This window comes from Centrocercus urophasianus, unplaced genomic scaffold (genome assembly GCF_019232065.1).
Source record: "Centrocercus urophasianus isolate 14NV4802_14NV808 unplaced genomic scaffold, USGS_Curo_1.0 seq_17, whole genome shotgun sequence".
Lineage (NCBI taxonomy): Eukaryota > Metazoa > Chordata > Aves > Galliformes > Phasianidae > Centrocercus > Centrocercus urophasianus.
The window spans coordinates 13,107,094-13,236,169 of NW_024884722.1; the positions used below are offsets into that span (position 1 = coordinate 13,107,094).

Genomic DNA, 129,076 nt, shown 5'->3' on the forward strand with positions numbered 1-129,076 from the left:
CCCTGCTGTGCCCTCCTCCTCTAGGGAGAACGTCTGTTTTCTCCCCGTTTGCCATTTCTCTGCCTCTAATTGAGCTGTCAATGGGCAGAGATTACAGAGAATCTGTTAGCGCTCCTCTCTGATGTCTGCCTGCGCTGTGCTCGCGGCGCCCGCTCTGCAGCTGCAAATTCTGCAAGAGCAGCACTGCCACGTACCCGGGCAGGGCGGGCTGCCAGCCCCACGACCAGCCCCAGCCAGTACCCCCGTGTCTTTCCCATGGGGCGCAGTCCCCCATCACCCCCGTGCCTTCCACGCCGCAGCACCCCCGGGCAGCCACTTCCCAGCCACCCCCACAGCCGCCCCCGATCAGACCGGCTCCCCCCGGGCTCGGTGCAGGCAGCAGCGGGCGCCCATCCCCGGGGCCGGGAGGCTGCGCACACGTTGCGGCCGGGCCCGCCTCCGCCTCCGCCGCGCGGCTCAGCAGCACCGCGGACAGCGCCGGTGCCGCCCGCTCGGTTCTGCCCGGCTCGGTTCGGCTCGGCCCGGCCCCGCCGCCGGCTCCGGTTGCCCCTCGCGGCCCGACCCAGCGCAGCACGGCCCGGCCCGGGGCGCACGGAGCGCCATGGCCACGGAGGTGGGTGCGCGGGTGCCCGGGGCTGTGCGGGGTGGGGCTGGAGCCTTGCGGGTTCCACACTCACAGAAGGGCCCTTCTGCATTCAAGGTGCCGGCGGTGGGGCTGGAGGGGCGTGGGGTTGGGGTTGGGGTGGGGCGTCCTTGATGGAGAGGTCCATGTGGGGCTGCAGTATGAGGGGTCTGACTCCCTCCCTTTGTCCCCTCCATCCTCCTCTCCATCCCAGCTCTGTTCCAACACCTGGAAGCTGGAGTGGGTCCTGGCGCCTTGTAGGGTGCCAGGGTTATGCCATCCCAGCCCTTCTAGCTGCACAGCTGCTGCGGCCCTACAGAAGCAGTCCCTTGTTCCCCTCCTCCTGACAGCATCCTGCTGAGGACTGAGGACCATCCCTGTGCCACCATTAGGCCTCGTCCCACCGTGGACACGAGGCCATGCCGGGGTCTGTGGGAATGACACCCACAGTGGGATGCATGGCGACCTTCCCACCCCACCCTCAGGCTGTATCCCCCCAGCTCACCCCACTGCAATCCCCCAGGTACACAGCCTGCAGGAGCTGCGGCGCAGCGCATCACTGGCCACCAAGGTCTTTGTGCAGCGGGACTACAGCGATGGGACCACGTGCCAGTTCCAGACTAAGTTCCCCCCAGAGCTGGAGAGCCGGGTAGGATGCCTGGCAGCGTGCGTGGGGGTGCCCTATATTCAGAGTCCTGTGGGGTTTGTCTAAACAAAAGGGAGAGGGTATGGGGGGCTGTGTGGCCCTGAGCCAGCTCTGGATTGCTGCCCTGGGCAGAGTATGTATCATCTCTCCTGGAGACTGGGGGATCTGATGGAGGCACAGAGCTCTTGGTGTAGATGGGCAATGGGCAGGGAGCAGCTGAGAAGGAAGGAGAGGATTAGGTGGTCCCCAGGGCATCCCAGGGATGGGGATAGCTGCTGGCCAAGCATCTCTTCATGGCAGCTTCTGCCCCAGATTGAGCGTCAGCTATTTGAAGAGACCGTGAAAACTCTCAATGGGTTCTATGCTGAAGCGGAGAAGATTGGGGGCAGCTCATACCTGGAGGGGTGCCTGGCCTGTGCCACTGCCTACTTCATCTTCCTCTGCATGGAGACACACTACGAGAAGGTGCTGATGCCCTGGGGAGGGCAAAGGAAGTGGGAGGGTTGGGGGGGGGGGGGGAACCAGGGCCGGAGGGTGCTCAGTGCCCCCCTTGCACTCACAGGTCCTGAAGAAGATCTCCAAGTATATCCAGGAGCAGAATGAGAAGGTCTACGCACCACGGGGGCTGCTGCTCACTGACCCCCTGGAGCGTGGCATGAGAGTTGTATCCTCTGGGGTAAGGGGGGATGAGTGTGAGGGGTGGGGGGACACCGGCAGCGAGGCTATGGCTGATGCATCCCACGGCTGCTCCTTAGCAGTGCTCAGATCGAGATCTCCATCTACGAGGACCGGTGCAGCAGTGGCAGCTCCAGCAGTGGCAGCTCCAGCAGCAGCAGCAGTGGTGGGGGGGGGGCGGTGACTGGCAGGGGGAGGTCCCTGCAGGGACGCGTACTGCCGGGACAGCCGCCTCTCTGAGATCCGCAGGCTGCACTACCAGAGCACCCGCTTCTGAGACCAGAGTGGGTGGGAGGGGGCATGGGGGCCAGGTGTCCTCTGTGCCATGTGCCCCCTGCGGTGGCTCTGCCCCTGCCCAGACCCACTGCAGGCAGGGGCCACTGCTGGGGTGTCCCAGGTGCTTCCCACAGAATCAAACCAGTGCCAAAGGGCTCCCGCAGCCTCCCATCACCTCCAGTGAAAGAGCTCGCCCTGCAGTGCTCCAGCAGAGCTGAAGCCAGGGGGACATGGCCTCGTGCCCCTGTGTTGCTTCATCTGCATGATGGTGCTGTGCGTTCACCCTGTGTGCTGCCCCAAAGGTTCTGGCTGCATCCTGCTCCCTGCCATCCCCAGCCAGCTCCCTGTGCCAGGGCAGGGGGCACAAATCCTTCTGCCCACACATCCCGCATGCATCCTCACCCTCCCTGCAGCATACAGTACCCCTGTGGTGCTGGGGGCCTGCAGGGGGTGTGTCTCCTGCTTGCATCCTGCCCATCACCCCAAAGGTGCCAGCCCATTGCTGCCCTGATGCAGCACCCCTGGCTGCAGCACCCACACTTGCAACCTGTGGTGGGGGACCCCCGAGGGGGAAAGAGACAAGAGGTGGGTCCCTGTAACATCCAGTACCTGGGAGGGAGCTCCAGGGCCATAGAGGGAGGAGGACCCGTCTCCACAGGAGGGTGGTGAGGCTCTGGTGCACCCTGTGGGGTACCCTGCATGGAAACTGATGGAGACCTTCAATAAACCTCATGCTTCGGCCCTGCTAGCTACCCTGCCTCCTCTTGCATCGGGGCTACATTGGGGCTGGGCACCCCAATGGTGCCATAGGACTGGCCCCATATGGAGATTGGGCGTGGGGCAAGAAGTGGGAGGCATCGTGCTGTACACGCCCTGTGGGACATGCAGAGAAAGCAGGACAGGGATTGGTTTACTCACATGGCACGGCTGGCACAGGGGCTGTACCTGGGGGGCCTGGCGCCCGGGGGGGGGGGGAGAAATCTAGGGCAAAATAGTGGCTCCCACCCTGCTGGAAGCCTGAGCTCAGCCCAGCCGGCAAATAGACAGTGTATAGTTTATTGGGAGGGTTCTCCAGGAGATGGGCTGGAAGACTGAGCAGGGTCCAACTCCAAACAGCAGGGTCAAGAAGTTAAAAAACAAACTGAGGGGACTTTCCCCTGCTGGGCTGGGGGGAGCCTCCTCTGCTGGGGTTGCCTCCCCCCGAGCAGAGGGGACTTGAAAAGCACACGTGGCTCAGGCCAAACCAGCAGGCACATGGCACGGGATCGAGGCGACAGAGCCAGCGATGCGGGGGGAGTGCTGGGGCTTCAGTCCTGGGCTGCAGTGTGGGGACGGTGCTGCGGTCCCTTGCCCATCCAGGGCAGTTCCACATGGGGAGAGAGAAAAAGAGACAGACAGAGGCTGGCTGCTCCTTCGCCAAGGCTGCTCGGGTGTTACAGGCAGGGTTAAAGTGCATAGAGGCAAAGGCAGAGTCCGAAGCCCAGAGAGAGGAGAATGCGTTGGGGGGCCCAGGGCCAGCTCCCGGTGGAGGGGTATCCCCCAAAAAAGGCCACCTGAGCTGCACGGAGAATGAGAAAAGGAGCAGGAAAGAAAGAGAGTTGGGTGATCAGCAGCAAGTGGGTGGCATGGGACCAGCAGACACGGAGGCACGTAGCTGTGGGGCTGGGGCATAGGCAACCACTGGAGGGTGCAGGGGTGGCTGTGCCTGGGTGGGTACGTCACCATCCCAAGGTGCTGCTCCAGTGTATCACCACCATCACTCACCCACACATGCTGTGCCATCCTCATTGGGCTCGAAGCCACGAGCGCAGCGCTTGTTGCTGCGGCAGCGGTACCCGCCATAGGTGTTGATGCAGATGGGTTTCTCCCGGGGGCAGACAAAGGGGAACTCAGCACACTCGTTGGTGTCTGTGGACAGAGGGGATAGGGGGTGATGTGGCCAGGCTGGGAACTGCCAGTGGTGTGCCCTGGCTCCCACTGTGCGTAAGCGTGGATGTGGCCATTCGCAAGCGGTGCGCTGCCACAGCTGAACACTACCATGTCCCCATTTCTGCTGCATCACTTGTATCAGCCATGCACCCCCTGCCCCCTCAGAGCCCATGCTCCCAGAGCACATGCCCAACAGCCATACTCTGGGTTTCAGCCATGCCTGTGTCTGCACTCACCTACGCAGCGTCCGTTCTCGTGCTGGGAGAATCCCTGCCCGCACTGCGTTTGGGGAGAAGCAGACACTGGGATGGGGCAGCCCCAAGGCAGCAGAGCTCAGCCCCGCATTCCTGTCCCTTAATCACTCCCCGTGGGTCCTCACCTCCAGCAGGGTGGGCATCGGTGGTTTCTCTGTGTCTCGTGGATAGGGGACCTCCAGGACAGAGTTGGTCTCACTGCTGGCCACCGCTCGCACCAGGACACGGCCGTCGGGCCACGTCACCTCCAGGCTGCTGGCTTCGTCACGTCCTGTGGGCAGGCAGCCTGTCACTGGGTGCAGGGGGGGGCTGGCAGCATCTTGCCCTCACCCCGGGCCTCACCCAGTCCAAAGTGTGCCACGGGCTCCATTTCACACAGGTACCCTGAGCCGCCATCGATGATGCGCAGGTGGGCACCGCTGCGTCGTGTGAACAGCACCACCTTGGCTCCTCGTGCAAAGGCCCCAAAGCGGGTGCGTGGCACAACCCGCAGCCAGTTGTTGCCAGCACCCTGCAGCAGAGGGGAGGAAGGCTGAGCTGGGGGGACACAGGGATGGAGACATCTAGAGGAGCCCTTTTGCTCACCTGGGTGCTCTTGAAGATGGAGAGTGGCTGTGCCATGGACTCGCCGTGGGATAGGATCAGATCCAGCATCCCATCGCCATCAAAGTCTGTCACCGCACCCCCTGTGCACAGAGCAACAGGTCATGGGTTTGGCTCTCATGGTGATGGAAGCACTCTGGCGGTGCTGTGTCACCCCCAGCCCTGCAGCACCCACCAGTGCCCCGTCCCTCGGGCTCCAGCGCATCCCCCGGGTTCAGCTCTTCTACAATGGGGTCTGAGTGCTCCCTGCGGATGAGCCTGTTGAGCACAGGCAGGGTGTTAGTGCCAGCCCTTGTGTCCCCATGACACCCAGCAGCTCTCCACCTTGGAGCAGCCTGGCAGAGAGATGACACCCAGAGAGTACAGGGCCGTGTGGGGTGCCTGGTGACTGGACATGCACATCTCATCCCTGCTTCATGGAGAAATGATAGAGATATCACAAGGGCATGGAGAGCAGCAGTGCCATCTCCAAACGCTGCTGCAACCCCTGGGGGCTCCCAGCTCCTCCCAAACTACCGCCTTCCACCTGCCTGCTGTGCCAACATGGCAAGGGGGTGCCGCAGAGCAGTGGTGAGGAATTGATCCCCACAATTAGCTGCAGCAGGGAACAAGCTTCCACACAGCTGTGATCAGCAGCATGGGGACCCCAGGGGCTGCTGCAGGCACAGCCGCAGGGCTGGTAATGACATAGGGAAGGGCTCAGGCATGGCTCCTTGATGAGCAGAGTCGGAGCTCTGGCCCCGCACGTGGCACCAACGGAGAAGAGGACGGTGAGGGCTGCTTGGCTCCCGCTGTGGGGCATGGCCCCCCAGCCCTACCGGAACAGGCGATTAGCGGAGGAGCCGCGGTAGGCAATGTTGTTGAAGAAGACCTCCAGCTCCTGATCATTGTCAAAGTCAGCAGCGATGACAGTGCGGACAGGGGATGGCATGGAGAACTTGGGAGTGGCAATGTCCTGCGTGAGAAATGGGTATGGGATGGTGATGTGAGGACACTGCTCCTCAGTTTCCATCCCCACTGGCAACCGGAGCTCAAAACCAAACTGGGACTCAGCACCAAAGCTGGTGGTTGGGGATGTTCCAGCCCCAGCCCTCACCCGAAATTTGATGCGCCCAGGGGCCCCTGCCTGGAGGTAGAGGCGGTGCGGCCCATTCCAGTTGCCATAGACAATGTCCACACGGCCATCACGGTTGAAGTCAGCCAGTGCCACACCACGTCCATGCTGGTAGGGGTCATCCAGCCCTGCAAGCAACAAGGGGACAGGGAGACCGGACACTCGATCGTGAGACAACTCCCCAGGACACGTCCTGGAACATGGCCCCTGGTCTCCATATGGGCCTCCCCATGTTGCATCTTTGCATCTCTGCTGCCCCTCTTGTGGTCGATGGGGCCCGTCAATCCCCACAGTCCCCCAGCACTGTGCTCAGCTCATTTGGTGTCATCTCCCCCTGCCCTCTACTCACCTACCACAGCTGCCACGTCCTGGTATGTCCCATCCCCACGGTTGTGGAACAGGAAGTTGGGGCTGTTCTCATTCCCACAGAAGATGTCAGAAGCACTGTCACTCAGGATGGGGCCTACAGCCACACCACGGCCCCCTGGGGACAGCAGCCAGTGGTAAGGTTGTCCCCTGCTTTGGGGGCTGCATGTCCCTGTATCTGTTCCAGTGTTCCCAAGACCCCCTCCTCTCCCTCCCTCCTCCTTCACTCCCTCTCATCAAGAGCTAATTGAGGCTGGCAGCCGCTTGTGTCACATCCAACCTAATCACTGCCATCGCCATGGTGACAACACTCCTAATTAGCAAGAATTTACCGCCACAGAGACGGGGCACGCGGCAGTCCCCCATGGTGGCTGGCATGCACCCTGCATCCCCAGGACCTAAGGACGCTGCCAGGGAACCAGCAGGTGACAGCGGGGTCCTTCTGGGTGGGTGCCACGCGCAGTGGGGTGGCCACTAGGTGGGGCAGTCAGGCAGGCAATGTGTGGCACATGTGGTGTGGGTCATGGCACAGGTCGCTGGTGCTCACGTCCTCTCCATACCTGTGTACTTGCTGACACCAGCCTGGGCGGCCACGTCCACCAGCACCACGATGCCACGGGCAGGGTCACTAGCAGCCACGTCCATCTCCAGCAGCGCATGTGGGCCCACTTTGCCACTGGCGTAGTTGGCGATGTAGATAGAGTACCTGCCCGACCCCTGCGGCCGGCAGCACCGCCTCAGCTCCCTGTCCCTCCACCTCAGCCCGTGGGGTTGGGTTTGGCCTCCATCCTCCCTGCTGTTGAGTTCCCTAACGCCCATAGTCAAGAGCACCCTGCACTGGGGATGGTTGTGCTTTCCCACTGGGATGTGCCCCATCACCTCCACCGTCTCCAAGCTCAGTCCTGGTGTTCAGCTCATGCCACACTCCCTGCTGTGACAGGTGCCCCCCCGTCCCCACCGCCCCCCTTGTCCCGTGCAGCAGCTGGGTCCTGATTTAGCGATAATCATTGGGAAACAAACTGCTGGGGGAGGAGGAAGAAGAAAGAGCAGGTGACAGGGACATAAATCACCTCGACAGGCGCGTTTATCAGCCAGCGGCAACCGTGTGGACGGATGCCCGGAGCCCTGATGGCCGGGGGGGCTGCGAGCCCTGACAGCCACCAAGCGGCTGCTGGGGGCACCCCCATCCCCAGTGGAGTGGGACGGGGCCTGGGTGAGGGGCTGCCCCACACTCTGCCTGCTCACCGTGCGGTCCACACAGGCGACAGAGCGCCCTGCGAAGCGGCTGGCCACGTCGCGGTTCACTTCGTCGCTCAGCAGGTCCTCCCAGCGCCCGTTGCGGAGTTTGAAGAGCTTATCCGTGTAGGTGGCCATGCCTACGGGATGTGATCAGGGGCTGCTGCAAACATCCTCCCCCTGAGCTTGCCCCAATGGGACATGACCCTTGCACTGTCCCTGTCCCCCCAGCTGTTGCCACCGGCAGAGTTCCCATAACCCGTAAGTGCCACTGGGAGACACATGGAAGAATCAACTCATTAAGTTAAAATGCGTCCCAATGGGGCACAGCCAGTGGAGGCAAAAATCAATGCAGTGCCAGGCACGGGCGGTGAGCCATGGTGCTGTGACAGTGCCAGTGGCATTGCCTGATTTAGGGATGGGCACGCAGACAGCCACTGCCAGTCCTGGTAACTGGAGAATGAAAACACATCCGCAGCAGTGGGACTGGGCAGAGCTGGGATGGAGCAGGGACACAGGGAGCTTTGGGGATCACTCGGGGCACAGGTGTCACCTCCCCAGGGCTGGCATGCCCAGGAGATGCGACAGCATCAGTAAGGCAGGATGAGACTCTGGCTTGGTGCAGAGGCACAGTTCTGCCACCATCACAGGGGTCAGCAAGTGGGGGTACACTCACATCCTGGTGGCATGGCAGTCCCAATGGTGATGGGACACTGCCATCCCCTCAGGGTGCCTTGGGGAGGGTGGCTGGTAGTGCTGACTCAGCATCAGGCTGGGCTCAGCGTCCCGCCCGCGCTGCCATCAATCAATGGAGCCACTCAACTGGGAAATTAACTCCAGCCCGCACACATCCCTCACGCGCCGAAGGTCATGGGCAGCTGTGCCGGCCCCCCCCCCCCTCTCCCAGTGCCTGGAGCTCACCAGAGAAGGCATTGTTGGTGTTGAGGAAGTAGATTTCCTCACGGCCATCCCCGTCGATGTCACACGCTGTCACACCGATAGCATTGCCTGGCCGGTCCCGCAGCGCATAGTAAGGGGAGCTGTACTCATCCTCTGCCACGTTGACCAGCCGGCCCCGTGCCTTGTCATACTTGAGCACCAGGTTGGGGCCATTGTATCTGTAGGCATGAACAGATGGATCCTGGAGTTGGGAATGGCATGACAGCCCCCGCCCCATTCCCTCGTGCAGCTGGCCATGCACTGTGCCAAGCAGGATCTGGGCACCAGCAGCTTGAGGGGCACAGCAGAGACATGCATGGTGTGTGGTGGCTAAGGATCTTCTGCCTCCCTCTTCCAGCTGTGGGGCTGGCTGCCATGGGGAGGGCTCAGCCTGGTGTCACACGTCACACGACCTGGGCGCCGTGGGTAGTCTCAGGGTAGGATGGGGCAGGTTCCCTTCTTGCAGCCTTTTCCCAGGGCAGGGAAGGCAGCATGCAAGGAAAATCTGCTCAGCACACTGTGCCCCACAGGCTCCCCGCCTGTTCCTGCCCCACGCACCGTAAACAAGTTACACAACGGGCAATGTGCTGCTTACAAAACCATCCCGGCTGCTTGGCTCAGCCCTGCTGAGCGTAGTGACCTGGGCCTTGCTGGGTATCCCTGGCTGCCCAGGCTTGCTGTACTGTTCGGCAGACACCCCATGTCCGTGCCCCATACGTCAAGCACAGTGCCAGTCCATGCTGGGCTCACAGGGTGAAATACTCCCTTCCAGGTGAGGACACATGTACAAGCCTCCCTCCTGGATGAGCATGCTATGCCACTGTCTCACAGCCATGCCAGGAGCCTGTGCCACTGTCTCCACTATCCCCAGCCAGGGCAGGACCTGCCAGCAGCAGCTGCTCTGTGTCCAGCCCTGCTCGGGTGCTGGGACAGCACAGCACACGGCTCCTGCATCACTGGCTCCTGCCAGCCCTTCCAAGCCATCACACCCATACAGGGCTATAAAAAACCTCCAGCCAATTAAATGAATCTCCGGAGAGCACTGAGTCCTGTCAGCGGAGCCGAGCTGGCTCGGGCTTGAGCTGCCTCTGTACTGAGGGGTGGGACCCAGCAGTTGGGCAGCTGCCATCATCCCACAGCAAGGGGACCCGACCCCGGAGCAGTGTCCCCATGCAGATGGCATGCTGGCAGTGCCACCGCACACCTCCTCCTAGATGGAGGGATAGGAATATTAGTGATGTGCCCCAGCAGAGCAGTGAGACCAACTGCCTGCAGCTGGGCGTTCAGCTGGGCACCACGTGTGCTTTTTGGAGAAAACAGTGAGTTTGGAAAGGCTGCCAGCCGTGGGACACATGGCTGCAAGGAGCTCCTGGCACTGCAGGGCCACCATGTCTTACTGCCTCCAAGACTGTCCCTACTCACCCAGCCACCACGATCTCAAAGCTGCCATCAGCATCCAGGTCAGTGACAGCCACGCCGTAGTTGAGCTGTGTGGGGTTGCTGTCGTAGTCAGGCGGGAGCAGTTGGTGGGTGACGGCGGTGAACATGGGCTCACTGCGCTGGGAGCCCTCACTGAGCCAGGCCAGGGACAGCAGGCACAGCGCCAGCATCCTAGGCACCTGAGACAGACCTGCAGCCACTCAGCTCTGCTGGTTGCACCACCAAGATCCCATTCCACGGAGCCCGAGCATCATCCCTGTACGAGTTATTCTTCCTCCACCACTCACCATCCACCCCACTCAGTAATGCACAACCCTTCAATTCTCCAGCCCTGAGACCTCAGGCATTTCTGTGCGGCTCCAACATGCCTTAGTTTCCCCATCCTGCCATCACTGTTTCTCTTGGGGACTGTGGGGGGGGTTGTCTGCACAGGGCTGCAGCTATGGAAAGGTGACAGGAGACTGGGAGGAGAGGCTCAATTAACCTGGACTGCGGAGGACTGTGGCTGCCAGCTCTGCTGGCAAGGCTGCGGAGCTTTGGAGCTGGCTCTGACCCGGCTTTAGACTGGGTGACAAGTGAGGTGGCACTCAGGACTGCTGCACTCACTGTGGGCTGGGCAGTCCCCTCCAGAAGAGAAAAGTCCAGCTGCATGGCACCAGCTGTGTCCATCAAGTCCAGCAAGGGGCACTACACCGTGTGGCCATGACAGAGCTGTTCCAAATTCTTTAGGAGCATTCCCCAAAAGACAAGCAGTGGGGGAAGGTGACCAGTCTCACTGTCAGCCTGTCCTCATGCCATTGGCCCTGTGTGGCCAGCTTGGAGAGGGGAAGATGCCCTATTCTTGGACCTTGGTAGATTGTCACCACCAGCCTGCTGCTGCCTCCCGGGGAAGGGAAAAGGCTCCAAGGATCTTACCCCAAGGTTTATCTGGGAAGCGTGGGGACAAGGCACAGAGCATCTGCCCATTCATAGGGACATGAGCATAGGGTTGTCCTCTGATTTCCCAACCTTCATCTCTGTCCCCAGCCAGCACGGTGCAGCATTCCCTTGCCTGGTGCCCCTCCAGGGAACTGTCCCCATGCCATCAATGGGGCTCTGTATCCCCTCCAGCTCCCGTTCCCTGCAGCTTGGCCCACTCCCCAGGCACACCCCCACTCCATCCAGCTGCAGCCGGAATCCCTCCAAGCTGGAGGAAGCTTTTCCAGGAGGAAACAATGTTCCTGATTGGAAACAAAAGGCTCTTCCCCACGGATCCGGTTCTGGGTGCCATGGTGGGGGCTGCCCGGCCCAGAGCCAGGCTGTTTTGGGAAAAGGGAGGGAGGCCCAGGCTCAGTGTACTGAATGCAAGAGGCCCTGTGGCTTCCAGCACAGCACACAGATGTTTGAGGCAACAGGGTCCTGCTTGTATGCCAATGGCAGAGCTCAGCTCTCTCCTGTCCCAGCTCATGTCTTGGCATCCAGTGGCAAGGTCACTGCAGGTGCTGCAGTTACACTGGGACTCCTGCTCAGCATGGCTAAACCTGGTGGCATGGAGCTGAAGTGGTCAGAAGGGACAGAGGGAAGATGGGAGCAAGTCAGGGGTGCCATGGGTGCCCACACAGGGCACAACTGGGTAGCGCAGGAATGTAGTGCTGGCCCAACAGCTGCTCCCTGGCACTGCCATCCCCATGCAAGGCTGCTGCCAAAAGTAGCCTGAGGGTAGAACGGGATGGGGTGAGGGCAACGCCTGGGTGCACAAACCTAGGAAGGTCACACCCTACAGACCTGTTAGAGCAGGCAGGGAGATGCTGCCCCAGGGCTCCTCACGTACATGGCTGTGGTCCCCAGCACACATCACGGGGACGTGGGAGTTGGCCACTTGCATGGCCGCCCCATCCCCGTGACATCGCTGCCGCCATGCTGCGTGTCCCCAGTGTCATGCGTCACCACTGCGGCAACATCCCATCCCGGGCCACATCCCATCCCGGGCCAGCACTGCCACAGCATCGTGTGACATTGCGCAGGAGCCCCACCACACCCCAAAGCCACCTCACAGCAGTGACAGCACGGTAACATCACAGCACCGCATGACATCATGCTGCATGTGTCCCAGTGACACCATATCCCCCTTCCCATCATTCCCAGGCCACCACAGCCAAACCTGCCAGGGTAGAGGACAGGTGAGAGGCATCCTGCACTCAGTCTCCTCTGTCCCAGAGGGGCTGTGGTATCCCAGGGATGCCAGAGCCCCAAGCAGCTCTGATTCTGCAGTGCCTGTGCTCTGGCCGAAGCCACAAGCCCTGGTCTCACTGCTGTGGCCTCAGCGCCGTGCACCTCACACCCCTCACACAGGACCTGGTCCCTGTGTGCATGCTGCCATGGATGCTCCCAAAGGACTTCACGCCTGTAGTTCCCAAGCAGAGATGGTCCCTGTTCTCTCCCATGCTCAGCACCGGACCCAGCACGCTGGGGCTCAGCCAGCAGCAGCTCATGCAGTATGGAGACAAGCAGTCACCTTATCTCGCAGCTCAGCCCGAAGGGACATCGGGTCCTTGGGGGGGCTCAGCCGTGGCACCGCGCAGCCAGCCCCTTCCTGCACAGGTGGAGGGGCAGAGGGACCCCTCCAGCCCCACAGTGACCAAGTAGGGACATTCCCAAAGAGAAGAGCTGCCCTTTCCCTCCCGTTGCCCATCACCACCCCAGCGTCCCCGCGGGTGCTCCCCTACTGCCAGCCCCCACCCTAAAACCCCAGGCAGCACCCCTACCCCCCCATCCCATCCCCAACTCCGCCGCCCCCTCCCCTCTCCACTTCCCAACTTCCCGCACCCACCCCCGACTCCCCGGCAAAGTTGGCGGCGGGGCGGAGGCGCGGGGCCCCCTCCCTACTCACGGGCGCGGGGGGCTGCCCGGTGCCCCCGCGGCGGCGGTGGCGGGGGGGAGCGCATCCCGCAGCGCCCGCCTCGCCGCCCGCCTCCCGGTTCCGCGCCGCCCGACTCCCGACGACTCCGACCGCCCGTGCGGGCTTTATGTAGCGCTGGGCGGCCGCGGCAGCGCCAATGAGAGGGGCGAGGGGTGCCGCTGCCAATGGAGAGCGGGGAGGTGGGGCTGTGCGGAGCTGATTTACTGCCCGAAATTGCAGTGGAAGCACGGCCGGGCAGCGCCGGGTGATACGGAGCCAAAATATGATGGGGGGACCCGCTGAGGCATGTGGCAGGAGAGTGGCTCGTAACCTTCACGGGGCGGTGGGTCGCTCTGTCCCATCGTGTCCCGCACCGTCCCTCACTGTCAGGCCGCCCCCAAAAGCTTTGGGACCATGGGGTCCCAGCAATGCTACCCGGGAGCTGGGCGATGGGGATCAAAATCCTGGCTGCAGCCCTGCAGTCACTCAGAGGCACTTTCCCCCTCGCTGTTTCCTCTCCCTCCCCCCAGTGATTTCCACCCAGAGCACAGAAGGATTTGCTCCCCACTGACTGCAAAGATGCACAGAGCTGCCCCATCCCAACTGCTTTGCCCAATAGAGCAATGTAACTGTGGGTATGGAGAGACGTCAGCCCCCAAAGCTGTGCCCAAGGGCTCAGCATCGTCCCCATGCCATCCCCAGCATGACCCTAGGTGCAGGGCACCTGCTTCACTGTTGGGGACCTGGGGACTGGTTGCACAAGGCACTGCCATTCCAAAACCTTGCAGCTATTGGATGCTGAGCTTGGCTTGCACGCAGCCTGCCTTCCTTCCCATAGTATCTGCTGCAGGGCTGGACACAGAGCTCCCCGTGAGGCCGTGGTGGCACAGGGACGGTGCTGGCAGGGCACAGTTAGGTCATCTCAGCAGAACACATTTACAGGAACCCAGCATGGAGCCTGGGGCTGCAACCACCTCGTTGCACCGGGCTGCAGCAGGAGCCCGCGCCGTGATGGGCTGTGCTGAGTGGCTGATCTCCTGCCCTGCTGAAACCTTTATTTCTCATTCGAACGTGTCTGGCTTCAGCTCCTGCCTGTTTCTAGCAGTTCTCCTCTCCCTGCTGGATTGGAGAGCTCTCAGCCCCAGTGATTGTTTCCCACAGTGCTGCTGCCACGTGACCATCAAGTACCCCTGTACACTCCATTTCCGATGACCCCTTTTGCAGTGCGGCTGATCACTGGGCACAGAATCTGCTATGGGCTCCTGCTCCCCATGTTGGGCTGGTGATGCCCGGTCCCACAGGTGCTGGGAGTGAAGGGGGGACAAGGCAGCATCCAGGCTCTTCTGGGAGCTGCGGAGGGTGAGCACGGCCCTGTTGGGGTATGAACGTGGAGATGACGGAGGTGCATGGAGACTGGCTGTGCGTTGCACGGCCCTGCGCTGGGGACCGATGGTGGCGGCGACGGGGACAATGGACAGGAAATTAGAGCGAGGCGGCAGTGAGACATGCTGCTGGGGGAAGGGAGTCGGAGGGCTGCAGGCAGCGCGGACATGCAGTCTGAGCGCTGCACCAGTGCCTACATCTCCAGGGCAGCGCTGTCCCAGCTTTGCACGGGGTGATTGCCTCCTGGAATCCCCTGCAGCCAGCAGCCCCGGCACCCTGCATCCCTCTGCCTGACGGCTCACAATCATCCGGATGGGAACGAGCCCAGGAGCAGCTGGATCAGGGAAACCCAGCATGTGCCTTCCAGCACATCGCAGCTGCTGCTGCACAGACTGGGTGCAGGTGACAGAGCAGTGCTGACTCCCAGCACTGTCCTCTGAGACGCTTTACAGGCGCTGTCGATGTTCTTTCTGGAGCACCACGAAGGCTGAGACACCTGCACACAGCCCAGTAGGTGCACAATGGGTGCACAGCACACACATGCTGCAAACGCACATCCACATGCATACATGAAGTACAGCCTGCGTGCAGCATCACTGTCTGCACACCCTGCATACACACACACACAGACACACACCATATGTGAGCACCCAGCACGCTGCCCAAACATTCATGCAGCCTGTGCACACCCACTTATGCTCACACACAGCCTGCACGTTGCACGCTCAGGCATGCGTGCAGTGTGCATGCATATACCATGCATAGTGCTCTGCATACTGCTCCTCTCTGCAGTCACCTGCTCTGCCTGGTCGCAGCCAGCATGGCCTGGGAAGCAGCTGGGCAATACACCTTACTCCTTTTTGACACTAGAAGAGGGCACACGATGTGTGGGACATGTTGGCCACAAAGCTGACCCTGGCCCCTGTCACCGTTTCCTTCTCTGGAGGGGCTGTGCTGGGACCTCCTTGCTCCGAGGGTCTAATTTCCACCCTAAATGTATTCATGGTTAATTTATCCCCAGTCATTCCTGTGCTAATGTTGTCTTTTAGCTGAAATAGCTCTTCTCCTCCCTGGCGTTTACCCTGCAGATGTATTTATAGTGAGCGCTCCGTTCCCTTGCAGCCTGTGCTGCGCTGCGCTGAGCTGCCGCCATCCTACTGGGTCCCCTGGGCTCTGCGTATCTTGAGCCACCTCTGCTCCTGTCACCAGCATGACCAAATCCTGGGGACCTCAGAAGGTCCATGGGTGAGTGCTGAAGAAATCCCTTCTTCCTGCCGCCAGCCTGGTAGACCCAGTGGTGTTAGCAAAGAGGCCAGGTCAATCTGAAGGTGCATTGTACACTATTTTCCAGTCCATCTTGTCATAGGATCACTGCGTGCCCATGGCAGCAGCAGGGCAGGAAGGAAGCACCCAGCACCTGACCCCGGGCTCTGTACAGCCCAGTCCCTATATGGCCCCAAGCTGCTACTGTCACCATGCACAGTGCCCCCAGGTCCCTGCTTGGACTCTTCCTGTCGCCGGGACATCATTAGAAATGTTAATTATTAATTATCACTAAAAGCCCTTTTTGCTGCATTGCTGTTCTCTGCTGATCTCTCTGCCCCGTGCTGCCTGTAACCGGATCCACCCGCTGTTGTCTCCTGCCTCATGGTGCCCATCCCTGCTGTCCATCATTACCTGTGGGGCAGAGCAGTGACAGCAGAAAGCCCCGTTCCGTGCGAGACACTGCCCTATGGGTGAGCTGGGCTTTTCTCTCCTTGGGATCTCCTGTAGGATCAGAATCCCCATGGGCAAGATGTAGGATCACGCTGTGTCATGTCCCTCTGAACCTGCTGGGTGCTGTGATAGAGCCAGAGCACATCAGCTCCTCTTGGTCAGGCAGTGGGGCTCCCCGGAGAGGGACACAGGAATCCCCCAGGATATCTCTCTCCGTATCCCAAAGGATCCCTGAAGTCAGGCTGCCCAGGAAGTGAGCTCCCCAAATCCGGGGGCTGTCACCCCCTGCCCCACACTGTTGCATGGCCTGCAGCATCAGGCATGGTCCTGCTGCACATGCTGGAAAGCAAGACAGCATGGAGAGGGAGACAGCAGCAATTGCTCAGGGAGATGCTTGGGGGCAGGCTCCCAGGGGAGAGCGGGGAGGAGCACCCAGGCTATATTGATTCCTGCAGCACAGTGCTGCTTTTACTGCCTGCTTATATCCCGTGTGCAGGAGAACAGAGGCAGCAGGAGAATCCTGCTGCCCACAGCCAGCTCCGCTCCCAGGGGCACTGCTGGGCCCCATCATCTCCCTGCCCACAGCCGCCAGCAGCACCGGCGCCTGCCTGCACCGCGGGCTGCTTCCTCACATTATACAGCACTGTCACGAGCTGCTGAGTCCCCAGGTGTTTGGTGCAGCAGCACAAAGCAAATCCAACCTACCCCAACCCTGAGCTCTCCGCGGTGCCCTCCCCATGGCTGAGCTGCCAGGCTGGGCATGGGAAATGCTGGGTGTGATGTCCTCCTCACCCTGTGTCCTCAGGGCAACTCCTAGGGCTTTTCTCCAGCAAAGCCCTCTGCAAAAGCTTACTCTGCAGAGAGAAAGCAGAGACGTGCTCATAGGGGCTGGGATCCCCAGTAACACAAAGGGGGTCACAGGGTGCACTGCTGGATCTCAGAGCATTGTAGGGTGTTTGGCTCCAGTGAGAGAAAGTGCAGAGCCCCATGCTGCCTCTCCTGCCCAGGGCTCGGCCCGGCCAGAGCTGGACACACAGCTCGCCTCTGATCAGAGCCAGACCTGGAGCCGCCAGCCACTCTTTTTTCTCTGCACTGCTTCTTTCAGCCCGTGGCTCCCTGCGTCCCCCGCTGACGCAGCTGCAGATGGAGAGACAAGGAGAAGCAGGCAGCATCCCGGCCTGCTGTGCCATCCCCAGGGAGGTGCAGGCACAGCAGCTTTGAATCGACGCTCTCTGGAAACAAGAGCAGCCCTGCTATCAGCACAGAACATGTGCTGGGCAGGGGAGCTGAGGATGCCCAGTGTGAGGTGGGGTTCTGTGACCACAGTGCAGCTCCCACCAGTGCTCTCTGTACCTACAAATTTCGCAGAAGCCCTGAGGCCACGATAACCCAGGAAGAGGAGGCCAAGGCTCTTCTGGGACAGCTGGGCTCAAGCCTTTGAGCAGCCCCCATTGCTCTTATCCTTCTCCTTTCCTGGGAGCATGTTGGTGGTGCAGGGGGTCACTGTCCCTGCACGTGGCACTCGAGAGAGGACACCACAGTGTCCCTTGCAGGAAACACAGACTCAGCTGCCAGAAGGAGAGGTGTAAGAATGTCTCCAGTGGGGGAAATAAGGGGTTCTTCCTGCAGCCCACACCTCCCAGTACTCAGACTGCACTCCTGCTGCCATGGAAACTGCCTGTGGAGCATCATCCTACTGCAATAGCTGGGGTAATAGAGCCACTGCTGTCCCCAAACTCCCCTGGGCTGCAGACATGGGCACATGGGCTGGCAGGATGTTGGAGGCTAGGTGTTCCCTCCAGCTCCCAGCCCTGCTGCTAATTTGCCATGGGAAACCATGGGCATAGAGCCCAGCTGAGCATCCCTGAAGAGCCCTGCAATCCCAGACCCCAAAGTCAACAGTGGCAGTGAGCCCCATGCAGGGAGATGGGCCCCTGTGAGGTTTTGGGGTTTGGCATAGTGTCCAGGACTGGATACTGTGATGTATGGGGACACCCCAGGGTGAGGTGGTGATGGAGAGGCTGGGGAAGTGCTGGCAGGGGGTACCCGGTGCCATTCCCAGACAAACACAGCTCCCACGCGGCCAGGGGCTCCGCACTGCTCGGCCTCCCACAAACATAAATCATTTTCTAATTTATAACATGAATAATTGATTTTGCCTCCGTAGCTGGCGATAAATCTCCTGTGCGCACATGCATAAGAAAATAATAATAATGAAAGCGATCAGGATCTGCTGCCATCGATTACACGCAGGAGAAGCCATGCTCCCCTCTGGGGCACAGTGGGGCTGAGGCTGCACCTTGGAGGGTGCTGGGTAGCTCCACATAGAGAGAGCCATCCTTGTCCTGTATGGGGCCACGCTGATGGTAGGGCAGAACCTATACATCCGTGCCATGCCCCGCAGGACTGTGGCAATGGAGTACAGCCACTTTTCCTGGGCTCCAGTCCAAATAAAAGGGAATCAAAGGAAGAACGCATCATAACTTGGGTCCACATCCCAGCACAGCAGAACCAGGGTTTGGTGCTGGCACACACAGTAGGCAGCCTGGAATGCCCGTGTCCCCTGGGCCGTGTCTATCGCTCCTTGTTGTGTCTGTGGAGGAACTCGTCTCTCCCGCAGGTCCCAGCTCGGGAGTGCTCAGCAACAGCAGCGCTTCATTAGGAGCCAGAAGACGTGCGGGTCTCAGGTGTGCTCCCCTCCGCCCGCGCTGCTGATGAGCGCGTGCAAGCACCGGGGCCACGTTCATTATCGGCTCGCGCAGGCAGCCAGCTCCTCGCCAAACCCCAGGAAGGATGCGGAGCGAAGCTGCCCAGCACAGACACCTTCCCCCGTCCGTTTGTCTGGGCATCGAGCGCGCTGACCACCCCGCAGCCCTCTGTCTGCAGGATGTGGCCCAGGGGGTGACGGAGCCTCGGCGATCCCCCAGCGTCGAGCAGCCTGCAGCGCCGCTCCCGCTTTGTACGTGACATTAAGATGTAATGGGAAATCAATGGCAGCCTCTGCGGGGTCAGCGCTGCAGGAAGCGGGAGCCCTGCGCCCATCATCCCCGCTGGCTCCTGGGCACGGTGCCTTTGTCACCACGCTTCTGACACGGTTCTGGCACAGCGTCCCCAGCACGTGGGCTTTCTCCACTCCGCGGACGCGCAGGAGCCCAGCGCGGGTGACGGCACACGCGGCGGTGCCGCGCCGGAGATGAGGGCTGCTCTGCTCACCCCGCCGCAGCCGCCGCCGCCGCCTTCCCCGCGCCCACGGCTGCCTCCCGCCAGCAGCCCCTACCCCCTCCAGCCCCGACGGCCGCTCGGGGCGCGGGGCGGCGCCGCGGCCGCGTTGCGGGGCGGTGCGGTGCCGCCGCACTACAGGTCCCGGCGCTCCCCGCGGCGGGACGGGGCGGGCTCGGCGCGGCGGAAGCGGCGGCGGCAGCGCGGAGCGGCGGGGGACCCCGCGCCGTGACCGGTAACGCCCCTCCCGCGACCCCCGCACGTCGCCCCGACCCCGGCAGGCGGGACGGAGCCGGGGTGCGGGAACCGGGGGGGACGGCGGTGCTTCGCTGAGCGGCCGGGAAGGGGCAGAGCGGCCCGAGCTGTGCGCCCTGCCCCGCCCCCGCTGTGCCATGTTCCCCGCCTGGGGTACGGCGCCGGGTACCGCGCGCTGCGCGGCTCCGCACCTCCATTTCCCCACTTGTCGTCCCGGCTTCCCCCAGCCACATTCGCTCCTTTTTCCCAGGCTGCTTCTCACCGCGTTCCCTGCCCGTGTTTCTCGGATCCTTTGAGTGATTTCCCTGCTCGGCTCGCTATCGTCCGCAAATTTAATTACGATTCACCGCTCCAATGAAAGTTTGCGAGCTGCTGTAAAAAGATACCCCGATGTTCGCGTAAATTGTATCTTGCCCGCCTTATCCTAAAGCTCTGCCCGGTAATTCTGCTGAAATAACCCTGCTGGAAATCCCACGTCCCCCTTCACCCACTGTTTGGGCACCGGGCACTGAAGCAGCCTCAGGGTGCTCGACTGCAGCATTCTTATTCCTTTCTGCCCAGAAATCGGTGTCCGCTGCTCTGCTTCTGCTCCGACCCAGCACCACGAGCTGGGGTCAGCAGTGTGCCCAGGTGTCTGCTCTGTGCCAGGGCTGTTTTTGCTTCCCTGCAGCTGTTTCGGTGAGGCCTCTGCCTCCTTTGCATTTTTCTGGTTAAAAACAGTAATGTTGCCCTTCATTTTTGTTCCGTCATTAATTTTCTCTCCCTCCCTATTTATTAATAGCCCTCTTCCCTTTTGTGCTGAACCTGCCCTGCTGTATTTGTGAAGCCCTTTGCATTCCCCTCCGCCTGTAGCTCCATTTGCTGCCGTGCCATCCCTTTTCTCCCTGCAGCTGTCGAGGGACACTATCGCCCCATAAATCACCTCCTGTCTGCGGTGCTCCAGGTATCTCCTTGGAGCATCAGAAGCGCGAGGCGCGATTGAAATCTCCCTTTTCTCTGCATGTCTGCCTGCACACCGATGTCACTGCTCAACTGTCCCCACGCGTGCTGTCCCCACTATTGAGCGTGTTGCTCCCCAGAGCAGAGCAGGGAGGTGCTGTGGGGACAGCTGCCCGCCGTCCCCTCTCCGGATGTCAGCACCGTGCAGCAGCATCCTAATCGGGGCTGTTTAGAATCTCCTCGTGGCTGCGTTTATTAGGGTAGCAGTATTTTTTTTTTCACCCAGCCTGCAGCAGACTATAAAGAGTGACATTGCTGATGCGTGGTCCCTTATGGGCGATCCCACTCCGCAGTGGCCAAGGTGTTGCCGTCCCCTGCTTGCAGTCAGGGCTGTAGGGTTACGTGCTCTATTGATGGCAGGATGGATTGAGTGGAATTAGAAACCTCGAAGGCTAAAAATACAGCGCCCTGCCAGGAAATGAGGCAGCCTGCTGGGAGGGCGCTGGGTGGCACTTCAACTTTTCCAGGAACTGGCACACTGCGCTGTGCTGCGTGCTTGCACTGAGACCTCACAGCCTAGTGCCAGAGCCATGCTGTGGGGTGAGCTCTCAAGGTCTGGGAGCAGCAGGGATGCCCTGCCCTTTGCAGGGTGAGTGAGACCCACAGCCTGCATGCTGTGCCCAGGGAAGAAGCTGTGTGCTGGCACGGCTACACATGCAGAGGGTGCTCCCAGCACCGTCTGGCTGATGCAGCACCATCTGCTTTGGAGGGTGAGGCAAGGTGAATGGCAAACTTTCGAGGAGCCCATAAATCCCGTGTGCCTTGGAGGTGACTCGAGATGCGCACAGAGCATCTCAGCTGGCGGCATCCCAGCACTGGAGATCCCCAGTCTTGTGGAGGAGCTCCGTGACCCCTTGGTGACAGGCTGCACTCTGATACCTCCATCCATCTGTCTGTCCGGGTGAGGTGGGTTGCACGGGCAGTCCCAGATCGGTGGGTCCAGCTCAGCGTCGGGCACTGCAGCCCACGAGGCTCCGCTGCTTGTCCCCAAGGCTGGGCTCGGTGTGGTTGGCAGGGAGGGGATTGCAGCCTAATGTACCGGAGGTGCCGCGGAAATGAGAGCCTTGGATGAATTCCTGGCCCTATTGATCCGCCGGCAGTTTATGCATCCTGACATTCATAATCTCAGTAGGCTCTGATGTTCCAGATTAATGGGCCCAGGGGCCGTCCATCCGTCACTTCACATTAATTACTGAAGAGGTGTTTTTCCAGTGATTTACCTGACAGCGGCCCGTGATGAATACCCCTAAACAGAGTGGGCAGTGATTAATCACGGGGCCCCGGCCCGGCCCCACTCTGCCTTCCCCTCAGCCACAGCACAGACCCCCACACCATCCGTCTCCATAAACGCTGCTTGATGCATATTTATAGGGGCGCAGGGCCTGGCAGGCAGCGGCGTGCCTGGTTGTGCCAAAGATGATGAAAAATAAATCTCCACTGGGACGGGGCAGCCTGGCACAGCCGCAGCCCTTTGCCAGGACATCCCGATGCGCATCACACTGGCACCATTGCGGTTTGGGCACAGTGGTGGTGACACTTCTCTCCTTTGCAGGCGGTGGTGGCACAATGGAGGCAGAGGGCAGCCGGGCGCGCCGCAGGAAGCCCGACATGGCCCTCTATGTGCCCAAAGCACGGCGGGAGAGAGCGGCACAAGCGGCAGCCGCCAGCCACCGGGAGCCTGAGAAGCTGCACCTGGCACAAGACATCCCCAGGGGTGGCTCTGAGGGGCAGAGGCGAAGCCCTGGAACCAGGACACACGTGGGCAAAGAGGCTGGCAGGGAGAGCAAGGCCAGGGCCAAGGAGCCACGGGCAGCCTCTGCTGGGGACAGACAGGCAGTGGGAGTATCGCCCGATGTGCAGGAGCCAAGCGTGGAGCCAGCTGCTGCGCAGCCCTCAGGCAAAGAATCCTGGGATGCAGGGCCTGGGGAGCGCAGCCATGGGTTGAGGACGGTGCCGGACACTCTGGGCGCCCATCCTGCATCTGTCCCTGAGCATGGTGGAGATCCTGATGATGTAATGGCAGCTGAGCAGAGCGTGGTGCATCGGACAGAGCTGGGCAATGTGACGGAGCTCCTGGGTCACAGCTCTCTGGGTGCATCTATGGAGTGCTTGAGATGCACAGAACAGGGTGCCTTGCAGCAGGCAGGAGGGGGAAATGTGGGCAGCGTACCCAGGCTCAGCTGGGAGAGTGTGAAAAGCCATGAGGAGAAGAGGGAGTGTGATGAATCTGTCCTTGCAGGGCAGGGTGAGGGCTGGGACATGGACAGCACATCCCAGCTCCTGCCAGAGCATGAGGAGCAGCTGCCGCCCAGCAAGGAGCAGGCCAGTTCTGGTGCTGGACACGATGGAGGGGAGAGTGTTCTTGCGCCCCATAGGAGCAATGATTTGGGAACTGGTGATGAGATGAGCTGTGCTGAGGGGACAGAAAGTGGCCCCGGGGAAGGGGATCCCCTGGACAGACCCCTGGCCCTGAAACCCGTTGAGCTGCTGTGCCACGGCATGGAGCAGCTCTCGTCTGGATCCTGGGCTGAGGAACCAACACAAGCAGATGAGGACAAAGGCTGGCAGCAACAGCACCAGGAGGAGGAGGAGGAGGGTGAGGAGGGATGTCCCCATGGCAGCTCCCTAAAGCCAAATCAGCCTGGTGCTGGGACCCCGAGCAGCCCAGGCGGCGCAGAGAGCTGGGATGCGCTGTTCAATGATGATGGGGATTGCCTGGACCCACACCTGCTGGAGGAGGTACGTGTGTGGGGATGCTCTGTCCTTGGGGTGTGTCCTGCTGGGATGTTAGGGATGGAGTGTGTGGGGTGTAGCTGTCCCCATGACCAGTGGGATAAGCCCCACGGTGCATAGCCCATGCGTGAGCCATCACCTCCAGTTGTGCATGGTGTGAGCAGTGCCATGAGGGTGCTTCTGGGCCCCGCTTGGTGCCAGCAAGGCTGGGGGAGTTCTTCCCCTTACCAGTATGTAAAGTGCAATCAGTAGAACATGCTCAAGAGCCATAAACTGCAACAGCACCCTCGTGAAAGCAGGGCCAGTAATAAAGAAACGGGCCGAGACGGATGGGCTCCCATTGAAATAGCAACGTGAAGTTTCCTGAAAACTACAGCTTCTTAATCAGCTGTGGCTCATTACCATCCCCTCCTGTAGGCGTGGGGTTGGATTTACTACAATGAGCAGCACAGCGCTGGGAGCCGTGCCGCTTCCCCACTGCTCGCGAGGAAAGTGTATCTTTTTGCAGCCAGGCTGGAAATCCATTATTGCATTTTAAATCAGTGGCATAAAAACGAGTAATTTTTGGAGCGACATTAATGTAGCTGGAGTAACAAACAGCACTAATATTGTCAAAAACGGACGTCCAGCGTTGACACAGTGCGGGGTGTGAAGTGGCAGATGGTGCCTGGTGATAGCGTATGGGAGGATTTGGGGTTTCAGTGCCCCTCTTGAGTTCATCCCATGTCTTCTGAGCTGCTTGGGGCTGCGCACGCTGCCTTGGTGATCCTCTGTTCCTGCCAGCCGTGTGGCCGAGAGGTGTTGCAGGTAATTTGTTCAGTGGGGAGCTCTGGAGCTCCCTTGTTGGATGCCCCGTTCAGGTGCTCAAAAAAAGGTTGGGTTTCCAGGGAGCTTCCCCAGATAGGTGAATAAGGACCTGAAAAGGGGATTTCTCAATGGGAAGTGGCCATTTTCACCCTTCCACCCCTGTTCCTGGTGGCTTCCCCACGCCTTTGTGCTGCTGGGAGGCAGACGCGTCCGCCGGGGAGATGAAGCTGTTGTTAATTAACAAAAAGGACAAGGAAATTAGTAGTGTTCTTTGTCATAACCGAATCCTTATGCGCTGCGGAGAGCTGGCAGAGAGCAAGATTTATGACGTTCTGCAAGGAGAAGAGATTTCTGATAGCAGACGGCTCTTTAATCTAGCAAGAAAAAGCATCCCCAGATCCACTGGCTGCAAGCTGAAGCCAGACGGATTCAGACTGGAAATCAGTGGAGGGTAATTAACCACGGGAATGATTTCCTTGCAGCCATGGTGGGTGTTGCTTGCGAGGGACGGCACTGCCATCGGTCCTCACACTGGTGGTGGTGATGCATGTGCCCCAATCCTCGCCACACTCAGTGATTTGTGAAGGTCATGGGCTCCACTCACCAGTCCCATGCCCCCTGGGGCATTGCACAGGCTCCATCCTGCTTGGGGTTTTGCGGGGTGCCGGACCCCAGTGAGTGTGTGCAGCTGCCTGGAGTGGGAAATGATCCCGAGTGGTGCTGGGCTGCCCCGCCAGCTCTGTAACTCAGCTGTCCCCTCTGTCCTCACCTGCCCATGAATCCATCTGCTCCATAAAATTGTTGGAACGAGCACTTTTTATTGACTGAGCTGGCTGAGATTTATGGGCTCTAACCTTCCAGCCGTGGTGCGCTCAGCTACGATCACTTGGGGGATCGGGCTGGCGACCTGGCTGAGTTATGTGCCCGCAGCCCCACACCTTGCAGCACGGCATGTTTGGGAATCCCATTGGCACCGGTGCTGCTGGCAGCTGTGTGCCCTCCTCCCCCTCCCCCCCCAGAGTTGTGATGTTGGCAGGGGGAAACGGACGCCCATATTTCAAACTGAAGGGTGAAAAATTGGAGAGGTAGGAAAGAGTTACAGCCATCGTGTTTTAGAGCTGTAGGAAATGCCTGACTGTGAGATGCTCAATGAGCACAGCCTGCTTGGTTTGTTGAGGGGCAGGTTGGGAAGTGACGCGATTACTGCAAGCAGTGCTGTCACCCCGACCAACGGCTCTTCCGTCCAGCAGAGAGGCAGAGCAAGAAACAACAGCTGGAAACCAAACCCAGACAAATTCAAATTAGAAATAAGGCACCAATTTTTGGCAGCGCAGGTGCTGAACTCGTGGAACTGGCTTGTTGGGGAGTGCTGATTTTCCGTTGTGGAGATGGGGACTTGCTGGGCTCCTGTAGTGCAAGCAGACGTGTGGCTTCTCCCTGGTTTTGCAGCTCTCAAGTGGATTTTGGGTACCCTACACCTGGCCAGCACGTATCCGTGTCTCACTGGGATGCTTGTAATAGGAAAAGAGCAATGGGAAAATGTGTGAGCCCTGCTTGATATCTCCCAATACTCATTGCCATTAATCTAGTGGAGCACCAGTGTGCGGCACTGGGGCAGGACATCCCCAAGGGAGCACCTGGGATTTATGGGCTCCCAGCACCGGGTGGGGGTCGCTCAGCGCCATCTCTGTCCCCGCAGCTCTCTGGGGGCCCGGAGCACCGGCAGAGCCTGCAGGAGCCCCGCTTCAACTACTACAGGGCTGAGCCGGCCGTGCCGGACCTCAGTGACGCTGAGCTGCCCCACGTCATCGAGATCTATGACTTCCCCCCGGATTTCCGCACCGAGGACCTCCTGCGCATCTTCTGCAGCTACCAGTGAGTGCACGGCAATGTGCAATGCCATGGTGCTGTGGCAGTGCCATGCAATGCCACGGTGCTGTGGCAATGCCATGCCATGCAATGCCATGGTGCTGTGCTCACCTTCCGTCTTTCCATCAGGAAGAAGGGCTTTGACATCAAGTGGGTGGACGATACTCATGCTCTGGGCATCTTCTCCAGTCCCATCACAGGTACTGCAAGCATCCCATGGGGTATGCAGTGGGTGGGTGAAGGGCACCACGTGTGTGCATTCCTTGGCTGCATGGCACTGTGCTGCTCTCCCTGCAGCGCTTGATGCCCTCAGCACCAAGCACCTGATGGTGAAGACTCGACCGCTGTCCCAGGGCACACGGGCAGCCAAAGCCAAGGCGAGGGCATATGCTGGTGAGTGGGGGCACAATGGGAAGATTCCGCACCATGGGCACCCCAGTACCCTGGGACCCCGACTGGTGCCATGCCAGCTTCCCACTGGGGTCCCCATGATGACACCCCCTTCGCACCCCCCTCAGACTTTCTGCAGCCAGCCAAGGAGCGCCCCGAAACGTCAGCAGCACTGGCACGGCGCCTGGTCATCGGTGCCCTGGGGGTGCGCAGCAGTCAGACCCCTGCCCAGCGGGACGCCGAGCGCAGGAAGCTGCAAGAGGCACGGGGTGAGCTCAGGGAACCTCTCTGTGCCACGTCATTCATCTCAGACCATACGGCCGGGGGAAATGGTGGCTTGGCATTTACTCTTTTTCCCCACAGAGAGGAAGCGCCTGGAGAACAAGCAGCGGGAGGATGCCTGGGAAGGCCGGGAATGAACGTCCTGCAGTGGGATGGTGCTGGCGATGCTGCCAGGGGCACCTGCACCTGGGGATGGAGCTGGTGCTGCTGCCCTGTGGGCTCTGTGTTAGGTGGAGCAGGCACACAGGAGAGGGGCTGGGGCACAGCTGCAGGGTGCTTGAGGGCCGGTTAGGGGCATGCCACGGTGTCCCAAGGCTGTCCCCAGGGCTATGGTGACACATGCTGTGTGGTCACCATGGCCACCCTGAGCGTTGTGAGTGAGAATGTCCTTTATTTTGTTAATAAATACCATTTATTTTGCTTTGCCTTGCCTCCGAAGGGGGGATGCAGCACTGTGGGATGCAGGGCTTTTCCTGCTAGCTGAGAGCATCGTCTGCAGCTGCAGTGCATGTCCATGTACTTGGGGGTGCCCGGGCGGTGTGCATACTGTGCTCAACTTCAAGGCAGGGGTTTCCCCTCCAGGGTGGGCTGGGCAGGATGGCCTGGGGAAGGGCTGGAATGTGCTGGCAGAGGGACCCTGTTTACATCCGCCACCCTGAACAGCGCAATCCTTGTCTGACTGTGGGAAGGGCCAGCCCTGAGCGGGCTCTAGGCTGTGATGTGGGCTGCGCTCCCCACCCGGGGGCTTCCTGCCCTGCCCCCGGGAGTGGTGTGGGCAGCTGGGAGCTGCCTTTGCCCTAGGGCTGTGGCGCTCTATCACCTCACCACCCCATACTCCCCCCTGTATCACCTGCAGGGCACAGAGCCTGTCCTGCCAAACCCAGAACTCTTAGGGCCATCGTTTGTGGGGCTCTCATGCCCTCAGCAGCAAGTGTGGAGCAGTGCCACGTGTCACCTCTGCCTTGCCCTGGCCACTCCATGTCCCCTGGATGTCCCCAGCGCAGTGCTAGAGGAACTGGTCACGACCCTGTGCTGCGGCTGCAGGCCCTGCTGCCAGCTGGGCTCTGTCTCAGCCAGGTGGCCCAGACAGCGGAAAGTTTCAGGGTGAGAGGATACTCTCACATGGAAAGCATCTTTCTGCTGTCCGGCAGTGAGCACAGCGGTTTGGCGCAATGAGCCACCATCAGCACATGCCTTGCCACGGGCTGCACTTGGGGCTACTGTCTCGTGGCCCCTCCACGTGCCGGAGCTAGCACGTGGGGACCAGTCTTGGTTGCACGGGGCAAGGCAGGGGATAGAAGCCTTATCTATGTCCTGCATTGGTGCGTGGGGGTGGGGATGGTATGCAGGCAGGAGGGGGTGACAGCACCTGGTGGCTTGTCAGATAGGATTCTCATTTATTTCCTTTAAAAGGGGAAAGAAACAGAGCAAGGGCATGTTCTCTGTGTCCCCACCCTGTCCCCATGAGCAAGGGCTTCCAGGGGCAAAGTTGTTCCATCCATGCTCTAGGGACACAGGGAACTGCCAGGAACAGCCTGGGAAAGCCCAGCATGGGCTGCACAGTGGCGGCTGAGGGCTGGCTGCCGGCCCACTTTGCCGCAGAGCTGGCTGCCCTGCTGTGTATAGGGTCAGCTGGGTCAGGGATAAGGTGCCCCAGCCTGTGGGTACTGCTGGCCAGGAGCTGAGGCTGTCTGGCACCAGCCCCACAGGGCAGCATGGGAACTGGTCTGGGGGTTAGCAGGGTACTCCATATCACCACACAGCACCCTTGTCCCCTTGCACAGCACCTTTATTGAGGACATAACTAGTGGCAGTGCCTGGGGCCAGGCAGGTGAGGTAGTTGTCCGGGGGGGGCAGCTGAGCACTGGAGCTGGGGTTCCCCCGGCAGCATGGGGCTTGGCCCCTGTACCATCCGTGATGCTCATCTCCATCCTCCATGGCAGAAGAAATAAATAGGGCAGGTGTCGAGTCCCTGAGCTCAGGCAGGTGCTGCTGCAGCCAGGGCAGGAGCTGGAGTGCCCTTGGGTGTGGGGTCGGGGGAGAGATGGGGTCTTACACCAGGTTGTTGGCCAGGCGCTCACGCCGCTCCATCTCATTCACCACATCAGCACCATAGGCATCACCTGGGGAGAGCGGAGGTGTTGGTAGGGTCAGGACACATGGCACCCTCCGTGTGGTCACCCCCCAGTACTCCCACCCTCCTTACTTGTGTGACAGCCATGCATCCAGACACGCTGCCCATCATACTTGCACTGGCACCGCAGCACATTGTTGGAGAAGTCTGACTCAGCCACCTCATGCTTGGGGTTCACCACCACCTGGGGAGGGCAAAGAGCAACTGGGGTGGGGGTACCTTGCCTGCTGCACCACACCTCTGTGCCAGCATTGCCAAAGGTGCCCAGCCCTCCTCTCCCAACGTGGGGTCCCTCCAAGCCCATACCTGGAAGGTGTAGCTGCCTGGCGGCACATCAGTGATGTCGATCCACTGGCAGTCAATGTCATGCCGGTAGGTGTCCCAGCAGCCCACACTCACCCCCTGCTCCCCGAAGTTGGCACAGGCAAAGCGACGCTGCAGTCCTGGGGACAGAGGAGGAACATAAGGGATGGCGGGTCCGGGGGTGCTGCTCTGCACCACTGCTGGTGCCACCTACCCTCGGGACAGTTGGTGTCCTCCAAGCAGAAGCTGGCTTTGTGCCCCTCAGCCACCTTGGAGCCATTGAGCGTCAGCAGGTCATAGTGGGTGAAGACCTCGATGCTGTGGAAGTGCCTGTAGGGACAGGGGGTGAGTGGGGCCAGGGCAGGACGGGCAGCACCTAGAGGAGAGCAGCTCTGCACAAATTACAGCCTTGCATCCAAATAAAGCCCTAATGACAGTGCCGGCCCGGATGCTGCTAATTACTCTGGGCGGGACAGTTTCTGCCAAGATGGGGGCTGTGTAGGAGGAACACAGTCAAGGGGGACGGAGCTGCATGGATCTTCTAGTGCCCAGCCTGGCTCCAGGATATGGGAGTCTCACCGGTGGCACTGATGCCAGGTCCAGGCGTGCCGTCCCATCCGGGGTCGGAAATCAGCCCTGCCCAGGTTGTGGATCTGGGAGGAGAAGCGGAGCAGGCGGCGGTGGCCGTAGGGCCACTGCATGGTGTCAGCAGAGCGGGACAGGCAGCGCTCCTCATGGGCGCAGTACAGCAGCCCCAACGGGCGATCTTCTAGGTAAGCTGTCTCCTGCACCAGTTGGGCGTTCATCACCAGATCCGGGGCATCTGGCACAGAGGAAACAGAGCCGGTGGCCTCTACACTGCCACCCCCTGCTCTGTGCAGATCTGGGTCTCACCAGGAGGATGGGCATCTCTGGGTACTCACGGGTGGTGCAAGTGACCCCTGCTGAAAAGCGTCCCCCACCACTGGGGCAGTGCACGGGGCCATGGCGCTGGCACTGCTGCAGGGCCAGCTCTGTGCCCGTGCAGCGCACTCCACTCATCAGCACCTGAGAGGCATCGGGGCTGCCTGCCCAGTACCAGGTCTCCTGGCAGAGGGAGACACAATGCTCAGATCAGCCCTCATCTGCCCCGCCAGCTCCCAGCACCACTACCAGGGCTTGAACCCATGTGCCACAAGGCTGTCTTGTATGCCAACACATCCCGGCACACTCACGATGCTCACCTGTAGGGCATGGCTGGCAAAGCCCAGCCCCAGCTGCCTGCAGACCACCATGGCTTCGTTGAGCCCCCACTGAGCTCCACACACTGCGCCCCACTGCAGCCTGCCCTGCACTGGCACCAGCACCTCCACAACACCCTCCTCAGGGCTGCGGCCCCCGGCCAGGCGCACCTGTGTGCAGAGAGAGGCTAGGACAGGGCTGCTGTGGGGCAGGAAGCCCTGTGCATCCTTCATGCCACATGACCACTTTCAGCGTGTCCTACAGACCCCACATCAGTGTGGCTTGAGTTGCTCTACTTGTCCCCATCTCCTTAGGCTGCTCCAAGCATCCACAGCAGGAAGAGGGCTAAGGGCTCCACATGGAGAGGCTGTGCAATGGGTCTCTGTGTGGAGGGCTGTATAGTGGGGCGGGGGCTCACCTGGCTCTGGAAGTCCATGTGGGGCACATGGCAACGTACGGCCGCATCGTCATCATGCCGGCACCCACTCTGCTCACCGTCCTGGAAGCGGCACTCAGCCAAGGAGCGCTCGTGGCCGATGCAGCGCACCTCACTCATGTGGATGGGCCCCAGGCCTGGAGCAGAGGGAGCACTCCTGCCTCTGTGCCCAATCTGGATCCCCCTGCACACCCCCAGACTGGGGGACAAGAGTGTCTGGGGGAGGGGATCCTTGCCCTTTATCCACCTCACCTTGACCCATCTGTGCTCCCAGCAGCGCCTCCCTGGCTGTGCCATAGCCCAGCTGCCGACACACCACGCTGGCTGCTGCCAGGTCCCAGCGTCGGCCGCACACGGTGCCCCACTGCCCGTGGCGCAGCACCTCAACCCGGCCCTCACCAGCGTGGGCACCAGCTCGCAGGCGCACAGGAAGACCCTGGAAGGAGGAGCAGGCACTCAGTGGGTGCTGCCTGGCCCTGGGTGCCTGCCTTGGGGTTGGGGCACAGGACCGTGCCAGGGCTCACCTTTCCCAGGGAGACTTTGCGGGGAGGTTTCTTGCCCCTGTTCTTGCCCTGCTGGAAGGCAGGGCCGGGCACGCAGCTGACGATGGCATGCATGCCGCGGGGGCAGGCATGCTGGCTGAGGGCTGGCGGAGCCAGCTGTGTGGGGCAGCGTGACAGATGAGATTCTGTGCCCTGGCACTGCACACGGTGCACCCAGAAACTGCTCTTCTGGCTCAGGTTCCTCAGGCTGCCAAAGGAGAGCAGCGGGAAGAAGTGTAAGATTTTTCTGGGAGAGGGCTCCTGTGCTGGTGCTCCCTGCCCAGGGCTGAGCCCTACCTGGAGTTGGGGTCCTTCAGCTTCATGTTCCAGAGCTTCCTGCAAGGAGCAGAGCCAGGAGGTTTGGGGGCTCAGCACAGCTGCGCCCCTATCCCTGCCTTCCCTGGCACTCCACTGCATGGTGGGGTTCTCTCCTGAGTGACAATCTTGTGCCAAATTCTGCTATACTGCGTGCCCAGGCAGGATTACAGGACGCCTGGCACCGGCAGGGGCTCATTATGGGCTGTATTTATAGCTCAGCATAAGGCTCGGCTCTCCTATGTCTGCACCCATGCTGCACAAGGCGAAGCAGGGGAGCATCCCACAGCCCCTGACTGCTGCTGAGCCCAAGCTGAAGCCCCGAGGAAGGGGACACAGGCATGGCCATGTGCCCTATGCCCCCTGCTACAACTCCACCCCTTCACTGGCAGCCTCTCTCCACCATACCTCAAGTCCCCATAGTACATCCATCCATCCATCCCTACCGGTAGAAGCTGGTGTTGACGTGCTTCTCACGGGGGAAGCCCAGCGTCCCACACACTACGCGGCTGTTATTCTGGGTCCAGCCGGCATCGCACACCTGTCTCCAGCGCCCGTTGTGCTTCACCTCCACCGCTCCCTCCGTCACTGGCAGGCTCAGCTTAGCCCGCGCCAGGATGGGTTTGATCCGCACCTCCTCCAGGCTCAGCCCTGGCCCCTGTGAGGTGGCCACAGTGGGTAATGAGACCCGCCCTAGACCCCCAATCATCTCTATGGCTGCACAGCTCCTACTCACCTCTCCCAGGGCAGCAGGTGCTGATGTCAAAGGGAGGTCGCCACGCAGGCGCTGCCCTGAGCATACCACACCAGCATCCTCACCATGGTGGCAGTCACTCGTGCCCCAACCGTTGTGGGCACAGTCGGCCAGGGAGACCTCATTGCCCCCACACTGCACATTGTCTAACCAGATGGGACCTGGGGGTATGGAGAACTAGGGGTCACTATGAAGGCATCACCCTAGACCCAGCGCCCCCATGCTGACCCCTCCCACAGCATCCCGTGCAGGTTTCTCCCAACAGCTGTTGTCCATCCCGCCCCCCACCCATCCCAGCTGCCCCCTACCTTCCCCCTGGCCGTAAGTAGCACTGTGGGTCCAGGTGATGGCTGCGGTGTAGCCCAGCTGCCGGCAGGCGACGGTGGCCACGTGGAAGTCGAAGCCATCATCACAAACGGTGCCCCAGCGGCCTTGATACAGCACCTCCAGGCGGCCCTCCCCAGCTGGTCCCCGAGGCCCTGCCAGCCGCAGCTGCACCTCGAGTGGCTCCTGTGTGCTGGGAGCCACCTGGCACAGCACCAGCACCAGTGGGAGCAGGATGGGTTTCAGATCGGCCAGCATCACCATCGCAGCTCTGAGGTGGGATGCCTGGGGACAGTCCGACACTGAGCCCCTAGGGAACACAGTGTGGAGGTGCAGCCCTCCTGTGCCTCACAGCATGGTAATGATTGAGCAGCGTCATGCCTCCTTGTACAGCAGTAACATCTCTGTCCCTCCCCTGTACACAGCTTGCAGTGACCCCTCCCTGAGGCTCAGCCCCACATCCACATGCTGTGCACAGCTCCTACCCCACACTCAGTGGGTGGCCAGCAGCCCCAAGCACTGCCCTTATTGCTTCATCCCTATGCTCTTGTCTGCGGGTGGGGATCCCACAGAACCCCCTTGTTCCCCACTTGAAACCCATCGTCTCTCCCTTCTGCCTGCAGCCCCATCTCCAACCTTCTCCCCCTGCATCTGTATCGGCAGCACTGGGAGCTGCTTCTGTTTCCTCCTCCCTCCACCCCCAAGATACCTCAGCCCCCAGCACTCACTCTGGCTGCCGGTGAGGGGACACGGTGTTGGCTCCAGCCACCCTCCAGTAGCTCTCCTGCAGCCGAGCACCGCCTGCTGCTGCTTTTATGGTGTGGCTGCCCCGGGTGGGGGCCCATGCAGCCCAGCCCAGCCCCGGCCCCCCCCCCTCCTCGCACACGAGGCTCAGAGCCCAGCCCTGCACCCTGCCCAGCCAGAGCCTTGTTCTGAGGCAAAGCAGCTTTTGGGGGGTCAGAGCATGGGATGCTGAGCCTGCTGCCCCCTGCCCAGGGAATGAAACCAGGACCCTAGGATGGGACTGTCCCCCCACCCAGCATTCACGGCACCATGGGGCTGGCCCCCAGCCAGGCAGAACATGAGGCTGCTGCATACATCACCCCAAAAGGACCCCCTCTCACATGGGGTGCTGCAATGGTGCCAGGACTTGGGGTGCACAGAGAGCAGGGGAGGGGGTGTGGGGGTCCCCAGGCGCTGCCGCCCCCATTAGACGTGCAGACAGGGGATGCCCCCCACCTCCCCCAAACGTGCCCTGGGAGCAACCATGGGATGGGGCCAACAGCGGTCCCCGGAGCAACCCGGCGTGGGATGGGGATAAACAGGAAGCGCCCGTGCCCTGGTGGTGGCCACCGGCCGGCCAGGAATGTGCCAGTGGCCACCGGGCTGTTTGTTTGGAGTGAAAGCAGCCGGTTCCTGCCGGGAGGAGCCAGGAACAACACGGCCGGGAATAGCCCGTGAGCTCATCGCCACGTCCCGACAGAGCCAGCAGCACCCCGGCACCCACACCCCCACACACGGCACCGTCCCATCAGCTCTCCCCCGGCTGCGGCCATGCCCTGACGCTCGGTGTGAACGCGGCACACCGGGGCGTCCCCCCTTTTGTCACCCCCGGGTTACAGCAGGCACCAACACCTGCAGCCGGTGACTGCAGAGGATAAAAATAGGGCTCTGCAGCAGGGCAGCCCCGTGCGCGGGAAGCTGTGGGCAGCGGGGCGGGCGTGCGGGGCTATTCTCAGAGGAGTGCGGGACTATTCCTGGCCGGTCAATATTGATTCAGGCGGTTCAGGTGCAGCAGCACACAGCCCGGAAACGCCATATTTAGGGCCCGGCAGGAGGAGAGGCCTGGAGCTGAATCGGGAGCATTGTCCCCTGGAGGAAGAGGGCAGGGAAAGGATGTGAGCTCTGTCATCGCTGCGCGTGGCTCTCAGCAGCAGCACGGGGCAGGATGCTGGGAGCGTGGCGCACCCCAGCAAGGGGCTGGCTGTCCCCATTCACCTCTCTGTGACACGTCTGTGCCTGACCCAAGCAGAAGCAGTGTGGGCGACCCTGTGCAGCCCACGCTGGGGGGCATAGGATGTGCTCTGCACTCAGGCCCCAGGATATCACAGCCCAAAGTGCACAGGGAGCTGCACAAAGAACCAAAAAACCGCAGAGAGAGCTATAAATGCAAAGTCCACGGCTAGGTTTATTTCTGTGGATGTCACAGGATGACACCTCTTGGGACTCCACACTAGCTTGTACTGCCCTGTTCACAGGGGATACTACCTTGTATGCTTGGCTTGCAGCATGGATGGGAAGCAGGGGCCACTGGAAACAACTGCAGCCACATGCCTGTGCAGGTGAAGTCAGTTCCACCGCTGCCACCGCAGGCGCCTGAAGTGCCTGAGGACCACCTGGGCTGCATTGCGTCCTGCTGCACCCATCACACCTCCTCCTGAAAGGCAGCAGGAATGGGGCTGCACCACAGGTCTGTGCCTGTCACGTAGCCCTATGTAGCCCTATCTTCCTCCTGCAGCCCCATTCTCAGCCTTGCTTACCAGGGTGGGCTCCACTCCCACACAGGTATAAGCCTGGGATTGGGGACTGGTAGGTTGAGTAGGATGGTGCTGGCCGGGTGAAGTAGAGCTGGTCCAGAGACATCCCTCCATGGAAGATGTTCTACAAAGAGAGCCTATGTATGCGCAGTGTCTCTTCCCCACAGGAACGATGCTCAGAGCCCAACCCACTGGCACCCACCCCTCCAGGCAGCCCGAAGATCCTCTCCAGGTCAGGTGGTGTCAGGATGTCCCTGCCGATGACGGATGCCTTGAAGCCTGGGGCATAGGCTTCAATGCAGTCGAACACTATGGAGGAATGGAGGCACTGGTGGCTCTTCCCACAGGCAGGGACTGGTGCTCCAGGCATTATCCTGCTCCACGTGTGCTTTACACACCTGTGTCTGCATAAGCATTCCGAGCCTTCTCATCCCAGGGCTGCCCATTTGCCAGCTCGTATGGGGTGTACTGGGTGAAGAGGGACACAACGTGGCAGCCTGGAGGGGCCAGCCCTGGGTCCAGCACTGAGGGAATGCACAGCTCAATCATGGGCCTGGGGGAGTGAGAAACAGCCACATAACATTCCCTAGCACCACCAGGGCAGTGGGCAGGGAGCAAGGTGGGCACCTCCTACCTGCTGGAGGGGTGCCCTTGGGCAGCCTCGGTGTAAGCCTGGTGCAGGAGGTGTGTGCCCTCGCAGTTGAGGTGGATGGAGCAGCAGTGGTGGGGCAGAGGTTGGTTGTCATGGGTGTTGGGGGCAGCCAGGAAGCTAGGGAGCCGATCTACTGCCACTTGGATGGAGACCATGGGGTGCATAAGTGCTTCAAGCATGCCTGACAAAGGATGGTGAGGGTGGCTCCTTGTCCTTACCATTGATTTTGGTGACAGGGGAACGTGTGTCAAGCTGCCGGATCCGCTGCACAAAGTCCTCTGGCAGCTGCTCCTGGGATGGAGAGGGCACTGTGGTGATGGGATGACCCAGCTGGGGTGTGACCCTATGCCAAGTGCTATGGTAGCCCCATACCTGTGGGATGAGCTCCAGGAAGGTGAGCTGGGGGGAGGCGTTGGACAACACCACTTTACTCCTCACCTCTGTCCCGTCCTGCATCACAACGCCCTGTGCCTGCCCATCAGTTCCCAGCAGCACACGGCACACAGCCTGGGCAGAGGTGAGGTCACATCACTCAGTTAATCCCCGCAGCCAGCAGCAGACATCCTACAGCACTCACCAAGACCAGAAACCCCATACCTGCTCCGTAAAGATGTGAGCACCATGGGTGGCTGCTGCGGAGGCGATGGCTTGGGACAGGGCCCCCATGCCCCCAGCCACATAGCCCCAGGCACCACGCTGCCCCTCCAACTCACCCATGACGTGGTGCAGCAGCACATACCTGTGGTTAGCCAAGGGGATGAGGTCTGTCCCCTGTGTGTGCCCCCATGACAAGGATGCCTTTATGAGAGCTCCAGTGGCCAGCACACAGAGTCACAAGACCCAGGGAAGGGATAGGACGCTCACCCGCTGCCAGGGGTGTGGGGACTGCTCATGGCCCCAATCACTGCATCTGTTGCCAGAGTGGCCTTCAAAGGTTCTGACTCAAACCAGCGATCCAGGATCTGGTTCAGAAGACAAGGAGAAGCTCAGGGGTGGACTATGTCTCGATCCCCATGAGCATGCAGGGAAATGCCACTGCTGCTAGCACACACCTTGGAGATTGGGGCTGTCAGTACCTCGTAAAAGTGGGGCAGGTGCCGCCCCAGTGCCAGCGCTGTCAGAAAAGGCAGCTCCAGGACCTGCACGGCTGCACCAGAAGGTGGCCACCAGTGCCTGGGGCTGGGCCAGCCACCATCAATATGGGGATCCCCATGTCTCCACATACCTGTCTGCAGCAGGGGCCACAGGGCACGGAGTGTCTGCAGCAGGGAGCCCTGCCCTAGGGCAGTTGTATCTGCAGGGGGGACATCCAGCAGCGGGCTGATGGCAGACACCAAGCACCCCATAAACACCTCATACTTAGGGTAAGCCTAAGCAGGGACAGAGAGTGGTCAGAAGGAGATATCCCACCATGCGCATCCCTACCGCTCCGCTGGGCAGGACAGCTCCTAGGCCAGGCACTGTCCCCGTACCTGAGCATCCTTCTGGGAAAACTGGGCGATCTGCTGCTGGGTCTGGGCCATGTCATGCCCCATCAGCAGGGAGCGGGGTGGGTTCCTGTCCTCCAGCAGCGGGGTAAAGGAGTAGGGGTCCCGCGGCAGCACCCTCAGGCCATGCCGCTGCAAGGCATGGGGTCAGGATAGAAACTGCAGGGATGGCAATGCAGCAGGCTTGCCCTGCCAGCGTGCCAGGAGGGCAGCAGTACCTGCAGCTCCAGCTCTGCATAGATCTGCGGGCGCAGCAGGCTGAGTAGGTAGGAAGCCCGGGAAAACCTAAAGCCTGGAGAACATGGGGTGGTGAGGCATGCACAGGGTAGGTAGTGGCAGGAGGATGTGGTGCACGTGGGGTACCTGGCACGATCTCCTCGGTGACAGCCGCGCCACCCAGCACGTGGCGTTTCTCCAGCACAGCCGTGCGCAGCCCTGCCCGCTGCAGGTAGGCAGCCTGTGGGGAGCATGCGTCACACTGCGGGTGGCATGCATCCCTTTCCTGCACATGGTGACCCCATCCCCTCACCAGGGAAGTCCCTGCTTCCCAAACCTCTGTAGGACCCCCGGTCCCAGTGCTTTCTGTAGACCCTCCTCCCAATGCCGCCCCCGGGGATGAAGGTGAGGGCTCTGTTATCGGTACTCACTGCCACCAGCCCGTTGTGCCCTGCAAGGAGAGAGGGGGATGAGCCAGGGTGGCCCCATGGCACCCTGCCCCACACAAATGCAGAGCACCCAAATAGTGAGACTGGGCATGAAAATTCAGGCATCAGCAAGCTTCTTCTCCATCCCTACATTCCCAGGCCCCACACACAACTCAGCTCTGCTCAGACCCCTGTGCCAGCAGCACACCAGGGAGCTGCAACACATGCCCATCCATGCCAGACCCACATACAGCTAGGGGCTGCCCCACACGCACTAGCTCCTGGCCCTGTGTTACCTGCCCCGATCACCACGGCATCATATTCTCGCTGCAGCTTTTCTGTGGTCCTGCTATGAGCCAGGCGTCCCCACTGTTCATGGACAGCACAGCCTGCACCCAGGCCTGCACGGAGCCTGGCCAACATTTCTGCGCTGTGCTGGTAGCTCCTGGACTTTGCTTTCACAGCCGTGCCTCTCACTGGATTTCCAAGCACGAGGTAGGGACAGGGGCCCAGGGCAAGGGACACCTTGGCACAGGGGCTGGACAATGCATCTCAGGGCTTGTGGGAAGTCTGGGCAGGAGACGGTGCCTGCAGCTGAAACTCAGCCAAGCTTTGCTTGGTAGATGTGTAATGAGTGGGGAGGGTAGGCACAGTCCCACGTCAGATTCTGCCTGATGCCTGCAGCCCAGGGAGCATGCATGGATCCACAGCAACTGGCTGGGTGGGCGGCCACTGAGTGCTGCAGTGAAGGGGACTGCAGCCCCTCCATAGCAGCTGGGAAAGGGACAGCCTAGGATTGGACTTGGCTCTGGCCCCAGAGCTTAGCTCAGTGGGACAAATTCCTGCCCAGCAGCACAGGGCAAAGGCCCTGCCATGGTCCAGTGCTCCCCAAGCCACAGTGCCCAGCCCCAGCTGTGAGGGACAGGAGGAACCCCTGGAGCAGAGAGAGCTCAGAGTGCTTGCACATGCACCAACAGCAGATGTGCCTGGAGGACACATGAACTTCATCAGCTGCACCACGTACTGGCACTCAGCTCAGCACCAATATGCCCAGCAGCTGCACATGGGCAGGGGGTGCACAGGATGCACCCCATCTCCCCAGGCTTGAGGACCTCAAAGCTGCAGCCCTGTGTTTAGGGGTGCAGATAGGGGACACGAGGTGTAGTTTGCAGTGCAGATTGGCGATGACGTTTTGTTCTCTGGCCAAAGCCAGGCGACGAGGCCAAGCCAACACTATAAATCCAGCTTTGGAAATGCACTTTTCAACAAGCCTGTGATTTGCCAAAAAGCTCTCAGCCCCACTCCCAGCCTGTCCCAGGAGGCTGCTGGGTGCTCGCCAACAGGGAGAGGGGGAGAGCTGGGCAGTGCAAGCCCTGACCCGGTTGCATGACGGCGAGGCTGCACGTGGCTGCCTCCAGGCACAGCCCAGCTCACGCGCACCCCCTGAAGAAGCAGCACGAGGAACACCCACACCCGCTTTAATCCCAGTCCCAGCTCAGAGCAGGGGGATGCGGGAGGGTTCCCAGAGGCGCTGGGCCAAGTTGCAGGCCTGCTGGACCACCAGCTCGGATGGGATTATGCCCAGATGCACAGTGAGCAGCTCGTAGCACTTCACCACTTCTGTCTGCTGGTTCTTGCTGTAGTAACGCAGCAGCTTCCTAGGAAGGAAAGGCAGGGATACTCTGCAGGGTATGGTGCTGGCTGTGCCCCTTTGGAACCAAATTCCCCTAGGAGGCTTCTGGCAAGGACATCCATCCCTGCTGGCCCACGATCACAGCACCAGGCTGAGGACACAGGCTGTGCTGCCCAGATGGCACTGTAGCACTGGTGCTACTCTGCTGCCCTTGGTTTCCCCAAGCACACCAAAGCACATGGGATGCTCATTTCAGCATGTTCCCAGCTGCCCAATGACAGGCCTGAGGACTGCTCACCTGTAGTAGTCCCCTGCCAGCATCCCGATGGGCACAGAGTCGTCAGAGAGAACCGGCACCTCCATCACCTCCAGCTTATAGCCCTGGGGATGGATGACAGCAGAGGGCAGGGTTGTACCAGGGAAGAGAGGGACAAGGAGCCCCGTGGTGTGGGCAGAGGGGCTCAGCCCACTTACCAGCTCATTCTCAAACCAGAGGAAATAGGAGCAGCAGTAGTCACCATCCTGCAGCATGAGGGTCGTGTAGCCCTTCTGCAGGTACCGCCGGGCCAGTGCAATCAGGGACCACACCTAGGGGAAGGAAGGCACTCCATGCCTGGACACAAACCTCTATCCACTGCCCCTCCCGTGATCTGAGCACAGCCCTCAGCACCTGGAACCATAGCAGCCTGGTGTCAGGCCCAGGCACTGCAGGACCACTACCTTGCTCCTGACAAATTCGGCGAGGGGCCCCTTGCCCAGCTCTGAGCTGGACTTCTCTGTCACACTGAGCGACGGTGCCATCATCTGTCCAGCCGTGCGGTCGACATAGATGAAGTGCACCAGGCCAGGAAAGTCCTCCAGGTATGTGGGGCTGGTTAAGGGTGTCCAACCACTTTGGTACCCCATGGAAACCTCCCTCTCTCCCTCTCACCCCATCCTGGCCACAGGGACGGATATGACACCATGGTGATATTGCGCCTGCTCTTCACCAGCAGGAAGTCTCGCCAGTCCAGCAGCTTCTCCCTGCGAGCAGAGGTGCAGTGAGCAGCTATGAGGACCCCCCGCTGCAGGCAGTCTCTGCACCCTTCAGCCTCACCTCATCAGTTTCTGGGCTCGGTCCCGCAGGCCCTGGGACAGGCTGTGGCTGGTGGGGGTGAGGAAGAGCTGGCGATATACAGAGCAGAGCTGTCGCTTCACAGTGCCCAGCACATGCAGCAGCCTAAGTGGGAGGGGTCCAGCTTTGGGGTCTGCATTCAGGCAGAACAAGGATCCCATATTCCCCAGCTGCCCTCATACTTACTCCAGATTGCTCCCAGCCTCGTTCCGGGAGAATATCTTGTTCTTGAATTCCACCCAGGCATTCTGCAACTAGAGATTGGGCTCAGTTCAACCACAAAGACAGCAGGATGAGGTCCACGCATTCCCACACTCACCTGCATGTCCTGTCCACTCAGCTTCTTCACAAACTTATCCATGCGCTGCCGCAGCTCAGCCAGGAAGGGGTGGGCACGGGGGGCTCCCACCTCCTGCCCCTCTTCCAGCTTCTTCTCCAGTACCAGGAACCCATCCAGCAGTTGGTGCAAGGTGACGGCCACGTGGCTCGTGGGGCCCTGCCATGGAGTGGAGATGCAGGTCAAGCAGGAGCTAGCCCAACCCTGCTCCCCTCACTTTACAGCTCACCTTGGTCAGCAGAACGAGGGAGATGCCAGGCCACAGAGGGAGGCAGTGCATGGTGTGTGGCAGTAACAGGCAGCTGCCGTCCCGCAGGTTGGCCTCCAGGAAGATCCTTCTGGGGTTCGAAGCTTCTGGGAGCAGAGGGCCCAATGTCTGGAGCAGGTCCTCTGCCATCTGGGCAGAGAGGAGAAATGTTCAGCCCGTGCATCATCTGAGGGATGTGGTGATGGAACCAACATCCTGAAAGCTGCAAGTACCCCGCAAGAGCAGCAGACAGAAGGGAGGCTGCCTGCAGCCAGCAAACGCCTTTTGCAGAGGCCAGCAAATGCTTGCAAAGTAGTGCAGGGAAGAAAGCAGCCCAGAAACCCTGAGGCAGCAGAGGGAGACACCAGACTGCTTTGAGAGAGCCTCAACCCTGTGCCACTGACATTGATGGGGATGCTGCAAGCAGTAACCCAGAGCTGACACACTGTCACTCACAACACAGGGGATGTGCCACATGCCTCCACAGGCTGGGACACTCGTAGCCATAGCACAGCAAGGGAGATATAGTGAGGACCAGAGATAACAAAGAGCACCAGGACAGGCTGAGAAGGCATGGATACAGGTGGAATCATGTCGCCCATGCTTACCTGGACATCTGCAGCATCTGCATCTCCATCACCCACCAGCTCAAGGCTCTCCGACCAGCTCTCACTGCCTGCAAGAAGGCAGCAGCTCCACTCTCCCTGCCAGTCCCCCATGCAGCTCCAAACCTCCTTGGAGCAGGGGAGCCCAAGGCACTGACCAACCTGGCACTCACCTGTGCTCTGTCTGCCTGGCGAGGGCTCAGGTGTGTAGTAGACTTCAGGTGCAGAGAGATCATCAGTGTCCTGCCAGCAGGAAGGGCTGGCTCAGCTGTGCTGTGACTGCAGGGCAGCACCACCAGCATCCCAAGCTGCAGCTCCCAGCTTTACAGCCCCTGGGGCTGCCACCCACTCTCACCTGATCATCTGACTCCTTCTCTGTAGCCCCGTGGGAGCTGGGGTTGCTCACAGGGATACTCTCACTTCTCTTGGGTCCTTGTGGTAACACCTTCCCTGCTGCGGGCTTCCAAGAGGAAAGATGGAAAATCAAAGCCTGACCCGCAAGATATTACACCCTCCAAGGACAACCCAGCCCACTTCCCCCACACCTGTGGGCCAAGCTCCTCCTCCGCACTCTGGCTGGGATACAGGTCCTGCACCAGGAGGATGAGGGTGAGCAGGTCAGCAGGACGGATGGAGCTGGCATTGCGGCTGTGGGATGGAAAGCAAAGAGGTCAAGCAGGAGGGCCAGCAGCTGTCCTGGGAGAGTGCTGGAGCCAGGACCAGGCGCACCTGGAGTAGAAGGCCAGCAGTTTGGTGTGCACCAGGAGGAAGGCATGTCCCACCTCATCCCCACCACGCTCAGGGCTGGCATTGATGTGCTGCACCACCTGCCTCTCCAGGAACTCGATGCACTGCTCACACAGCTGAGGATGGATCAGCCGCTCCACTGCCTGCGGTGTGGGTTGGGATGAGGCTGCTGAGCCAGGCAGATGCAACCGCACAGCGCCAGGGCAGGGCTTCTTGCATCACAACCTGGGGGCTGCCCAAAGATCTCCACCAAGAGCCCTTCTCCAGGATGTAGCATCACCCACTGCCAGCCTGGAGGAAGCCCTGGGATGTACTCAGCAGGTCCCAAGAAACATTACCTCCACGGCAAAGCTCTGGTCCTCCTCCCGCAGGCGGATGTATGTCTCCAGCAGCCCCCTCAACAGGCTCCAGCTGCGCTCCCGCCGCTCTGAATCTGCTGGTCGCAGTCTGCAATGGCCACAGAGCGTGAGCCAGGCGTGAGATGCCCCAGATGGATGGGCATTCCAAATCACCACGGCACCCCAGCAAAGGGAAAGGAGATGGAAGTCTCACTGCCAGGGGGCACCAACTACAGGATATACTCCCATCCTCCCATCTCGGCAGCTCCCCCAGCCCTTGCCGGTTGGTGCTCCCCTGCTCACTCCTTGCGGATGAGTTGGGCATCGAGGGTGACGAGGCCGCAGTGAGCCTCCACCAGGCGCCGCAGCACGAAGAGCGTCCTGCGCAAGTCGTCCTCGCTCTCCGTCCCGTCGCCGTTCACCGCGATGTACAAGCAATCCCCGAACTGCAAGCGGCAGCGGGGTCAGGGCACAAGCCTCGACCGCCCCCCCCGCTCTCCCGGCCCGGCCCTACCATGTGCAGGACGTGGAGGTGCCGCCCGCCTTCAGCCCTGAAGCAGGTGTAGGTGTCCGACAGCTTCTCCAGCAGCGCGGTGCAGGAGATGATGAGGGGCGCGAACAGCGTGTTGAGGCTGTCCTCCAGCGCCGGGCCCTGCGGCACGCACCCGAGTCAGCGTCTCCGAACCCCGTGAGCCGCTCGCCCGCCCGCGGCCGCCCCGTCTCGTCTCACCCCACCTGCGCGGCGGTGGCGGCGGGCGGCCGCAGCCGGCGGAGGAAGGCGGCATCGGCCCAGTAGAAGAGTAGCTCGGCCGCGGTGCTGGCGATCAGCACGCACCGCATAGCCCTGCCCGGCCCCGGGACCCCGCGACTCCGCCCGCCCCGCGCCGCTTCCTGCTCCGCCGCGCGTGACCGCCGCGCCCACGCGCGCAGCGCCTCCGGTGGCCCGGCGCGGCTTTGCAGCGCGCACCCGGCCGCGGGGTGCTCCACTCCGGTTCCTCTCTCGCCCCGCTCCGGTGCCGCCCCGCGGCGAACAGAAGAGGCGGGCGCGGTGGGCAGCGCAGCTTTATTATGCCTCGCGTTCCGTCGCGGTGCGTCCCGGCTGCTCCAGCCCGCACCCCCCGCTCCCGCAGCCTGAGCCGCCTCCGCCTCGCACGGCGAGGAGCTCCCCGTCACCGCGGGCCTCATTAACTTAATTACCAACATTTACAGCCGAGGCCCCGCCCGCGCGGCTCCCCCCGTCCCACGGCGTTCGGGCAGCGCTCGCAGCGGCAGCAGAGGGAGCTGCTTCCATGCTCGCTGCGAGCTCCCCGCACGCGGGGCGGGCCCGGCCCCGACCCTCGCGGTGGAGCCCCGCAGCCCCGCCGTCAGTGCGCGGGGCGGAGCGGGCACGGGTGGGGGCAGAGGGTGCCGAGCTGGAGGGCGTCCGGGCTTTGGGGAGGAGGTGCGATGCGGTGCCCGCGCCGTGCTGCCGAGGAGCGGCGCGTCCCGGGGAGCGAGCGGTGGGTCCGTTGCGGGCCGCGGGCTATCGGTAGCGGCAGGCCAACGCGTTTACGTTCTTCACCACGTAGAAGCTCATGGTCAGCGGGGGAATGACCAGAGTGCGGCCCGCCCGCAGCGGCCGGGGCTTTAGCTCGGGGAGGGTCCCGTCGTCCACCATGGCCAGAGGCTGCCCGTTGAGCTGCACCGACCTGCGAGAGCGGAACAGGGTCAGGGCGCGGCGCCAAGGACGGGGTGGTCCCCAGCGGGAGCCCCGCGCTTACTTGGAGTGCAGCCCATCTTTGCCGTAGGGCTGCAGCAGGTACTGGTGGACGATCTTATCCCGCAGCGTCCCCGCCAGCTTGATTTTCTTCCGGGAGCGATGCAGGTTGATGATGTACAAGGTGATGGAACCCCGCACGTAGTTGTGGCTGCAAAGGGGAGAGCGGGGGCTGAGGGGTGTGTTGACATCTGAGAGCATCACCCCTGGAAAAGGGTCTGGGGTGAGTGTGCAGCCATCCGAGTTGGACATCTCCTCAGGGAGATGTCACTTCCCCATCGTGACAGCTTCCCAATTTCCCCTGCTCTCCTCGACCAGGAGTGGCACTGCTCGAGGGGGTCACTGCAGCTGGGGGCAGCCCCCCCAGGACCTTGCAAGGAGGAGGCTGAGAACTGAGGGAGCTCGGTACGCGAGTGGCGTCTGCCCCCCCCCCCCCCCACCCGGGGCACCCAACTGACAGCTCCAGACACTGATCCTCTGTCCCTGCTTAATCAGACAGCCCCAAACAAAGGCTATAAAGCACTTTGCACCTGTCAGTTACTGGACAAGGTTTCCTACCGAGCTGGAGGCATGTTGAAAGCATCTGGACTGTGTAAAGAAACAGCCTCTCCTCCTCCACAATAGCAACTTGTGTCTGCAGAGGAGGTGGCTGCCTCCCCCCCACCCCCCACTGCTTGCTGGGGCGCTTTGAAAGACCTTATCAGTAAAACAATGAGCAGGCTGGGCTCCTGGGCAGGTAACCTGACCGACCGGGGGCCCCTCGTGAAATCCACCCCCTTGATCTTTGCTGCCGGGGCTGTCCTGCCGCAGTCCCCGTTCCCAGGCGGGTGCTGCCCCACAGCCCCCAGCTTCCCTCGCTGTGCATGGCTCACTTGTGGGAGCTGGTGCAGTGGGCGTAAATGCGGAGCTTGTCACGGATCACCCTGCCCGGCCGGGGCTTCCTTTGCAGACCGGCCACGTGGATGGCCAGCACCTTGGGTCCGATGAGCCGCTTGTACAGTAGGGACAGCCAATAGTCCTGCAGGGCAGAGAGGACAGTCAGCAGCACCAGTCCAGGAGAGTCTGGGCTGCCTGTGTGAGAATATTCCATGCCAGGTGTCTGCCTTGGGGTGAGCTTTTATTTTTTGGCACAGATCAAGCCAAAGTGGTGTAGCTGTTTCCAGGAAAGAGATTAAGGAAGGAGTACATTGCTTTGCACGCTAAGAGACACTGATATCCTCTAAAGGAGCTCAGGCCATGCAGCTTGGTGGAAAGCAGCACGGATGCTATCTCACATCTCATGGACCCACACACAGCCACGCTGCAGAGCCACACACAGCCCACATGGAACAATGACACCTTCCACCCCATTGCTGTGCAAGGCTGGAACCCCTCGATCTATCCCATGCTCCCCACTCTGCTGATGGCAAATTGGCTCTGGAGAGAGCCTGGGGTGCTTCACTCCCCAGAGGTATTTCTCCTCCGAAAGCCGCCTTTGGAGCCAAGCACCCATGACCATAGCGCAGGGAAGCCAAGTATTCAAGAAATAGGAAATGCTCAGCCCCTGTGCACATGCGTTAATGATGCAGCCTTTTAATTACGTCACCACATACTATATTTTCCCACAGGGCACGGCCTCGCTTAGCACACAGGATGGGCCCCAGGCCCCGGGGAGGGAAGCAAGGCTGTGCACTGCTGGCAGCCACCGTCTGCAGGGCCCCCCCTCATCCGCTGCAGAAGCTGGGAGGTGTGCGGTAAATGAAGCAGGGTTGTAGGAAGGGAGGGGGCATGCTCAGAGGGCCGCTTTGCAGGACAGGGCTCTGTCCTTGTTGCCGCAGCAGCTACCAGCCAAGAGGAACACCCATCTGGTTGGTGCCAGCAGTGCCACTCAGCCTGCCACAGGGACATCCAAACCTGCTTCCCACTGGCTGGGTCATCTTTGGCCAGAGGGCTGGGGGAAAACCTCCTGCCCTCCTCTAGCTGCTTTTGGGCAAGCCTGAAGATGGCCTGTTAGCTCCCTGTTAGATAGCTCTTCCTAGCAGCACTGTGGAGTCTGTTGCTTTCTGTGCACTTTTTCATCAGCAAGCTGCTGGTTTTGCTGGCAAATTATGGGAGTGATAGATGCTAGAGGACTCAAAGGGAGTCCTTGGGGACTTGGTGGCCACCCTTCGTGTTCCATGTGCTCTTGGTGCTCCCCTAAAAGCTGTGGTTTAGCAGATCGGTCAGTGCTACCAACCACCTTAGCAGAGATGCTCAGAGCAGTGTGGGGACCAGTGTGTCCCTTCAGCATCTGCAGGAGGAGAAGAAGCTCAGTGATTTTACCCTTCTTGGCAGGCAGGGTGAGCTCTGAAGCCTTTCTTTTAAGAAGGATGTGGAAGCACCAAAGAGAGTTCAAAGCTGGGCCAGAAAAATGACCCAGGGGCTGGAAAAGGAGCCTTTTGCTGCAGCCTGGAGGAACTCAAGCCATTCAGCTTGCTGCAGGGAAGCACTGAAGACAGCTGCAGCTTTTCGCGTCATCGCAAGCCTGCTTGCAGCAGGGGCCAAAATCATGTTCCTTGCAATAAATTACCAGGAGCCAGTGACATCGAGTATTTGGATGATGAATTGCACACGCATTCAGCATGATCAAAACAAAACCTCTGGGTGTGGGCACTTGCCTGGCTGCTGCAAGGCTGTGAGCCCCAACCAAAATCCCATCGGGGCTGCTGGGCACCTGCAACTACAACTTGCTTTGTCTCCTGTTCAGATGGTCACTGAAGTGGGAAGTTGGGTCTTGACACCCATATCTGAAAGCAACAGGGTGGCTTTTTCCCTGGCTGTGTCTGTTTCCCTGGCTGTGTCTCCTCCACGTGTCCTCGTGACCACCTTGCAGCAAAAAGCCACAGCCCGGAGCAGAGCACAGCTCGATCCAGCCCAGTCACAGCAGGACCAGGGCCTTGGAGCTGCTGAGAGCTCCTGTGGTGAGCCATTATACAACCATAAGGCTAGAGGAGGAATAGCAGAAAGGAATCTGGTCCGCTATTAGTCCCTGGGGAACCGAGGGAGCTTTCTTGCTTTAATTACTTTGCAGACCTATTAAGGCTGCTGCTACAGTCCTCAGCGGGGCTGCAGGCACCTGAGCAGAGCAGAGCAGGAGGTCCCTGGCTGGGACGGTGGATTTGCAGGCAGGAAGGGCCATGGTCTCACGCGAGCTGATCTGTGGAGCTCAGTCCAACCACGTCTTCTGTGTGCCAGAGGGGAGAGCTCTCCACCAGACGGGGAAAGCCCAGAGGGTCCCGCTTTATCTCCTTACATGTTTAAATTCATCACAGGAGCTTTTAGAAGCTTAAGCTTTTGGAAAGGCAGCTGATTAGTCAGCCCTTCAGACAGCCCCGCTAATCACATCTCCTGCCTCCAGAGCTGCTACAAAGGGCTCAGGAGCATCTCCCTTGCTCCCTCCTACAGGCAGCAAAGCTACTTTACAGCCTGCCCGAGCCTGTCCAATTGCACACATGAGAAGAGGTTGCTGTAGCCAGGAAACCTAAGCCCCAGACTTGCAGTCTCTCTATAAACAGCAGGTAGGTGGGCACTCAAGGTGCATCCACAGTGCCCAGCCTGGCAGACCCTGGAACTCTCCCACACCATCCCTAAGGCACACACAAGTTTCAGCAGCCTGCTCCATTCCTGCACCACAACCTGCATTTTGACTGCCTGAGCAACCCTTACTGAGATAAGGGACCCGGTTTTTCATGTCTCACAGGACAGAGGAGTTTTTATCTGTCTGCTGAGCCTTGTGGCTTGTTTTTGGCAAAAGCCTCTTCCAGTGACTTGGTTCTGCAGGCCCGGCGGGATGGAGAACTGCCACTTCCCATGGAACCTGTTCCAGTGGTTCAACATCCGCGCTGTTAACAATCTTTATTTTCAGCTTGAATTTGTCTGGCGTCAGCTTCCAACCAGTGGTTCTTGCTCTTTCTTTTTCCACTAGATTAAAGGATCTTCAGCATCCAAAGCTCACTCCCTGTGGAGGTCCGTGCATCCTGTTCAAGATGCGGCTGGTCGTTCCTCCAGCAGGGCTGGGCTGATGCAGTTCTTAACATCACCCGTGACCTTGTTGTGCTTCTTGGACAGCTCAAGGCTTTCCTACCCAAATTCCACACAAAGATCTGGCAGCGGCAGCCCCCTGGGCAGCACAGACTTTGCATGGCACAGCACCAGCACCGAGCCCTGCCTAGAGGTGGCTCTTGCACCCAGCAGTCCTCTGCAGCTGTTGACATTTCTGCCTGGGATTGCATTGCTTTTGCTGTGCTTCTCCTCTTCCTTCCTGCCCCAACGGCTGTGAGTGCATCATCTCACCCCACTCTTTCACAGCTGTGGCCACGATGCCTGCGCTGTGTGCTTATGGGGGCTTGCTTCAGCTTGGTTGCTGGCTGGTCCTGCGGGCGGAATATCTTCTTGTGGTTAGGAAAAGGAAACGAGGTCACGTTTTTCAATGGCTGTCCAGTGAGTCCCAAAGCACGGCACGTGGCACAGCCAGGAGAGTTGCTCCATCCCCAATTACCTGCTAACATGGATGCATACGGCAGCTGGGAGAGGTACAGCCTCACCCACCAGTGCCAGCAGCAGTGCATTCGGGCTCGGCATCAGCTGCTTGTCCCATAGCTCTGGGTCTCCCCAGCAGCACAACCCTCAGAAGTCTGTTGAGCCATTGTGCACTGGCCCTGAGCAGGCGAGCTCCCTCCCCACAAGCAGAGCAGATGGAGCAGCAGTCAGAGTCCTTTTGTCATCACCTCTTCCTAACAGGGTCCAGGCAATGGAGGCGGCAGGAAGGGAGCGGAGCCACAGGATCAGGCAGGTTAGAAACCAAATACAATTTGTTTGCTGTTTTCCCTTCATCTGCTACTTTTCACCATCACACTACTTCCCTCCATTCTGCCAGTAGCTGTGTGCCATGCTGAAGAGCACCTTGCTATCCCCACCACCCCTGCAGCTGGTGGCAGTGGGTAGCTGGGTGCACAGCACATGCATGGCATGGCTCTTCTGTGCACGTGTCCCACAGCCCCAGTGGGTGGGAGCCTGAGCTGCAGGCAGCTCACAGCTTTGATGCCTTTCAAAGTCCAAGCATACGCACTTCAGATACTTTTTTTTTTTTGTGGAGCACAAAGAGGGAAAGGCCCCTTAACCCAATGTGACAGTGAGCAGAGTGCAAGCGCTTTAAATCTGTCTCCTGGTTTGCAGATAAAAGGAGCCTCAGAGCAGGCTCACAGATAGAATGCAGCCAGGGTGTGGGGAGCAGGGGATGCTGCAGCCCTCAGCATAGCCATGGCTGGAAGAGAAGCAGAGCCCCTCGGAACTGCACCAGGCAGTTCCCATGCAGCTTTGGGTCTTCACATGGCCCAGAATTTTATCCCTCTTTCCAGCATCCAGAGCCCATGTACCACACAAGCCACTTCTGTGCATTCTCTCCACTCCCTTCCTCTCCCCATCTGCAGGCATCACTTGCGCCAGAGCCCATACTCCAGTGTGCAGGGCAGATGGGGGTGCCAGACACCCGTGCTGCAGATTTACGGTCACAAAGAACAGCTTCCATGTGTGAGAGCTCTATTGGACCGGCTCCTTCTCCCCACCCTTTGTTGCTCCCCGCATGGTGACACTGTTTCCCACTGCCACAGGGCCCCATCAGCAGGGCAGGGATGGGTGCAGGTGGATGGATGCAGCCCCCAACCCTGGATGGGGGTGGTTATTGCAGCACAGCGCGAGGCAGGAGAGGCTTGGCTGGGGAGAAGCTGGGACCTTCAGCTGTAAGGAGCAGCGTGGCCGCCAAGGCAGCTCGGCTAACGAGCGCTCAGGGGAATGCAGACGTGCAGCAGGCGGGGAGCACTGCTCCCAACCCTGGCACCTTGGCCAGGACACGCAGTAACTTTCCCATTGAGTTCCTCAGTGCCTGTGGGCTAAGCAAAGGAGGTGAAAAATTGCTGGCAGCATCCAAGCGTCCGAGTGCAGCCCCACCAGGCGCAGCCCGCCGCACCGCCGTGGTGCTTTCCCAAGGACGCCATCAATTCACACACAATATTACACTGTCTTTTCCTACCACGGCTGAGCAGGCAGCCTCTGCCATTGCTTTGCCCTGTGATCTCTCGAAGCCTTTTCTCACGCCCCCATATGCTGTTTATTAAACTTAGATGGAGGAAGTTTTAGCACCTAATGCAGGAGAACCTTGTCCCTCACAGCCTTTGGAAGAAGGTTCAAGAGATGCCACAGTTATCAGGAAACCTGAGTTTGGTTTTCAGCTTTGGCCTTTTCGTTGGGTTTGTGTTTCTCTGGCCCTCCCTAGAAGCATACCCAAATTTCTGCACACATAGGTGTAACCTCACAGCACTTCTTTGTGCATTAAGGGGGCAGACATCAGTTCCAGAAATGGATAAAACAGAGGGGACTTCTGTATGGATGAGCATTTCAAAGTTTTGCATGCTCTAGCAGTCTGAAGAGATAGCTCACACTTACCTTGGGGCCTCTGCAATGAAATGAACGTTTTGCACCATTCTGGACTGCTTCAGAGTGATATTAACCAGGGTGATGTATTATGTCTACTGCATGCCTAAAAGGAGCAGATAGCTCCTAAATGCCAGATGGGCTTTTCAAAGGCATTGCCCCATGAAGGGTGAATATCAGTGCCGCTTCTCCCCTCACTTCATCTACTCCCTGCTCCCACACACGTACGGATGGGCTCAGATGCATGCAGACAGACTTACGGACACAAGAAGCTCTGCCTGAAGGGCTTCTCAAGCACATGCCATGCAGTCAAGCCCTGATTGCTTTACGGCTGGCTGCCCCGATCGCTCAAGAAGAAAAAGCACCTTAGTGATACTCAACCAAGTTCTCTCAGAAATAACAAGGCATTAAAACACTTGAGAGCAGCTGCATTAAGCTTGGCAGAAGCATTTATATTCCGCAGCCTGAGCACATCCATGCCCAATTCAAGGCACCCAATTTCTCCTGTTTTCTTCCCATTAGTTGCAAGAGAAGCCCATTTCTGCAGGTCTGCCATTGGATGAAGGCTCAGGTGTGGTCTGAAGGCTCACAGCACGGCCCACAGCAGCATCACCCCACTGCAGAGAGCTGTGCACTGACCTTTCTATTCCTGTACACAGCAATGTCTCCAGTGCATGGCCCTGGCTGTGCGCATTCCCTGGCCCCATGCAGACAGCGTATGCCAGGTCTTACCAGGTCCCTTGTGCCACTCGCTGCACCGTGCCACAAGGGCAGCACCAAAGTGAGCAGGACCAGCAGCAAACTGCCACACTCACTCAGGCAACAGCACAGCCTTCTCTCAACAGCCTCTGCCTTGTGCCCATCCCACCTGCAGAAAAGTCTTTGTGACAGCAGCCAGCAAGTGTGTTGGGTTTCACGGCGCGGTGACCCCGCACAGGTCCATCCAGACACTTTCATCCCCCTGATAGCTCCCACGGGAAAATAGCAGTCACCGTACTGCCATGTGGGTCACAGTCTGATCTCCACAAGCTTTTTTATGCTCACATCTTTGAAGTCCCGGACTAATTTGCACCTGCTCGTGGCTCTTTTAAAGCGCACGAGCAACACTGGTGCTTGTGCAGGACTGTGTTACTGGGACGTGAGCAGCAGATCAGCTCTGGAGCACATGGGAGAGCAAGGAAGAGGCCACAAGAGGCATGGTGTCTGATTTAGTTGGAAAATTATAACAGCAGTAATTTGAATAACTTAATTGTCTTTATCAGCTCAGGGCATATTCCCCAAACTCTCCCCTGGTGTTGCCCTGAAGAAACCCTGTAAACTCCTTCCTGGGGTGAGCAGAGCACCCAGCGGCCCTGTCTGCTTCTCCACTTACAAGGTGAGGGATTTCCTAGACCAAAGGGAAAATAGAACAGATCAGATGGAAAGGAAACCTGCTACTTTTAAAGAGATTTTGCATACTCTTTCTTTATTCTCACCTTGTGTGGGAAGACCCAGCCATCCGGGAGGGGTTTTGGAGAGCAAGGAATGATGCAGGGCATCACTGAGAACCACCAGGTCTCAGCTGGAGATGGGACTGCAGCACAACCTTGCCCTGGAATGCCCCCCTATAGTCACTGGCATTGCTGCTGTGGCACTGGCCTCCCTGCCGTGCTCCCAACCTCTGGGCACTGGAAGAAGTTCCAGCCACAGCAACAAAGCTCTCCCATCTGCTTCCAACATGCTGCATTTGACATTAACTAATGTCTCCTATTAACACTGAATGAAACAGATCTGGAAAAATTCATTTGCAAGCAGAGTTCAAACAGGCCACAAGGAGAGGTGGATTCTCAGCTGTGTCCTGGATATTTCTGTGGCGAAGCCAAGTATCTGCAAGAGGGGTCAGGGATAAAGGCAGCACATCATTCTGGGTGCAGGGAAGAGAAAAACCAGATCCCCCCTAAAACCTGGCTGTGAGAAGGGTGCATCTCTGCAATTGGCCCCGGGCAGACCTACCGGCAGGGGGTTGAAGTTCTGGTCCACCAGGTGGTTGTGGCCATGGTCAAGGAAGGAGTGCCGCACCACTACATCAATGCCTTGGCTGGCCAGCAAGCCCAATGTATTCAGCCACCTGTGTCGAGGAGACAGGGTTAGGCCACTGTAGGGACCCGAGCTTGTCTGTGCTCCCACCCATTGTGCTGTCATCAGCAAACTAAGCCAGCCCCAGCCCACGTGTCCTGGGCATGTTCCTATGCCTGCCTCTAGAGCAAGGAAAACCTTCCTTGATCCTTTGTGATCACAGTTAGCTCTGAAGATTGCAACAGGATCTATGTGCTACTGAGCTGTGCCATTGGAAAAGGCCGAGGATCCAGCAATAGCTGTGGTTTCTAAGAAGGGCAGAATATGGTTTCCGGACTTGGACCTTGTGCTCTGAAGAGCTTCAGTTGCCCAGAAAGGGATGCAAGGAGTGAATGCATGCAAGGGTGCGTGGCTGCAGAATGGGGAAAGGGCGGCGAGGCTGTGGGGTGCAAGCCCCAACCCCAGAGCTGGGGTGCATAGAGGAGCGCTGTGCACAGAGCCTGTGGCAGTGGTGGCAGTGCCCTCATGCCAGGAGCTGTGTCACTCACAGGAACCCGGCCGCATAGGAATCGGAGAGGTTGTTCATGCCTCCAGCAGAGGTAGCACCGACGCCTTCCAGCCAGATCTTCTTGCCCGGTGTGTACGTGTTCACAACCTGCACAGGGAACAACATGCATCAAATGCAGCACCACTCTCCTGTTCCCACAGGGCAGGTGCAATTTGCATGTCTCTGACATGTAATGGCTGTGTTCACTATAGAGACTGTGGCAGGGGCAACCTGGCGGCTTGCAGAGGGAGGAGAAATAGCTGCCACTGTGGGAGCAACATGGGACGGGGCAGCCACAGCTGGGCACCAAAGCATCAGGGGCTCCAGATACACAGGCACCACACAATGAATCCTCTCCTCTTCAGCAGCCTCGCTTCTCCAGGCCGGGCTATGAGCTCCTGCAGCCAGATGTCTGCAAGCTCCACAGCCCAGGAGCACGCTGCACAGCCTGACGGATCCTGCCCCATTAGTGAGGAACACTGGAATGTGCTGGATGGACTGGGATCCCTCAAAGCTGTTAAATACGCCAGCTCTGGGCTGCCTCCCACTCACAGCCTGTGAGAGTCGACATCCCTGACTGAAGCCCCAGAGGTGTTGGCATCCTGCCTGTAATTATCTAAGCCCGCCACCTTCCCCAGTCAGAGAGGAAGCAATAAAACAGGGAAGTGGACAAGCCCAGCTGCTCTAATCAGCCCCGGCAGGATGCACGGACTCAAAGCCAAGCTGGAGGCTATTAGCACCCAGCATTGTGCTTTTGCTCAGCCACACTGGCATTCCCAGGAGAGCTCTTCCCACTCCCCAGACCCAATAGAGGGCAGCTCCTCACTGCTGCGGGTCTGGGGCTGGATGGGAACCAGGACCCCCCCCAGGGCTGCACCATGTCTCCACCTTGCTGCCCATGGCTTTCCTGGCCATCCCATGACCTTCCCCAGCAGTGAGACATGTATCACCAGTTTGGTGCAAGCAGGGTAGGACTGTGCCCCATGCTTGTCCCTGTGCCCAACTCATGCTCCCTGCCAAAGATGGGTCACTCATGCATGGGGATGGTCCCTGGGTTGTGCAGGACAACACAGCAAGCAGCTCCTATCTGGTTTTGCTGTGCCGACCCACGTGTCCCCTTTCCTGGGGCCTCTTTGAGTTGTTTGCTCATCCTACAGTTTCTTCTTGCAGGAATTACAGCAGCGAGACATCATGGTGACTGATACAGTAAGAAAACCTTGACAATACAGGCAAATGGACAGTCCTCTCACTCCAAAACACTTTGCTCTTATTAGATGTTCATCCTTTGTTGCAGGATTGGCAGCTGAGCTGCCCATAGCCCCAGTCCCTGTGGCAGCTGAACCAGGGGACCCCCAAAGTTCCCATTTCTTACAGAGTGGCTGCAGCCTGGAGCTGTGGGCAGCAGGGATGGAGTGGCTCACTGCATGCCGCACTGTCCAGAGCGAATCACAAATCACCCTGGAATTGTAATAGACACCTAGGGCTGGCCAGGTTGCTACCCCATCTCCTCCTCCATCCCCAGGGTGGAGATACCATCCCTCCACCCCACCCTGCAAGCTTGGGATTGCTGCACCAGCCCCACACCTTGAGCAGTGCCCAGCCCAGGCACTGAACTGCAGTACTGTGGGCACAGTACCCACTAACCCTCACAGACTGTGCACTCACTTTCTGGATTTTCCTGATCTGGTCGGACAGTGTGTCTAGCAGGCGTGTTTTCAGGAAGTCGGTCACTTTGGCCACTCGGCCATCGATGTAGTAACTGCAAGGAAAACAAGATGACAAGAATGAAACTAGTGGCATTAGTTCTGCCCCTGTCCGTATCCTTCTGTCCCACTGCTGTCTCACACCAAGAAGCCTTTTTCCCTCCAGGAGAGGACCTCTGCAGAGGTGCTGTGTCCTCTCCTACATCCCTCGTCCTGCTAACACGGGAGTACCTGCTGCCCTGGACATGGCACTGAGCATTTCCCATCCAGGGGATTCCTGCTCTCCACGTGCTCGCTTCAATGAAACATGGTTATAGTGCTGCCAATCAGAATCCGAATCATCTGCATCCAGGTGTGGGAGGAAGGCTTTGAAATGCCTGAGTGCTGGCTCCTGGTTCCAGGACATAAGGTGAAGCAATCCATCTTTGGGGTGAAAACATCCTGAATTGGAGTTGGTCCCAAACATCTTGTCCGGAAGGAGTGATCAGTGCTGGCACCCTTCACACAGCAGCCATAGGTGAGGCAATGCAGAGGATCAGGAGGTCTCAGGATTGGAGCACAAATCCTATAGCACCTACATCTGTCCCTTTGGGTCCCTCCCAGGCATGCTGGGCTGCTGCACTGGGGGTTCTGGGAGCTGCCCTCCAACCTTTGTCATTGGTGCTGGAAAAATGGCAGGGAAAGAGGCTCCCTCAGTACTTGAAACGTGGAGATGTGGATAAGAAGAGCACAGCAGGGCATTTTGGTAATGCATGGGATTGGAGGATGCTGTTACAGACACATACATATGTACCAGGGATTGCATACTCCACTTGTTGTCCTGGGGTGTGAAAAAAAGGCAGCTTCACCTTCCCAGAAGTATCAGCTCCTTTACAGGTATGGTTTCTCTATGAGAAGCATCTCATCCAGAGTAAGGCCCCATGTGCACTGGGCAGCCCATTGCTGAGTGTCTTTCTGAGATTGAGTCTAGCAAACGAGAAAGGCAGCAGTGACGTCTCCTTGCAGGGATGTTGTTAGCAAAGTGAGCAGCCAGCAGCTGTGGGGGAGCCTCCCCACATGGGTACAGAGGTGCACACGAGGGCAGGAGCCTCCCCAAAGGATGCTGCAGCTTGAATCAGGCTTGGCCAGGACACGCAGAACACGTGCAACATGCATGAACGCTCAGAGAGGATTTTAGCTTCTCAATGCTCCAACTCACTGATCAGGTAACGGGGTAAGCGTGCTTGGAGCTGTGCAGGGCTGCAGGGGAAGGCGAGCAGCCAGCACTGCCTGGCCCAGAACGGAGATGAATTACAGACTCAACTTGCAGATGCCCTGAACATGAAGGGTCTCCTCTGCAAATCCTCTCCCAGGTGTGAAGTTCCAGCTTTGTCCCCCCAAAAACTCAGCATCGTGCCAGCCAGACTCTGGATTCACTCCAACCCTCTGTAATAGGGGGAAGTAGGAAAGAGGCATTTTGGCACATCTGTGCTGACAGTACGGTGCTAAGGGCAGAAAGTTGCTCAGGGAGGGGGACTTGGGAAGTGTTTGACGTTGTTCAAATCAACCCTTATACAACACAGAACCGCTGGCTGCTGTGAGGACAGCAGGCCTGTGAGCAGCAGGCAGTGAGGGGGTTTACAGAGATTACTTTTTAAGACAAAATTACAAAGCAGCAGACTCTGGGGATGGCAGATGTTTGGATTTTAGTACAGCACTGAAGAACTGAACAGAAATGATTTTTGGCCTGCTGTGGCAAAAAAAAACCCACCATCACCTGGGCTGAAAACTGGCTGCAAGGCCATAAAAGGAAGGTTGTATGAGGTGGGAGAAGATGAAGTTAAAGATCTCAGCCTACAGCAGAGGACAAGATATCCGCTCTAACCAGGAGCAGCTCTGGGGCACAGCCACCACCAGGGACACTTCACACCTGCACTAACAACCCGGAGAAATAGGGGATGGCACAGGAATGAATAAACCTGCTGCTTCGGTCTCAGGACATCTTGCTGATAGCTCATACCCCATGGCTTTGGGTATTCAAGCAGAGCCTGAAGACAATTCCATTATTTCTCTAAGACTGGCAGAGATCTATTCTCAGGCACCAAGAGGTACATTCAACACCCAAAAGTGGTCAAGAGGGAAAACGGCATCAGCTGCACAAGAACTGTGAACCGAGACCAAAAGGATGGGCTGGAGCTTCACCAGCTAGGCTGAGGTCTATGGAGCCCTGGAACAAACTGAGCAGCACCAACACAGCCTGGTGGGTGGGTGCTGGCAATGGTGTGGCACCAGGGTTGGCCCCAGAGACCACGAGGATGCAGGGCACGTGGGTTCCCATAGCATAGGAGGCCACCGACCTGACTGCTGCCCCAGGTGACTGCTGTCAGCCCAGCACACCTCAGTCCTGTCACCTCTGGGATCACACTGCCTGCCTCACTTTTCTCTGGAAAGATCCACAACTTGCTGCGTGGGACCATGAGCATCACACTGGGTTTAATGAAGGCAGTGCACTGGCTCCTGGGCAGCTGGTTTCATTTACCTCCTTTCATTTTAAAGAGGAACCTTTGCCCCTATTATCTGACCTCTTCTTCTGTTGCAGTTAATTACATTAAAGCCCACTTCCCAAAGCTCAGGAATTTCCGGATCTACTTTGTTGCCTGCTGCTACAGGGAGAGTCTGCTAGGAATTAGGGCACCAGCCTGCTGGGGATGTGAACGGGTCCAGCCTCACTGCCAGCATCACACCAACTGCTACCAAACGGAGACATCCTCTGCTGACACAGGCAGCCCTGTGCTCTGCCACTGTCCCATATGCCGAGGCCAGAGAGATGTCATCCAAACTCAGCACTGCAAAGCACTTTAAGCAGCATCCCATATGTGTCTGTGTGCATGACATCCCCGGTTTGCCACATGGTATGAGTGACTTTCCATATTGGAAGGTAGCATCATATTCTCCAAAGACTTGAAGGGATAGATGTCCATGACTTTGAAGATGCAAACATTTACTTGCCTTGCAAATAAATGAGTTTGTGAGCTGCAAAGACAGCCTTGCACAAGGATTTGCCCATTAGATTTGCCAAACTTTGAGGTCTGCACAGCACTTCAGGTGGAAAACCAGCCATACAGTGACACACAGGAAGGGGACCAGGGCATGGGCACTGGTTAGGGAGAAAATGAATCTTCACTGGATGCAAGACGCCAACCTTTGGAGCAGAGCCAAAAGGAGACGTGGTTGTGAAAAGGGTTCTGAACTGTGGAAATCCACATTCAAAGACTGGCTGGATCCACAATAAACTGAGCATTCGCTCCTAACCAAACCATAAACTAAATTACACAAGAAATGCCAAAACTCTCCGAGCCTCTGTCAGTCCTAATTGCCACACCCTCTGCTAGTGGAAATTCCCTAAACATTTCTGAGCCATTCACACATCCCTCTCCAGCAACACATTACTTCTGAAGAGGGAGGCACACATGCTGAGTTACATATGTAAGTGAAACCATACTAAGAAAGACTGGCAAGCCTTCTTATTTACACCCTGTGTCACTTCTCAGATGTATTTCAGAGAAGAAATGGTCATGTGTTTTCACAGAGGATAGGGATCTCTGCAATGTATTCCCTTCTCAATTCCCCTTCTGGATAGAGTGCAACCTTTTCAAAGGAGTAACAGATTTGACAAATTTATAACCAATATCCCAGGAGAACATTAGGGTTTGGAACAGAAAGGCTCATAGTTGCCGTTAGAGAGCAGTTCAGTTTCCTGCTAATAATTTTCTTCTTGGATACAAAGGAGCTTGTTTTGTTTTGTTTTGCTGTTTGGAGCAGAGGGATGAGACACTGTTTTGACATTTACTCATAAACAGTACAGAAGCCCAGATTGGAGCTGTGGCTATTGTCAGTCCTCACAAAAGCAGACGGGTGCAACCCTCCCAAGCTGGAAGCCCAGGCAGGGGGAGCAGTGGCTCCCGTACCAACCTGGGTGGGAAGTGCTCAGCAAGTGACATCCCAGCCATGCTGCCTACCTGTAGGGAGCTGTAACCCCACCTGCCTGCAGCACCTGGTCCCAAAAGGAAGGATCCCTGAGCCACAGCTCCCTGCATAAAGGCTGGCTGCTTCTTCCTGCAGTGCATCCAAGGGCTTGGCCCAGCCATCAAGCCCTGTTTCAGCAAGCGAATTCCTGGGCTAAGTAAATGCGATCAGCACATCGTGTAATCATGAAAAGCAAACTCCCAGCTGAGGCATAGATCATCATTGCACAGCGTGAGTCTGTAAGTAACACAAATCCCACTCCAAACACTCTGCTACCCCACTGCCCTGCTTGCACAGAGCTGCTGCCTCAGGGAAGCCTCAGGAGTCAGGTAGCAGAGCAGCACGGCAAGGCACGTGGCTCCCCAGAAATGGGACTTGCTGGGTGCCAGCCAGGGCTGCTGCCATAAACCACTCTCAGATGCAGACAGTTGCTTCCACAGGAGGCTCTGAGGTTAACACACCAACACAGAGCCCCTGGGCTTACTTGCAGGAAAACTTCACGTCTTAAAAGCCACTGAGCTCTTTTTAAGTGTAGGTCTCCAGGTGGGCTTTACAAAAGGAGCTGGGATCTGCAGGAGAGGAACAAATGTCCCCATAACCTGGCCAGTATACCTCAAAGAGATTGTGGATGCCCCATCCCTGGAGGCATTCAAGGCCAGGCTGCATGTGGCTGTGGGCAGCCTGGTCTAGTGGTTGGCAACCCTGCATGTAGCAGGGGAGTTGAAACTTGATGATCAATGTGATCTTTTTCAACCCAGGCCATTCTATGATGATTCTATGAAGTGCCAGGAGGGGATCAGCAGCACTGACAGGTGATGGGATACTCTGAATGGGAGGGGATGAGATGGCATGCTCCACTCCAGCAAAGTAGCCTGAGCTCCCTTGAAGACCCAGTGCTAAGCTCAAATTAGGACAGAAGCCCAGCCAGGACCTGAGACCCCAGCTTCACTGCTCAAGACACCAGAGCAAATGCAGTTTTTCAGGACGCAGGGAGGTTTCACCCTGCTGCTTCCAAAGGTGCATGCCATCAGCCTAGCTTTGGGCCAGCTGCAATGGGGCTTGGTTTCCAGTGGGCAGGCATGTTTTTAGCCTCTGTCTCAGCTTTCGGGGTGAAACATGCCCACTTCTGCTGCAGAAGAAGGGGCAATGTCTCGTTTTCCTATTTAAAGGACAAGAACAGCAGATGTGACTCCTACTATTTGTCCCCTTCCACATCCAGCCAGCCCATTCATTTTGCTCTGGACACCGTCAGATCACTCCAATTAGTGTAGGAAAGCAGAAGGAATGGTGAATACCTACTGTTGCCAGGTAACAGCATCCACTGTGCTGCCAGCCACTTTCATGAACCTACAGGAAACAGAGGAAGAAATCATGTCAGTCCAAACTTGTCACAGATGTCCATAAGGAAGGGGAAATCCTAAAACAACCTACATCACAGGATACCACGGATGGTCACTTTTGAAGGTTAGAATGCATACAGGCAACAGGAACCATTGGTTTGGTCAAGAGAACACAATGGTGCTCTGTGGTGCATGGATATCCAAGAGCCCAGGGGTGCACGGATATCCTCACTGCCCAAGGAAGGGAGCTGCATGCCCTGCAGCCCTGACTGCCCCCATCTGGCCTGCAACCAAGGGTGGGAGAGAAAGGAGAAGGTTTGTGGGGAGAGAAGGGACATTTGATCAGGCCAGTTGGCAAGGGGGGGGAGAAACAGCCAGCAAGCTTTGCAGCACACAAGCCTCTAATCAGGTCTGAAAAAAAGAGCAGCAAACTTCAGCCTAAATATAGCTCGGAAACAATCATTCTAACTTTAAATTAATGACGATAGTCAATTATAGACTGGGACGAAAGGGCATCTGGACCCTGTGAAGCATAAGAGGACACTGGCAAAGGCAGAGGTAATAAATCCCTGCGGACAGGAGGGAAGAGACACAATTAGAAATGGAAAAACAATAACGTGCTGTAATAGCACTGATGCGTCCCCACTCCTCCTGCCCAGCAGTGCAGAGGCTGTCAGTTCCCAGGCTCGCTCTCCAGCAGCGCTCTGTGTCCCCATGAGGGGCAGCAGAGCAGTGGCTTTGGGGCCGACTCCTCCTTGGCCATCCAGGGCAGCAGGACAGAGCAAGAAGTACAAATCCTGCACCACTCATGCAGGGCACCTGGCTCAACGGTGCTGTCACTCAGTCACAAAGGGCACCTGCTGAGGATGCTCCTCTGCAGAACTCCCTGCTCGCACCATGCCTGCTGTATCACTGCCAGCACACCCCAGTCCTTGTGAGGGGACCGAAAGCAAAACCCCACAATCTCCAGCATCCCTAGAGTGGCAGAAGCAGTGCCTCTGACTGCTCTATCTCCTTAGGAAACTAACAGACCTCTTTGTTTTCCTTTTCTGTCCCCAGGAGAGTGAAATACATTGACTAGTTCTACTCATTTTCAAATTTTTCTATTAAAGATACATAACCACCCAATTTTGCTTTCTGCATCTATTTTTCTTTCTACCTTTAAATGGAGATTTGTTGCAAGTCACAGATCAGAATTTCCCCTGTTAAATCTGAGTCTTGATGGTGAAGCTGCGCATGGAGCACATTGGATAACTCAAACTCTGGGAACCTGGATCAGCTCAATAGCCAGCAAGTGGTACTGCAAGAGCCAGAGATGAAAGCCTAGTGCAGGTGGAGACCCAGCGGTGCACAGGTATCCGAATATTCACAGCTTAGGAATGCAGATGTTATTAATCCTTTATTCCTGAAGCACCTGTGCTGCACAAACCCTGGATTCCAAGGCCAGTGAAGAACCATGCAGACCTGCAGTCCGACCAGAGCTGGCACATGTCTGTCTGGGATTTCCTGGGCTATGCGATGTGCACATGTGCAGCACCACGCAGGCAGAGCAAACCAGAGGCTTCCGGCATGGATCAGATCCCTGCACATGTGCCGTGCAGATGCTCCGTGCTGGTGCAGTAAATCTGCCATTTCCTTACACTGGGCTCTGCGAACAACACTGAACTCTGAGATGCACATGCACTGAGTCACCTCTAGGAGCCGCGGGACAAGCTCAGCCTGCTTAGGGCAACATCCCATAATTCGGGCGGCAGCCCCAGCCACTGCAGCATCCCTGGCTGGGCTTCCACGTGGCAGAAACCTCTGCACATCCTCAGAATCAGATGAGGCAGAACCTCCAGGTGGGAGAGAATACATCTCCTGTCCTGATTCAATCCCCCCAGTCATGGAGCACCCACTGCGACCTTACGCAAATTGCTCCCATGGCTAATTAGCTTCCAAGTATGTTATTTCTCATCTGAATGTGTCTGTCTTCAGACTCCAGCCACTGGAACTTCCTAGGTTTATTCCTGATACATTAAAGAGCCATTTGCATTTGGAAATCTCCTTCCCATGAAGGTAATTGCTGATTGTCAACCTTGAAATAAAAAATAAAAATAAAAAAAAAACAAATTAAAAAGTGATCCTGTAGCAAAGAATGCAGCTGCAGAAGGGAGACAAATGACCACCTCACAGCCTCCCAGTGGTTTAGCACTGTTTGACTCCCAGAGCTGGACTTCACAACCATGTGTTGCTCCATCTGGTACACCCTGGTGAACTATGCAAGCCAACTTCACCATAGCTTTGCTACCAGAAGAGCTGGCTCTTGAAAGCTGGGGCAACAGCCAGGCTCTGAAGGACAGCACACTCCTATCTATGTGGACTTTTCTGCCTCACCACCTTTCTTAGAAGTCAAACGGGGTCAGCACCCATTCCGTGGCTCCAGCTAGAGCAGCCTACTCCATCTCTGCTCACGTGGAAGGCATCGCATACCTCTGCACATCTCTGCATTCTTGGTTCTATTACATCTTTTCTGAGATGAAATGACTGAGATTGTAGATAGCAATCAGGATGAAGGCACACCATGTACCCATACAACACTATCATCTCATCTATGTCTTTTCTTACTCACTTTGTTCTCCCTGTACAGGTGATGGTGATTTCAGCTTTTCAGCCATCCAGATCCGGTTTCAGTTACAAAGACTGTCTTAACTCTTTCCTCCTGAAAGAGTAATAGATGGACCTCTGCTTGTACCTTAGATCTTCGCTCCTGCTATAAAACCAGCTGCAAAATGCCTGATCACATTCTTCACATCCTGTTTTAATGTATTTATGAATGCATTTCAATGTATTTATGAATGCACGTCCACAAGCTTAATGGCACATGAACGTGAGTTTACGCTGCAGTATCCTTCCCTTTGCATCATTAGTTATTTGTCTTGTGGCTTCATTTTTTCCACAGAATTCTTGCTCTGGACCCATGCAGTATCCTGGTTCAGCCTGTGCCACCCCCCCAGGAGATGCAGCACATGAGAGATGGCTCTTGGGACCAGCAGACTCCACGGGATCAGGACAGTGAGCCACCTTCTGCCATCCGTGTTGCCAGCAGTCCTGGGGACCACCTGGGCAAAAGATTATTATGTTTTGTTCTGACGGCATGAGCCTTAACATATGTTAGCATCCTAATAGCTTTCCCTCATGTTTCTTCTCTTCCTGCACTGAATATATGATTCAGTGATACATTAACCTCGTGTCTGATTCCTGATCTACTGTTAAAGTCTTTGTTAAATCTTTGTTAACTCCTTAGAATCCTACTTTTTTTCTTTTTTTTCCCCCAGGCAAATTCTGAGCAGTCCTGGGATTCCCGTACCCACAGACGCAGTAGGTAGCTAAGGTGTCCTGCTCTCTGACAGCTCAGGCTGCATGAATAGTCTAATTAACACCTCATCAAACTCAACTGTGAGTCCTGTCTGGAGAAATTCCCTCTTGCACCTGTGCACTCACATGTCCCCATTCCCCATTTGTTGCCTCCTGTGCAGCAGGGATTGCAGAGCAAATCCCTGTGGCAGTGGTCTGCTCTGTGGGGCAGTCCCAGGTGGCACTCACGTGCCCTGTGCCATTTCCCTGTGCAAGGTCTTTGCATCCCAGCAGTGAAGGGTGTGCTCTCATCACTGAGTAGGGCAAAGCTTGGTGCAGAGAGCAAGGCACTCTTCATGCTAACACTGCCATCACTGCAGGACAAGGTTCAGACATAAAGAATAAGTTTGGCGTGGTTGCTAGAAATTAAAGTTTAAGAGTAGACTGCAATGTTTGGAATACAGGACATGCAACTGGGAATTGTGATTTTACGTAATGCTTCACACTGAGAAGATTTTCTCTGAGCATCTCCCCGCTCAGATAACTCGGGGCTTTCCCTGGAGAGCGCGTAATGTCAGCTTCTGTTTTCTTCTACTGTTGAAAATCATTCCCTGCTCTCTCTGAGCTCTCCTTTCCTTCTTCAGCTCATTTCCATCATTTATCTCACCAAAATTCACTTGTACGCTCTGTGTAATATGAACTTCTTTCCTCTCAGACTAAGCCAGCCGTTCTGCCTTCTGTGCTGGGCTGTCTCATCTCTCCTCTCCAACCTTAATGGCCACACCACAACCTCCAATTTAGTATCTCTTCCAACCAGCTTGACTTCTGCTGTTCATCACATTTTTTTAAATGAGAGCAAAACTTTGTACCTCTCATATATCAGAACTATGGACTGCATGTACGTGATCTGCTCTGCAGCCTTCATCCAAGCACTGCACAGACCACTCGTGGTGCTCCAACAAGGTGGGCAGAGGGCTTGCCATTGAAAGTACCTCCCTAAATTTCTTCTGCTTGCTGGCTTTTGTGGCGTTCATCTGGGATCTCCAGTGGCAAGCCTTGGCTGTGATGGCTGCAGGTACAGACCATGGACCAGCGCTGTGATGCTCCTGCAGAAGGCAGACAGTTCTCAGTAGCACAAACTGAGAACACTGAAGAGACCTCAGGGAGCTGCTGGGAATAAAGCTCATGCTGTCAGCTTAGGCACTGGGTTTTGTTTGTCCTTTTGCAATTCTGCTTCCAAATACTGCAAGTAAGTGTTTAACTCTTTGTCTTCATTTAATCCAACTTATTTCTTGTCTTTAAGCCTTGCTTGGTAATACTATGGTCTTTATGGAGAGAAACTGCTGGTTTTTTCCCACAGAACCTCTGGCTGCAAGGCTGGACACATGGACTGCTCACCATGAGCTGCAGGCACTAGGTATGGAGTGCAGGACACAAGGCTCAGCCACAGGGGCAGGGATGGCAATGAAGTAACAGTATATATCTTGGAGAACAGACATGCCCCTTGCAGCTCTTTCTGGTCAGCCTGGTGGACTGGAGAGCCTCCACCACTCTTCGTACCTCATTCCCTTTCATTCAAAGACGGATTTCCACCACCTTTCCCACCACGCTGTACACTACAGCCCCACTCCTGGGTCACACATCAGCTAACATGTGGCTCTGGAGCCAAGAGACCCCCGACCATGCTGCTGCCATCTCCTTCCCCAGGACCCTGCAGCAACATGCAGAGGGCAAACATAGCAGCAGGACTTTCCCTTGTCTGAGAGCTCCTTGGCTCCCGTCCCTCTTGTTTTCCTTTCTCAGCCTGCTCCGCCTGGCAGTAATAGAATGCCTGCTGCTCAAGGCTACTACAGCACATTGCAGCTCCCTGAGCCACTCTCACTGTGCTGAGCAAGCCCTGGGGCTGCAGTGCGCACCTGGCATCAGCATGGATGCAGCCATGGTGCCCAGAAGGGGCTGCTCCCTGGCTACCAGCAACGTTTAGGATGCTGGCCTCGCAGCTGGGTCAACCAGCTTTATGGGCTCTGTGTGCTGCTGCAGCAGAGCTGAGAATCTGGCCCTCACTCCCTGCCTGCTTCACCGGGGACCACATCAGTGTGCTGTTTATTGTTTCTGCCAGATCATTCATGCAGATGTTAATGAATGTGAGACCCAGCTTTGCTCCCAGCAGAGTCCCTTCCACACCTCCCCCTGTCCAGCCCTCTGCGCTGGAGTTTCTGTTTACAGTCCTGCAGGGAATTTCCCCGCTGCTGGATGGTCTTCGAGCCCCCACGGTCCCAATTCTTGCTGCCAGCAGGCTCCCACACCTCCCTGGTTCCTGTAGCTGGCCAATGTCACCTCCAGCTGTTCAAGTCCCTCACTGTCGCCATTTCTTCCCCACACTCCTCTCTTCAGCCTCCTCAAACTCCAGCCAGACCTGCCTGTTCTCCTATCCATCGGTTTAAGAATATGCCAGCAGATCCACCCCAGCATCGCTGTCCTTTCCTGAGTGCCATTTTTACCTAAAGAGATGAAAAAGAAACCAAGAAGCTGAAGCCAGAGTGTCAATACAATCAATGGAAGTCACAGTGGCATGACTGTGGGATGTATTGGTGGAAAAGCATCATAGCACTGAATGGTGCCAGCTACAGTGTGACAGGCAAAACCTTCTTCAAGGGACAGCAGGAAGGGAGGAAAGGGCATTTCCCAGACAGGTCATGAACTCTGCTGGTGAAAGGGATCTGAATCTCAGTACCACAAGCAGAAAAACTGTTTGTGTAACTTGGTCAGAATCAATGTGAGCAATCATGAGCAAAAATGCTTTGACAATGGCTGAGTGCCATACATTATCCTCTGCACTGTAATTCTTGTCCTGGCCAGGACGCAGCAGTGATGAAGGGCACTTACCAGCTTTCCTTCTGCATGGATAGAGAAAGCACAGCAAGAAGCAGCTAACAAACAGAAGGAGCAAAGTGGTGCCAGGACCCACCTCCTGGCCTCAAAACCTGTAGCTGTGCAGCAGCCTCTAACTGCATCCCTGAATCCCAGTGGGATGAGCACCTCAGTCTTCCTGTAACTGGGAAACACTGGAAACACTTGGGGAATGGCAGTTGGCCCAGCCCAAACAAAACAGTATCACTTACCCTTCCAAGAGAGCCATGACATTCTTCCTGGGTCTCCCAATGTTCGGTCCATAGAGGTTTGCTCTGGAATAGGTACGGATGAGCTGCAGCAGGCTCCTCAGCTGAATGTAGTCCTTCCCCAGCTGGCTGCCATTCACTGAGCGGCCAATCAAGGTCCGGTAGTTATTGGGCTCTGGGAAAATAAGAACAGATGGGCAAGGCTTGCTAGCTCTGCTCTTCTATCTCCTCTTCTGGAGAGAGCTCACATACTGTCACACAGCTCCTCAGATCAGTCAGCAGCACAGAGCTGCTGAGCAGTGGATGTGAGCTGTGACCACTCTCCTTTGCCAGTTGAACAGAGGCTGTGGGCCTTCTCCTCCAGAGTGAGCCCCTATGGCTTGAGCTGGGTGAGGACCTGCGATAATTTCTATCACCCTCCTGTGCCCAGGGGATGCCTGCTTCCCTTGGCACTGCAGCTGCTGTGCAGGTCCATGCAGCTGCTGCTCTGCCCACCCCAGGACCAGCCATGCCCCACAGCAGCACTTCAAATCCCTCTGGACATACATCCAAGTGTCCTGGTACTCACAGACATTCTCTTCCCAAAGAGAACACCGCTCGGCATTCCCAGGTCGCCCTGTTCCCACACTCACCATTGCCCAGCTCCCAGGAGATGTTGTATTTCTTGCTGGCACTGTACTTCAGCAGGCTGAGTGCATTGGAGCTGTTCCAAGAGTTATTGGGATTTCGGCGCAGAGCATTCAGTGCAAAGATCAGGTGAAGGCCAGAGCAGTCAGCAAAGTTATAGAGTTTGTCTAGAGACCTGGCTGGGAAGAAACAAAACACAGCTTGTAATTCAAATGAAAGCCAGTTCCAGGGAGGTTCAAATGATCCTGCTGTCCATCAGACCTCAGCTCCTGTGTGGATGAACTGGGGTCAGGTGCCACCCCTGTGACATCTGTAACTGCAGAAGCGCACCTGACCTTTGAAACTGGGATAGGATTCCAGGCACGGGCTAAACTCCTTCCAGCATGGAACTTGGACGCTCTCCACTGCTGTGTCGAAGCTAAGGGCAGCGTTACCAGAGACGAGAGGCTTTATAATGTCTCTTTTCATCTGCTCCTGGCAAGGAAATAGCAGCTTCTCCTGAGCTCATCCCACCTGGCACTGCTTCTGGGGCAGCGCCGGGGAGGAGAGGAGCTGCAGAAGGAACCATCGGGTCAGGGTCACCTCCTGCACACTGTGACAGCACCATGGGTAATTCCTGGGCCTGGGGTCATCGTTGGCTCCGGTCCCATCCTTGTCCCCAGTCTTCCCAGAGAGCTGAGAGCTGTGGAGCCCCAGGGATGGGGAGGCTGAGGGCAGGCTGGGGACTATGGAGCAGTGAGTCCTGGAGACATCTTAGGCAAGCAACCATGCTGCTTGGCAGCACTCACACAGCGTAAGGAGATGATCAAAAGCCACAGCAATGTGTCAAGAACAAACCAAGCTGAAGTCTTCACCTGACAGAACAATAGCACCACTGTAGGTCTTATACCTTGATGATTTTTAAGGCTTTTGACATGACTGCACATCAAGTTCTCTCTGGCAAGCAAGGTGACCGTGCTGCAAGAGGAGATGCGTACATTGAGAACCGCTATCGGTAATGTTCAGTGGAAGAAACCAAAGGGTGCAGGCAGCCTGCCCTGAATCTTCTTACACTTTGCCAGTAAAGAAGAGCACCTCAGAGCTGCTCGGGCATTAAGGTGCTGCTGTGCACCTCCATGGCCAACAGAGCTGAAGAGGATAGCGAGGAGACATGGCATGTGGCAGTGTTGTGCCACTGCTGTGCCACACTACATGCACGTGGCACAAGAAAGCACTGTGACCCGTCCTGGTCCCTGAGAGCCACAGCAAATGTGGAGCTGCCCCTGAGGTCTGAGGAGAATAAACTTATTTTTAAAGCACTGCATTAGGAGGCTCACAGAACTCAGCTGAGTTGTTGCTTATTAGATTGCAGCAAAGGCATGGGAAGACGAAAGGAAAAATGTAGAAAAGAAATTGCTAATCCTCGTGTAGGCTTTTTTTTTTTTTTTTTTTTTTTTTTTTTTGTAATGCTTCTAGTTGTTTAAGTGAAAAGTAGCTGAGTTAGATTAACCTAATGCATTCATCCCACTGGCTCAGGCACATTAGCTGGTTTTCTGGATGCTTAGTGGATTAGAGACAGATACAGTTACTTAATACCCATTTACTTCAGACCTCCGGGCAAAAAGCTGCACTTGAAATGACATTTCTATGAAGGGAATAACATAGACAACCGCATGACAACAGGAAGACAGCCGAAAGGTGTCACCTGCAGCTCCCCTGATAGAAATGAAATCTTTTCGCCAGTGCAAAACAGCCATAGTTCTTAAATGCTACAGGAGGGATTTTGTTTCTATTTAGAAGTCTCCTTAGAGGGCTGGGAATTGATTTTCCATGCATCGACCGGAGGAAACAAGCCGCCTGTTCGCCCCAGCTCAGGCCCTGCCACTGTGAAATTCTATTTTCCCCACGACACTGTTTCTGTGAGCCTGCATACAGAGGTACCTCATGCATTTCATGCTCTGCCACGACTTTCCAAGCTGGAAACCACCACGGGATGGTAGGGAAGGGAACCACCAACCTAACAGGAGACCCTAACAGACTCGATGCTCAGCTGGCACCAGCTGCCCACCCACTGTGCTCATCTGACGTCTCTATTGTAATCAGCATTGAGGTGGGAAGAGCTCAGCAACAGGTCACTAAACCACAGTGCAAACCATATTGTGAAGACCCTGAGCAATGTCCAGCCCTTTATAAGTACAAACGGCCCAAAGAAATTGCTATAAATATTTTACTGCCATGACTAGGGATGGCCACATTACTTCTGAATAATGAGAACATGAAGAATCGCAGTATTATTAACAGCTGGCTAAAACTCACTTTGAATTCTGGATAATTGCACCATTTTTTCTTCATCGAACACAGAAAATCTTCCAGGAATTTAACCTTTCCCCAGCTAACAGATCATTAGGCAAGGCTTTCACAAAGCTTTTCAATAGACAAAGCCATTGTCGTACCAGAATGATTCTTAATAGAGCAGAACTGGATTTATACGATGCTCTCGCTGCCCCTTTTCCCCCTCCACCCACTGCAGGCACACATACTCAAAGAGGGAATAAAGCAAATAAAAGAAACCCATCTACGTTAGCATTAAAAAAAAAAAAAAAAAAAAAAAAGCAATAAAGCACTCACTTTAGGGCGTATAGGTGCAAAAACCAAGGCAGTGGACCCAGTTAGCTGTCACTGGAGCCTTCCTCTGAAAGCTCACACTGGCCCTAGCACTAGCAGAATTTAAAGGCTGTTTGGGTCTTGTTGATTCTTTACATCCTTGCTTTTGAAGGGCTGGACACATCTAAAGGGCTAAAACCATGCTACAAGGCATGACCAGGTACAGTGGGTGACGATCTGCTCACATTCCAGCTGCTTGCACGGATCTCTCACCCTGCACAGAGGGAGACAAATGACTTCAGAATGCAGAGATGTGTCTGTGTGGCCACAAATGGTGGTGGGGCTCATGGGGCAAGTATGTCCTGTGGGATTGTTTTCTTTTTATACTGGGCTGAATTTTAACATTCTCTGAAAGACGGATGGCACTTAACTCAGCAGCCTGCCAACACAAAATCTGAGGCACATTAAGACATCTCTGGCAGTTCAAAATAATTGCAAAGAGTTTCCAGTCGTCATTATTGAGTTAAACGTTATACTAGAGGCTTTTTAGAGAACACAGCCTGGACTGCCATTTGGTTAGAGGGACAGCTCAACAATCTCTGGGTTTGAAAGCCTTCCACGTTTTTTATTCAGCTTCAGGAATCCTGCTTTGGCAGGGCGAGCCTGGAAACCCGCATGCATGCTGAGCGGGAGCTGGAGCCTGGGTGGTGGGGCACAGTACGGCATGTGGGGGCAAATGCACAGCAGATGAAGCCTTCTGTTTGTAAAGCAAATAAATGCAGTTCTAGGAATAATGTTTTCAGCTAATTGTGGGGATTGCTTGATTCAGCTTTGCCCGTAAATTCTGCCTGAAGCATCCCTGGAGCTCCTCATGCCAGGATTCCCTGCCCCTAGAGCATCCCACAGGAGATAGCAGAGGGAAGGGGTTGGGAAAGAGCTGGCAAAGAGCAAACAGAAGGCCAAAGACAGCTCTGCAGAGGGGGTGCAGAAAGAGCAGAACAGAGTGTTCAGGGAGGAGATGAGTAAGGCGGCTGGGGAGGGCGATGAATGGAAAAAGAAAGGTATTCCCACAGCCAAAGGAACAAGTGGGCACACGGAAAATTCACAAGCTGCCACCGCTGTCAGCTGAATCCCATTTGCGCTGTCTCTTTCAGGCTGAACATCCTCAGAATACCATGTGTGTGGCAAGGACTTGATGTTTTCTTAGCGAATAAATATGAATCAGAAGATACACAACAGGCAATCGGAATAACACCAGACCCAAGGGACAGGCTGGCAAAACTAGCCTGCAGTCTTCCCACGGCTCCTGTCCTCAGGCAGGACAGTCAGAACCCTCATCCACAATGTGCAGAGAGCAGCCTTCATCACCACCAGTGGATCAGAGGCAAAGCAGCATCCCACTCTGCTCACATGCACCATAGCTGGATCCACATGACCACAGAATTCTATAGAGTCACCAAGGTTGGAAAAGACCTCCAATTCCATTCTGGATGTTAAGCTGTTCCTTCAAAGCCGCTGCTAAAAGCGAATTGTAAGGCTTTTGAGGCTACCACGAAGCCTACACAGTTGCTGAAAATTGCATTCTAATGATGACCATTCCAGCTGGGAAGCTGTTTTGTTTTAATTCAGTCTTCTGAAGCATTCTGCAAGGCAGTAAAACCGCATTGTGTGAAGATGCTTAAGAATTTGCAGGCAAAATCACCGCCAGTTTGCTGGCTTCAGGCCGACAGGCACTTCACCTGAAGTGCTCCCTCTGGCTCATCAAGCTCCCGACTTCCATCAAAAGAATGGAGATGCACAGTCCTATCCCAATGCCCTGCTATGGCACGCTGGAGGTCTGCTCTGAGCAACAAGAAGTGCTTTGGCAGAGCCCCACAGTGCTGTAGGAAGGGGATCTGCTTTAATCCCATCTGAGGAATACCTGAAAGTTGGAGGAACTGGCTTTAATACTGTCCATCAGTGAAGAAATGCCGCGTGCTGTGTGTTAATGAGGAGCCGGATTTCGCCTCCAGCTGGATGACAGATGGGGGATCTGGGGAGATTCCCCCCGGAGTATCGAGGAGGCCTTGTTCCAAGGGAATTGTCATCATCCCCAGTCTTTATGCAGCTCAACACTGACCCTCGATATTCATTCAAGTCTTTAACTGGATATTTTATTTCATTGCCAATCCAGAGGTGATTATGCTGACCACGTGAGCTAGGTTCAGCCTGTAGCTCTGCCGTACAGAAATAGCAGTCTGGGGGCTTGGTGTCAATCTCTCGCCAATAAGGAGCTTGGCTGGCAGCCATGGATTGTGGGCTGAGTTCCCAGCTGGCATATAACTTGGAAGACAACCACGAGGTCTGGGTTCAATATCCAATTGCTAAGGAGTCTGGCTGACAGCCTCATTTTGTGGAATGAATCCCAAATTAATATAATGCTTTTGATACCAGACAAGGGGCATGGCCTGCTTCCAAATGCTGTAAGGGCTCGGATAAAAGCTGTAGGCATTGGGTTCAGTGTGTAAATGGTATCGAGGTCGGATAACAGTCAGGATTGGGATTAATCCTCAGATGGTGAGAAAAACAAGTGAACCCTGAGCTCTGCCTTTGAGCAAAAAGGAGCTCAAATGAGCAGAATAGCTCTGTTTTCCATCCTTGTGTGGTAAAGAACTCACAGGACAGTAATGGTTTTGAGGAACAAGTGTAAATTGACATAGAGCTTCAGAAGAGACGTGGGATCTGGGTTCAATCTCAAAGTGCTGTAAAGCTGAGATAAAGGCCAGAGGGGCAATTTCCAAATTGTTCTAGCCTTGTGCCTGGGCAGGAACCGAGATCACTTTACATCTAGGAAAGATGGTTTCTTCTGCTGCATAACTTGGACTTTTAAGACATTTTCCCTTTTCAATCAGGATAAATCAGGCACCATTTGAATTCTCAGAGATAAACAGAGGAGGTCGGAAAGAGGTCTGAATAGAGCAAGGGAAAATGAGGCTGTGATCATCACCTCATAGCCATGCATATTGCTGGGCTTCAAACACGGACAAATTTGATTCCATCTCTGCCTCAAAGAAACTGCAACCATGGACTGGAAGTGAAGCATCCCAAAACCCTGCAAAGACAGCAACTGCACCTTCCTAATAGCCCAGGCCAGGAAGACAAGTGCCACCAGAGCCATTCTGTGTCACCAAGCACTCACAGTCCACAGCAAAGCCACCTTCACCTACACAGGGAGCAAGTGAACACGCTGGTGCTGGAAATTCAACTGCAGATACAACCCAGCTCTGCTGCCAGAACGTTTGCTGACAGAATGACTGTTTTATATGGCTATAAGAGCAGCTATAATCGCAGCTGTCTGAAAAGCAGCAAAATCTATGATGTGTGTTTCTAAATCCAATGACAGCTGGCAGTGCTGCACTGCAATTCCTTCTTTTACACAGTTTAGCTAAAACACTTCTCCGCGGATCACCCCAATTTATCAACAAACAGCAGTTTCTGGAACAATTTAAAAGCATTCCCAAATAGGCAAGAAGTGGTCAGCTCTTCAGGCACTCAGCGATCTGCGAGCTCCCAGGCAGGAGGCGGCTGGGACAGATAGAAGGCAGATGGGGGAGGATGGGGCTATAGATGGCACTGCTGATGGATAGGGGAACAGCAGAGAGTTACCCACGGGGGAGAACATGTTGGTTTAAAGGGTTTAAAGCTATGCCAAGGTCCAGACATTCTGCACTGCCAGGATGTGGCATGGACAAGACATGGGGTGTGCATTGTGCCTGTCCCCCAGGTCCCCACTATCCTATGCACAGTTATTCCAGGGTGCCATTATTGCTAGGCTGTGTTTTTCTTTATAAATGCTTTTTTTTCCAACAATGCTAAAGCTGCATCAAGAGGATGGGTGTTTTTGGTTTTTTTTTTCAAAAAGGAAAAAAGCAAGCTGCAGCATAGGCTGAGCACCATCCGGAGCGCAAGCTGCATGGCTAAACTGGAAGGGGAGGCATACAGGTACAATGCTTGTTTCTAACACCTTCATTTAATCCCAGCGCAAAGCTTAACCTGGGCGAGCTGTGCACCCAGTCCACCTGCTCCTGTTCCCAACATTACTATCTTTCTTTGCTGCCTGATCCTCCGTCACGCGGCAGATGCACAGCTTCCTTTCTGAGTTGCCTTGCACAGGGATGCAAGCCAGACCCACCCTGCAGCACCCGCAGCGCCGTGCGCAAGCTCCCTGCCGCCCCACATTCATAAACCATGAGTCAAATCCCCCAAAAATACAAGACCTGGTTTGAGCCGAACTTTCATTGCCTTCTCTTTGCTAAAATTTTGGGTGCATTGTAGGGCAGCCTTAAGCTTTTCTACTACCACAAGGGCTAGAAGTTGATGTGCAGCAAAGCAATTGCCTTGTTTCATTGGTTGTTTGCACTGGGCTCACGTCCCCATGGGATGCATGGATGGCATCCCTGTGCACACTGAGGAGAAACCCAGAATGCAGAAAAACATCAGACTGTGGGTCCGAAGCACCATCCCTCCTCCCTGGGAGGAAGAGGGAGCGACCAAGGCTCTGTGTGCATTTTGTAAGTTGGGCATCTGGTATTTTTCAAAACTCTGAAACATTTTAACAGAAAACTATCCTGAAGAAAAAAAAAGAAAAAAAAAACAGAAAAACCCCCAAAAAAACCCACACACCACCCCACCAAAAAAACAACGCATAAAACCGGAAATGTTTCAATCTGAAATCCTTAATTAAAACCACACTCTTTGGTACATAAAGGAGGAAGTTAAAAAAGAAATGTACTTTTGCACATTACAGACAGCATTATAATAAACACAAAGCACTGCCAAGAAAGAGGCATTTTCAAGGCTAAAGTAGATGCCTCCAGCTGCACTAAAATAATGTCAGAGGGCTTGTCCACATTACGAAGTGTCATTGCATCTGAACGCAATAGCGAACAACCAAGCTGGATGGATGGGGAGGACAGCAATTATTGGCGCGGCCGCCAGCGCTGCGGCAAGGACCAGAACCCGCTGAGGTCTGTGAACTCCTCTGCCTTCCCACAGATCCCAGACCCTGGTCTTAATCTGTAAAATATTTGAAGGAACTGGCCGCGACTCTTCCTGCTCCTCTGCTCCGCACGCGGCTGGGCTCGGCAGATACGGCTCAGCTGGAGGGACCCGGCTTGGCAGAACTCTCCCGGCTGATCTTTGGGGAATCTTGTACCAGAGCACACAGGGTGGGGCCCGGACCTGACTTTTGAGGCATGAGCAGAAGGCCGGAAAAGGCCGGTGTCAGAGCCTGACGCCTGCACGAGGCAGCCGGCAAGCACAAAAGTAGTGCAGAAGTCAAACTCGGTGCTTGGGCAGGATGGAATGGATTTCTCGTAAAAGTATCCACCACCGGCTTAAAGTCTGCTGCACTGAAAGCAGCCTGGCCCCATAAAAATGTCACAGTTACTACTTAATGTCCGTGATCCAAATAAGCACCTGGCTTCTAGTCCAGACTTGCCCGTTTCAATCTTAGCAAGCAGGTCTTGCTATACGCACCACTGCCGGGGGGGATTTTATTCCTTCTGGATAGCTCAACTTTAAGATCAAACCATATCTAAATATATTTTCATTAAGCAGCACTTTTGTTTGCAGCTTTTCAGTATAGAATCATAGAATTGTTAAGGTTGGAAAAGACCACTAAGATCATCTGATCCAACTGTCAATCCATCCCCACCATGCCCACTAACCACATCCCTCAGCGCTGCATCTCCATCTTGAACGCCTCTGGGGATGGTGACTCCATCATCTCCCTGGGCAGCCTATGTCAGTGCACAGCCACTCTTTCTCAGAAGGAATTTTTCCTACTATCCAACCTGAATGAGTGGCACAACTTAAGGCCATCACCTCTCATCCTGTTGCTGTTACCTGGAAGAAGACGCCAACTCCATCTCACCACAACCTCCTTTCAGGGAGTTGTAGACAGCAATATGGTCTCCCCTGAGCCTCTTCTCCAGACCGATTAATCCCATTCTCTCAGTCACTCCCCATAAGACTTGTGCTCCAGACCCTTCATCAGCTTAGATCTCCTTCTCTGGACATGCTCATGTGCCTCAATATTTTTTGTATAGTGAGGAACCCAAAACTGAACACAGCACTGCAAGTTCTCCAAACTCCCAACCAACCTGTAGTTATCTGCTGTCCTACCAAATCATGAAAACAAACCACGGCTGTATGTGATACATGGAGTCTCATGAGACAATATTGATGTGCTCAGGGAGGAGAAAGAGAGGATGCTGCAAAAAGCAATGAAGGAGTGGGATGTATCCAACCCAGCAAGAGGACTGGAAGATAAATCTGAAGGGAATCACCTACAAAAGCTGCTGGGTGCTCTCAAACAAAAGGCTTTAGGTAAGGGAAATTGGAAGAGAAAAATTCAGAATGAGAATAACGAAGTACACATATACTGTGACCGAAAGTCTATCTAGAAATGCCAGGAGAATGAGGAATAAACAGGAAGACTTTAAAGTTCTCGTATACACCAACAACATTTACTTTCACCCATGCTTCATAGGAAGACATTGGAGGGGAATACTGACATGAGAAGATATAGCTTGCTGGGGAACAGGAAATAGGAAGGCTGTTTTTGCACGAAGAATAATTGAGCTTCAAAAAGAGAGAAGAAACAGACTCTGCATTTTACCAGGAAGAGAGGGAAACAAGGAGTGTTCTGCTAACCAGAAATGAGACATGGACAACAGCTTTTTGACCATCTGACTGAAGGAGCCAAATAACTGGAGTTCAAAGGAACGGGTCATTTTAATTACCCTGGCATCTGCTAAAGCTTCAGCCATGCCAAGTTGCTGGAACACAAGGGGAAAAGCAGCTCTGGAGGTGGGGGAGAGGAGCAGGAACAGCATTTTTCTTACTTGGTTATTCTTGATATAGAATGTTGTTTAGGAGTCCAAATCTGGAAGCAAATTGGAGTGAAAGTGGTTACAAAACCATAAAACTCAGCAATTTAAGACTGTGAAGGAACAATAAAAATGGATTAAAGATAATGTATTTCAAAAAACTTAAATTTGAACAAATTCAGGGCACAGGTCAAGAGGATCTCTGGGGAAGGGAGTTTAAGACAGCATTTCCCAACCAGTGAGACATGGAGAGGCAACAGCTGTGCTCTGGGTCCAGGGGAGAGAGCAGCACAGAGAGAAGCAAGAAAACACCCTGGAAATACAAATAAGAGGAAGAAGCAGGAAAATATCAACCCATAACTCAATGCAAAACAGTGAGCAATGTATTGACATATGACAGCTCTTCGCTTTATTTTTCATAAGGATAATTAACTGTGACATGGTTGTTAATCACAATAATTTTAAGTGTGAAACAGAAGCAGATTTGAAGAGGAAAGGAACAGATGAAATATGATTTAGGAAACCTAAACCACAAGGCACTCAGTTATCACTATAACGTCTGTATGAAATCACTTTGCCAAATACAGACGTTTCATATTTAGTCAATACATACTTTTTCTGCATATTCACTGAGAATTTTGCTACCATAGGCACTCCCTCCCTCCTGCAATAACACAGCTCTGTTTAGCCCTTTGTTCACGTGGTTTTGCCCCTGCTACACCTGAAGTTTACTGACTGCTTTACTCCTCTGGACACAGCTGCATTCCTCACACCGGTTGCCAGAATTTCAGGGGGAATGCATCTCTTCTAGCCTTACAGCAATGGAGATACCCTCTCAACTGCTTTCCCTCATTATTTTATGGTGACGATCAAGCAGGACTCCTGGTGAAGCAAGCACCCGCAGCAGCTGGGTGAAGTCAATAGGGGTTCCATACTTCCCTGTCTGCTTGGAGAACAGTCAAAGCCACCAGCACTGCAGATACATGGCCTTGGATGGAATGGCTACTACGCTTTCACAACAGTTCCCGTGCAGTTGTTGCTGCCAGCACAACTCCTCCGCATCAGTTAGCGCTGCGGGGACGGAGGGACGCTTGCGCAGCCTGCCAGGACAGTAGCTTCAAAGCCCATCCATCCATTGGATAAACGTCATGGCTAGAGGTGGCTGTTAGAAACACGGAGCCATGTAGGAAAAGCAAGCAGATGGAGCAAAGCTCACGTGCAGTGTGCGGGACTCAGCTAAACACACAGCAAAAGGCTCCGCCGTGAGTTACCGCAGTCAATGAATGGATTTAGATGCCAGAACTTACGTTAGCTCTTTTCCAGAGAGACCCGCTGCGTGTTTCTCACTACATATGTGCCCAACTGCCGAGCGACCTACAGCACTCTCGTACTACCGCAACACAAATCCTCCAACTGAAAATACATCATATTCTGGAGCTAAAGAGTCATATTAAAATCGAGTAGATGAGGTGCTGGATTAAGCTAATGGTATCATTGGCTTGCCTTCTGGGAAAGGGATCTGAGATTTTCGCAATGTACTTGTCAGATTTTAAACTTTCTCCACTAAACAAATAACCACCGTTAAGCCTCTGAAAGGGACTCTGCCCCCAGCCAGAGGAGACAGCCCTCAGAGGCAATTCCTGGGGATAAAGGCTGATCTAAAGAAGCGTAATTTCTCAGGGTTTAACTGAAAGTACCTCGCTGGTTAAGTAAACCGTTATCTTTCTGGATACGGCGTAATCTCCATTGAAAAGTAAGTGGATGGAAAATAATAAAATCAGCTTATTAAAATAAATTCCCCAAAATTGCATGCCAGTCTTTAATTAAATAATTCCACCTGAGAAGCCCATCCTCTCAAATCGTTCATGGGATCTGCTCACTGGCTCCCACCTTGCCTAAATGGGAACCATGTGGATGGCATTAGGAGAGGGAAGTGCATGGAAAGGTGAGCCCAGAGAAAGGCAAAGAGCACACCGTGGCATGCTGGGGAAGATTCAAGGGAGATATTAAAAAAAAAAAATAAAAAAAAAAATGGAGAGGGCTGAAACCTTCTGATAGCAGAGAATGGGCAAATATCCGTACATGAGAAAGGCTACAAGAGTGGAAAGGAAGGTGACATAAGTTGGAAGACGAGGGCTTGTCCCTGGAGGAAATGCTTCAAAAACATGAGTTTTCCAGGTTTGCAATGACCTTACTTCATTTTTGCTGTGGGCTGTGGACACTGGAAGCCTGATTCTGCAAAATAAGGCTAGCTGTGCATTTTTGTACAGCTGATAAGCGTTACACTTTCAGAACTGGATATATATTTATACTCACAGTGCTCAAAAACAACAGATTCTCACTCAAATTTCAGGTCATCTCCTCAAGCCCTCAGTCTGCAACTTTGACATAAGGAATTCACATTTAAAGAGATTATCAGATAAAACTATAAACCTCAAAACAGGCTGTAATCACTAGCCTGGATTTTTACATGCTGTTGTGCTGCATCAGCGCCAAGGGGACAAACCAAGTGAGAGGACAGAAACCAGGAGGTGAGGCCCAGGCATCAAGATCATCTCCTGGGAAGAAATCTGATAGAACTGAGGGGGGTCCTGGGGTGAGGGCATCTCCATCCCCCTCCATCCAGCAGTACTGAGCCCCAGGCCACAACGGGAATCTGGTGGTGAAGGGCTGCTCAGCAGTTCAGCAGCTTTGGGCACAAACACTGATGGCAGTGCAGTGTCTACAGTGACTTCGGGAGAAACAGAATATTTTGTGTGCACATGCACGCAATTCAGCATTTGTGTCAGAACAGAAGGAGGCACTGGGGAGGGAAGGTTTATCAAGCTTATGCTTCAGGCCCTTGTCAACCACAGCCGGCACTTCAACACACAAGTCCTGGCACAGCAAGCACAACACAAGCATGTAACTATCAGAGGGGCTGGAAATCCTCATTAGCTTGCTGATGACCCTTCACCCAAGTGCAATCTAATTGTCAAAGGTCTGAGTGGAAGGGAAACCCAGTCCCTGCAGAGCTCTGAAGGAGCTCTGACGGTGCTGTTGACAGCCGTGCTGCAGGAGGGCATTGCCTGGAGCACTGGACTGGACTGAGCAGGTTTCTAACTAGTGCATTTCCTGCATATCCCATCCCTTAGTGCAAGAGGCTCTGTAAGTCCTATCAGTGATGATTTCCCACTTCTTGAAGGATGGAGATCTGCAAAATTTCCTTAGCCTCTAATGGCTCTTTCCCAAGGACAGACGCGCTAGGAGGTGCAAGCTATTGGCAGCTCAAGGGCCCAGAGGAGCTGTTGACCGTGTTTAGGCCACAATCCAGAGGACTTGATTTCATCCAGCATAAGTGGAACTGTTTTATTTATTCTAGTAGTCTGATGGCAAGGGAGGAGTGCTCCCTGGCTGCCCGCAGCAGCCGCAGCCCTGTTCTAGACACAGGGCCCCATTCCACACAGCAGCGCTCTCATGGGCTGGATGCCCAACCTCACGTGCCACTCAGAGAAGAAATTTGGTCAAATCCATGCTGCTTCCTCAATCCCTTTTCCTGCCTTCAGGAGCATTTGCTCTTCTCTCAGACCTTGCTGTCTGGCCCTATCAGATGAGCACCTGTGGTTGCTCAAGAATAACAGCTACACGTCATGCTGGAGGGCTGTTTGAGCCCTCATCCATCTCCATGATGGCTGAAAGAGACAACTACAGAGGCAGGGCAACTATCCTACAATAGATCCCAGCCTCCAGCAACCAGTGGCATGGGGAAATCCTGGGCCACAGATACCACCTGGAGATTTATGAGATTACCCTTTCAGTGCCTTGTCCCAACAAACCTTCGAATTCCTGTAAGATTTTAGTTGCTTTGTGTCCTATTGCTGGTGTTGTGAAGACTCTTCCTTGGAATGGCCATGGTGACTTCCACGGGCTTCACCAAGACAGAAACTGGGAAGCATTTTCATTCCATGTCCCTATCATGAGTCATCTTTGTTAGAAGAAGTAAAGGTTTGAGAAGCAAAAAGTAAACTGAGAAGACAAGAGCAGAAGAGGCACCCATCATGGATACACAATGGCCTGGTGGCAGCTTCACCACCAAGTTGTAGGGCAGAGCACTGACCTCGTCCAGCTGTGAATGTAACACCGAGCATTACACGGCAGCCAGATCCCTACTTCCCAAATAAAAACAAGAGCAACAGCCAGGAAGCAACAGCAGCCCCAGCATTCCACGTGCAACACAAGTGTGACAAAACTCAACTTGAAGTAACCTGCTGTCCCATCTAAGGTCTGAGAGCAAGATGTCCTAGTTTGCACAACACAGCGAGTGTGCTGAGTGCTCAGCAAAAAATCACGCCAAATTATAAATAAAGATCCAAGAAGGCTTGACACAAATACTGAGGCAATGACTAGAGAAATGACTTATGAAGTGCACAGTGAATGCCTGCAGGGCTGACCAAATGGAGGAGAAGCTTTTAAGAACTGCAGGAGCTTTCCAGAAGAACAGAATCTGAAGAGTGCCAATTTGTGTCAAAGATTTTCCATCTGCACATAAATAAATAAGGAAGATGGAAGCAGACGAGGAGAAGCTTGTGTTGTCCATCACAGGGCCCTATGTGGGTGTAGCTCCTTCAGTGCAGAGCTGTGCTGGACTCCAGCGAGACTGAAGTGTTGCAGATGGCCTGCAGTAGACAACTGCATGGAGCTGAGTTATGTGCTAGAAGTCTGATTCTGCCTCCAAAATTAATACCACATTCTGAATGACTTTCTGGACCCTCACAGCATTCACCTGCCAGAGAAACGGGAGAGGGATGGAGCAGCGAGAGCAAAGAAACAAGAAAAGACGACACAAGACAATAAGTGGAGGGCACAAAGAAAACATTCAGCAGCCAGGCCATGGTGTCTCAGCTCCATTAACTCCCACTGCTGCTAACCACAGCTCCTTAGCAGCCACAGGGTGGTCAGCACACCCACAGCGGGAATGGAGAGAGGGATGGCAGCTACGAGGGGGCAAAGGCAGGCTGGGGAGTGCAGGAGGGAAAAACATTTGGGGGTTTATTTTTCACACAGGATTCACAACATTCCTCGGAAAATTTAATTTTGTTGTCCTGTTCTTGTTTGCTAACCAGAACCAATTTAATTTTAAAGCAACACGCAGAGCCAACGGGGGGAAAAACATTTTGCAATGGCTCTTCACTCCCAGTTGGAACAGGCAGAGCAGCTTAACTCGTTCAGCTCCCTCAGCCACCGCAGCAGCCGGACCACAGGCCCACCAGCAGGGGAGGGAATTGGGAACCTGCGGTCTGGGGACAAAATGGTTTGTTGCGATAGTTAAAGAGCAGAAAGCTCCTACGCCTCTTCTACCAAGAACATGCATGTTGCTCATGCCAGCGTGCAAGTCTTCTGTGGTTTCATGTCTTGTTGTGACAGTTTGGTAAACAAGCTGATAACATCAAGTGCTTCTCAAAGGCAAGGTTAACGCACTCACGAGCAATCTGGCTTCTCAGGGAACACCAGGAACGCCAAACACACCGCTTCTGCTTACCATCTGCATGAGCTTATTCAGACTAAAATAACAAAGTGTGTTTCCTGATCTCCGTCAACATAAATAGAGCCATTAAGCTGCAAGAGTGTTTACATTCTGGAAAATAGTCATTGCATTCATCCTGATTGCTCTCCATCCCACAGCTCCACTGCAGCCCCACACCATGGTGCCAGCCCCGCCAACCTCCAGTCAACGTCTGGGCCTCAAAGCCAATGCAAAACCTCTCACAAATATTATATGTTACCATCCAAATTTGGCTGTATGACTAAAAACAAGGAGACACTTGAAGGATCCAGCTCTACTCATTGGAATAGCTGGCAGGCAGAAGTAGGAACATTCACATATTTAAATGGAGCTCTTTTGGTAGGTAGAACTGTAAATATTAGAGCAGCCCTGGAGCTTCCCAGCAGCGTTCTTACAATAGCCCTGCCCTCTGTGTCACACATACCCCGACATTCCAACACAAGCACGTAGAAATGGCACAGCCTCCATCCCAGAGGACATGCATCCTGGAAAGAACGGCACCATACCATCTGGAAGTTTCTGCATCCCTGTGCATTGGGGCCAGATGCCGTCCTTTTTGGGCTCGGTTGGACTAAATGATCTGAAATGCCTTTTCCAGTTTTAATGGTTTGATAGTTCTACAAATCTATGAATCTGCTCACTGAGAAGGGCTGAGAATTACATCCCCCAGCCCTCATCTGGGTCCCAAGGACATGTCTCCAAGCCCCCTCGGCACGCATGGCACCACTCATCCATCCCCACCACTCGCCTCCCTGCAGGTGCTCCTCTAATTGCTGAGCCCATTGTTTGCTTTTGGCCTAGCTTCACCTGCAGAATTTTCGAAGAATGAGAATTCCACATTTGGAAATAATAACAAAAGGATAAAACCGGGCAAATAATCATGCAGGCCAGGTCACACATTCCCGTTTTATTAGACTCAAACCTTCCTGAAAGAATTTTCCTGAATCTGCATGTACTAGCTAAGTGCAAATATTTTCTAAAGGACATTCCGTTTCACAAAATGGAGGGGCTCCATCACTGCAAGCGTTACATCATAAATTATCCATTACAAGTTCGGCGAGCTCTGTCTTTGTGCTGTGTAGCATAGCGGCCCTGGACGTGCCCTTTCTTCCCTGCTTGGCAAGCCAACCCCACAGTTTCATGGTCCCATCAATGTTCCTTATCACAAGGCCAGAAAGCTCTGTATTGCTGCTCTTCACAGCTTTTGTCTTTGTCTCAGTCCCAGCTGAAGGTTTCCCTTCCCTCCTTTCTCTATGGCTCTCCCTCTGCCAAGAATTAACTCTGGAGCATTGTGGACACAGGATGAAAGTCAAGGTGGGAGACCAAGCCACTGTCACAGTCCCTCTGCACCGACCAGGACAGCACTGCTCAGCCCAGAAAAAGCCCACACAACATGAAGATGGGTGAGAAAAGCAAGTACAAAAGCATTCCCTTCAGCTGCTGATGTTCTGCCAACCACTTCATACGCAACCGTTTAACAACAGGGCTTGTGAAAAACAGTGCATGAATCGTTGCTTCTACCTTACTTTTCAAGGCACCTGAGCTACGCCAGCACTGTTTTAAAGAGTAAAATAAATGTGTTTTCTCATTTGTACGTAAGCAGTGGCAAAATGGGACCATGCACACTCTGGGAATGCTACCACCCTCATCCACACATCCATGGGAAACCTCCGGAGCTCTCCTCGCATGCCAGGAGCAGCTCTGCTTCCAGCGCTATGCACCGCTGGGAGGGAAGCTTTCATCACAGCCTGTAATTAAGGGGAAATGTTAATGTTACATGTTAATAGCTTGGAACATGGGTTGTCCTGGGAGTTCAGAGAATTTAAAAAATGCAAGTATTTTGATAAAGCTGATCAGCTTACATACCAGCCTTAATTCCAAATAAATCAGGAAGGTTTGACTCTTTCACGCCTTAGAAATAGAAGGCGCCTTGGCACATCTCAGGTACACTGCAGGCAGGCACAGCACCCAGCACCTTGCTTCTGTCCTTCTGCACCCAGTTAAAGAATTGCATGCTTTGCATACTTCAGCCTAAATATCCACAAAACCCCACAGATTTGCTATGGGGAAAATTTGGGTAAAAGGATGCCTGCGGCCTGGCTGTGTATTTTAATCACGTCCAGCCCTCTTTGCTTGAGGTGTGTGTATCAAATGTCTGTCCAAACAGGAAGGACGCACACACGGGATGCTCAGAACAGCCAGAGCTCACGCACTTGAAGGGAACACATTTCTCACTGTGCGTGGGTTGGCTCTGAGTGTCAGGAAGTGCATGGGAAGCGATGCCCAGCCACAGGGCAGTTCCATCTCCAGGACATTGTCAGGGCAATCCAGGATGGAATTACTGGGGAATTTTGAGCCCCCTGCCTGGTGCTGGGTCCTGCTCAGCCCAGCTGCAGTCCCAATCTGTTCTCAAGCGCGTGGCAATGCTTCACTGTCAAAAAGACAGTGCTAGCCAGAACTGTTACCACATCATTCAGCATTAAGAAACATTTTCCACTTAAGAACAGACACAAGTTTCAAGCCAGTGCAAAAGCACCCTTTCAATCAGTGGTAACAATGGCATCATTCAGCTCTGCTGATGCTCCAGCCGAGATCTTCTGCCTGTACAGTTTTAATAAATGCAGCCAAATAATGCAGGGAAGGGCTCTCTCTGAAGCCCTATGGAAGGTCTGTGTACTCTAAATCAGAGCACGGCACTCAGGGCAGTTAAGGTGGTACCGCGCGCACACAGCCCCCTGGGATGAGGATGTTCCCAGCACATGCTGAGGCAGTACAGAGCTCTGTGCAGCCGAGCCCCAAGGGAGGGGGGAAAAGAATTATGGAGTGTTGAGCTAATTAAGTTCACAGCCTTAATTATTGGAGCACTACAGCTGATAATGCAAAACCAGCCTTGTAAACAGGCTGCTATTTTCAGCCGCTCACGCCAACAACTTTCTTCCGAAAGCATCTGCTGCAGCACTCAAACTCATCCCATCCCAAGGGCACATTCTGGAGAATGTAAAAAGGCACTCTGAGGTGCTGCAGCCTCAGGTAATTAAAGCAAAAGGGATCTTGACAATTCCCATCTTCAAGCAAATAATCAAAACACGATGGAACATTTCATACTCATCTGCAGGGTTGGATCACACATGGCTTGAGCTACAAAAAAAGAACATGGGAATTCGGTTTTATGTACAACTTCCAAACCCATAACCTTTAGCTCCTCTTTGGAGCACCCCTGTGAGGTCGGGGAGCCGGAGATAGGGTCGCACGCAGCCCCACGACCGCCCCAGGGAGCGCAGATGGAGCCGCAGCTCACACCTTGCCCGGCCCCTGCTTTCCCACCACGCTGAGGCTCAAAGGCCCCAAGAAGCATCGCATCACCTTGTCTGACCCCTCGTACATCACACGCTATAGGATTTCACTCACTTATCCATGCGCTGAGCCAAATAACTCAAATTTGGCTGAAGCGTCTTTTCTATAAAGCATCCAGACTGAATATAAAGCATTACAAGATGAAGAAGATAAGCCTTTTTTTTTTTTTTTTTTTTTTTTTTTTTTTTTTTTTAATCCTCCTCTCCCTCCCACCTTAGGTGGTTTATGCAGACAGCTAAATATTTGTGTTCTGTTCCTAGCCGGAATTTTTTTGGTTTTGGCTTCTGGCCCCTGGGTCCTGTTCTGTCTCTAGCCATTAGATTAAGAGACTCTGCAGGAGGTTATACATTTGGTTTTTTGTTGTTGTTGTTTTTCTTCCCCCCTGAGAAAACACAGATTAAGCAACTTTTGGTCCTCTTTCTGATACCCTAAGTTGTCAAGTTGTCCAATGTGCAACAGCTGCAACAGGGCAGCAGCCAACCTCTCTGCACCTCATGGAGCACCCTCTGCTCCTTCTGCCTGCGCTCAAGTGAAACAGCAAGTTGCACATTTTGGGCAAATTCATGCCTGAGCTGGGCAGGGGATGCTCAGGGATGGAGAAGTGAGTGGGGACAACAGATTGGAGACAGCACAGGGCTGTCCTGGAGGACACCAAGATTTCCCATTACAATAGCACTCAATGCACCATTTCCATGTGTTTCAGTGCTTCACACAATAAGGTACAGAAAACACTCCTTGGAGGAACTCAGTACTGATTAAGGCCAGAAGAGATTGTCACATCACTGAGGTTACCCTCCCACATAGCTAAACCCAGCTGCCTCCCAGGCAACTCCACCAGGCTTAAAAACTTGAGTTTTACTCAGCAGCAGTGAACAGGAGAAGTAGAGACTTTTAGTGGTTGTTTTCCAAATAGAAAACAAGTACACTGGATGCCCTATCCACTTATTGCACTGCTGCCCACTCAGTTTAGGACTGGATGTTTCCTGGGACGGGTTTAAGCAATTACATGTGCATGTGCAAGGCACTCTGACATGGTGTTGATCCAACAAGCAGACTATCACCAGTTGTCAACACGCAAACAAAGACCTCAAGCATGAGTTGGAATTCGTGGGCACTGAAATAACATATTCCACAATTCTCACAACAGATGGTGATTTATAATTCACCCAGTTACCTACATTTCATGCCTTAGAGCAGAATTGTTAACAGGGGAATGAGAGCTAATTGGAGACAAAACCATTGGGTCTCCAGTGTTGCCACATGTCATATAGCAACAAGACACAGAACGGCTTAGACTGGAGGTGACATTATCAAACATCTAGTTACAAACCCCTGCCACAGGCAGGGCTGCCAACCACTGGATCAGACTGCCTAGGATCTCATATTAGGAGCTGCGTGGGACGGGCTGTGAACACACAGCTCTGTTCCCTCCCTGCCCAGGCTATGCCCCAGAGTGTTATTGCATTATCATTTCTGTGCGCCTTGTGTTTCACAGCGCTTTTCAACATAACACTGGCCAGCCCGACACTTAATTGTAAGAACTTAGTCATTAAGCGAGTAACAGGAACTGGCAGGTTATGAGAAACATCTTTCCTGGAAAAGGTTCGCCTCAGCTGCTTAATAAGAACCATGATAGAGGGAGAGTGCCTGGGACCCAGGGGCCACCAGGAGCGCACTGCTGTCACAAAGCTTTACGGGCTCTGCTGGACTTTCTGAAGGAGCCACTGAAGAAACAGGTGTGAAATCAGAGTCACAGAGCTGTGCACTGCCCTCTTTTCAAAAGAGAGGTCAAGCACCATGCAATAAAAAAAGTAATAGATACTGAGTTACTTTTGTGCACATCTTGTACAGAGAGGGTGTAAGGAATGGAGCAGCCTTGGGCTCCCTCCACAGCACTGCAGGGAGGTGCTTAGGACGCAGGGCTGTATGGTAACATCAGAAACAGTGATTTTAATCTCTATATGGTTACTGATTCAAGGAAGCAGAGAGATCAGTACAGCCATAGCAGTTAGGGTGCAGTCCTCTACGCTGCTTCAGCAAACACTTCCTTCAGACGCCAGGAGGCACCAGCACCCTGAGAGGGATGGACTGGTGGGTGATGCTCCTGGCTCTCTTCTAACTATCTAAACGTGAGCGCATTTTCCAGCTGAGCAAGCATCGCTTCCTACTAAGCATGCTTTGGAGGCTTGTATTGCAAATAGTATCCCTTATCCCCTCACCTTCTCACACGCTTTGTGCAGCATGAACATCTCCTCCAGATCTCTCTTCCCCCCCCCCCTCCCCCCCCCCCCACATGCCTGCCTAAGGCTTGCATTCAGCACCCATTTAAATCACAGCGTTCCTGTTTCTTCATACAGCTCTCCTGTGTGTGCACATCACTGCAAGACTGCAGCAGTATCCACGTACCCACTGGCCTGAAGTTCCCTCTTTCTATCATGGTTACCCACAGATATTTTCACACCTGACTTGCACCAGGGAAGAATAGTCCTTGCTATGTATGCTCAGAAATAAGATGAGCATAGAACATCTCCTGTCTGTGGTTAGTTACATGCCAGCATTCCCAATGCTGAGCAAGCATTGCCCACTTGATGAGATGCAGTGTGGCAGCTCCATCTGCAGGGTCATGCCTTACATTTGGGTTTGGCTTTAGTTGCAACAACCAAAACAAGGATGCACCACAGCACCTGGCATTGTTCTCACCTCCTCTCTTCTATCACCCACTGAAATAGGGCAACCGGTGTGGTACTAACAAGCCCAACACAGAGAAAAGCACACTCACATCCCTGCTACAAAGCAATGTGAACAACGCAAACAGCATGAGGTCACTTACAAGGGAGCTTTTTAAAGCAGTGGCTGTAGGCAGCTCTGTTTTTGGGGATGTGGTTGCCCCCAGGGAATGAGTCCCTGTGTGACAAACAGCCCTGCTGTGGGATTCCTGCTCCCAAGGATTCACAAAAGCTGAAGGTTTTATGGCATTTTTACTTTGCTTCAGGGCTGGATAATTTTATGGCCATTAATAGCACTTACAGCTAAGTAAGATATGCCTATGAGAAGGTAATCAAATGTCATGCATGAATCCAGAAACCAGCAGAGAGGTCTGAGGGAACAGTGAAATAATTATCTCGGAAAGGAAAGAGGAGATGTAATTATACATTTGCAATTAGCAATATGTACTTATACATTAGGAACTACACAGAGGTAAATTAAGCCAAGTGCCTGGCTCACAGGGAATGGCTCCAACCTCACCTTAAGCAGCGCTGCTATGGAGAGGAACGGGAGCAAGGAGGGCTGCTGCCCATGCACCGCAGTGGGGTCAGCGGCCCAGCACCTTATCGGTGTGACTGATGCCCATTACGTATTTTGTTTTTTTTTCTGCAGAGGTTTCCTGAAAGGTTAATAAGTGTCAGGCAGCATCAGAGAGCTGCGCAGCCGATCCGTCCCATGGAACAGAACTAATGACAGGAGGTTTGTTTGTCAAGTGACCTCCACGTATCGGTGCTGCACTAAATCATCCTTTCCAGCAGTTTCCAATGCAGAGAAAGCAGCCGGCGTGCAGCTAGGATGCACTCCTGCACCCAGCCTGGTGGCACCCAATAGCACTGCCCCAGAGGGTCCTCTGCTGAGGTTGGAATAGAAAGAGACGCCACAGCCCTCGGCAGAAGAGATTCCTGGGTGTGGGCTCTTTGATTGTGAGGGAGGAAGGACGGGTTGCAACATTTATCCAAAAAAAAAAATAAAAAAGCAGAGCCCTGCAAACCTCCTAACCACAGAGTAAAGAGTAGCCTTTTTTTCCTCTCAGACTGCTTAAAAAAAGAAAAAGAAAAAAGCTGCAGGAAAAGCATAGACTGCTGCAAATTAAATGTAAAAGCATAATAAAGCAAGTGAAAGATTTTAAAGGAACAACTCACTAAAGCCTTAAAAACTAATAAAAGCTTTTTTCCCCCGCACATCAAAAGGAGGAAGCCTGCCAGAGAGACTGTAGACTGAGGCGAAAAGATAAGGCTGCAAGAGAAAAGCCAAATTAATTCTTGGCATGTGTGTGACAGAGCAGGTTCCCAGTGCACAGCAGCAGGCTCTGCGGGATGGGCTGAGGGATGGCACAGGGGCAGCGCAGGCACGGGCCGGTTCTGTGGGGCTCAGAGCCCCTCTGTGAGAAGGGGAGATGTGCAGACGACTGGGAGACTGCTTTCCTCCTGGGAAAGCTGGCGGAGCCGCTCTGCAGAGAGACACCAAAGGACTCTGAGCTTTTCAATTTATTCCAGTGACAGATCGTGCGTCAATCACCGCTTAACCACCGGAATATGTTAAAAAGATCTTTTTTTTTAATTATACGTTACGCTTTAATTTATCAAAGCCAGGGCAATTTTTAGATGCAGAGAATGAAGCAAGACAAATGTATGTTCTAGAAATAAGCCTCCTTTTATACATACATACACTGAAGGCAGTTAATCATTGGAACAATTTATCTACGCTGCGGAGGATTCTTCATCACGTTATCTTTTTAAGGCAAAAAATAGAAACTTTTATTAAAATCTGCTCTGGTTCAACCAGGAGTTGGCAGTTTTAAGGAGGAGTTTCTGAATAAGGATTTTTGTTTGCTGCATTATGCAAGGCAGACAAGATTTTTGTTAGTGCCTTCTGACCATAGAAGCCAAGAATATCTGTAAAATGAGGGAGGTTTCCCATTGAAGGAGATATTAAAGGAGTTCAACTGTATTTCTTTGAACTGTTCTGAAAATGTTTGCTTTGATATAGATATTCCTATTCACTCAGTGTTTATTTAGATATCAAAAGGTACTGAAACTAATCAGAGCAGTTTTCCTGAACATCTATTTAATATAGTACAGTAGACTTACTGAAGCATGTAAAATATCTGATGTATATTAGGACTTGAAGAGCTTGTGAAACTATGGATTACCAGCCCAGTGCTATGAATGCGTCTGGGGGATTTGATGTGATGTTGCAGGATATTAATTCCCACCCCCATCACTGCAGCAGGGTGGAGGGGAAGCTCCAGTCCCTCTCACAGCACAGAGACCAAACATCAGAACCCAACATCCAATTCATTCTAAACTTGCAAATCTCTGCACGAAGGTCCTTCTCTGATTGCACATGTCCTTTACTAATGCAAACAACCGTCTGCAAGAAGGAACACTGAGCTTTGAATCAGAACTAAAATAGGTAGAACAGTCAAGTGTTAAACTAACCAGAGCTCTGGATCAAACTTTTCCACATTAGACTGAACTCCAGCCTATGCGCACCACACACCCTCTTTTAGTTAACACAGACTAAATCAGTTCTGATTCATATTCCAGTGAAGGATCAGCCCTTAATTCCCTCAAACGAAATCCAGACATAAGGTGCCCCTCGCTCTTGCACGGCGAGGATACTTAAACATTTTCCTCCTCGATGAACACACCCAGGACACACAGCACCATGGTGCAAGCAAATACACAAAGACGGCTTTCGGCCACATCTGTTCCTCAATAGCGAGGCGTAGCAAGGCTGCTGTCTCATTCCTGCCTAGCTAAAAAGGCAATTCATATTGGAGTCAACCACCATACTGGAGTTGCTGGCCACCAACCTTCCCAAGCCCAAAGGAAAATCTCTTTTTTTTCAGCCCCACCTCAGTGCTGGAGTAAGAAGACATCTCCCCAGCATGGTCCATGCCAGAAACGCAGCATCCCATGCAGACCCATGCCAATGGGCACACTCACCCACTGCCTGCCCTTGTCAGCTGTCCTTATTAAATCTTTTGCACACACCACCAGGAACCAGGGGAGGTGCACTTGCTGGAAACCCCTCTAAACTACATCTGAACAGAAAGAACAAAATAACTCAATGGAACCATTGAACAATACTGGGTTGGGCTCTACAAACTTCCTACACAATTTTTCTTCCCACTTTGACAGAAAGCTAGCTGTGCTTATTCTTGGAATATGTTTTCTCATCTACTTTGTAGTGATTTCATCCAAACCAACCGTCCTTGGTTTGCTTCTGAGACAAACACTGCCTCAGTTGAAATATATCACCGCTACTATTAGCTCCCTAGATCAATGGATGTCAGCAGAGAAAACAAATTTTCTCTTGACTGGTCTAGGTTAGACTGATGTTTCTTGTCATCTTACCCTCAAAGGGCTTTTAAATTAGTTCATAATTTTCTCTAGCATCTTCCTCATTATCAAAGTCAAAACAACCAGTTTATAATTAGGCAGCCCTCCCTTCTTGAGAAACGAGGATTGTGCTGGCTGTGCTCCTTCTCCTGGGACACAACCCTATGTCAAGAACAGCTGTGTGCAGACTGTATTATCCACATACTCTATAGAGTGTTTTTTTCCTAAGCTGTGCCCTGCCCACACACCAACCCCATGCTCCAGGGTGCCCCATCCCTGCAGACGTTCAAGGCCAGGTTGGATGGGGCCCTGATTGAGTGCCTGATCAACCAGCCCTCAGCAAGGGATTGGAATGGGATGAGCTTTGAGTTCCCTCCCAACCCAACCACTCTATGATGGATGATTTTGACACTGCTACCTCAGTGCCAGCACCTAGATCATGCAGGGGCTCACCAGGCCCCCCACTCTTGTTTACATGTGCTTGTCTGAAGTTAAGGGACACAAAAAAAAAAAAAAGGAAAGAATATGAGAAAATGAGCACTTTAATTTCCCAATAAAATCTATGCCACAGTATGAGTCATTGTTTGCTTTTTTACACTAGTTGGGAAAGGCCTTCTGGTTTTAATAACTAATACTGCTGAGTTCAATAAAAAGCACTTAATTTAATTTAATCCAAACCCTGATTAATGCCAGCTTCTCGTGGAATTTTATCTTTGTTTTAATTTGAGCCCTTACCTTAAGAGAAAAAGAGACAGAATGGGATAGAACTCAATTAGTTTCCCTGCTTGTTTCTGGGCAAAACACTGAAAAATGAAAGATTGACAGGTATAGGCTAAATATGTTTTCCCTTATTCCATAGCCTGACTTTCCCCTAAGAACACAATGTTTGCTTAGTCTTAAAAAGGGAAGCTTAACGGCTCACAGCTCAGTTTGGAAAATAAAATATTCCAGGGCCAATTAGGATCAGATTTCTTTTCTGGAACTATATTGCTTTTAATGTGTTAATATTTGAGAGATACGCTACTGTTTAATTGGACACAGAGGGCCCTTAAAGCTTGGGAGCTCCAGCATTAGGACAGGCAGACTTGGTGGTGGCTACAGTAGGAAATAATCTGGGATAAAGCCTTGATAAGAGGTTGACATCCTTTCCCTACAGTTGTGCGCACATATATTTACTCAGATCCATATCTTAGATAAATAACCAGCACTAACGAGTTTTTCAGTTGGAGTGGAGATATGCAAGAGCTGCTGATGACTCAGCTCGTTGCCAGCCATCTACATGGGGACAAGCTCTGCCCAGCATTACAACAACCGCGACAGCACCCAGGTTAGGATCCAGTTCTCCCACATCCCTCACCAGTACCTGAAACATTTCCCCTCTTTTCACAGCCCTCTAACTTGTTCTGCACAAGGACTGAGCCAAGGTCCTGCCAAGCCAATAGCTTTTAACCGTGTGATCGCCTACTGTCGTAATGCTCACAGACCAGCAGAGCATTTGCTTAGGGTCTGCGCTGCTGTTTTACGACACTAAGTCAGACCTTCCTGCTCCCAGAGGGACTCCCAGCCCTGCCCTGCACCTTCAAAGAAATGCATCCCCCATGCTTGTTGGGTAACCTTCTCTAATAAAAATTAAACAAACAAATGTAATAAAGAGCTTTATTCAGAATAGAGGCCAATTTTCTGCTAATGGCAGCATTAAGATCCTAAAAGGGTATTGAGTTACAGAGCAGTAAAGCCACAGCAAACAGGCTGCTGTTCTAAAATAGCTACAGGTGCCAAAATTAAGCAGGACCAAATTACCAGTCTGGTTCCAATGCTGGCCTGCAAATACTCCATGGGACATGAGAAATGAATGGCAAGTTATTGTTTTCATATTAAGAAAAAGTTGTTTGAGCATTAAAATGCATTTCATTGTGCAACTTCTATATTTGCTCAGTTCCCAAAACGGCGTTATTCACCTACTGGATTAATGAGAAGACATGAAGCAGAGGGGGAAGGTCACACAGAACCAGAGTGCATTCCAATGACATTTATAGAAGCCCACACTGTTTAGCTGTGCTGAGGAAGACCACACTGCACTCCAGGAAGGGCTGAGCACCTGCACTGCTCAGCACACACAAGGACTCTAACCCAAACCACTGCCTCTGTGCAGATGGCTGCAGCCTGAAGCTCCCTGGGGGGATTTTGCCTACTGGGAGCTGTGCTGTGTCAGTCTCCAACCCCTGCAGCAATGCTCCAGACATTTCAAACTTACTCCGCACTTGCCCTGAGTACACCTCCCTCACCTCTGTGCTTCCTGTTGAGCAGTGAGAATGGAGCTCTGCCACATCTTCACCAAGGTATAGCTGTGGAGCATCAGATCATCTGCACAGCTCTCCACTCCTCAGCTCCTCCAGGAGGTCTCTGGGGTCATCACCAGCTCCTCCTGTTCTGCTGCAAAGGGAAAGCTGTGGCCAAAGCACAAAGCCTCTCTGCACACACTTCTCATCCCAGGGCTACACAAGTACTTTACTTTTCACTCAGTGCTTCTTGGATGTCTCAGTGCTGCAGCACCAGGTTACACAGCTCAGGATCACCATGACATCAGACATGGGCAAAGAATGACACTGGCACAAGAGTAGAATCATAGAATCATTAAGGTTGAAAAAGACCACTAAGATCATCTAGTCCAATCAGCAACCCATCTCCACCAAACCATGTCACATCTCCATGTTTCTGGAACACTTCCACAGATGGTAGACCTGTCACCTCCATGGGCAGCTTGTTTCAGAGCTTCATTGCTCTTTTTGAGAGGGAATTTTTCCTAATATCCAACCTGGACCTCCACTGGCACAACTTCAGGCCATTCCCTCTCATCCTATCACTGTTGCTCAAAAGAAGAGGATTGACCCCCAATACCAGAAGCCCAAAGGGACCCACAAGGGCCACCGAGTCCAATTCCCAACCTGTGGGAGTCCCTCAATGGGCATGGCATATTGAAAATTGTGAGGTTATAGTTCAGTATCCAGATTTAAACCACAAGTACTCGCATGTATTGAAGTGTCCAATGAAGCCAACATTTTCAGAACACTCTAAATTCATTAGTCATACCAGAATACGCATTGGGGAACAAATAAACGTTTGCTGAGTGTAGTGGAAACGGGTTGGCTCCGTGTATTAAAGAACAGCTCTTGTGCCCAAGTTTCCAACATGTTAATGTGCTTTGTATTATATATTCTCAAGTTCTGCTCTCCATTCACATTATTTGGCTCCCAATGAAGCTTTGGGCTTTGCACAAACAGTAATGCAGACATCGCAGTATTAAAATCATTTCAAATTTTCTGATCATCCCTGCCTGGCAGAAAGTGCACAGAAAATAAAGAGATAATTACAATAAGCTGCTGAAACAGTAAACAGCAGTTATTTCTTAATTCAGTAGCTTCGCTGTGTGCATGTCTGAGCTTATAACATCCATGAGGACTGCATGTTGGTTTAACCTATTTTGCAAAGCCCAGGAGTAAAGATTAATTTAGCTCTTTCATAAGCGTCTCCCGCAGTAGAAGACACTTTCCTTCTACAAAGAGATTGTAGGCGATCCAGGAAATTGCAAGAGAGTCATGAAGACAGTGCCACATGAGATGTTTCTGATATCAACACAAATAAGTCACAAATTTCGTGAAACAGCTGCAGTAGGAAGTGCTTTTCCTTTTGCTAAATTGAAAGCAAATAAACAGAAGTGTGTTATCTCTAATTACTCCAGAATATTAATGATGAAATATTCACTGAAGATATATACTGGGACATTTTTCTTCAATTTTTTTTTCCTCCTCATTCATACAAATGAGTTCAAGAGCACAGAAGTTCTGAAAGACCTTCTTAAGTAACAGCTGACAGTGGTTTTGTTGAAATCCAGTAATGTGGATTCAAGTGTAAGAAAGGAGAAATATGATGTCTGTGACCCACTTTCAACCCCAACATGAAATCTGTCCTTACTCAGTGTCACCTCTTTGCAAGGACACTTAAGTAGCCACAGTCCCTGATCAGACCAGCCCTGCAACCCATGCATCTGGGCTGTGCTGAACTACAGGACTTCTAAGTTGAATAGAGAGCTGCATCTCCAGCATCACAGAATTGGTTGAGTTAGAAGGGACCCTTAAAGGCCATCTGGACCAACTCCCCTGCAGTGAACAGCAATGCCTACAGCTCCATCAGGTGCTCAGAGCCCTGTCCAGCTTGACCTTGAGAGTCTCCAGAGATGGGGCATCCATCATGTCCTTCATTTCCTTACACCCTAAGTATCTAAGGGACTCCAGTGCAGAGAAGAGATGTAAGAAAGAAGGTTGATGGATGCACAGCCAAAAAGTGCCTGAAATTTGTATGATTTGCTGCTTTCTTCCTCCTGGTTTTTCACCTGGTCTTTCAAGATGAGGATGGGCTGTAGCCAGAAATCCTCTACCAGAACATGCTTTTTAACCTCAACTTGGAGTACAAGCTACAAGTATCTGCTTGTTCATTTCCAGTAGAACACCGGAAAGACATCAGTCTTCAGTTTCTGCTCCTCCTACTCCTTCTCTAGTTTCTGACTATGGCAGTGATAGCACAAGAACATTACTATTTCTCTCCTCTTCCATCATCTGCTCAGGATCCCATTGTCCACCAGCTCACACCAACACTGATGCCTGGCTTCCACCTCTTCCACACAGAGGCTTGGGGATAAGGACTGATTGCTGCATCACAAGCATTTTTACTGTGCTAGCTATGTTTTTGTTCTGTTTCTCCTGACCCATCCTCCCTGTTCAGAAAACTCTACTGATACATTAAACTTCCCACAAAATGCCAACAGCAAGCAAGAAATAACTTCCCTCAGCAATCAATATATCCTCAGCACAGTGCTGAAGTGATACTTGGCACAGAATAAGCAATTACATTGGGTGAGGGCATCCGGATCATGCCCATGTGAGGTTTTGGGTAAAAACACAATGCAGTGAGCCCTCAGCCATGGCCTGCACCACATTTCCTAGTAACAGTTGTGTTGCCAAAATGCTCCTAGCTCTGGAAACATTACTGCAGGTCTCTCGTGGTATGTTAATCACACAGACAGACCGACTCGCATAAACACACCATCGTCCTCACCAGTGCCCAGCACATCATAAATACAGCTGCCTGAAGTTGGCCATTGGTCACTTGTCCAAGGGATGGTGCTGTAAATTCAGAAAGCAGGAGAGCCTGCACAGGAACAGCCCAGGAGAGACAGCTGGTTCATTTCTACATCTTACAGGAAAATATTTCCATGAAGTGTAATGTTTGGAAAATGTCTAACAAGCCGGTTCATGCTTTCTACAGATTATGTGGACTTAGCATTTCTGTTGTCTATACTGGGATAGATGAATAGAGAGATAAAAGGAGGCATGAAAACATAAGACACTCAGAATGCAGGAGAATCTACAGAATGTGCAAAAAATGTAGGAAAAGCTAAATAAAAGAATAAAGACAAATGAGATATTGCTGAGGCAGTGAGGGAAGCAGCAGGGTCCCAGTTGAGAGGTGAGATAATTAAATGACAAGCGAGGCAGCTCTCACCAAGGCAGCCTGGAATTCACAAGGGAGAGCGTGCACAGGAGAGTGAATGCCAAAACAAATCTATTCGGTGGGAGGACAAGGGAACCCCAGAAGTGCAGCTCCAGGAACTGGCAGCTCATGCTCCAGCCATGGCTTGGGGAGCCAAGGGACATCACCCAGCAAAGGAAAGCACAAGGAAAAACAATGGATTTGCTTACATCTGGGTGAGAAAGGTGTTCAGCCTTCTCCCCTTCTCCATTCTGTTGCTAAAGACTGAGATCCTGATCCTGAGAAGCCATGACATGGAGTGCGTTCCTGCTGATCCTGATTGAACACACACTTCAGAAGGGAACATGAAGGACTTGCACAAGCTGCTTGGGATTTCTCAAATATGCATGTCTGCATAGAGCAGCAAACCTAATCCATTTTGGGATGTGCCGGGTTTAGACACACTCAGTCCAACTCCTCTCTGAAATCTTGCATTTCCTTCAGGTGCACTAGGAGCAATTGTATAGCACATGCAGAGTTGGTCCATCCAACACTCCCCAAGAGAGTCCAAGCCCAGGAACACATTATCAGCTCCCAGACAAGCAGCTCAAAGCTCCCATGTATGTGGGCATTCCTTACATTTCCAGATGTTTGGCAGCCAGTCAGGACTCCCACATATGGGGACACATCTGGACTTCCCAGACGTGTGGCAGTCCAGAGTTTCTGTACACGCAACACACATACTTTAAGACCCATAGACACTTAAATCCATCTAATCTGTTTGGACAAGAGGACAGATCTGGAGAAATCTGGACAGATGGCCACATGAACACAAGGCTATCTCAGGAGATGTGGATGGTAGGGAAAGTCAGTGGCATCCCAGAGTGGCACAGCAGCCTCTCCTCCTGCCTCCTACCTGGGAAGGACAAGTGCTCAACACCACTCGGAGGACAAACTCTGCTGGGACAGAACTGGGCTGTCTTCACACAGAGGAAGGAGTCACTTCCCAGCCCCAAGGGACTTCCAGAAATAACAGAAACTTAATATCTCACACCAGTCAGTCAAAAGGACTACAGAACAGCTTGAAGAAGAGTCAAACTCCCATCCTGTTCTCATGGAGCCCTCCTGTCCCCTTCCAAATCCAGTTCCTGTCTTGGCGTGACAATATCCTTAGCAGCAGCAAGCTGCTCCTTACAAGCCACAGTCATTTTGACAGTCATATAATTGTAAATGATCCAACCCCTTGATCAGTGCAAATGCGTAGCCTAAGCCCATTTCATGTAGATGCTGGTGGAAACGCAAGGCTTCATTTGCATAGCCAAGCTTGGATACACGGCTGCTCGCAGCAATGCACTCCTGCACCCCACACTTGTGAAGGCATCACCCTTCTGCATGCTCCTTGTTACCCCCTTAAGCCACATTTTACTGATGGTTGCAAAAAGCATTCTCTAACTACAGAAAGAACACTGTCTTTCCCATGAATACTGGAAGAGATGTGCAAGAAAGTACTGCATTTTCCTCTTGAGACAGCACTGGAGGAGGCTGGCACGCTCAGCAGCACTTGGGCTGCATGTAAGCAGATCAAACTACAATGTGCTTCAAGAAGAAAAAGTCCAAAAATGAATTTTAGAATGAATTTCCTTATGAAAAGACACCCTGTGCAACAAGCAGCCCTCTCTGCTGGGCAGAGCTCAGCTCAAAACGTTCCCAGCCCCCTTTGGTTTCCAAGGTTCCTGTCATCTTCTGTCACACATTATTAAACAGATCAGAAACAGGATCTGGGATTACAGAACAGACTGAACTCAGGACATCAGAAGACACCTGCCCTATAAATAGGAATCATTTACCAATTTGGAATAACGCACACATGTTTTGGCAACTAATCAGTCAATAAAAGCAGAAGACCCAACATCAGAATTATTCTAGCACTATTGTTTTAAGATGCAGAACAACAACTGACATCACCATGACTTAACCCCTCACTTCCCAAATTCCCACCTCGCCTATCTGTGCTGAATATCCCCCAAGATTTACCCTTCCTGTAGCAAGCCCACTACTATTGCCTAAATCTGTCCTCGTTTCTGAACTGGAATACTGCAGACTTTCCACTGCAAAGGGCTTCAGAAACAATTAGTGATTCTGTGCACTGTTCGATTTGTTGACACTTGGGTTTCTAGGAAAAATTAACACAAACATGCACAACAGCCTGCATAAGGAACAAGGCAAAGTGCTGCTTCCAAACAGGTGCAGCCGATTATCTGAGGCAACGCTCTGCCTGAAAGGAAAAAAAACAACACATTATTTTCTTCACAAATTTTAAGAGCACTAAAAAATTCCAGATAATGGGAAGTCCCTGAAGCTTTTAGAAAGTGTTTTCTCATAGCCCGTACCTGGTATGACAGCTGCTTCTTTGCAGCTATGGGGAGTTGTGGTTTTCCATTTGTGAAAATTCAAGTGAAATCTATCATTTTTTGGAAAGAGTCGAAGTCCTGAGCTTCTCAAATATCTTTACAGGTTGAACATTTGGAAAGGATTCAAGACTCCAATCAGAGCTTGAATATGTGGAAATATTTAACTCTCTAAGAAACAGTATATAAAATAAGCTGTTTCTCCACTTGATGACTATTTCAGGATTGACTAATGGCTTGTCGTGGTGCCAAACACCACGGAGATGGCTCAAGAGGATAATTTCTGAAACTTGAATTTGTGGCGTTCTATCAAACGAAGATTTCTGTGACAAAACCCGAGATCCGGGAATTTATATGCAGCAAGAGCTTAAATGGACTTTTGGACACCAGATTTCAGAAGTAGCTCTACCACATTTGCTCAATGAAATATATGTTAAATCTTTTCCTAGGGAATGAACAAGCTTTAAAATAAAAGAGGGAAATAAAGACTACTGTATCAAACACATGTCCCTCCTGAGAAGTCCTTGCATTGCAGCTGGTTGGTCTCTGGATCTCATTTTGGGGAAGGACATGATGGCAGGATGAAGGCTACATGCTGTTCTGCTCAGCCCATCTCTGGGGGTCACCATGTCTTAGTCAGGACAAACCCATGTTCTGAGCTCCCCCCAGGGTGAGGGGCCCATTTGGCCAAATTACAAGCAAAGGCTAACGAGTTGTATTGGGTTTCAAGGAGCAACAAATTGCTGTGATCAGCTCTTCTTTCGCTGACACGTTTATGTTACACGTTGGTTCAGATTTTAAAGATGGAAAATGCCAATAGCATAACATAGTTTTTCCTCCTGCTTGATAGAGGTTAGAAAATCTAACCTAATAATTACCACACCAAATCCATAACTTCCATCTGAAACAGTTTCAGAAAGAGCCTTGATTCAAGGGTGACTGATTGTTAATTCACCTCATACCCAGGTAGAAGCATTCCAACATATATTTTCAGCATTATAAATCTGCACAATATTAGCCCAGGGTTGTCCTTTGTTGGGTTTTAAATCACAGGTTCTCTCTGTGCCTTTCCTTGCTACCATTTCATGCTATCTGCTGCAAGCTCGTTCTTCCCCTTGTTGGTACTTGCACACTCTGATCAAGTTACTTTTAATTTTCCCTTGGACAAAATAAGCAGATGAATCTTACCAGAATCTTGCCTATAACTCTGTATTTCCAGGATTTAGTCACATTTATTGCTCTTTTCTGAATACTTCTTAACTTGACAGCATCTGTTCTTCTGTAAAATGAACAGGAGAACAGGACATAGTGCCTAACACTGTCTCACCTGAGCCATCTCCACAATTAAAGCTTCCCACCATCTCCTCCAGGACTCCCTTTGGGCACAGGGAGGAACAGAGCCTGAATTCACAGCTACTGCTCTGCTCCTGCCCACCCAGCTGTTGGAAGCAGCTCCTTTTTCATTATCTACATCCGATCTCCAATTCTTTTTTCAGCCACTTTCGCCTCACAAATACATCCTGTACCCTTTGGTCTCGTAAGACCAAATTCACATCCAGTATCAAAGCACATGGACATCTGTAAGACTCAGGTTCCACTCCCAGACTTGGAGCTTGTTAACCACAGGAGAGCAGGAGGCAGGCAGCAGCTTTCCCACCAGGTTGCTGACACAAAATATGAGATAATTGAAGGTTTTGGCACAGAGAGTGCAAAGACGCAGCAGGTGTTAGAGCAATGATGTCTATTTCATACCTTACATTTTAAAACAGCATCATGAACACAGACAGCCCCAAGACTGATTGCACGGGACAGCAGTCCCGTATCCCAAACCTCGCAGTCTGCTGCCAAGTAGGCACGATGCATCCCAGCACCCTGCTGTCACAGCAGCACTACCTTTGGAGAACCTGGGGCCAGCCTTCCCCACATGTATGCTCACAGACAGCAGTATCCTCAACGTCAGTTAATATAAGTAGAGTCACACCATACATGCAGAATCATGGAACATCCCAAGGAGAAAGTGTGATCTTTGAGATCCCTTTCAGCCCAATTCATTCCATGGTTCTATGAAAAGGACCTGCTCAGGGATCTCCGTGTCTGATTCCTGACTCCACACAGGATCACCCAAAAACATAGAACATTACAGATAGGTGCATAGAAGCAGGTTGCTCTGCCAGGCAGCTGTGCCAAGGTCGGGCAAGGAGCAGTCCACACCCTGGTATGCTCATCTAAATGCAAAGCCTCCAGAGGTACAATTCCCACTTCTACTGCTACAGACATACACACCCATGGTTACAGCCTCCTGCTGAACTAAGGACTGTCACCGTGCCCAAATTCCTTTTCTACATATTAAACAGCATTTAAAGGCTCACCCACCCAGAAAGGCTGTGGGTGTGTGCGTGCCAGAGAATGCCAAGGAACAGTTATACAACATCAAAAAGCTTCTAGAAGGACCTTCTGCATTTGGTACAACAGATACTTTGTCAGACATCTAAACAACTTATTGGACTGTGTCCCCTCCACTTTTTTTCCCCTCCTATTAGCCTCCCAACTAATCCCAGAGCTGAATTGGTTTCCTCCACTTAGAGGCTCCACTCAAGTTTTTGAGTTTTTTTTTCCCTAGGATTCCCATCTTTCTCTTTCTTTTTACTTTACAAATATATAAATAGTCACATCGTCATACGAGACAAGTAGAGACTGACTCTTATGGGTAAAAAAACAGATGTTCCCCAATCTTCCCTAACAAAGTAATATTTTATATATGGCTCTTCAATGGATTTATAGCCAATGAAGGGATGTTACTACATTAGCTCATGGAGGGGGTGGGTGATAAAAACTGGAAAGGAAGAGCCAGACAAGAAAAAAAGAAGCTATCCAGAGCGCTGCAATTGGAGAAGCATGACAAATGGGCAGCACAGTTTTAGAGGGCTTCGACAACAAGGCAGATTGCCTGGCTGGGAGTGATTGTCCACAGCTGGAGCATCGCAGAGACCATCTGGTATTTCTTAAACATGCTTTCCCCAGGTGATCCGGCTCTTGGAGTGCCCCAGCAAAGGGAAGAAAAAAGGACTGTGAGTCTCAGCCCCATTTCTAGGGCCACCCTAATTAGTTAATAGAATTATAGTTGAATTGGCTTCAGTTTCCTCTTACAAAAACCTCTGGTTTTGCCACCTTCTCTATGAAAAAATAAAACACTTAAATTCATGGAATCTCTCATTTCTTTGAGAAACTCAATGATTGTGTCTCTTGGCAGAGTGACCCAGTATAAAAGTTAATGAGGGGAAAAAAAAACGCAAGGCTCTGTCTGAACACCTTGCAGCCTCACTCTGCTCCCACCCTGCTCAACCATGTTTCCACACGTGTCTCATACCCCCCAGCATACCCCTCCCTGGTGTGGGACTCTGAGAGCCTCTCATTTCCAGGATTTTGATCCTTTCCTCAGCTTAGAAAAGCATTATAGAATTCAATTAGCAGTGCGTGCCACAGGCTACTGTCCCCACAGAGAGGAACACAGGCAGAGTACGCACCCCTCCCGACCCCCACGAGGCTGCGCCATCCCAAGCCAGCAGCATCAGGAGCTGCTAATGAAGAGAGGCAAGAGCAAGCAATAAATAATGAGCGAGCAGACAGATGGAAAAAGGGTTAGCGCGAGCAGCCGGGGAGTAGAGCCTGGGATCCAGGCGCATTCCCACCAGCAGGCAGTGCCCCTGCCGAGCAGCACAGGCAGGAGCCCCACTCCCTTCTCCTGTTTCCCCCATGACCCAGCCCAGCCGCAGAACACAGGGCCGTCAGATGCATCCTGTAGAGCGCAGAGGAGGCAACCGCCCCACAGCCACGCAGCCCTAATTCCCGGCTGCGAGCTTTCCAGCAGCACATAAATACCGGTTCTGCTATTTTTCATGGGGAGAAAATATGCCAGGATGGTGGCTGAACCTGGTGATCCTCCTCTGACTGCAGAGCCATTTGTTGCTAAGTCATTGTTTGCTAGGAAATGCTCTTTTAAATTACAGAGGACTAGCCATACACAGACTGTCCATACAGACACGTGTCTCCAACTGTGTGCTGGAGAAAAACTGGTGAAGTTGGGCAAACAGAATGTGGTCTCAGCTAGAAATACACACGTGAGGTGCTTCGGCTTCTCCAGGCTGAGAAAAATTGTAAAGCAAATGACTGGGTCAAAAATACCGAGCAAACAACTATTTAAGTGTTTTAGACTGCCAAAAGAAATGTATTCCAGCACCATGAGTGCAGGGAATTATGGATGGAAACCATGCAGTGGTATAGACAGCAAAAAGAACAAATGGATTACAAAGCTGAAAATAAATCAACCAATTGGGAACTACAAAGAGTAGAGAACTGGTAACATTATAAATACACGAAGGAGAAAAAATTCATGGCTTCCAGAGTTAGGAGGCATTACTTTTGGAGTGACCAACGTATATGCACTTTGTTTTAGGGAAAAAGATACAATGATGAACTAATAAGACAGTGATGTACTTGAGTTTATTAATAACCAAGAGTTGTGCTAAATAACATCTGCTTTAGATAAGCACTGGTAAGTCACCCATCCCAGATAATTTGCACCTCTGAGTGCAGTAATGGGATCTCTGACCTGTTGACACTAATTTTTAATAAATCTTGGAATGCCAAGTAATTCTAGAAGGGTAGGAGAATGCTAACCTCACACCGGTGCTTAGCAGGTCTGTCTGACCTGGGGAGCTGCAGGCAGGCAGCCTGGCATCAGACCTACACTAAGCAATTAAAAACTAATATGAGAGTCCAGCAATAATTCATCATATTCATGTTTCAGCTAATTACCAGCCAACACGTGTCGTATAGAATCAAGCCCCATCCAACTGGTGGTACGACTTGATTTAAGAACTTGCATTAGTAAAAATAATTTGGCACAACTAGATGGAGAAGAGCGTCCAACACAACAAAAACACTGATAGCCTGCTTCCAATCCCACGACTCTGTATTTTATCATTTAGATAAATGTAAAATCCTACGAGGCAGATAGCACAAGCAAGTTAGTAAATAACGGAGAAAACAGAGCACGCTCACCCTGCGATCTGATTTGTATGGCTGCATGGCCATGGGCCAGCAGCGCGTGCCTTAATGCAGCCAAGTGCAAGATAATACACGTTCGGGAGAACAATACAGAGCTCGTATCGGCAGGATGGAAGTCGGTCCAGCAAGGCCACAAGACAGGCAGTGCTTCAACGGGAGTTCTGCTTTGGGCTATGGGATCACGGAGATCAGAACCCACTGGTAATTAGGGACCTTTAACTGCCCACACACTGGCTGGGGAAGGGAGACATCAGACACAGCCTCACATTGAGTTCCTGGAACGTATGGAGGAAAAAACAGAAAGAGGAGATGGGAAGGGGACAGGAAAGGAGGCTCCTTGGTGTTGGTTCCAATCAAATCGCAAACTGAACGACTTGCGGCACACAAAGAGGTGGAAGCTCCACCAGACTGGTACAGATGAGTGCAGGGAAAGCCAAGCACTCAGAGAAACCACGCACAGCAAGGCTCCCGAGCGGCAACGAGGAGACATTTGATAACTCCATTAGTGGGAAGAGGCAGACCAGAGAGTTCGTCACCTCCTACGTGGGGAGAAAAGGTTAATAGATGGGTTTATGCCACTGAATGCCACAAGCCCTCCCGAAGCTGTTAGTGCATGTCAGCCCTCCCCCTCCCACCACAATCTGTTTTCTGTTAGGTTTATGGGTTTTCTTTATTCTCTGCGCAGCACCCAGAGCTGGCTGGTTCTGGTAATGACATTACATGTTATAACGTACATATACTTGTTGATTCTGAGATACACAATTTATAAAATATTTTTCCTTATGAGACTCATTAAATAGGATGGTAAATTGAATTTAATAAATTCTAAATTTGCCATAAGAAGCCGTATTCCCCACAGTTACAAAAGAAACAGCCAAATCAGATAATGAGAAAGCCAAAGTGTCACTTAACAGACTAGAGGGTGTCACCTGAGAAAGAGATTCCCCTCCCTGACCTCTCTCACACACACACACCGTCAGCACACAATGAGTTGTAAAACTGCTAATTAGGGTAAGAGAAGGCAGCCATCCCTGGGGGTTGGCTTGCAGCTGTCTCAGGAAGCAAGGAGGTATAAATCGGGACACGAGGAAGGTATTTCACGAGAGCCAACAGCTTGCAGAGCTGCACACAGAGCTGGAGCTGAAAATGTTTCTACCCATCTGTTGGTTCAGACTTTGTGAAAAAGGATAACCAAGACCACACAGTTAAAAGCAGCAGGGTAAGACTGAGTTATCGTAGTGTAAGAGCAGAACAAAGATTATTTAAGTTTGATGTCTCTGAATGGGCCCACTGCCCATCAGCAACTATCTCTAAGAATTTCTGGCAGACAAATGAGGTTTCAGAAGACTGGGAAAGGGCAGATATAGTGGCTATGTTCAACAGGTTGAAAAATCAAGGAAATTGCAGGCCAGTCAACATAACTTCAATTCCTGGAAAAAAATGTTGAAACAAATTAAACAGTCCATCTGCAAGGGAGGGCTGGAAGCAATAGGCACATCACGTGAAGCCAACCTGCTTTCTCTTTGACGTAGCAAAAGGGTCTCATATGTGCGATAGGGGCAGCAGATGTTATATACCTTTACTTTTGCAAGGCTTCAGCTCGAGTTCTGTAGAACATCTTAATTAGCAAATTAGGGAAATAGAGTCTAGATGAAATTCCATACGGGGAACGCACAGCTGGTTGGGAAACCGGACACAAAAATGCAGACATGAACAAGCAGTACTTTGCCAATAAAGCCCATGGCTGCATGGGGTATGCAGACAAGAGTGTCACGCAAAGATACGTGAAATAATCCTGCTGCTCTTCAGCTACAACACTGGGCTCATTTTGAGGCAACTTGCTTCAAAGAAGCCCAGAGCAAGTGGAAGAGCCCAAGGGAACCCAGCAAAACACAGAGCCACAAAAAAAAAAAAATGCAGAGCGCTGAAAGGGACCTCAAGAGGCAGAATCAACCATGTATGTGTCATTCAACTTGAAAATAACATGGCCATGAACAGAAGAAAGCCAATTGTTTGGTGTTGAGCACGAAAGTCTTTAGGGGAAACACAATATGAAGCCTCAAATACGTAAAAGATTCCTGTAGGGACGAAAGGAGCACTGAGCTGCTCTGTTCATCCTCAGGGAGAAGACATGGTGTAATGGGCTTCAACTGAGCCAAGAGATTGTAGAAAGCCCAGCCTCACCGTGATAGCTGCACCCTAGGGCTGACTGCTGAGCAGGGGATGGTCTCCCCATCGCAGGAGGTGTGAGAACAAAGACAAAGCCACGTTGTGCAGGTCTGTTAACAACGATGCCCCAGAGAGCAGTGCAATGCTGGTGCCCAGCCCCTGGGCTCCTGCAGCCTGCTGGCTTCACAGAAACGTGCCCTAGGACACAATGTATTTCAGCCAAATGCCCTCAGAAAGCCGCGTAGCAAAAACAAACATCCACTTCGCTTCAGAATGAGCTCATATAAACAGCTGATAAAGACACAGAACCACTTAGTTACAAGGGAATGTTTTTACAGCGTGTTTGCCAGCACCATCCCTGCAGTTCAGATGCTGACATCTCAGAAGACACCTGCAAACCATCTCAAAAAGGGACTCTGCAGCTCTGCTGGTCACTATCTACAGGCTCAGTGCAGATAGCACTTTTATGGCATATTGCAGTTTTCACAATCCTTCCTCAGGAAAATCCCACAGTGTTTCACAGCATTTATATTCTCCCTCTCTTCCCCACAGGGGCTAACAACATTGCCATCCTCCTCTCAGTGACACGACTCCTCCACCAGTACCTCAACGCACTGTATCAACCAGTGAGAGGAACCCAGGGACATAGCTTTCCATGCATATTTAGCTTTGAATGCTGCTTTTCCTGCGTAAGCTCTGACAAAGGCTCTGAGCCCCCAGAGGTGTGCTCTGACTGTACCAGCTGGTCAGATCAGCAACGCTGCCTCTCCCCAGCCACCCCTCCCCAAACAGGGCCCCCCTACAGCTGACTTGTCATGGAGAAGGCTAGAAGACGATCTCTTGAGGTCCTTTTCAGATGCATTCTTTGTGGTGCTATGGATAACATGAATAACATTATGGTCTACAACGGAGGGGAGGGCAGACAGCTTGATCTTAAGCCTGTCTCACAAGATGCACCCCTCCACTTCAGCCGTACAAGTCCTCAGTGAAGCCTAGTTATAAATAGGGGTAGAAGTATACACACCTAGGGCAACACCAGCAAAACGAGCTGAGCGTCCTGCATGGGCAACAAAAACACATGCAGCCCACACCTTGTAAAGGCAGCCCCAAAACATGTCCCACCAGCACAAGGGTCCTCCCAACAGACATATTCTCCAGGACTACCACCGCCCAGCACAACAGCATTCAGCAGGATGCGTACAACTACTGGCCACCAGAGGAAGTCTGCAAAGAAATACGTATATCCCATGTACTCAACCTGAGCCACAAGACTCCCTGCCAAAGAGCAAGGAAAATTCTCACCATTACTGAAAAGAGAAGAAAAGCATACCTCTGAAAGTCAGCTTCTCGTTTGTAGAGCTTCACAAGGATACACTAGCCTTGCTCCTACTCCATGCCATCACACAAAATGTTCCGTATTTCTTCATTAGGAAAAACAGGCACATGCATCCTCACCCCACTCCATCACTATCACCTTAGGTGCTCTTACAACTGACCCCAAAGAGAGCTTCTACTTGGCTGCTGACATCTCCAAAACTGCTTCTGTCCAAGAAAAACCTTCCACACAGCTCACAGCCTCTCTTATGGCAGAGTCTGGGTTAGCTAATGGCCTTAATAGGACTAATTGGATGCCAGAGTGAAACACTTGATTTAACTTAGAAACTTAGAAACAGGTGGTGAAAGGCAATCTCTTGTAGCTCTCTCTTCTGTTCCCAGCAGCCAACCTTGGTCTGAGTCTCCCAGTGCCTCTCAGTAGGGCTGGGAACAACACACACAAGGGCCTTTCCTCCATCCCTGCCTTTGGGGGTTGTGTCCCACAGGGTGATGGAGGAGGGGTTCCCAGCACCCACCCTGTAGATGTTCTCTGTCTTTCTGGTGTGGATGTGTTGTGGTAGGATGGCCTGAAGGGCTGTCATCACAGCGCTGCTGGTGCAATAAGCGATCTGCTTTGCAGCCATAAGCAAACGGCAGAGCAGAAAGAGGAGATGCTTTCCTGCTGTTCAGAAGAAGAAGGGAGGTACTGTTTTGTTTCCTCAGGATGGGAACTCCTGAAGGCAAACGTGCTATTTATGGTCCATCCTTGTACCTTGGGAAGCTCAGCTACACTTAACACTTCATGCAATCGGGAGGGGGCATTTTCTCACATATGTCCGTTGACCTCCTGAGCAATTCCCTCTTCCATTAGGCTTAATGGAATTTACTTAATAACAGTGCCAAAACCAATCTGTGTGCCCTCACCCTGTCCTAGGGCAGGATTCAGCTTTCTCCCCCATCCCACTAGTGGTTTCCATAGGGCAGGTAGCTCCTTGTGCTACCTCCTCCTGCTCCATCGCAGCTGCCCCACAAGCACGGGAGACACTGACATGTGAAACAAGATACCTATCTCCCAGCAGCATGGGGAAGCAGCAAAGATTAATAAGCCTCAAAATGTTATATAGCGTTTAAAGAGCCCTATCACAGATCAAAGGCTATCACTCATCTCAGGGAGGCAGGTGTAGTAAGCCTGCAGAGATCACATACAGAAAACAAATGCAAGATGCAAGAGAAAACTGCAGACAGGAGCAGAGCTCATGCTTGTCTAGAGGAATTGAAGTGGCCTAAGCCAGAGCGCAACATGTGTTCCTGGAGAAGCAAGAGCCAGAAATCTTGCCTGCTTTCACTCAGTCTCAGTTGTGTCTTAGCACAGAAAACACATTGCATTTTAAGACACTCTTACCTGGGAGGTACCTGCTGCTGTGAGCAGCTGAACTCCCGGTGCAGGCACACAGCCTGCGGGGTGGCTGGAAGCACACTGGGGACTGCGTGCAACTGCTGAGTGCAACTGCTGAGTGCATCCTGACTTACACTGCAGCGGGTCTGCAGAGCCACACAGAGCAGAGCGTGAGCTCCATGAGACTGAGGGGCTCCTGGGCACATCCCTCCTCGTTTTTGGGGATCCCTGGGCACTCCATCCCTGCATGCTGAGCCCTTCCATTGGGGACTCCCTCCGGCATCGCACAGAAACGTGCAGAACAAAAAGAAGTCCTCATGCAAACTCTGCCTGATCGAATCTGGAAGGTAAGGAATGCCCTTCTGCAACAGATGTACAACCCTCTGCCCACCCCAACACCAGATCCATCACGGGGAAGGGAAATATTTACACAAGTTAGTAGAGTTCCAGTTAAATATTATGCTTAGCTGTCTAGAGCCCATGTTCTCAGACGATGTCTATGAAATAAAAGATTAAACTTCATAACAATTATGAAGTTGCTCTGCACACATTCAGAGGGAGTTAAAGGACATTAAAATAGTTCCTTGGGTAATATGACAATGAAATTGCTCTCTCTTTCCTGGAGAGTTGGTGCTAAACCCTTGTGAACCCTCCTGTAAACACACTTGGAAAGGGTAAGAGCAGAGCTGATAACCAGGTAGCACCTCTGCTCCGCAGGTTCTGCAAAAAAATGCAAGCAATGCTCGAGGGCTTTGAAGCAGCGAGGGAAGGAGGATAGGGGAGAGCAGCTTCTCTTCTCAAGGGAAGTTTGTTTAGTGGAAAGTAAGCAAGTTGTCAGGGGAAAAGCTGACAATGTTGATTCCAGCAGTTGTACTGGGAATAAACAGCCAAGTGGATTACGTTACAGGGAATGAGAAATGGTTCTGAGGATCCCATTTAAATGCAGAGCTTTCAGGAATGGTAGGTTCAGCCACACTCCTGGCCCTGGTGCCCATGGGCTGAGCCCGCAGACAGACCTACTGTGGCCATCCCTTCTCTGCAGGATCCCCAGAGGCCCATAAGCCAATGTCCCCAGAGGGGACAGAGCTCCCTGCTGTCACAGCTTGGGGTTGGTTGGGGTGGCAGCAGTGGGGCTGTGTGGGACCCGTTCCCCTTTCCCAGCCTGGCTGCGGGGCCAGCATGGGGCCCTGTTTCCCATAAAGATGGGATGGATGCCTCCCTGCCTTCCGCAGGAAAGGGACCCAGCGAGAGGGGAAGGGGATCGCGCTTGATTTATTGGCCTCTTCCTCCTTCTCATCGTCTGTGGCTCGTCCAGCTGTAGTGATAAGGACAGCTATGAGAGGACACTGCTGGCTGCTGGGATCCCGTCCTCCTGCCCACTCCCTGCCTGCAAACATCAGTCCTTTACAAGCACCATTAAATGTGTATCCAAAATGTGGCAGTCTCCTCCATCCTTTGAGATTCTGTTCCCTGGATAATACAAACAGTTGCCAGAAAAAGAGTATCCTCTCAGCTCTGTCTGGGCCATTATCCCTTTATATTTGCTCTTTAATATTTACTGGGTTCACACAAAGTGCATGCTCTGAAAAAAAAAAAAAAATCAGCTGCAGCTTAAAGGACTCCAAATTTAGTAATTGCTGCAGCCCCACCGAAGTGAACAGTGAGCGGGGAGATCACTACAGCACTTCACGTGCTGTGGCATTCTGCTTAGATCAGACTGCAGGAAACATTCTGCCCAGTGGCACCAAATCTGGAGTGCCCACTGCAGGGGCCCTGTAAGTCCACCACAATTTCCTCAAGATCCGTTCCCTCCCAGCACCCAATAACCTTGGTAGGAAGCAGAGGCGGCCAGAGATGCTGATTCACATAGGGGGGAAGCTGTGAGTTAGCAAGAACTAGCCACAGTGCCTGGCTCCAAAGCTGGTCTTGCAGCCTTACCTGTTAGTGTGAGGTTGCTGTATGTGTTTGAAAACTGCTCCTTTAACAAAACCAAGTGCATCTGAGCTGCCTTTTCCCTCTGTAGCTCCAACATTATGTCAGGATGCTGGGCGATCTTACAGCCTTTCTGCTTATCCAGGGCAATGTCACTGCGAACAATGTCTACAGCAAAAGGGAAAGAAAAAAGGGAGATGGCCAAACCTCAGCTTTCATTGTCACCAGACGCTTGGACAGAACCAGCCAACACGACAGCCACACAACCATCACTCAGCATGAGCAACCCAAAAAAAGGGGTTAAAACCCCTTGGATCTACCTGTCCAGTGAGGTTCCTCTGCTTAAGTCTTCTTTCTCCCACTGAAAGCCCAAATCATTGCCTTGAATAGGCTCACACAACCTACCTCCCCTTCCATCCATCACTGGTGGATGCTGATCTCTTACAATGGGAGCTAATCTCTTAAAATTATCACCTCTCTCTCTGGAAGGAAAGTGCAAAAGTATCCCAACATTCATGTTATGACCCTGTTGTTGGCGTACTTGACACTAAATAATGAGAAAAGACTAAGTCGCATCCTAGTGACCCTTGGCTTCTGTCTACCATTGCTTGTCAAAGACAGTGAAGAAGGCTTGCTCTTGCCCTGTGTATGCTCACTGCTGAGGCTGGGTCAGCATGGTTTACAGCTCTCTGAGCTGGTCTCTTTAAACTTGTAACACCTGACATCTGATTTAGGAGACGGGAAGCTTACTTAACAATTGCTTTCTCTCCACATGAGCATTTTGTAAGTCATATTGTGGAACAAGAATATGATATTCACTCTCCTAGAATAACTCACCCGCTGGGGAAATGAAAAGGTTGGGTAGCTGTGGGGGGACAAGGATACAGTAAGAAGGGGACAGTCCCAAAACAGGAGGTGGGCAGTGCAAATCAGTCCTTTCAAGGCCATTTTCTGAGCTGAATAAACTCTGTAACATGCTTGGATCCAGAGGAACCATCTGTTGTGCTGAATTCTTACAAAAGCTTCGGCAGCCAGAAGCGATAAGGGATGATGGAAGTTGGAGTTCTTCCACCACACTACACAAGGTCAGGCTTTGCATCACGAGGTTGCCCTTTCCTTGGTTTTATTCCCATCTAGCTAGATATTTCTGAAGGAACTTATTGTCAGAAGAGAGATATGCCTGGCTCCACAAACACACTCAAGCTCCACTATTGTCATGCACACCAAGGAACTGTGAAGTTAAAATCATAGAAGAGAATCATTAAGGTTGGGAAATACCACTAAGATCATCCAGTCCAACCATCAACCCACCACCACCATGCCCAAGTGTTTTCCAATAGCCACGCTCATGTCAGAGCCAGATCTCAGGTTCTGCAAATCTGGGCTCCAAGTGATGTCCTGGGCTGTCAGGGAACCCGCACTGAATATGGGTGGAAGGCTGTTGGCCACATTGTCTTGGCTGTAGGGAACTTCTTCAGGCCATGTCCTGTGGGTCAGGTCAGACATTCAGCATCACCTGGCCTGCTGCTGCCTAATTTGTCCCTCACATCAAGCGATGCAAGATTTTGGAGCTGCCATGGAGTTGAGGGTCTATACGAGCCTGGGTAACAAGTTGGCTTGTTTGCTGGATGATGAAGGAACCAAAGGGTGAGAAATCCGTGGGGAGGGTTGAGGAGAATAAGTCATTTCTGTAAGGTTTGCAAAGGCCTCAAAATAATTTTAATGGCTTTGGTGAAAAGGCAGAATGGGCTCTTCACCAGTGGGACAAACTTTCTGTATCACCCTGGGACCAGGATCCCTCTCCATGAAGTCGGGGACCAAGGAAGCAGTTTGGAGAGTGCAGGGGGATGTGGCAGCAGGTGCTACATGGCTCCTCAACATCTAGCATCCTGCCTCCCTCTTTGGGGACTGCAGGTCCCAGTGAATATGTGCTGAGGAAGGGATATGGTTGTGATAGAGAAGATGTGAAGGGCACAGAAAGTGGGGATGCTTTTCTGGCAGCCAGTTTCATAGACTTCCCAGAAAGCTCCTGCTGTATGTGAGCAGGAAGCAGAGGCGAGTATGCAGAGTCCTTGCTTCTCACAGCTAAGGACCCAAGGGATTTGCCCAAGACTTAAAACTGGAGGTGGACCCCATATCCACTATAGCTCCAGCTTAAACAGTGGGTAGATGCATGGGATATGGGATTCCCAAAGAACCTGATGCCTGTTTATTCAGACACACAGCGCAGGTGAGGAGGTTAAAGCACCTCTAGTATTGATGTCAGAGACATTTTTTACATGGAGGATGATGAGGCACTGGCACAAGCTGTCCAGAGAGGCTGTGGATGCCCCATGCCAGGAGGTGTTCAAGGCCAGGTTGGATGGGGACCTGGGCAACCTGATCTAGTGCCTGATGTAGTGGTTTGCACCCCTGCCCACAGCAGGGGAGTTGGAACCGGACAGTATTTGAGGTCACTTCCAACCCAACCATTCTGTGATTCCATGATTCTACACCTCTCTTTCAAACCAGCAGCACCAGGGGAAGAGGCCACAGCTGCTGTAGGAGCTCAGGGAGAACCTCAGCAAGAGCAATCCAGGGAAAAGAGCCAGCAGGAAGCTCACAGTGATCACATCTAAAAGTAAGTGAGAGAAAGGGGAAAGGCACAGGGGGTGTGAGGAGAAGGATCCCGCGGGGGGCTCTGGGCAGGGCAGTCCCTGAGCGGGACACAGCTTTCCAAAACGCAGAGCAGCCATAAAAACCAACACACGAACGCACACACACACAAAATTATAAATAAAATCAAGGGGGAAAAAAAAAATACCCAGCAAAACAAGAAACCAAGCGACTCTTGCCAGAAGTGAGAAAGAAGAACTCCAGATGTGGGAGCCCCAGAGGACGCCAAATGGTTTCCAAAGCCGGCAGACCAACGAGCTGCGTGTGCCTCGAGAGGCAGCGGCCGGGCCGGGCCGGGCCGGGTCAGTACCTTGGCCAGCTCAGCCCCGCGCCGCTCGGCGGGGCACGGCCGGGCGCATCCCGCAGCGCGGCTCCCGCAGCCCCGGCTCCCGCTGCCCGCTCCTCTCCCGGCGGCACCGCGTCCCCCGGCGTCCCCGCGGCGGCGGAGCGGAGCCGGGCCCGGAGCCGCCGTGCGGTATGGAGGGAGCACACCCGTGTGGCGGCCAGGTGAGCTGCGGCTCGGGCGGCCCCGCGGCTCGAGGAGCCCGCGGGATCCCCGGGTGCACCGAGGGGAAATGGAAGAAGTTGGAAAGCAGCACCGAGCGCGTCGGCTTTGTCGCACTTGTGTGCATCCTCGTCGTGTCTGTCTTCAATAGGAAATTCTCTGACAGATTCGTCTCGTTCCTTTCCTTTAGACGGGAAAATTCCCTGACAATGAGTTCCAGAAAATATTTTGCGCTAGATAAAAAAAAATCGTATTTGTTTGTTTTAAATGTAATAATGCCGTTGGATGCTGCCTATTTCTTCTGTAATGAAAACAATGAATTAATAACACGCCGATATCTATGTCTGAAAGCTGTGATCCTGACCACCTCCATCGCCTTACTCCACGCATACGTATTCTTTACACTGATCCATGTGGTCCCACTATAGCACAGTGTGTTTGTAGCATAAGAATGCCCTCAGCAGGCTTCTTTCCCGATGTGAATACACTGATTCACTCTTCACTTCCTTAAAAGTATTCAACGAAAAAAATCCATGATAAATTCAAAATATTTTCCCTGATTGGCAACAGCCAGCTCACAATCCAATTGCATAGGAAGCCACACGTGTTTCCCCTGAGCATGTTACTTTGCATGAATCATTTCTAATTCATAGACAGAAGTGCTGAACTTGCAAAAAAATGGTAAGGTTTTGTAGAGAATTTAGGATACTTATTAGAAGCAATCAAACACATAACCACAGGAATCCTTAGTCTCACCCATACACCAGCAAATGGATAATCAGGAGCTCATTGTCTGATTGCGCCACTTCCTGCACTTATAAAGCAATTTTCACACACGGTTCTTGCAAAACTGTTCAAAACTTAAAACCAAAAATGGAGATAAACATACTTTGAAAGCATCTCCTTCATAGATAGTGCCTTCCTTACCTTGCAGAAGGCAGCTTATCTATTGGCTTCTTCTTACAGGGACAGGAAGATGACCCATTTCACTGGGAAACACCTGCTGGTGGCTGAGCTGTGGAGCCAGAACAGCAATCCCCGTACAATGCTGAGCCCTCACTGCTCTGCTCTAATATCCAGGTGAAAGCACAGCACCTAAAGGCAGCCTGCACAGCACAGGCTCACCAGGGGGTACAGCATTCCCCTGTGCACAAGGTGGCTCAGGGTCCTGACCCAATGCCAGGTGTCTGATGGTGTCAGAAGGAAGGGATCCTGAGATGAAAGCATGCACATGAAGCCCAATAGCCAACGCCAGAATTACAGTGTAGCACCATAAGGCGAAATCTCCCAATTAGTATGGAAGGCATGAGGAACATGTTTTTTGCCAGGATTCTGTGGTAACTGGCCATTTTTCCAGATGCCCAGTATCCTTCCAAAAAAGGAAATAAAATAGAAGAAAGTAACTTAGCAGCAACTGAGAGAGCATTTTTGAAATGCATCGTCCACACACACTTTGGCTCACCACCTTTTCTTATGCCTTACCTACAGCACGTGCACGTGCTCCCTTTCACCTCTGCCCCCCACGACCCACACAGGGCCATGTTTTCTGTATGTGGCAAATGCCCTTTGGTCTCCATCAGCCACAGAAACACTCTGAGCTACAAAAGTATGGAGAACCCACAGAGGCACTTGGGCCAACACATCCCCAAGAACTCCAGTTCCAAGAAACGTCACTTTTTCCCTTGAATTTTCTGTTCACAGCATAGAGGGAAACTCTAATGTTCATGCCACCAGGAGGTGTCCAAAACTGCTCTCTGCTGCTGTGAGGTGTCACCAGCAGCACTCCTTGCTGAGCCAATGGAAGAGCCTTCAAACCCCACCAAACACCCCAACACCAGGCTCCAGGGCAGCACAGACAGGGTTTTAGCAAACTCAGCTTCAGAAGAAGCTTGGTGTTTATGCTCCCAGCAACCATTACCAGGGCAAATGGACAGCCCCATGTGCTTGCCCCAAAAAGGAGCTTCTCAAGGCTGTTTCCCTAGTGACCACTGTTTCTTACTGTCCCATTCCTCAAAGCCAAGTGGTCCTTGGCAACGCGTGAGGTGGCTGGAAGGACAGCCAAGTGCATTACCCAGTAGGCAACCCCACAGCAGAAGGAGAAGCTGGTCTGCTGCAGACTGAACATGAGATCTAGTACCTGCCCAGGGGTCAGACACATGGCTGGAGAGAAGCAGCCCCAGATAACAGAGCACAATTTGCAACACAGACTGTGAGGGAAAACCAGCCCAGTGGGGCACGGACACAGAAATTCCATTTAAGGGAGGCTAAAGTCTCCCAGGTCAAAAGCATTGCACTTCTCGATCAGCAAGTGTTAAAAAGTCTCCCCTACAGCCCCACCTCCTGGTACCGCAGGGCTCGGTGTGTGACAAACTGGTTTTCTATTGAGAACAGACCTCAGGCAAGGCAATGCCATGGCCAAATAATGTAACAGATCACTTAGATGGCCTTGCAGCTCTTGGCAAAGGTCGGAGGATACGTATAGACATGCTGCCTTCAACACCCTGTGGTTCAACCAACCCCTTTCCCATAGAAAAGAGCTTAGACAAGTCCCTCAGCCTGGTATGGACAGACCTGGTGAACTTCTGCCAAACAGCCACCAAAAATGGCACAGCCCTCCAGCTCTGTGAACTGAACCAATAGACCTCTGTGCTGTCTACCAGCAGCCATGGGATGTGCAAAGGCAAACGCTCAAAGCAGAAAACAATGATCTGTCACTTGTTACATCACCAAAAACCATGAAGGTCAGACTGAAGACATTCACAGACTTCTCTTTTAATCATTTTCTGTCTTTCTTTCTTTTTTTTTTTTTTTTTAAAGCTAGATTGTAGATTAGACAAGAAATTTCAGAAAACAGATGATGAGGGGACAAGAACACTGCACATGGAAAGCAGCCCCAGTCAGCCCAGGAACTGCAGGCAGGGCAATGGGGGCAAGAGGACACTCGCTGCCTTCCCCAGGCTCAGGCACTGGGTGCCATCTTTTTCCATGCGGTCTGCTCAGCCCACAAGTCACTCACATTTGTGCATGCCTTGAGAGCAGGCGGGTCCCAGATAGGCTGTAGATGAGGGAGCAAAAAGCAGAGCAGTGCTCCGAGAGGAGAACATGGCTGCTCGGATCCAGCGCAGTGGGGCAGAGAGCTGCAGTGGCACCAGGATTTCATTTTGGAGAACTGGATCCCCCGAGTGAAGCGCGAAAAGATGGGAGCTACCAGCAACTCCAGCCTCGGAGTTTGCACACAGATCTTAAGAACAAATAAGAAAGCTTTGCTTCCAGGCAGGAAATCCTTTTTACCACACCTTTCTGATTTACACTGATGCTTGATACACACCACATGTGTCCCCTCCCTCCCTCACTCCTATTTGCAATGGTTCTGTTCCATATTTAAGTGATGAAAAGTTAAGACCTGTGGTTACAACTTCTATGAGAAGCTTCATTTTGAAGGACTGCTACATTTCAACTTTATTGCCATGCGGAAAACTGGGAGAAAAAAAAAAAAAAAAAAGAAAAAAAAAAAAAGCTTTCAGTCCTTCTCTAACATGAAAGCTGCTGTGAAGACATTTAATAAGTGTAAGTTCTCTCCTGCAGGCTGTTGAAATATTGACCTTTGGGCTGAAGCAGGGAAATTTATTCCTACCGATGTTTAGTGTGAATCTCATCCATGCCTTTATGCACTACACTGAAGTTTTCTGTTCGAGATGGCTGCAGGTTTGGTCAGCATGAAATTCATCCCAGTGGGCAGAGCTTACAGCAAATCCCTCACCAGAGATCAATTACGAGAAGGAAAAAAACCAAGTGATGGGATGGGGATTGCTTCAGCAAAGACGGAGCACACACATCACCCACCTGCCTGCGTGTGGGGCTTGGGGACATTGGTCTCACTGAGATCAAACACTACTGGAGGAACAGAAAGCCATCAGAAAACTGGCAAACACGCCTGCTTTTTCCATTCAGCGCTGAGCTGCCGACTGGATTTCTGCAAAACTTCCTCTGCTCCACTGACCTGCCCGCTGGGATCTGTCTGGCATTAATTGGCCCTCGAAAATCACTTATGGAAATATCTTCTGCTAATTTTTGTTAAGTCGTAAGTAAGAAAATAAGTTTTTTTAAGGAAAAAAAAAAAAAAAAATGACAAATCAATAAATTCTTGCACTCGGACATGGTATTCCGCTTCTCAAAATAGGAGCGTTGGCCCTGACTTGTCTGCGAGGTTTCTTTGTGTGAATCAAGGGCCGCAAAAGGCGAAAACCTTTCGTGCAGCTTCGGAACCGCTGGGAGGAGGGCACAGAGCGGGGAGGAAGGGAGCGGGGCAGAGCCGGGACGAGGCGGTGCCGCCGTCACTTCGGGCAGGGCCCGGTGGCACGGAGCTGCGGAGAAAGAGCGGCTCCCCAGGCACCGACGGGCACCGAGCCGGGCCGGGCTGCGGGGAGCCCCGTGGCCGCAGCTGCACGGAAAAACGCGGAAACAACGCCGGGGTCCTTAGGGAAAGGCAGAGCTCCCGGGGAGCACCGGAGGGTCCGGGAAGATCGAGGGAGAAGCGGTGCAAAAGCAGCGGGGCGCGACCCGCAATACCGGGGGACGATTGCCTCCGTGGGCCTTTTGTTCCTCCGCCGGCCACACCGGCAAGGGGAAGGAAAGGCAGGAGGAGCCCCCCTCCCCCCGGTGCGGCGCTGCCCGGCGGAGCGCACGGCGCGCCCGGAGCCGCGGAGCCCGAGCAGCAGAACGGGACCGCGCGGTGCCCGCAGCCCCCGCAGCCGCGCCCGCCCCCCGCCCGGCCCGCGGCCCCGCTCACCGTCCTCGTAGTTCTTGAGGTAGTAATCGGGGCCGGGCCCGCCGCGGCTCTTGGCCGGGTTCTTCACGTTGTGGAACTGCAGAAAGTCCGTCCTCTTGCCCGCGAAGCGCAGGAAGGCGGGGGCCAGGCCCCTCGCCAGGGTCACTAGCCGCCGGGAGCTGCGGGGAGGAGAGCGGGCTGAAAGCTACGGGTCGGTGCCGGTGCGGGGAGGGCCCGGCGGCCGCAGCGGGAGAAGGAAGCGCGGTGCGGGGATCCAGAGCTCTCACCGCGGCCCGGCCGCCCCGCCCGGCTCGGCGCGGTTCGGCATCGCATAGCATAGTGCGGTGCGGCGCGGGCACCGCTCAGCAGCGTCCGGCTGCGGGGCTCTGCGGTTCAACCTCGGCAGAGGGAACGGGGCCGCCCCGCCCGCTGGCAGCGGGGTCCGGAGGCCGGCAGACCCCGGCTGTGCCCTCCCGGAACCCCCCGGACAAGTGCAGCGGAGGCACCGGCTCCCGGCTCCCTGGGGGCGGAGGCGGCACCGAGCGGGACCTTCGGAGCGAGGACTCGCTCTTCCTTCTCGACTTACCAGCAGGACCGGTGCTCTCCGGCCGGCCCGGTGCCTCCAGGCCTCTGAGCTCGGCACCCAACGCGACGCGCAACCCGGCTCCGTCCTCCGGGAGCCCGGGGAGAGCGGGGAACGTGGGGTGCGGAGCAGCTGGCCGACACCCGTTGCTGCGGGCTCCTGGTGCAGGGGTTTTTCTCCCTGCGCTGCCTCGGCCCCATGTTGTGCTTCTTCTTTTTCTTTTCTTTTCTTTTTTTTTTTTTTCTTCCTTTTTTTTTTTTTTTTTTCTTTTTGTTGTTGTTGTTGTTGGAGCGGAGGGGAGCACGACATTTTTGCAGTCATAACTGATAAGTCTCCGAAATGCTTTCTCCATTGCAAACATGTGCATCTTAATGGAAACCATGGCCTCGCTCCCTCCGCCTCAACGAGCGCCGCGGGCAGCTCGGAGCCCGGCGGGGTGGGCGGCACGGGGAGGGCGCCGGGGGGGCTCCCGCCTTACCTTAAGAAATCGAGCCAGCCATCATGAATGATGGAGGGGTCCAGCTGCAGGGAGAGGAAATTCTCACTGATTATCCTGACAGGGCTCTTGGTGTTGACATCAAGGAGAATGAGAGTCCTTCCCTTCACACCTGGAGATTTCTCCACCGGCAGCGCTCTCCTGTCCCCGGCCTGGGAGGGCAGCGAGAAGGTGGCCATGAGGGCCAGCCCAGGTGCCATCAGCGCTAGGAGCCCGGGGGGACAGGAGCTGGGACAGGGCATGCCGGAGAGCAGGAAACCCCTAATTAACTCGCTGTCTGCAGGGGCTCGCTGGTGGCTAATTGTCCTTATCTAAAGTGTGGGGCGCTCTGCCTTTTTTTGCAATGTTTTGGTGCTGGTGGAGGGGAACTCACGCCCCTGACCAGCCTTTCTCGCAGCCGGTGCCAAGACTCCTTGCAGCCAGCACCGCCCCTTTAAGAGATGCAGGCTCCAGACATTTTTAACTTTTTGAAGGTAAGGGGAGGCTCCCGGTTTAACCCCCTCGGCTCGGGGCCCTCCCGAGACTCGCTAGCTCCGAGCTTCGCTTCGCCCTGGCACCCGGAGGGACCGAACCGGACCGGAGCCCGGGACCCCGGGGAGCTCGGTAGCGAGGAGCGGTAAGGCGGCGGGGTGGCCCGCTTCGGGTCGCGGTGCTGGGCTGCGGGAACCGAGGCTGAGCGCGGAACGCGAAGGACGCAGCGGGAGCGCGGAGTCCTCGCGCCGGAACCCCCGGATCGGCCCGGCCGGCGCACGGTGGCCGCTGGGATACAGCGGGGAAGCGGCCCGCGGGGGTTGGGACGGCAGCTGCCTTCCTCTGCCGCCCTCGGGACCCGCGGCGGATCGTGGCGAGGGGTCATGAAGGATGCGTCCGGCGCGGAAACGGCCGCATCGGTGGCGCAAAAAACCGCCGCGGTTCGGTGGGACCTGCGGTGTCACAGAGCCGGTGCCGCTGCCTGGAGGACCGGGATCGCCGGACGGGAGCCGCCGGCGAGCGGATGTTGGTGACATCGAGCAGGGGGTTCGTGGGGGCTCACACCTCGGCGAACGCCCGTACCGTGCGGGCATCCCGGCCCGCCGGCAGCCGCCTCCCGGATCAGCCCCGGGCTCCGCACGCCGGCGAGCACCGTAACGCGCCCTACCTGGGCCCTCCGCCGCAGCCGCGCTCCGCCCCGGCACCATTCGCCCGGCGACAGAACGGGGCCGCGTCCGGGCTGATTGGTGCCGCGCCCGCCGGGCCCGCTGCCGTCGGCGCCCGCAGCGTAGGGGCCGGGGCCCGCAGCTCCATCTGCTGGTCACGGGCCCGGGCCCAGCGGCGAGGGAACGGCACCCACCTGCGGGCAGCGCACTCCGAGGCCAGGGGCGGCCGGGACTGCGAAGAGAAAAGAGGCGAGGAAACAACACCGAGGGATGCCTGGGCCCGGTGTACAGCACGGAAGGGCCGACCCGAGCCCAGCGGGTGGTGGGGAGCGATGTACGGCGAAAGGATGAGGCAACCCCTGCCTCTGCGAGGGCTCGGCGGGAGGTGCACGAAATAGGATTTGGGGGGACACGGCCGGGGAGCGGGGATCACGTCGCAGCACCCGGCGACAAAAAGCAGCGCGCGGTGCCCGGCGGCAGGCAGCGGGGATGGAGCGCTGTGGAAGTAAGAGGATCCGGGGGAAAGGGCCGTGCAATTTCAGTTGTGCAAAGCCCTGGCATCCCGGGACAGGAAGAAGGCAATTTAAGGTTGGAAAGTTGTGTTCGGCTGAGAACGCTTCAGCCGCAGTTTGCAATAGCAATTCGCTGGCCCCGGAGCTGCAGTAGTTTGCTCTGTGGGTCACCTCCGAACGAGGGACACGAGTTCCCATATTGTCTCCTTTGTTTGTTTAGGCTTATTATTATTATTTTGTTTTGTGATATTTATTTTTTGTTGGTCTTTTTTTATTGTTGCTTATTTGTTTTCTGTATGATCAAAAGATAGCAGAGCTTCACCGTCATCTGTTGGCCGATAAGCACTGTGACTGCAGGCCGAAAGTTAATCTCTCTCCCCCTGCTTCTATTTCAAAACGAAACTCCGACGTGTTACATAGTGAAGCACAAGAAAGAAAACAAATCACCCCGCTTAACCTTCTCCGTTACAAACACGATACTTCGGAGGAGAAACGTGTTTAGCACGAAACACTCCTCGCAACCCGTCCCCGCTCTGAAGGCGGACTCCGGCGCTGGGATCAGCCCACACGCGGCCGCAGAGCTCGGGCAGCGCTCCCGTCGGGGCCGCCGCTGCCGTCGGGGCACGGGCGGAGCCGTCCGACGGGGCGGCCCCAACGCCGGTGTCACTGCCGGAGCGCAGCGGCGCTCGGAGCTCAGCTTACAGCAGCGGCTCTGGCTCCGCCGTGCGAAGCGCCGCTCCTTTCTTCTGTTACCATAATTACTTTCGAAAGCCTGGCTCGCTCAAAAAAAGGAAAAAAAAAAAAAAAAAAAAAAAAAAAAAAAAAAGAAAAGAAAAGAAAAGAAAAAAGGAAAGAAGTATCTATGAAGATTTACTCGCGGTTCTGGTCGATCTGGAAGTATGTTTCTCTATTTTCTGTCTACTCTCAACGTGCTGGTTTTAATCTCCAAAGCAGTCATTGGGAAAGAAAACCGGGGGAGGAGAAGCACTGCTATAAAGAGTTTAAGTTTAAGTGAAGCACATTAAATATTTTCCCAACGTCACCAAATAAACAGCAATCCTCCAGCTCCCAATAAACTATTTAAAGCATGTCGTATCATCCCTTCTGCTCCTGCCAATGTACTTTCCTTTAATTTACAAGCCGATCAGAGCAGGGGCCTGTCTTGTGTGTGTCTGCAAATGTCTGGCACCCCCCAGTCAGTTGCAGCTCACAAACGCTGAAATCTGCAGCTAACGTTGTTATCAGAGGTGCTCACTTCGATTTTTGCCTCGCTACTGCCTGTGGAAGTGGCTGTTGTAAACGATCCGAGCGGCTGTGGAAGGGTTCCACCTCTATGCGGCAGGGCTGACAGAGGGAAGGAATGAAGAATCAGGAGATAAATTAAGTCTAGAAGATGAATTAAACGGAGGTCTCCAGCTGTACATGTCAGCCCAAAGGAAAATAGGAAAAACCTCCTCAGGAGAGACGTTTTGCGTTCCCTAGAAAATAAACGTCTGCTCATAAAGGATGAAAGTTATTATGGTCAGAGGATGTGCTGTACCAAACAAACCTCCATTAGGCTAGGAAGGATAAAACAAGCTAGACAGCCTTTTTACAAAACAAAAACCGTCATGTCTTTGATTCCCAAGATATCAACCATGTCTGTTTCTGTATTGCTGTCAAGTAAACCTGAGTTATGGATGCTCTCAAAGAAGCCATCAAGGAGAAAACTCAGCTAGTGAAAATAAAGAATGCTATCCGTAGACAATTTGCTCAAAAGCTTTTCTTTTCAGACTCTTAAACGCTTGCCCTGCACCATGGCCTGACATACGAGTTCTCCCCAAATGATTTCTATTCTCCTCAAATGATTTCTGAGAGGAGCAAGGACACTAAAAGCGGCCATCAGACCCCATAACAGCACAGTTCTTTTTATTGAGGTGTTTTTTGTTGTTTTTTTTTTTTGCTCCTTCTGCACTGCAGCGTCCATCTATTTCACCGCAAGAGACCTAATGTCTGGAATGCAACCTCCTGAGGTTACCAGTGCCTAAAGGTTGGTGTTGCACAGCGTGAACCCTGCTGCTGAAACCATTTCCTACCATGCCGATGTATCACCTGAGTGAACAGACAGCAGCTTGATTTAGTGAGGTATCCACGCATTGCTCTTTAATGGAGGTGTCCTGTGAAGCTCTGCAACAAGCAAAACCATCTGTCTGCCCTAGGAAGCCTGGCTGGAGGGGAGCCCCGCACCAGCATGCGGAAGGCAAACCCACGGAGAGCTTCCCCCTTCCTGCATGCAAGGAGCAGGGCATCCATCACCACGACCGCCTGGCCGGACAGCACATCTGGCAATGCTGCATCTGCATTATCACCAGCGTGGAAGGAGCACAGAGTGGTACCTCCAAATGTGGCCATAGCACGGCAGTGTTGGGCTTTCCTTCAAGGGTTAACCCGCCCTCCTTAGCTGCCTAAGAGAGCTATAAAAAAGGACGGGAACAAAAAGGAGGCAGCAGTCCCATGAAGGCTGTGGGTTTGCAGGCAGACACACAACAAGACACAGAAGAAAGAAAGCTAGATTTTAGGCAGTTGATGATGAATTATGTATTCTTTTTCTTTGTGTAACTTTATGCTATGAGCAGCTTGGTACCACTGTTCCAGCAGAATAAACTCTTCTTCTTCCTTCCCTCCATCCATCTGATTCAGTGCATGGTCTGACCAACCCGGGGGCCCACACTCTGCCGGGCTGCCCCTGGAGAGAACAAGTTGCTCCCAGGTGCCCACCTTCAAGCAGGTGCTCCAGGGCTCCGAAAAGCTGAGATGGGCAATTCCCACAAAGCTGTGCTGGGGAGGCAGGTGCCCTCCCAGCAGACAGAAACCCCTTTGCCCGGTGCCTCTTCAGCAAAAAGGAAAAGAAAACAAGCAGATAATGGCAGGGAATATCTCGATGTATAATGCTGCCTTCAGGCAGATGATGCCCTTCAGACCCGAGAGCTGTGCTAATCGATGGCTGCGTCTGATGCAGCTTTTGTCTTTCCTATCCTGAGTAGAAGCAAATGTGGCCGCAATTAGCCGTAGTCAGGGGACAAACGCAACAGCAGCGCTCCAAGCATCACAACAGCCTCAAAAGCACTTTCCTCAAACTGAGCCCAGCCCTGAGGAGCAGAGAAATGGGCAGAATTATCCTCATTTCACATCATCATGTGAAAAAAGCAAGGGAAGGGAACGCGCCAATGTTACAAGCCTGAGAACGAATGTGAGCGCTTGTCCCACCATCTGCGAGGAGACGATAGAGGTGAAGGAGAGGGAATACAGGGGGGTGGTAAAAGTTCACAGAGACCTTCTATTTTTCTGGAGAGATGCTTCACATTCCAGCAGCAAAACTGAAGGAAGCGGCCATGAGGAGTAGATCAGAGAGGGGAAATAGGAAGATGGATGAAGTGCAAGGCTGGAGGAGCAAACAAGGCAATTACAGAGAGAGAGGAAGGGGCTGTGTGCGGAGACCAATGAGGAGCTGGAGCTCAGCGGAAGAAGCAGCAGCCAAAAGGCTCTTGGAGACACTGCTGGGGTGAGGGAGGAGGAAAAAAATCAGAATCTTTCGTGTAACCATAAGCTGCAAAGCTCCCTCTGGGGAAGGTCCCATGGAGCACGGTGCCCCTGGTCCAGGCACAGGGACAACAGCAGGGAAAGAGCCTGTGTTCCCAGCACAGCCATCTCCTGGGCACGTTCCAGCAGGCTCGGTGTATTGCGTTGTTCCTTCTCCCTTCAGTTTCCCTTCTGTTGGCCCTTCACTAACAGCAACGTGGAGAAAATTAAGCATAAAGCTGTATAAGCAACATAACAGGCATGCAATTGCATGTCTATTTTCTTTGAAAAAATGATGCTTTATTTCCTGTACAATGGAAAGTACAGTTTGATGTTACAACTGCTGGGTTTTGACTGAATGCAGAAATTTTACTTAAGCAATGACATTTCCCCCCGTATTTAGTATTCCCATATGTCACTGATTATATATTTAAGTTGCAGAAATGAATTAAATTTCATGGCTTCCTCAAGTTAGATTCTCTTGGACAGGACCATCCTTAACTGTTAACTACAAGACTCGAAATCACTTTAAATCAAAACAGCAGAGCTTTGGGTATCATTTCAGGAGAAAATTGATGATCGCAAACCAAGTGTTTAACATGTCATCAGCCAGAAGGGTGGGTAAAGCTCTGCAAGCCTGCAGGATAGAGAAAGTAGCACAGAGAAAAGGGGTTAATTGAACACCACGGGCTCAGAAATGGAAAAAAGACAGCGCGCTGTTTGGAGCTCTGTTGCCTGAGGTCTTATTCCTTCTGCTTCAGAAGTTATCATATATCCCCCATCTCGGTGCTCATTTCACTTACTTGGGTAACGTATCTTCTCCCACTGGCTGCAGAGCATTAGTGCCAATCACGCTGCAGATATTCTGTGAGCAGCCAGCTCTGCGCTCGTAGCTTTATTCCCACTTTCTGGAGGAAAAAAAATAAATAAATAGATCAATCCGGCTTTTCTTCACTCCTTCTGTTTCCCATCATCATCTGGAATTGCTAACGATTCCATCCCCACGGCCATCCCACAGCAGCTCCTCACCCTGTTCTGGAGGATCGGCGCCGAAGGACGCAGCAGGCAAGATGCAGCCTCAGTGAGAGCCCTGAAAATTCATGTCATACTTTGCCAAAGGCTCAATCGGTTGAGCATGTGCTAAAGCTCAGTTTGTTTTGTCTTATTTGGAGCTTTGGAAGATATTTCCTATCCTGACTCACTGACCAAGCTCCAGCCACACACCTGCGACTTCTGGAGCGCATCCCCGCAGCGAGAGGCCGGCTAGCACGTCGTCACTGCGGCAGGTCAGACCCTACTGAAAGCACTTCGGGCCACAGCTCTCGCACCAGTTCACTTTTACATGCAGCTCATGTAAGCTAACATCTGGTGAGAGCACAGTTATGGCCTGAGCTAGATGGAGCTCAGCGCAACAGATGGCGGTTGGGGCTGCAGAACCAGGGCAGCTCATCCCAAACTGAGCATTTCTTCTCCTCTGCGTATTCACCCTCTGACCACGTATTTCTCCAAAGCACGTCACGGAGGTTTCGCAGTCCCCTGCCATCAGGTTGCTCTCTTTGTCACACACAGCCCTGCAGCTCACTGCCGGGTCCCAGCTCCACGGTGACTTCATTCCACGTCAACGCACGAGGTGGGATCCTGATGAGGTCAGCAGTGCTGTGCCTCCTGCAAAGGGGGAAGCTGCCTCTCCAATGCATGGGGCGGCTCTGCCAGCGTGCACTGAGCGGTGCCGGTAGGCAGCAAGCTAGCAAGCTGCGTCTGCTCCTGCTTCTGAGCGAAGGGCGGAAAAGCCACCAAAGCCCGCAGTAGCAGCACGGAGAGACGTCGCCACCTGGTGGTTCCTCCCGCACGCCGCGGCCTCAGCACAAGCCGGATCAGCGGCCGGGTAGCGAGGGGCACCAGGAAACTGCGGGAAGGAATGTGCTGCGGGTACCTGCTTAACGGAAGGAGCGAACACACAGCCACCGGAATCCCGGGGAACCCATCAGCTTCGGGGAAAAAATAAAATAAAATAAAAATCAAATAAAATAATAAAATAAAATAATAAAAAAATAAAAATAAAAAAACTGCCTCTTCTGGAGATGGAGAAGAGTGTCTCCTACCAGAGCCAAAAGCTCAGTGCTCGTGGGGCTCCTGGCACTTACCCTTTGGTGTCACACGGCTCTGCCCTGCTGGGAACACGGGGAATGGAGAAGGATGGAAAAGGATGCAGGAATGTCTCAGCCTGCTGTGCATCTGCGTGCCCTCCCCGAAACCACAGAGAATTTGGGGGGACTCTATCATGCTTTCCTGCAGGCGTCCTGTTTTGCTCTTAGTGAGCCCATCACAGACGTCAGCGGTGACTTTTTTTCTGTTTCAAGACTGTCCTGGATGTCGGACCAGGGAAGACCCAACAGTTTCAAGACGAGATTACCTGCTAGCAAGAGCTAACGCCTCCTTCGGAACTCCTTCGGCACCCACTTCTGAAGCTGTCAGATCCCCTTGCGCGTCATGCTCTCCACCAGCTCTAGCCACAGCAATACAGAAATCAGAATAAACCTTCATTACAGGGCGCTCCGTTCGTTCCTTAGCCAGGGAATGCTAAACGGATGGAAGCGGGGACGGACGTTCCCGTGGCACCCCACTGCCGAACCCCGCACCCCACCGCTCCC

At 53.5% G+C, this 129,076-nt stretch overlaps 7 protein-coding genes and 1 long non-coding RNA gene across 13 annotated transcripts in view; 2 read left to right on the forward strand and 6 right to left on the reverse strand.

The window, feature by feature from the left end:
• GOLGA7B (golgin A7 family member B) overlaps positions 1 to 2,183 on the forward strand; it is a 4,203-nt gene extending 2,020 nt beyond the window's left edge. Inside the window, exons 2-5 of the mRNA XM_042818208.1 lie at positions 1,146 to 1,271; positions 1,581 to 1,733; positions 1,831 to 1,932; positions 2,034 to 2,183. Coding sequence (XP_042674142.1) covers positions 1,146 to 1,271; positions 1,581 to 1,733; positions 1,831 to 1,932; positions 2,034 to 2,183 — 531 coding nt within the window. The remainder of the gene's footprint in view (positions 1 to 1,145; positions 1,272 to 1,580; positions 1,734 to 1,830; positions 1,933 to 2,033) is intronic.
• A 1,414-nt stretch (positions 2,184 to 3,597) lies between these two features.
• On the reverse strand, positions 3,598 to 11,029 carry CRTAC1 (cartilage acidic protein 1). The gene is made up of 14 exons (XM_042818453.1): positions 10,083 to 11,029; positions 8,643 to 8,839; positions 7,731 to 7,861; positions 7,046 to 7,202; positions 6,469 to 6,603; positions 6,102 to 6,247; positions 5,824 to 5,960; positions 5,181 to 5,263; positions 4,988 to 5,088; positions 4,745 to 4,913; positions 4,528 to 4,673; positions 4,385 to 4,427; positions 3,984 to 4,127; positions 3,598 to 3,777 (listed from the first exon to the last, which is right to left on the reverse strand). The coding sequence occupies exons 1-14, from the start codon at positions 10,268 to 10,270 to the stop codon at positions 3,665 to 3,667; spliced, it is 1,890 nt and encodes a 629-aa protein (XP_042674387.1). The 5' UTR covers positions 10,271 to 11,029; the 3' UTR covers positions 3,598 to 3,664.
• Positions 11,030 to 19,514: 8,485 nt separating this feature from the next.
• R3HCC1L (R3H domain and coiled-coil containing 1 like) lies at positions 19,515 to 27,052 on the forward strand. Its single transcript, XM_042818696.1, has 7 exons — positions 19,515 to 19,531; positions 22,103 to 23,289; positions 25,790 to 25,965; positions 26,089 to 26,159; positions 26,257 to 26,352; positions 26,478 to 26,618; positions 26,713 to 27,052. Exons 2-7 carry the CDS (start codon positions 22,117 to 22,119, stop codon positions 26,766 to 26,768), a joined length of 1,713 nt encoding a protein of 570 aa, XP_042674630.1. The 5' UTR covers positions 19,515 to 19,531; positions 22,103 to 22,116; the 3' UTR covers positions 26,769 to 27,052.
• Positions 27,053 to 28,436: 1,384 nt separating this feature from the next.
• LOXL4 (lysyl oxidase like 4) lies at positions 28,437 to 33,419 on the reverse strand. The gene is made up of 15 exons (XM_042818695.1): positions 33,389 to 33,419; positions 32,645 to 32,945; positions 32,319 to 32,497; positions 32,029 to 32,240; positions 31,565 to 31,603; positions 31,250 to 31,475; positions 30,978 to 31,161; positions 30,708 to 30,862; positions 30,292 to 30,459; positions 29,992 to 30,154; positions 29,648 to 29,891; positions 29,283 to 29,398; positions 29,072 to 29,208; positions 28,838 to 28,949; positions 28,437 to 28,754 (listed from the first exon to the last, which is right to left on the reverse strand). Exons 2-15 carry the CDS (start codon positions 32,922 to 32,924, stop codon positions 28,684 to 28,686), a joined length of 2,286 nt encoding a protein of 761 aa, XP_042674629.1. The 5' UTR covers positions 32,925 to 32,945; positions 33,389 to 33,419; the 3' UTR covers positions 28,437 to 28,683.
• Positions 33,420 to 34,835: 1,416 nt separating this feature from the next.
• PYROXD2 (pyridine nucleotide-disulphide oxidoreductase domain 2) lies at positions 34,836 to 39,126 on the reverse strand. 3 transcript variants are annotated; one of them, XM_042818789.1, is made up of 16 exons: positions 38,277 to 39,126; positions 37,984 to 38,003; positions 37,700 to 37,793; positions 37,555 to 37,628; positions 37,322 to 37,468; positions 37,075 to 37,219; positions 36,902 to 36,963; positions 36,714 to 36,811; positions 36,447 to 36,588; positions 36,222 to 36,356; positions 36,068 to 36,140; positions 35,832 to 35,988; positions 35,596 to 35,750; positions 35,400 to 35,506; positions 35,201 to 35,321; positions 34,836 to 35,097 (listed from the first exon to the last, which is right to left on the reverse strand). In XM_042818789.1, exons 1-16 carry the CDS (start codon positions 38,401 to 38,403, stop codon positions 35,009 to 35,011), a joined length of 1,746 nt encoding a protein of 581 aa, XP_042674723.1. In that variant the 5' UTR covers positions 38,404 to 39,126; the 3' UTR covers positions 34,836 to 35,008. The 3 variants fall into 3 exon arrangements, with proteins under 3 accessions (XP_042674723.1, XP_042674722.1, XP_042674724.1); XM_042818788.1 differs by having other exon boundaries at positions 36,902 to 36,996; XM_042818790.1 differs by lacking the exon at positions 34,836 to 35,097 and having other exon boundaries at positions 35,230 to 35,321; positions 35,596 to 35,665; positions 36,902 to 36,996.
• Positions 39,127 to 39,443: 317 nt separating this feature from the next.
• On the reverse strand, positions 39,444 to 44,231 carry HPS1 (HPS1 biogenesis of lysosomal organelles complex 3 subunit 1). 3 transcript variants are annotated; one of them, XM_042818787.1, is made up of 18 exons: positions 44,199 to 44,231; positions 43,516 to 43,653; positions 43,305 to 43,447; positions 43,002 to 43,110; positions 42,646 to 42,806; positions 42,462 to 42,564; positions 42,272 to 42,376; positions 42,090 to 42,159; positions 41,920 to 41,987; positions 41,294 to 41,461; positions 41,047 to 41,223; positions 40,914 to 40,981; positions 40,710 to 40,832; positions 40,571 to 40,636; positions 40,334 to 40,478; positions 40,088 to 40,201; positions 39,912 to 39,994; positions 39,444 to 39,638 (listed from the first exon to the last, which is right to left on the reverse strand). In XM_042818787.1, the coding sequence occupies exons 1-18, from the start codon at positions 44,202 to 44,204 to the stop codon at positions 39,476 to 39,478; spliced, it is 2,010 nt and encodes a 669-aa protein (XP_042674721.1). In that variant the 5' UTR covers positions 44,205 to 44,231; the 3' UTR covers positions 39,444 to 39,475. The 3 variants fall into 3 exon arrangements, with proteins under 3 accessions (XP_042674721.1, XP_042674720.1, XP_042674719.1); XM_042818786.1 differs by lacking the exon at positions 44,199 to 44,231 and adding an exon at positions 43,737 to 43,841 and having other exon boundaries at positions 40,914 to 40,975; XM_042818785.1 differs by lacking the exon at positions 44,199 to 44,231 and adding an exon at positions 43,737 to 43,841.
• Positions 44,232 to 44,510: 279 nt separating this feature from the next.
• Positions 44,511 to 121,656, reverse strand: HPSE2 (heparanase 2 (inactive)). 2 transcript variants are annotated; one of them, XM_042818471.1, is made up of 12 exons: positions 121,202 to 121,656; positions 120,162 to 120,319; positions 112,219 to 112,380; positions 67,942 to 68,115; positions 67,313 to 67,484; positions 60,814 to 60,861; positions 55,472 to 55,565; positions 53,808 to 53,914; positions 53,197 to 53,311; positions 45,630 to 45,775; positions 44,762 to 44,908; positions 44,511 to 44,689 (listed from the first exon to the last, which is right to left on the reverse strand). In XM_042818471.1, the coding sequence occupies exons 1-12, from the start codon at positions 121,459 to 121,461 to the stop codon at positions 44,524 to 44,526; spliced, it is 1,749 nt and encodes a 582-aa protein (XP_042674405.1). In that variant the 5' UTR covers positions 121,462 to 121,656; the 3' UTR covers positions 44,511 to 44,523. The 2 variants fall into 2 exon arrangements, with proteins under 2 accessions (XP_042674405.1, XP_042674406.1); XM_042818472.1 differs by lacking the exon at positions 112,219 to 112,380.
• Positions 121,657 to 127,080: 5,424 nt separating this feature from the next.
• Positions 127,081 to 128,668, reverse strand: LOC122160178. Its single transcript, XR_006168743.1, has 3 exons — positions 128,570 to 128,668; positions 127,455 to 128,413; positions 127,081 to 127,333 (listed from the first exon to the last, which is right to left on the reverse strand). It is a non-coding gene; the product is annotated as an uncharacterized LOC122160178 (long non-coding RNA).
• Positions 128,669 to 129,076: the final 408 nt, after the last annotated feature.

Coding starts and splice junctions, on each gene's coding strand:
- CRTAC1 (XM_042818453.1), bottom strand. CDS start 10,270: ATGCTGGCGCTGTGCCTGCTGTCCCTGGCCTGGCTCAGTGAGGGCTCC. Junction 7,862..8,642: donor CACCAACAATGCCTTCTCTG/GTGAGCTCCAGG, acceptor CACATCCCGTAG/GCATGGCCACCTACACGGAT. Junction 6,604..7,045: donor TGGTGTCAGCAAGTACACAG/GTATGGAGAGGA, acceptor TGCTGTCCCCAG/GGGGCCGTGGTGTGGCTGTA.
- R3HCC1L (XM_042818696.1), top strand. CDS start 22,117: ATGGAGGCAGAGGGCAGCCGGGCGCGCCGCAGGAAGCCCGACATGGCC. Junction 23,290..25,789: donor ACCCACACCTGCTGGAGGAG/GTACGTGTGTGG, acceptor CTGTCCCCGCAG/CTCTCTGGGGGCCCGGAGCA. Junction 26,353..26,477: donor CAAGGCGAGGGCATATGCTG/GTGAGTGGGGGC, acceptor CACCCCCCTCAG/ACTTTCTGCAGCCAGCCAAG.
- PYROXD2 (XM_042818788.1), bottom strand. CDS start 38,403: ATGTTGGCCAGGCTCCGTGCAGGCCTGGGTGCAGGCTGTGCTGTCCAT. Junction 36,997..37,074: donor GTGGCCCCTGCTGCAGACAG/GTATGTGGAGAC, acceptor CTTCTGGTGCAG/CCGTGCAGGTCCTGGAGCTG. Junction 35,751..35,831: donor CAAGGGCACCCCTCCAGCAG/GTAGGAGGTGCC, acceptor TCACTCCCCCAG/GCCCATGATTGAGCTGTGCA.
- HPSE2 (XM_042818471.1), bottom strand. CDS start 121,461: ATGCCCTGTCCCAGCTCCTGTCCCCCCGGGCTCCTAGCGCTGATGGCA. Junction 55,566..60,813: donor GATGCTGTTACCTGGCAACA/GTAGGTATTCAC, acceptor TTTTCCTTGCAG/TTACTACATCGATGGCCGAG. Junction 44,690..44,761: donor AAAGATGGGCTGCACTCCAA/GTAAGCGCGGGG, acceptor CCGCTCTCGCAG/GTCGGTGCAGCTCAACGGGC.
- HPS1 (XM_042818785.1), bottom strand. CDS start 43,841: ATGCGGTGCGTGCTGATCGCCAGCACCGCGGCCGAGCTACTCTTCTAC. Junction 42,160..42,271: donor AGAAGGAGTCAGATGATCAG/GTGAGAGTGGGT, acceptor TCCTGCTGGCAG/GACACTGATGATCTCTCTGC. Junction 41,988..42,089: donor GCCAGGCAGACAGAGCACAG/GTGAGTGCCAGG, acceptor GCCTTCTTGCAG/GCAGTGAGAGCTGGTCGGAG.
- LOXL4 (XM_042818695.1), bottom strand. CDS start 32,924: ATGGTGATGCTGGCCGATCTGAAACCCATCCTGCTCCCACTGGTGCTG. Junction 32,498..32,644: donor TACTTACGGCCAGGGGGAAG/GTAGGGGGCAGC, acceptor CCATACCCCCAG/GTCCCATCTGGTTAGACAAT. Junction 29,399..29,647: donor ACCTGGCATCAGTGCCACCG/GTGAGACTCCCA, acceptor CTGTCCCTACAG/GCACTTCCACAGCATCGAGG.